The 130,888-nt window shown below is 41.4% G+C and overlaps 3 protein-coding genes across 10 annotated transcripts in view; all 3 read left to right on the top strand.

The window, feature by feature from the left end:
- Nucleotides 1-2,463: 2,463 nt before the first annotated feature.
- ZFAND4 (zinc finger AN1-type containing 4) lies at nt 2,464-23,359 on the top strand. 6 transcript variants are annotated; one of them, XM_030951326.1, is made up of 10 exons: nt 2,464-2,606; nt 3,295-3,597; nt 10,771-10,846; nt 10,947-11,014; nt 11,557-11,743; nt 15,090-15,237; nt 16,051-17,229; nt 17,853-17,907; nt 20,163-20,277; nt 22,270-23,359. In XM_030951326.1, the coding sequence occupies exons 2-10, from the start codon at nt 3,414-3,416 to the stop codon at nt 22,403-22,405; spliced, it is 2,148 nt and encodes a 715-aa protein (XP_030807186.1). In that variant the 5' UTR covers nt 2,464-2,606; nt 3,295-3,413; the 3' UTR covers nt 22,406-23,359. The 6 variants fall into 6 exon arrangements, with proteins under 6 accessions (XP_030807186.1, XP_030807184.1, XP_030807185.1 ...); XM_030951324.1 differs by having other exon boundaries at nt 20,160-20,277; XM_030951325.1 differs by having other exon boundaries at nt 2,464-2,611; nt 20,160-20,277.
- An 8,574-nt stretch (nt 23,360-31,933) lies between these two features.
- On the top strand, nt 31,934-120,232 carry MARCHF8 (membrane associated ring-CH-type finger 8). 3 transcript variants are annotated; one of them, XM_030950948.1, is made up of 8 exons: nt 31,934-32,066; nt 53,645-53,823; nt 95,751-95,801; nt 105,488-105,567; nt 105,882-106,727; nt 108,648-108,828; nt 112,495-112,642; nt 115,166-120,232. In XM_030950948.1, exons 2-8 carry the CDS (start codon nt 53,728-53,730, stop codon nt 115,468-115,470), a joined length of 1,707 nt encoding a protein of 568 aa, XP_030806808.1. In that variant the 5' UTR covers nt 31,934-32,066; nt 53,645-53,727; the 3' UTR covers nt 115,471-120,232. The 3 variants fall into 3 exon arrangements, with proteins under 3 accessions (XP_030806808.1, XP_030806810.1, XP_030806809.1); XM_030950950.1 differs by lacking the exon at nt 105,882-106,727; XM_030950949.1 differs by lacking the exons at nt 31,934-32,066; nt 53,645-53,823 and adding an exon at nt 71,489-71,698.
- A 7,255-nt stretch (nt 120,233-127,487) lies between these two features.
- Nucleotides 127,488-130,888, top strand: part of ALOX5 (arachidonate 5-lipoxygenase) — a 24,572-nt gene continuing 21,171 nt past the window's right edge. The window contains exon 1 of the mRNA XM_030951304.1: nt 127,488-127,676. Coding sequence (XP_030807164.1) covers nt 127,527-127,676 — 150 coding nt within the window. The 5' untranslated portion in view covers nt 127,488-127,526. The remainder of the gene's footprint in view (nt 127,677-130,888) is intronic.

Genomic DNA, 130,888 nt, shown 5'->3' with positions numbered 1-130,888 from the left:
CTTTGCCGGGGAGAGTGTGTTACAAATGAGCACCGCGTTGTCCATGAAGACAACAGAAACCTAACAGTGTCTTCTGTTCAAGTTGTAGGCCTTTAAATGAGATTTTTCACCTGCATGGAGCTGCCAGAGTTTTGCAAATAAGTGTTTTCACCAAGTCCATCTGTAAAGAGCACGCTTGGTCACTTCCAGGCTGACAAGCCAATGCACATACTTTGTGGAAAGACTCTTCTGTGCCTAAAGGCTTGCTGTCTGCTTTCCCTTCTCCTCCATAACACAGTGTAAGCTGTATACAGGAGGTTGCTGCTCTGGAGTCTCTCTAACCGTGGAATGTATTTGGTCTAACTTTGCTTCCTGTATTTTCTAGATTCCCTTCTGAAACAGATGCCATTAATCATACTGGATACCCAGTGGTAGACGCTTGCTCTCCTGCATGCATTCAAGCAGAGCAAGTGCATACATGCAGGAGGATCAAATGTTTATTTTATTGTACAAGTGACTGCCTGCAATTCTGACTAGATTCACTGCTTTTATGATAGTGACTACTTTATCTTGGACTCTTTAAGACTGTTCTGCTGTGAATTTAAAGCATGTGCTTAGAGGACTTCTTTGAGATCAACTCCCACTTGCACTGCAGTTCCCATTCTGAGACATCTGCTTGTCTCTTGTTTCTCAAGATGAACTTCCTTTATCAGGCACAGTAAATACTACAGCTGAAACATCTAGCACTAATGAGGGTAAAGCAGAAGGAAAGGTTGGAAGGGATAAAGGAGAAACATGATGTATTGATTTGCACCATAGGTGGGCCTGGCAATGATTCATGTTAAGTGGGGGTTAAGCTGAGAGTAGCAGCTTGAAAAAGAGTGTGGGGGCTATTTGCAAATGGGTGTCTGCAGTGAAAGCACTTGAACTTTATTTATAGGCATTACATCTGCTGCATATGCCTCGTATGTGATTTGGACTGCTTCTTTACTCCTTCTGTGCTTAGAAGGGCTTCAAAGATATGATGACGAAGAAAAGGATGGTAAATTCTTTTGTTTCTTTTCTGCATCTTCTTGGGCCTTCACATTAATAACTTCTATTAACATTACAGAGAGGGCTGTTCACAAGCTAAGAACCCTGAGAGCTAAAAGCTCTTGGAGTAGGAAAAAAAAAGCTCCTGCCTTAGTGTTTCGTAAACTTCCATGTGAAAGCTCAGCAGAGAAAAGCTCTTCATAGTGCAAGTTTCTATGATGTAGATCAGAACCTTTGTTCACACCTAGTCTTTCTAAACTGGCAGAGAGAGAGTGTTTGTGCCTTTCCTTGTCTCTCTTCATATTAAAATGAGGTCTAGGCACTTCACTTCTGGGAGGGCTTGGTCTGAGAGGTGATATTTTGAACTGGGTTTTGGCTAGATGGTTTGGTTTTGGCCGGTGTTGGTTTTTTGGTGATTTGGGGGTTTTTTGGATGTTGCTTTTCAGGTTTGGTTTTTTGAGTTTTTCTGCAAATTTGATAAACCACAGTTGCCTATTTCCAGAAGGGCAGAGCTGAAGGCTCAGTATTAAACCCAGAAGCTCTGACAGGTTCCCATTCCTGCTACATGCTTCTCAAACGTCATCGTTTCAACTGGGCCTGAAACCTAACAGTGAGTCAGGGTAGGTCTTGCATATTTTAAAACCTAAATGGAAAGTAAAGTGGTTAATGTAATTAGCACCTGCTAATAGGATGAGCTTGTTTTCTGTAGTCTGTGATCACCCGAGGGCCCGCTGCTTCTGGAGCTTGCCCTGGGCCACCTCTGGCTGAACTGGGAGCGCAATCGAGCGCTGGCCTTCAGTGGAGGGTGCCCCAGAGCAGTGCCTGGCCCTGCACGGGGCAATGTTCGTGTCCTGGCTGGGAGCAGCGGGGCGGCTGCCCGGGCTGGGAGTCGGCCCGCCCCTGCCGCCCGGGGCCAGTGCTGCGCTCCGACACAGCGGCAATGCCTGCGAGCCGCTCGGCCGGAGCGCAAGGGCTCGCTGCTGACTCCGCGGGTCAAGCCCTTAGCCTTGACCTGCCCGGGCCGCACTCCGTGTCCCAGGGGGCATCGCGGCCGCCGCCGCTGCTACCACGTGTCCACCGGTAGCGTTGGGGGCGTTGCACAGACTCACGGAGCGGTTTGGAGCGAAGGGGACCTGAAGGCCCGTCCCGTTCCCCCCGGCCCTGAGCAGGGACACCTCCCACCGGAGCGGGCTGCCCGAACCCCCGTCCAGCCTGGCCTTCAATACTGCCGGCGATGGGGAAGTGGATCCGGGTCCTTCCCCGCGCACGCGCTGCCGCCCCGCGTCTTAACGACCACAACAAGCGGCCCGGCGGGCGCCCGCCCCTAAGGCGCCGCGAGCCCCGCCCCCTCCGGGCGCTGATTGGCCGAGGTTCGTGAGAGCGGCCGTCCCATTGGTCCGTGGGAGGAGCTGTCACAGGGTGGGGCGGCGCGGGGGCTGCCGGGCGGCTCCTCCCAGTCGTGCCCCCGGTGGCTCTGGCTGCGCTCCCGGTCCGAGCGTCCCGCCGGGCCCGGCCGGCTCCGGCAGCTGCGGCGGGCAGGGCGGCGCGGGGGGAGAGGAACCGTGTCTCCCCCCGAGCGGGCCCGGCGGTGGCAGGTGAGGTGAGATCCGCATTCGCTCGGCGGGTTCCGGGCCCTCTGGAGCGCCGCCGCTGCGGGGACCCTGCGGCGGCAGCGGCGGGGCAGGGGGCCGTGCTCGAAGCGCCCCGGGCCCGGCCCCGCCGGCGGGGCGCGCGTCCCGGCAGGAAGCGGGGCCGGGGCAGCGGTGGCGAGGCCCGTGGTCAGCCCGGGCTGAGAGGCCGCCCCGAGGCGCGGCGGGGACTCGGCAGCTGCTCGCCGTCCTTTGTTCGCGGGCGCTCCGCTCGGCTGCCGGGGCCTGGCCCCTGCTCCGCTGCGGCGATGGACGCCGCTGGCGGGAGCACGGCCGAGCTGCCGCCGCCAACTGCCTTTCCTAAGGCCGGAGCAATCCCTGTTCTTACGCCTTCCTGGAGTCCTGCTCTTGCTCTGACACTGCGGAGGGCTCGGCTCTTGTCAGGAGGCATTGGGCGTCTGGTTGTCACGTCGCTTGTGGAAACAAAAATAACAAAGGTAGTAGGTTGCGTCTGGAATGCTGGCTGGAACTAGAGCCCTAAAACTGCAACGTTGGTAATATAATTTGAGGTTATCTTGCCCTACCTAGGTAATAACTTCATGTTTCTTAACGTCCATTTTACACAAAATGAATTTAAATTCTCTTTAGCAGTTACGTTTAGATGTTGTCAGAACTATATTTGTTTGCTTTATAGGTGAAAAATCCTAAAGATGAACAGCAATGCACTACACGTGTCTTCAAAGCTGCCTTGGCTAGAAGTGGAATGTAGTTTCCTGACAGATCTTCTTACAAGGAAGTTGTAAATCCGTTCTAATGGCCAACAAGAAAGAGCCTCCTTTTTTTAATAAAGATAATATGGGACCATTTCACTACAAACTTCCTTTCTATGAAACTATGGAGCTCTTCATTGAAACGCTTACAGGAACCTGCTTTGAACTGCGAGTTTCCCCCTTTGAAACAGTTATTTCTGTGAAAGCTAAAATTCAAAGACTGGAAGGTACTATTCTCTCTTATTTCAGTGTAAACTTTATCACTTTAGAAGAAGTCCTGTTTTAAAAAGCATAATTGCTAAAATCAGACCAGAAAACTTAAATGTCATGTTTAGCAATATGTATAAAAACTAGGTGCTTAGGTTTAATTGAAGTTGAGTTGTTTTTCTGTTCTTTCTGTTTTTTATAAGTTCATGGCTTAGGCTTCACTGTAGTTGGTATGTTTGCTCTTCTGGTGGGTTGGTTGGGGTTTTTTTTATGTACAGTTATTAAGATTAATTGTAAAAAGTCTGTGGATTCTCTGACCCAGGTTGTTTGTTAACTAGCAAGGTTATAAATTTGAGCAATGCAATATATGTATATTGTAACTGAGCATACTTTAGATTTGCTGCTGTGTTTGTTGCTGATCAGGTTAGTCAGTTTATGGTTTTTTTATGATACTGCAGTCACAAGAGCAACTGCAGTGCAGGCAAATCCCAAAGGCAGCTTTAAGTTACTTATTTAAATTTTGTTTAGGTGAGTGATCTTTTGCTGGTAGACATCTGGCTGAGCAATGCTTTGTCTTAAGTGATGAACTTGACACGTTTTTCAAAGTGAAAATCTCCTTTAAATCATGAGGCCAGTCCTGATGCTTATGCGAGAAGAACAAGTGTAGGTTAGTCCCTCTAACCTCTTTTCCTCTATGGTGAGGATGACCTTGCATGAGAGAGTGTGATTTGAAATATTTATGTATTCATAGTCTAAGTATTGCATCCTCTATCTTCTTTTTCACTTTGGAGGGGTTAAAGAACTGTACAGCTGTAGAAGCTGAGAGTGTCAGAGCTGCTAATTTTAAGAAAAGGGATCCTCTCCTTCCCTAGTCTAGCTGTATGTGTTTCTCATCCTTCTGTCTGTGTGGAACCCTTCCACACAGAGATGTAATATAATACTGTTGACTGGAATCCAAGATACTCTCCTCCTCTTATGGAAATCTGCTCTGGTGGATGGAAAAAACCCCAGACAGCTGGCACAAGTGTTAAAACACACAAGCATTGCAACAACAGAGGGGACTGTTTACTGGTAGGATGCACACAGCAGAAGCTCCACTGTGCAGATGACTGGGTCTTACATCCGTGTAGGTAGAACAGTGCAGCTCTGGGGATGGCCTTTTGTTTGCTGTGGGCAAGGCTGTAATTAATCACAAGTCAGAGAATGTGTCAAGATGCTCCTGGAGGCTCGAGGTGAAACAAGAAAAGGAAAGGGGTTTTCCTACCTATAACTGAATATAGGTGTAGGAGACATGGGTAGAATGCTAACAGTGAATTAAAAGGTAGCATAGACAGTGGAGAACAGAAGAAGGCAGGCTATCTGGGCAGTATCAGTGGTGCTTTAAGAGATCACTGGGTCGTGTGAGGAAGAGGGATTTGAATTCCTTGTAGTCCAAAATATGAGACTGTGAATAGCTGTACTCAGTTATACCTACTGCTTACAAAAGTATCCTCATTTCTTAATAGAAGAACAGCTCAGTAATGAAGTTATAATCATGCTTATCTGGAATTTCGTTTGCATGTTGTAGTTCATAGGATGGTAAAGTAATTATGGCTTGGCTGCCTGCTGTATAGAATTAATAATAAGTAAATTTCATTAAACATGGAAGATGAGTTCACTGGTGCTTATCATTGAATAGTCAGCACTCAGTTGAGATACTTTGATACTTCATAGTAAAGTTAAAATATTTGTTCTGATTAATGATTTGGGGGAGGCAGAGTGAAAACAAATTGATCAGTTACATCTGGACGAAACAGATACACAATGACAAATTAATTGTATGTTGCATTTGGGGTTGCTATTGCATGTAAAATAATAATTAACCGTTTTTCAGTGACAAAGTTCCTATTACAGTGCACAAGTTCGAGCAGTAAATCACCCAGATGGAGCAAAAATTCAGAAGTAATTTTGTTGTGATTTAGCATGGGAGGGAGAAAGCTTACATCTGTTCCTGGTTCTGCTGCTGGTTTTCACTTTTTATTATTGTATTGTCTCAGCTTTCATGGGATGTGAATCTCTCTTATTTAAGCTGCACTTCTGGTTGGAGAATGCCTCCTACAGTGCTGGAAGACTGCATGAGGTCCCTAGTTATGCATATTTTCTATGTTTGGATGTGGGGGATGATAGTATATAAGCAAAAAAAAAAGAAGCATTTTGAAAAAATGAGCTGAGACCTGAAAGCTCCAAGAAAAAAATCTAGAATTGTGTCAGAAGTTAACAAATTGTTGAAATATTACCAATATTATTAGCCTCTAATTTTAAGAGGCTAATAATAAAATTAAAACAAGACTAATTGATCTTTTCAACATCTGGAAAATCAATAGCTGTAGACTGTCTTCACCATAATAAAAAAGCATAATATGGATGGCATGTTTGGAATTTTGTGTACTTCACATACTGTTTGTCATTCTTGATGCCTGCTAGTGATCTGATATGGAAAGGCTTTGTTTAGACAGCTGTACTAGATATTGGTACCTTACTAAGAAAGAGCTCCATGTTTCCAGTTATGTGTTTTCAGTGGTTTTAGTCGGTAAAGAATATACATAAAACTTACGGGTTCTAACACATCTGAAATTTCAGTGCAAGTCTTCTATTCATAAATTGAAGTTATAGCATGTCTGATGTATCTGTGATTATAGCATATCTGATGTGATGTGTGATTGTTTTATAGCATATCAGATCCAGGCATTTGTCCTCAAATATGTCCTGTGTGAAGTAAGCAGGAGATTTGTTATAGTGCTGACTTTGGAGCCCCAGGGGTTAATCACTCCTGGTCTCAGATTCACTGACTGAGCCCTTTAAAAGGGTTCTCCTGGGAAGAAATAGCTCCCTTTGTCTCTGCTGGAGGCATAAAAGCTGGAATACACACACAGTGTTGCTAGCAGTGCTACCTACTCCATTGGTTTTATTTGTTAATCAGTGTTGATGGACATGGATAGGATGGTATCTGAATTTCAAGGTGGCATGAAAGACTGAGCTTTAACATGGGTAGTTCTTGAAAAAAATCAACATTTCATTGAAAGAGGAAGTAATGGGGTTTTTAACCTGAGTTCTCTTTGCTTTCTCCATTGCACAAGTCCTTGTAGCTGATGGACTGGCCAGAGTTTAGTATTCATTCAGAAACACCAATTATTACAGTGTTTTATAGACAGAGCATTCAGGTAGCATATTTGTAGTAGTGATTAATTAATCTGTTAAAGAACCATAGATAATACCTGTAAGCATGTTTGTTGGGAAAGATAGGAGTGAGTCTCAAGGGAGGAGGTGGACTTTCGATTTGTTAATGGTAGTGGTGGTATTATTGTTGTTAGCTTGCAGGAATTTGAATTCTTTGGTATGGAGTGTTAGGGCATTCATTTATGTAGTTAGCTTTAAAATAAAAACCAACTTGGTCATGGTTTGTTAGATGAGTACTTGCAACTGAATTTTATGAGTTTTATGATCTATGTACGTTGAAACGTTGACCTTGTTAGATGAAAATTTAGATGTTCTCTTTTTCTTGTATTATTGTAAAAGGGAAAAAGAGAACTAGCTTTCAGAGCATATCTTGATTTCAGTGTTCAGTAGGTGTTCCCTTGTGTTCAGCAGGGAACAACAGATGCAGCAGTAATTTTGTTGTGTATGTGTGTACTCAGTTCATCATGTCAGTTGTTATTTTTCTTTGGTCTTTTTGCTGTCATTATTTTGCTGCCTGTGTACAGCAGCTTCACATCAAATAAAAAGGAACTAGAAGAATGTCAAGCTGACTTTATATGGATGTTGTAATTTCTTTCAATATTCTGTGAATTCAGAGTATGTCATAATGACATTTGTTACAATTTGCATTAGAGAAAATAGGTGGGCTTCTGCCAGGACTGAAGTAAGTGGATTGCACAAGTGTCATGAATTTTTAACGGAACCAATCCTGCTTTTTTCTGTTTGCTACTTTTCCCCTACATCTTCTATTTACTTTATGATTTGCCTGTTTACTGTGCTGATAGAGAAGTTCACGAAGCATTTTTAAGCTTGTGCCTTGTCTGAGCTGGGGAAACATTTTTGTGAGTGCAAGACTGCTCATAGTGGGTGGCTGCCCAGAGCAGCACCTGGAAGCTGTAAAGTAAGGTCACCTTTGTCAGGAAATTTTGTTGGCCTGCATTCACTTACTGGTGATTTGCTGTCTTTAGTCTGTTCTTGGTCAGTCCCTTCGACAAAGAGTAGGTCAGTACTGACTCTGTTTATGCTGCCATAGTTGCTGTCATTCAAGTTAATGCTGAGGGGTTTAACAATTAGGAAAATGGTCTGGCCACTGCAAGTTCTGGGCTTTTGCACCTCTTAATAATGTAGCCAGTTTGTGGTGGAAATAAGACTGTCAGCCCAGCCTTTCTGTAAACAGAGGCTTCATCAATTTCAACATTGAATGAAAGATAAGTGCAGTTTGAATTTTGACAGTGAAATATATGTGGCATTTTTAAACATAGGAACTTTATACCCATAGCATAAGATCAAGGTTTTTACCTGAAATCTACAGGGATTTTAATTTTTTTTTCCTGTGTCAAACTTGACAATATCAGTTTCTGTGGTGAACCTACTTAGCATGCCAAAAAGAAGAGTAAGGGAGGGAAGCTTAAGGCTGTATGTGAGCTGCTGATTCAGAGACAGGATAGGGTAGCTGCTTCTCTCCTCTCCTTCCCCTGTTTTAGTGGGTCACATTGTCAGTGCACCTGCAGCCATTTCAGTAGGTAATCTGCAGACTCTTCTGTCTCCTGTAGCATCAGGTGGCCAGCTCATTTCCATTTGAGCATTGAGATGTAGCTTATTGCCTTGTTTACCTCTCAGTACTGATTTGGGACAGGCCAGTGACACCATCATGTGCTGCTTAGGGAGAGGGTATAGTGGAAGGATATCTCACAGTTCTCATTATTGTTGGCAGTTGTATATGATGATCTCATGTGCGAATGTCTCCACAAGGAATCCTTACTGTGATCCAGAAAAGGGTGATGAATATTTTGCTGCCTCTGAAGCTATAGAGCACATACTATTTCCTCAGTGTATAAATACAGAATTCTAAGAAAGCAGTATAAAAAGGAATAAGTAATAAAGATGTGTCTGTTTCCAATTACAGCAGAGTATCCTCTTTTCATCTGTTCATTTCATCAAAAATACATTGTCATTGTTGAATGAGCAAAACCATGTTTCACTCCAGTACTGCCAGCTGCAAGCCAGCCTTTTTAACAAATGCTCTCTCAGTTTATCAAAGTAATTGGAAATTGCTCCTTGGAGACTGCTGAAACCATAACAAATGCAGACAGTAATCAGATTGTTTGTAATCAGAAGAGTGCAAAACAACACAAAAAACTTTAATGGAGACTCACTGGCTATTGCCAGCTTGTTCTTTTGCTTACACTGCAGACTTGAAACATAACCAATAACCAGCTACTATATAGCCAGCAGTGTAGTAGCAATTGTGTTAGTCTACTGTATGAGCATACTCTTCTTACAAATGTCTGTGGACTTCAGAGGATATAAGATTCCTGTTAAATGCAGTCAGGGGGAGTAAAGTTGTGTTGGTTGGTCAGAACAGGGAGGATCTGGGTATCAGCTGTGGTGAGAAGAGGAAATTGTCATCTTCTGTAAAGCCTAAAGAAAAACAATGACAGTTCCTCAAAGTGCACTCCCCCTTCTGCACAGGGATGTTTCCTACTTGCCTGTTAATTGTGCTTGGACTTTGGTCCCATCTTCTTCCTTGCCATCGATGGGTATTGGGAGCTTTGTGCCCTTTCTCTGCCTAGCAAGGGACTACTCTTCTGATCCCTGCCACAGCTTGCTGAGCATTCTCACAAGCCTTCAAAAGCTTAAATGTTTTTGGGAACTATCTGAAAGACTGATCTTTGTGTTCCCCTCCTGCCAGATGTATTTAAGGGAAGTCTTACTGTGTAGCACTGCCACTTGCATTTCCTTTTAGTATCTGAACATGTAATGAATAAAAATATTGGATAAGATTATTTTAATGTAGCCTTTAGGAAAATACATTTATAGATTTTGTTTCTTAGTATGAGAAATAGTGTTTAGGACTTCTTGAAAAAGTAGTTCTTGGTCTTTATAGATATGGATTTTAATTAATATTTGTCATGAATGTACAGTGAGATCTTAATTACCTGAGTTTCACTAGACAAATTGAACAACTTCCTTGTCATGCTGGAGGGAAGGTTGTTTTTTTTCTTGGTGGTCTGAGATGTCCCATCCTTTTGTAGCTGTGTTCATTTTTATTCTATCCAAAATTCGGAACATGGTAGCATTCCAGTAAAAATGTGTGAAGACCTCAAGTTGTACCAGCTTTTGCTTATTACCTTTAATGTGTATTACATCTGTATCTAACTGAATTGACTATGCAGGCAAAAATTGTGTAGAATTTAGATTCTATTTGTATAGAACACAGATTTTTAATAAGAACAAATATTCAGTATGCTTACTTTCTTTTAACAAAAACAGCCAAATCAACCCAGAACTTGAGTTGAAAGTGAGTATTACTGGATATTGGTAATAACATTCTGATGGCTCGAAAAAACACCCAGAACAAAAGAAAAGTGTTTGTAGGATGGAATTTAATTAACTGCTGTGGTACTAAACTGTACATGCCAACTTTGAGGTCCCAAACCAAGCAGGGATAAGAACAGATTTGCACTTCTCACCACTGTAATAGAGCTGGCACCAGTCACCTTAATGTGATTATGTCTGTACTGTGAGTAATACAGAATACCAGTCTGTGATTAAATTATTCAGCAGTTTTGTAGGTAGAGTTTTGTCCTGTTTTTCCCATCAGTAGACATAAAGTTCTGAAGTTCAGATAGCAGGAAAAACCTCCCGTATCTGATGACTGGAAAAAGCAGGTATTCAGTAAACCTGAAGCAGTTGAACACTTCTGCACACTGTGCTGAGCCAAAAGGTTGAACTTTGTGTGTGAGCTAAAGCCTTCTGAAAATCTTTGGTTTTAATAACTATATGGAGGTTGGATGTCATGGCTGAACACTGCTCAAGTGCCTGTCCTTGTCCTGCTTCTTCTCTTCTTTCTCCTGTGATCCAGTTTCAGTCAATCAGCCCCACACTCTTCAAAAATCAAATCTCCCCAGAAGTCTTCTTGCCCAGCCTTAAGTTACTTGTTTGTTTCTTTTGTTTAGGTATTCCTGTCTCTCAACAGCACTTAATTTGGAATAATATGGAACTGAAGGATGACTATTGTTTGGATGATTATAAGTAAGTATAGAATAAAATTTGTTTCTAATTAACGTTTCTAAATAATTGTTAGCATGAACAACAGAAAATGCTATAAAAATGTATTTGTTGTTAATTATAGCATTTCAGAAGGCTGCACTCTGAAGTTGGTTCTGGCCATGCGAGGTGGACCTGTTAACACCAGAAGAGGTAAGTGTTAAGGAACTTAAAGATAGTGGTTTTCATGCAATGTCTTATAACTGTAAAGAGCTTAGGTAAGCATTCTCTTAGGTAAGCATTTTGGACATTGAGACTTCAGTTCCAAATTAATTGGAAAAATACTTAACAAAAATGGGGGGATTTTTTTTCCCATCTTCTCTTAGCATATCAAGTGCACTTTGTTTACTCTTAAATTAAGTATATGTGTATGTACAGAATCGTCAAGTCATAAAATCAGCAATTCTTCACTTCAAGAAAAAATTATCCTAGAATGTCATTATATTTTTTAAAATATGGTCATAAGAATCAGGCTTTGCTACAGTCAGATGATAAACTTGGTTATTACATGGATCATCTGTATAGGAGTGAAAATTAAGAAATTTCCTTGATAATTTTCTTGGGAAAAATTGGGAAAAAACTCAGCCTATCTTCTAGGTTGGGAATTCCTGTTATAAACTGAGCTGAGCTCTCAGAGGTGATCAAAAGAACAGTGATAATACTTCGGGTTTATTTTGTTTTTTTAATCTTTTTAGTTCCTGTGAAAGATCCTATCAGGGAAATGGCTGAATACATGGATCCTGCTAGAGACAAGGTCTGGGAGAAAGGGCCGTCCAACAAACAAGTTACCTTCCTCGTGTATCGCGAAGGAGATCGCTTGAATTTCTTCCGTGTGGTTGACCGGGGCGATGGCACTTTAACACCACTGTCTGAATCTTTGAGGTAAAGTTCATTTTAGTCTTTGTATTATTCTTCAAGAGTGGATTGCTGTGTAATTTTCAGCTGTATTTGTTGGTTTTATCAGAAGAGTATCTGGCATATGGAAAGAATTATTCCCTAAGCACTATTAAATTGTTGTAACTGTCTGAGAGCACAGTAGTGCTTTGTGGTCAGTGGTTGTGCTGATGGTTCTTATCACTGTGTGCATTAATATAGTGAGATAAAACTGACTTCATACTTCAGGCAATTTTCAACATTCCAGCCCTTTCTGAAAAGGCACATGTTGCAGGAGAGTCAAATCAATATTTTATTAGATATTAAAAACTTCCATTAAGCACTTTCTCTAACATCTTAATGCATTTGTTTAGTTTTGTAAACACTTCCCTGTTCACATAATAATTTTTTTTCCTATGAGTGTGACTTGACTAAATGATTAGTCAGGAAAATAGTAATTACCAATACAGCCAGATTTTGGATGTAATTAGGCCTCAGGTTAGCTACTCTTGAGGTACCAATCTTGTGTCAGTTGCTGTCAGAATCCAGTGATCTTGTCATCACAAGGACACGTGTATCACTTTACCTGCTACATTGTAATTGTAGTAAACAATTTGACAGTTTTTCCTAAAACTATCAAAATGGATACCTATTAAAAATTATTGCATTCTATTTGTATACTGTAGCTTTTAGGTAGGTACTTTTATCTGCTCAAGAACTTAACATTTGTACAGCTGTGAGGAATGGAGTCCCTTTTCTGAGAACTAGCTGTGTTTTCTGCAAGGCTAAGGCTCAAGCTTCTTTAAGTGGCTATTCTTGTTTCTGTGTGCAAAAGGAAAGCAAGAGCTTTGTGCTGGGTTTTTATTGTTTGTCTTCTGAGTGATACTACTCTTAAAAATTTTTATAAGACATCCATACTTAAAAACCACAGACGGAAAAAAATATCAAAGCTGAATTCCCACATTCAGTCAAATACATTGGGTTTAAGAAATGTGCTGGTGCTGGTCAAGTGAACCAGTTGGGTTGGAAGCCACCTGAGTTGAAAACATTCAGCTTGAGTTGTTTCTGTTTTTCTGTGCTTTCTATAGGAGTTCACTTATTAGGTTTTCTAGTAAGGCAGATAGTAATTTGGAGGGGAAGAAAATCCTATTTCTTGAGTTTGTTACCATGGCTGGGTGAGACTGTGGGAAATGGAAAAAGTAGCAAAGGGAAGAGAGAATGGAAGCAAATCAGACCTTTTTGTTTGATCTTTACAAGTAAGAGTAAAGGGTCACTTTGAATACTACTGAAAACTACTGGTTTTCTATGCTGACAGGTGTGTTCATATGTGTGGGTATATTGGTGACTAAGCATTTTGAAGCACGTGGTTATCATTCTTTTTCACCTTGCTGATACCTGGAGCAGAATTCAACTGGAATTTATAAATGAGACATTGGTTTTGGTCTTGGTTTTTATAGTTCTCCAGATAATTTTATTTTATATGTGCTTGATTTACTGGGTAAAACTTGACAAAAGTATAAATGCATACAGCAATCATTGTCTCTGGGTTGGAAGAGCATTGAAGCTGTGGTGGAGGGCTGGCAGACACTGGTGCCAAAAGGATTTCAGCAAGCTAATAATTTATGAGACATATATTTTACAAGGAAGAGCTCAGGAATATTGACACCTATGGACAAAGTAAATATAAAATTTACGCATTGTAAAATGGGCTGAAAATATCATTAATATCAAAACTCCCTGTCCAACTTCTATAATCTTACAATCACATTAAAGCAAACAAAAATCCTTTTGTCACTCTTTTTTTTTTTTGGTGTGTGTTTTTGGCCCCAGTTTGTCAGAAAATGGAACAAAAAGATAACAATTATTTTTGCATTAAAAAAAATCAAAAACCAACCAAACATGAGAATACCACTTTGCTTTCTGTCCTTTCGTAGCAGGAAGGGACATCCAGCAAATTCTTTGGAATTGATGATGTAAACCTTTGTAAAGATAAAATTTAAAATTTTGAAATTATTTTTTAGTGTTGGGTTTTTACCAGGAGAAATATGTATATGTAATATATATGCTGACTGTTACCACATAGAATTGCTCAGGTTTTGGTAAGAAATGTCTGGTCTATTTTGCTGACTCTTGGTTTGAATTTGCTTCTTTCATGCTCTTCACACCATCTCCCAGTCTCTCACTGTCTCTCCATTCCAAAATGCCTTTGGAACTTTGTTACATTTTAGGAACTGGATTTGGAGAGTCAGTGCAAAAAATGCTGGCTCTAAAGGCAACAGAATATTTCTAAGAATCAGGTAAGATGCAGCTCTAATTAGTGATATTTTCTTTTTGGTACTGACTTCCACTTGACTTTTAGCTCTTCCTTGATCTCTTTTGGAGAGTAGAAACTTAAGCTAAATCTACTAAGACATTTGTGTGAATACAGAGGAATTAGGGGAATTGCCTGATTGTGATGATTTCTAGATGCTGACAATGTAATGGAAGAACTAAAACACTCTTTAAAATGTACTACCTACAGTGTTGAAAATGCATCAGTTTGTAATGAATTGGACAGTCCTAATGGTTCTTTCATTTCACTGTCAAATGTTGAATGTGTTACTGATCAATCCTTCATTGCTTCATAGGAAAAACAAGTTAGATGCTGATTTTTAAAACTTTGAGGTTTAACATTCTGTTAGAATGCAGAATGGAAGAAGGAAATGTCATGCTATAAACTTCCAGTGATTAATGAGTTAAAATATTTTGTCTTGGGACTAGCAATTCTAATCTATTTATTTTTTTTCCAAATGTGAGACTCTTTGGAATCTTTGGAAACCTAAACTGATCTTTTTTTTCTTTTTTTTTTTTTTTTTTTTTTTTTTTGAAAAGGAGAAATAGAATATCACATCCACATGGGTGACCCCTCCATTTCCATTTATGGTGAGAACACCCCTCAGGATGGATAGAAATTTGGACTTTTCCTTCCATGCCAGTGTCTGGTTAATTGGAAAACTGATCAGCTTGTTGTCTGAGTCACACACTTAACAGCTTTGGCCATATCTTCAGGAGACATTTGTGGAACTGGATATCCCCTCTGTGGGGAAAATATATAGTGAGTGTGAACCAACTGTATATGCTATAACAACTTCCCAGAAGCGTGGCTGTGTACAGATTTCAGCGACATCACTTTGCCCTAATAAGGGATGCTTATGTGGATAAATGGATTTGAAATATCTTTGCATACAGTTTTACATAATGTTTTGTCAACAGATCAACTACGGATTTGACTTCCTAGTTGTGAGAATACTCTGCATTGAAAATGTAATTAAATTACTTCATTAGAGGGTGAATACAAACTTTCTTTTATTTTCAGTGGTGGTTCAGTTTATAATTTATATGCTGATGATGAAGATGAGACAGAGGCATCACCTTCTGGCCAACAGATTATTGAGAATTCAATTACTATGAACAAAATGAAACTGCTCAAGGCAAAGATGGAGAACATGAATCTGAGTAAAAAGGTGAAATTGTGATTTCGATTTTTCTGTCATAAAATGACATGGGCTTTCCTTATGCTGCCTTTTCTAAAAAGTAGATCAGATACTCTGCCATATTGAGAAGTCAAGTTATCATGGGTAGATGATTTCTCATCTATTGTTTATGTAAATACTATTGTGTAAACATTCTGCTGAGGGGCATTGGCATTCCTTGGACCTACCTGCCTTCATTCAATGAATTGATTACTAGTCCTGGATTTATTTGCAAGGGTAGATTTTTTTTGGTAGGTGGGTGAGGTTTGTGGGTTTTTTTCTTCCAATACTTTAAGTAGCGTTGTTTTGCAGTACTGCTCTGCTAAAAGTCAATGTTTCTCTTAAAATAAAATTTCATTAGATATACTGTAACTGAAAAGCCTATAAAGTGAAATATGGGAATGATATTATCTTGAAAATAAAACTGGTGCTCACATGTGGCTAGGTTACCTAGACATAAAATTAAGAGATTATACTTCCTTACATTTTTTGTTGTGTTTGAGACCTGAAGCTCCTCTGGATAACTTTGATGGCATTCTGACTTCCTTTTTCTGTTTCTCTGATATATCACCTATTTATTGAAAGTATTTCCTGATTATAATCTTTGATTTTATTACTCAGATGTTGGGGTGAAGTCTTGATGGCTAGTAACATTATGATGGAGTAGAAAGAATGATCTGGCCTTACGCTGTCTGAATTCCTCAGAATATATTTTCAGCCAGGTCTTTTGAGTGCAACTGGAGGTGAAATACTAATTGTTGTATCTGTGTTTTTTGATTTTGCTTGGGCTTTTTTTTTTAATAGCCTAAGAAAACTGTCAAGGTGAAGCCTCGGCCTCCCATGACTCCTCGACCGTCGAGTGGCTCGGTGGCTGCTGCCCGTCACCGCTTCCTCAGAGTGCTGCCCCACATCGGACAGTCGTGCCTACCTCCTCCTGGGCATTTGCATCAGTCAGAGTCTCCCCAAAACGCACTTTCAGCACTGGCTACTTTGGCCACTGCTAGTAGAACAATGCCAGCCACTGCTAATCACTTCCTTAAGGAAGATGATGCTTGGCAGAGCAGCTCTTGGTCTCAGCCAGTCAATAGCATCAGGTTACCACCGAAAATATCTCGTGTTGAACTAGAAAATGCAAAGCTACCTACAAACAGTATTATGACTCCTCTTTCATCCCTGCCTGCAAATTCAGAAAAAACACCTGAAAATGCGACCTCAGCGAGTGAGGAGGATGCTGTTTTGTTTCCAAACCTAACAAACGTGGAGCTATATGGAAAAGAAGAACATCTATCTGAACCAGATGGTTATGCTTTTTTAACAGAAGGAAGCACTGCTGAACAGTGTAGTGAGATATATGACATAGGAAAGGTGAACCCAGAGCTTGAACTGCCTGATGGAGACAAAGATTCTAAGGTTGTAGAGCAACACAGAAAACCTGTTGGCAAAGTGCTGAGCACTGCAGCAATGGAGACTGGTCTTCTCAGTACTCGTGAATTAAGTCCTCAGAAGAATCTGCTTTTGTCTCCCCTGCGCTATTCAGCGCAAGTGGCACATCACAGTGCCCTGAAACCACAAGCACAGCCCAGGTGCTTTGAGGCTGGTAACTTGAGATCTGCAGCCTCCCCAAATGTGCTTCGATCATTGGAAGTACGTAGTATAGCAGACTCCTCTTTTCCTAGGACCACTAGATTTTGTAGTGTGAAAGTAGAGTCACTTGGCAAAAGACCTGATGTGATTTCTAAAGCAGAGACTAGGGACATCACAGATGTGGCTAGCAAGGCATCCAAAGAACCTGTGAGTTCTGTAAGTAACTTAGGATTTCTGGCTTCGCTGGCCCGAAGCACAAACAGGGAAAGTTTACAGAGTTCCTGTGGGACTGACAGCTTTCGGACTTCTGGTATTGCACTACCTACAAGCCTGCAGCATTTTCAGGAAGAAAGCTTTAGGAAAACTGCTCCTCCAAATGAAGCTGCTGAATATATTCTAGTGAGTATGCACATGTCCAAAGAAATCAAAGTTTTCCTGTTTTTGTGATACTGATGTTACAAAACTACTGTGTGTGTATTTGTGTCTTGTCAGGAGAGTCAGATGGACTGTGGGAGGTGTATTTAAATCCCTGAGTGTCTTAAACTGTTTTCTGAATGGCTTATGGTATCTAAACAGCCTGTTTGTCTAAACAGGTCCTAGAAGTAATTTTTCATTAAGATTAAAGTGGTTATTCAGTTCACAACTGAAATTATGAGTTACTGTAGTGATAGATTTATGAGTGTGTGTGTGTGTGTGTTAGAAGCATCATCTGGCTTCTACTGCTCACTAATTGTCATTTATTCCAAAGTGTGCCCAGTGACTGGCACATATGTGCCAAGCTTCTGCTCTCTAATGTACTTTGTTGTTTTGGTGTATTTTGAAGTGTGGGGACATTTATTAAATAGCCATTGAGGGTAAGGCTTTATGTTTCAGAGTTGTAACTATGTGTGCAGAAGTTGTCTTGGACTCTTCGTGAGTAGATTGATAAAACATTGATATCAAATAAGCTGATAGCAGACTACCTACTTTTCCATTTAATTTCCATCTGCTAGTAATTTCCTTGTGGACATTTTTTTTTTTAGTCTGCACGTGGGCTTGGAATGAATGGAAGTATGGCAGCTGTAGGGAAAAGAGTAGGTAAGTAACATATAATAATTAAAAATGACTATTTAATCTTCCCTGATCCATCACACATATAGAGGACAAAAATAATTTATCTTTGTAAGGCATTTGGCTTCTGGAGTTCTTGCTGTATTATGCTTCTATAGTTTGGTTTGTCTCTTCATATTTTAAGCAATTCTTAAACAAGGAGATGGGATCCAGATCTTAGATGGACCATAAATGAAATTCTTCGTTTTTAATACTTAGTGAATCCTGCACATCATCTGTAGATCTAAATGGGAGCTTCTGTGCTAAAGTTTCCAAATTATCAGTTCTCTGAATACTTCTGAGTCTATTAAAATCAGAGCCAAATTTATCAGTAGCATTGTCTTCAGTACAAAAAAAGTGGGGAGGAAGCAATAAGGGCATGGATGCTGCAGAACACTGATACAGTGCAGAAATTTTACTGGTTTTTGTGCTTGTCATTCTTTCCACCCTAGCCTTGGTAACTGTGGAGTGCTTAATGTTTGACATCTACTGAAAAAGGATGTGTTATGCATAGATATTAACTGCTTATGTGATTAATTCTACTGGGAGAAAAGGAATTGTCTAAATTAATGCTTTTAAAGCTCTTAAGACAATGAGCTAAGAATTTTCAGCACATTTAATTTTTCTTCTATGTATCCTTGACTTGCAGTTAGCAATTTTTCTTTTCTTTCTGTATGACCTTAGGAAGAGGTAGGTGTGTATTGCAGACCCAGGTGTAGAAAATGAGCTAGACAGTAGATGTTCAAATAGCTACAACAGAAAAAATTATGTAATTGTAATGTTGGAGCAAAAGCTGCTAAAAGAGTGGGTTGTGCTGTTTTTTCACAGCTGTGGGTGCAGCTTGGACTTGGCAGTCCATTAGTAAACAGGTCTGTCCTTTGCTGCTCCAGAGGTGCTACCCTGAGAGCCTTGTCTGCATATGGGGAAGCCGGCTAATACCTGAGTCACTTTGCATAGGACTGTGAAGAAGACATTCCTCTGGTGAATCTTGTGTTGAACAAAAGTGTATTTTCCAAAAGATGCCAGATATGAGTTAGTGTGGTCATATTATGCAGGCTCTTGAGAGAGATGTGGTAATGATCTGTTATAACTGACCGAAGGACGGATCACTTTTCACTGTAGTTGCTGTAGGGATGTAAACGTGAAGACAGGTGTCCAAGTAGGTCCACAGGGCCAGCTGTCCTCAAGCTCTGTCTCTTTCGCAAACTGGGCTAGCCAGTGCTTCTGAAATTGTGTGCTTTTAGATGAAGAAATTGTTAGCATGGACAAATGTTGCCTGGAAATTTCATTGCTAAATAGGAATGGGGTGGGAGTGGTTGGTAGTGATGGCTGTCATGTGTAGTGACTGCCTGGTGCTACTATTGAGTGTAGTCTGCTGCATTTCAACTTAGAAATGACTGTTGGGATTAAAGGTGTGCTGGATAAAAAATACTTGAGAATTCATGAGAACTTTTTGGGAACATCCTGCCAATATAGCAGTGGAAACACTGAAAGAATTTTTGAGAGGCTGCATCACTCACTTTACTGATCCAGATGTGGGAAATATTCTTAAGCAAGTTGTGGAGAATGAACTTAATTCCACAGAAAGAAGGGAGGAGAATAAGAAAGGAGAAGCCTTTTCTTTACATGATCTCCAGTTAATAAAACAACAGCCAAGAATTACATGGCAAAAAGTAAAAATAAAGTAAATTTTTAAGTGTAGAAATTTTACAAACATCTGCAAAGTGCCTAATGTAACCATATGGCTAAGTAGAGGCCTGTAGTCTAATACTGTACTTTACTTGCAATTATGGAGTACCAGCAAGATTTTAAAATGTTGCAGTACTTATTTGGCAAACTAGTATACTGAATATATTGGATGCTAGGTACTGGAGTGCCCAGTTGATTCTTTGTAAAGCCATTGTGCACAGTGCTTTCCCAGTGACACTTTGTTCATTTTACACCTGGGAAGACCATTAAGAGATGTGTTTCTTGATTTGTTCTGTAACTGCTTGTTTATGTGAACTTTTAAGGGTTGTTCAGAATAACAATTGTGATGCCTCTTTCAGGGGTGTTCATAGGCTTGAAGTGTGTTTCCTGTTTTGGCTTTCAGGGTTTATTTTTCTCCTCTCCTTTTAGACTTTGGAGTTCCCACCTGAAGTATCCTAAGAAATGCAAAATAAATCTTCATTTCAAAAGAGAACATTTAACTTGTTTGTGAATAAGTTAAAATGTCTTTGCTGTCTTTCTACTTCTGAAAGCAGGTGAAGCAACCCATCTTCCACCTGTGAATGGCTTAATTCAAGCAAAAAAGAAAATTTCAAAGCACTGCTTTCTTTGTGGCAAGAAAACTGGATTGGCAACCAGCTATGAGTGCAGGTAGGCTGAGTATCTAACCAGCTGTTATTTAAAATTGATAGCTGAGTTAACCAAAAAGTTTTCTTTCCTGCATTGTATTCCTTAAGCATAGCAAATCGAAAGGTGACCTTCAAAAAAGTTGCAATTCTCAGTTCAGCAAAACTGCAGCAATTAGAACTCAGGAATGTTGCCCCTCTTCTGCTCTTGAAGTGTATGTTCTTCCAGGAAGCTCAAGAAATAGAAGGTAATAGAATGGAAGATAGCAGGAAATGAACAAGATAACAAAAAACAATGACACTTTTTACTGGTAGGAGAAAAACTTATTACAGATACACATTCTGCAAAGTTTCTCATCAATAATGATACCTTTAACAACTTGAGGAAAAAGCAGGTTTGGTATAGTTTCTCAGAAATGTCCCTCTGATTTCTCCCTATTGCAGCACATCTTCACAGTTTGTGAATTTATACAAATTTGTATTCAACAAATTTTTGATGTGTGCTCTGCTTTTTGCAAGACTTCAGTTACCTTTGAGCATTTAGAGCATCTCAAGCACAGAACACCGGAGTGCTGGTCCCCCAAATCCTTACTTCTAGACAACACTGTGAGACCTGGTGCTTGGTTGTAGTCTTGGGAAACTGTAAAAAAAAAAGAACAAAAAATCCCCAGACAAAGAAAACTAACCTCCAAACTGACAAAAAAACTCAACAACAACAACAAAAACCACAGGAAGAAAAAACAGCTCTCTCTGTTAATCTTAGTTTTCAAAGTATTTTTCCCCACAAGGTATTTTTTTCTTAGTATTCTTTCCTATGAGCTAGTCAGTGTCGGGAGCTGCTGCACTGTGTGGGCTGCAGTTGTGTGTTGGAGTTGATCTTGGTTCATGCCAACAACAGCAAAATGAAAAAGAACTTCTGCCACTGGGGAATCATATAGAGAATTTCAGGGTGAGGAATTGTCTCCTTACTGACTCTTCAGTCTCTGATTTTGAAACAGTTTTGGACACTGCTCACTTTCCTGATGAGCAAATAGCTGCAACCTCTTCTAAAAGTAACTAAGCAGCTTGCTTAAGGTTAAAAATGAAGGGGGTAATGGCTCATCTCCAAGAATAGCGTTTATTTTGGTTTCAAAAGGAGCAACCATAGGACCTTTTACTAGAAAGCAGGGTAAACCAAATAAAGAATATGAGAATACGAGTCATAAGAGAAAAGTAGTGACTATGGGATCAAGAACCAAAGAAAAGCAAATTTATTTCCAGGCACACAAAGCCTCAGGAACAGCTGCAGAGTTAATTATGAACCTAGATAGATAAATAAATAGGGGATTATAGTATACAACATCCAAAGTATGCTTTTCTCCTGGTGAGACTCTTAGCTGCAGAACTGTCAAGTTTGAAGCAAAAATCCTGATCTTAACTCATCAAAATTGCAACTGATTCTAGGTAGATAAACCCTATTAAAGTCCTTCAGGAAATTATGTTCCCTGTAGTTTGTCTGATGTCTTAACAGCTGACTAAATCTGTATTTATTAATGTTAAATGGCTAATTTGAGTTTATGCCAGACAGAATTGAGCTGAAAACATCTGTTTTGATTGCCTGAGTGAAGTAGTGGTTTTGAATTGAAATGCGTTATATGGATTTCACCTGAGGGAATTACTGTCCATGGTTTTGTCCTCTGAATTCTACCAACTATTATTGTGTGAGGTCCTTAAAAAAGAAAGAAAGTAAAGGAAAGCTCATAATTCTTAATTTATAAGCGTATTTGACTCCTTACTAGCTGGTTCCTGGAGCACTGATCTTGCTTAGCTTCCCACCTGAAGAGACTGTTGGGTCAAAACTAAAACATTGTGTGAAAAATGCTATTCTGTTTACCCCACCAGTTAATGTTACCAGTCAAGGAGTAACAATTCAAACAGCTCTGTCATCTAAGACATGATTAAGCAAAATGGCTCCCAGCATGTCAGAGCATTAAAAGCTTCTAAAAGCTTGTAACTTGTAATATTCTTGATTCTTCAGATGTGGAAACAACTTCTGTGCAACACACCGCTATGCAGAGACTCACACTTGCACCTACGACTACAAGAGTGCAGGACGGAGGTATTTACAGGAGACCAACCCCATCATTAGTGCACCAAAGCTTCCCAAAATTTGACATGGTTGTGCTGCATGTGGCCACTGCTGTTGAAGAATTGTACTGAATTGAGAGAAGCACTTGCTTAAACTGCATCATTTCGCCATGCTCCGTATTTAAAGATTTGCCAAGTAACAAAAGCACATGAGGATGCATCGAAGAATAATGTGAACACTACTGCAGTTAAAACTTTTCTTCTTGAGTGAATGAAAGGTTAAAAATTAGTTTCTGAAAACTTACACTATGATTTAACTGTTACTGCACGTGTTGTGTTTTATATTTGGAAAAGCTATTTCACTAGACAAGTCTTTAAAGATGCACTTTACTAACTTTACTGTATAACCAGAGTTGAGGAGGTGTTGTAATGAGGGTGTCACGTAATGTCTTCTGTACTCTTGTTTTTGTCCATTGTGTGGTATCTTCTAAGTTATTTCACTAGAAAGATCCTCCTCCCTCCCCTTTCTTCAAACAGCCTGTTTTGAGATTTTAAGGGGATAGTGTGTTCCACCCCTCTGTTTCATTCTGATTGATATTCGTACATTGTGTGTCCATTCTGAAAATTACATATCATTTAAATCACATTTTCTTAAAATAATGCTGTTTATATGACAAGTTTGTTTTTAAATAGAAGGTTCCCTGTTTGTTGCCATTAAATATAAGAAACAACTTATTTTAACTTTTTTTGTAATCCTAGATTTTTTTAAGACTTCACAACTTGCTTTGTTAAGATGTTGAATGCTGTTACTGGAAGAAATCCTAATAAATATTAAATTTTATTCTTGTTTATGCTGTCATAAATGCACAAAATAATTTCCCTCTTACAGTGTGTTCCTAAATTAAAAGCTGGGTGTATTTATTTTTTTCTTTTTTAGTGTGACCAAGACTGTGTGCTTTAAATAAACCTCCTGAAGTCTTACAGGTGTACCAGCAAAGGCAAAAGGGATGCACAACAAATGGCCTGTACTAACCTTTCTCCCCTCCAGCTAATAGAGTATAACAGCAGTTCAGTAAATGCATTTACTTTTCACTTCTAATGATTATGTAGCCTCTACAGAAACTGCTTTTGGAGGAATATACCTACTGAAATACTTTCTTCTTTCATTCCCTTAATGCTTGTGAAATATTTTTATAAGCATAAGTTGCATTAAGTGTTCCAGTATAAAGAGATTAATAAAAATCCTACGACAAACCACCAAAACAAAAGAAATACCCCCCATTGTATCTAGGTAATCAAATGTCATGGTCCCTGTCTTGTCAAAGTCCTCAGCTACTTAGTTGGTATTGAAATGATCTGTGCTGCATTCCAGTCAAAGTGTAGCAGCTTTAAGAGAGTGACAGTCAAAAGGTGGACAAAAAAGAAGAAAGATGACCACTGAAAGAGGGAGCAGTAACTTGAAAGATCTGATCTTTGGAGGAAATCCATTTTGTGTAGCCCACTTCATACTTCTTAAACCTGAAGCTTTCAGAGTGATGAGCTTGGAAAAAAATGTTCACAATCATCCTTCTGGGTATTGATAAGATAAAAATATCATTCTGTGTGTGTGACTTCTTTGCTTATTATTACTGGAGGAAGCTCCCCTGATACGACCATGGTGTTGTTACTGAGCCATGCTATGTACCATGAACTGCCTGCAGTTTTTTTCGTCTCCAGCAAGGGACAGTGTTTGATGCCAAAGGAAGAGAATAAGGAATGTGACAAATGCCTAAGTGTTTTCACAACAGTGACAGCTCAGCAACATTCTCAAGACAGAGGTATTGCACTTCTTGTAGGTACAGTAGAGATTTGGTAAGAAGTGGAATTATACTTTGATCTGTGGTCACTTAATCTGATTTTGCATAAGTACAATTGTCAGGAAATTGTTTTGCAGTATATTGGAATAGCCATTCTCAAATTTTAGTACAACTACACAACAGATGCATGGAAGTCTCTGAGTCACATCTCAATTTTGACTCTCCCTTTCTGCATATGTATAATGAAGTGCACAACAGTGCTTTTTTAGAATATGCAATGCACTAATAGTCTAATTTCCCTGTGTATAGCTTCTCATAATTTTTATTATATCTCATTTTAATTATACTTAATACAAATACTTCTTGTTCAGAACTCTACTGGTTTTGTTCCCATGAAGTGTTACAGGCAATAATTTCCAACCAGTAGTATAGCCACAAGAGAACTTTAATTTGAAATTAACTGTTTCAGTCATTAATTCAGATTATTGGCTTTTGCCAAGTCCTGTGTTAGTTTCTGCTATGGATTAATTACTGTTTACTGTGTAAACTTACCTAAATGATTTGGGGTTTGAGTATTGGTGTACAATGCTGCTGTGCATCTGCTGAACACAAATGTTTAGCTTTTCTGTGTTCATGTAATTAGATTATTGTATTATAAAGAGTTTACGTACTGGAAGTTGAACAGTTACTTTGGTGTGTGCTCTTCTATACCTTCCTGCCAATTTTTTTTGCTTGTTTCTTTTATGTGTGAGGCAAAACTTGGCTGGTCTCTTGTTGAATGATCTCCAGGATTCTTGTGTCAAATGGATAGGCACCACAGAGGTGTCAGAAATGGTTTTGGTAGTATTAAATACTTCCTTTCTCCGGAATCTCTAGAAGCCCATGGTGATAAAAACCTGTCTGCTTACAGTTTCTATCTATTCAGTTTGCAGTCCCCTGGGATGTAATTGCAGTGATGCCTTCTGCTCACAGTCTTCAGTTGTAGACAAGGCCAGAATTGTTAATTCATATTACAAAATACAAAATGTTTCTCTCTAGGTTTTTTGCATACAATGAATTACACACTTTGCTTTCTTTTCAAGTACTTCCAGCTTTCATAATGGGGCACCATCTTTTGGGTGTGAATTGTGGATTTGGCATTGCTTCTGCCCGTAAGGAGTTGCTTTGACCTGCAGCTTTTGTGTTGGGTCATGTTTTTCCAATCTTTATGGAAATCAGGTTCACCTTGAGATGCATTTGACAGTTTTTCTGGTATCTACATTAGCACTGAGCCACACTTGCTTACATGAGAACACTTATGGAGCTGAGAACCACATCTGGAAGCGAATCCACTCGTTCATGCATAACTTCTCCTACACAAGGACGTTGTGGCAGATTTTGTTGGATTTCTCTTGCATTTGTTTTGTGTGTGAAGCTGCGGAGAAGCAACACCAGGGGGCAGCAGAGGCATTTAAAAATGGCAAAAAAGTTTTGGGTTTGTCCAATAACGAGATTTACAAAATAAAAGTGTGTTTAGTTGTTTATGACCCTTACTCAGCTCACTCTGAACAGATCTGAGGAGGTCAGCAGTAGCGTACATTCCTTTTCCTAATTCCAAAGGTTTTAAAAAAATCAGAATGGAAGAGTACCTCAAAAACTTGTTTCTATGCTGGGTTTCATGATACAATTTATTAGATAATCTTAATGTATTGAAGACTAGACAGCCCTTCTCTCTTCCTTCCCACTAACCCTGCAAGAGTGGATTTCAGAGGTGTCTGTTAGTCAAGCTATGTTGGATGATATGTTTAGTTATGTTTACCAGATATGTCTGGTAAAAATACTGCATGTCCCCATAATTTCTTACTTTAAAAAGGCAAGTGTTGCTGGTTTTTTTTTCTTATGGGTTCAGAATGAGGATATGAAAGTATAAATTCAGTGGTGTGTGAGGAATGTATGCCAGTAACTGCTCAAGTGACCACTCTTTACTGTCTTACCTAGCCTCACAATTCAAAAAGCTTTACAGTGGCAGAAATTTATCGGTGGCAGAAATTTATTTCTAAACCACACTTTAAGGCTGTTTCAATCCTTTTTAATCCAATCTTCAGAAAGACTGATTACTATGTACCATATATATGGGAAGTATTTCTATAGCTCCATAAGAATTGCGTTCTAATCACATCTGGATGGTGAATTATTGCTGAAATTAGGTGTTCTGGCCAGCACCAGAAATTCAAAACAGTACCTAATCACAAAAATAGTATTATTTACATGGTATGTGATTAAGAGTGTTAATGAGCAGGAAATGAAAACACTGAAGTTTTCTAAAAGGAAAAATTGGGGATTTCAAAAAACCCTCTCTTCTTTCTCTCTGTGTGAGGGTTTTTTTAGCAAATGCATATGTTTTTTTAAAAAAGTGAATAATCTTTTCTCTTTCCCTTATTTTCATAAATTTAATGTGCAGACAGTCTTTTTTTTTACTTGAACTAATGGGAGTTAGATTTATTTTGCTTGAATCTTGAACTTATGTGCTGGAACCATTGCCCATAATGGGCCTTATTTGCTAAAAGCCTGCACAGGCTGATGCAAAGTTACAGCACGGATATATAATTAAATACTTTTGGTTTTAAACATATAATACTTTTGGTTTTAGACTTGAGACTGAGAGTTGAATGACAGGATTTCTTTTTAGCATCTCCTCTCTTGCCAGCAATCACAGGTAGTTTGTTTTGGGAAGACACAGGACTCATCAAAATAGACTGGATTAGCCTGAGATCCATTCAGCCCCCCATCTGTCTCTGGGAATAGGAGGTAAGAGGCACTTCAGAAGGTGCAAAAATTCCCTAACCAAGTATTCAGGAACAGGACACTGGATCCTATGCTAATGACTAGTCTGAATAGTGAGGAACTTCCTATCTCAGTGTGATATTAATTTGGAGGTCCATAAAGGTCTAAAACTATTTTTGAATCTTGATAGATTCATAGTTTCACTTATTTATATGGATGATGTGAAAGGAATCTTCTTTCACTGCAGTTTTGAATTTCCTACCATTTTTAAATTGAAATTCATTTGGTCCAGTGTTATGAGAAAGAGAGAACAGTGACTCCTGAATATTCAGTATGTTCTGTCTTTGAATCACATCCCCTCTTACTCATCTTTTTTATGGTAGCAGTTCACTGTCTTTACTATTTCAGAGCCTTAATTATGCTTGCTGTCCTCCAAATCCCCTCTAATTTTGCATTATACTTTGTCATCTGCAGTTCTTTGGTTCCCATTTTCTTGTATTGTGTGTTTAGCTATAAGCTGCTCAAGGCACTGTTACAATGGAAGCCTCTAAAATTGTGATTAAAACAATACCAGGTGAAATATGCCCAGGGTTCTTCCAAGGAGGTCCCATAGAAATGCTTAGGATTATTAATCTTCATCTAGTCTGGACAGGATGCAAACAGCTTTTGTATGAGGAGGAAGGCAGGAAAGCACTGTAAGGGGAACATGTGGCTGAATTTAGCACAATAGCTGTGCTGCTGAGGGAGATGCTGTGTGGGGACTGTTACACAGAACCAGACTGCCTGTTTTTATACCTGCACCACATCTGCATGTCGGTGCCATGCAATCTGTTAATTGCAGCAGGGAGAGCCAGAGCTCTATATCAGCTGCTAAGAGGTAGGCTTGGAAAATGGCATTCCTCCTCTGCATATTTGGGATAAATTACTTTCTATACATTCCTTAATGGTCCGAGTAAGAAATGTGAAAGTGAAGCAAACTGGCCAGATCTTTTTTCCAAATTCTTGTCAGTAGAGGAGAAAGCTTTATTTTTTCTCTTTTTCAAAGCAGGGGAAGAACATGGTGAGCCCTAGACCCTGTTGCAGTACCACCTGACTTCGGAGAAGCATTACTTGTCCCTGAGCTTCACTTTTTTTCTAGTAGTGCATATCCAGCCTTGAATAAGCATTAAATTGACTGGGATACAAAGAAAGAGCCAATGTACTTCCTGCTGTTTTTTCATTTGGATACTAAATGACAATGACTTGCAGAGCTATAAACTTAAGAGTGTGACACCTTAACGTTATGGATTGGATTTCTCTTGAGCCAGTTCACCCATACCTAGATGACTAGTTTAACCTAGACAAATCACCTCAAAAGGTCAGTTTGTTGTTTTTGCCAGCCTTTAGTTTTGAGGCTCAGAAAGCTTTTACAGAGGATAGTGGTTTTGAGGCCTGGGTTAGGCTTTATTACTTCGAAAGCTTATCTGCTCTGAGACAGATTCAAAGCTGAATCCAATATTTTCAGTCTTCAAAGGCACACTCACATGGCTGCTGAAGAGTTGCTGAAGTCTGCTGGGGTGTGTTCTCTTAGGCCTGTTTGTCACACACCATGCCAGATTAAACCTGCTGTGTGTAGGGCTGGCTACAGCCACTGTCTGCTGCATCCACAGTGCACCTTACAGCACTGCACTGGGAGAGAGGCTGCAGTTTGCTTTGCAGGCAGGGATGCTCTTTTCTCCTGCTCTTTTCCATGTGAGACCTTAATGGCTCATGCCACTCTGTGCCTGAGATGGGTTCCAAATCATCATAGTGGTTTTCAAAGGCCAAGTTTTGGTAACATGTATTTACTATGTAAATACTATTTATATCCTGCATCTGAGACTGAAGAAAGTTTGATAAATTTCAGGCACTTTGAGAAAACGTTTTTAAGATGTCTCCAAAATCATCTTCTTGGTGCTCTGGCAGCGTTTTTGTTAAAGGTGATTTAACCTTAGAAATCTGGTGCCTTTCTGATAAAAGCTGATTCCTTAATCAGTCAGGAATGATGTAAACTTTATTTGTATTTCCTTTCATCTTTCTACTTGAATTCCCATCAGTTCTGTTCACCTTCCCTAATGACTCCACTTTTGCCTTCTCCTACCAGAATCTGTTTTATTCACCTAGCACAGCCAGAAGCCAGCAGAACAACAGCGCAGGAAGGAATGAACCCTTGGCTCACCTTCAGTAAAACATAAAGTCATTGGAGAACTTTTGGAGAAATACCACTTTTATTTTGGCCAGTAATGTGCATACAGGAGAGTGAACAGATGGGAGAACACACAGCTCAGGATATGCAGCTTGAAAGAACTAGAGAACTGAGCTGGCTTGGAGAAAAACTAGATCCAAAACACAGTGGAATTACAAAGTAATCCCTGAAATATTGTGGAGTTGCTATGGAGACATGCAGGTGCTCAGACCAACACTGTAGACTAAAAAGATCATTTATAATTATCTGGGAAAATGAATTATGCTTTTCCACATAACTACTGTATGTATTGGTAATAACTAAGGAGCAAAAAGGACACAGTTATACAACAGTTGTTACTATTCAGGGTTTCTGCCCCACACCACTTTCCAGGTCTTTGTGCTAAAAGGAGTAAAAGTATTTCTAAAAAGCATAGACTTAGAACCATATGCTAGATCTGTGCTTCTTCTAGAGAGGATTGGCGTCTCCTGGGCATAGAGGTAATTTTGTTTTGTCTTTTTAAATAAATTCAATAAAATTATGTTTATTGTTGATGGCAAGCAAGGCTATGTGTGTGCTCACAGTCCAGATCTCGTGTGCAGGGCATCAGGGCAGCTCTCTCTGCAGATCAATCAGATGTGCATTTCTAGGCACACATTCCCAAACTATGCTTTTTCTGTAACTCTGAGCCAGAGCTATTCAATTAGCAAAATTGAACTGTTCCATTCTGTTCCTGTAATTTTTTAGAACCTTGTATCTTCTACTCAGGTTTCAAACAGCAACACTAGCTGGAAGAATTTAATATTTCCATTTGACTAATGGCCTTTAGCTTAAGCTTGTTCATTCTTTCCTATTTTTAAAATTAGCTGCAAGTTTGAGGGGGAGAACATTTGCAACAGCTTAGGTTTGTATTTTCTACTGAGGGCTGTGAGACATTCAGGATATTCCACAGTAGTGCTTGCCCTTCAGTATTGGGGCTTTAGTCTCACTTCTGCGGTCCTGTATTCAGGAGGCTGTTGCTGAGACTTTAAGCCAAGAACAACAATGTGTTAAAATACTAGACGAGTTTTCTGGGGAAACAGACCATGGAATAATAATTGCAAAACACAGGGAAAGCTTAGATCTGCAAAGTGGTTTATTGTGGATTCTTTCATTTCAGGCCTAATCCTTAGTTATTCTACTTTGCCTGGAAAAGCTCTGTTTTGTGCAACTATTTTTCTGTATAATGTCTACTTCTATTCCAGTGGTGTCTACAGGCCCTTTTGCTAGTCCGGCACACAGCACTGAGTGTGAGCTATGCTGTTCCCAAAGTGGAATACCATCCTAACCCCAAAAATATTTAAAAACCAAAAAAAACCCCCACACAACAAAATGGATTGAGAGCATGATGAAAGGAAAAATCCTCCCTTGAGAAATCCCAGTGGCCTCGAGATAAGCCAGCAGTACTGGTTCTCTTTACAAACCTACACTGCCTATCAAGAGGACAGTGGTTATCATCACATATGCATGTTTCCATACACTATTTTATGAAGGGATACAATCTAAGTTGCTTGACTTCAATCTACATAGGACTAAATTGGAGTTCTGCACACTCTCCTTTTCCCGGGAAGACACACCATACACCCTGGGTGGTGCTTCTCCCACCTTCTCTACGTGGAGATGCTGGGTACTAACCCTGCAATGTAATGAGAGTGTTTCAGCCCAGCTGCTCTGCAAACCTGATGTAACATGTCATTTTTCTGGAGGGGATGATCTCTGCATGAAAAGGGGTAACCTTACTCATCTTTTGCTTTTGGCACTGTTCTCAGTGGTTAAATGTAATCTCCCTGGAGCCCTGTAAATTATTGTGAAGAAGTGCAGATTCAGAAGATGAAAAATTCAACTTAGGTTTAGTGAATGAATTTTCATGTCAAGTCAGGGGGTTTCTTTGTTTTCTGTTTTATTCTTCGAATAATATCTGCTTTCTTGTCTGTGCTTCACTGACAGAAACTGTTCAGTGAAGCTGCCTATTTTCCTGTTCTTTTTCACTTATCTTATTCCTAAGTGGGATGGACATCATGTCTGAACACAGAAAACTCTCCCTTGACTTATTCTCATAAAACTCAGTTTGCTTTTTCCTCCTGTAAAAATCACCTCAATAGCATAGTTCACCTATTCCAGCGTATCTCAGGAGAGAGATATCTTTGTGAAGAAGATATTAAAGTATCCTACTTGCATAACAAAAGTGTAAAATAGCAACACAGTATGGCAGCCAGATGTAGGTATGGGGAAAACTCGAAGCTTTTTGTTGACTTTTTTTTTTTTTCTGATAAATCAATACGTGCAGGGGAGCGATGAATATAAAACACCTTACGACGATGGCTAATTAGCCATCTTCAGGCTTACAACATCCCTGCATTTTAAAAAGTTAAATGGCACCCTGTGAAGTTAAGATGCTTTATTGTACGTACCAAAGCGCGACCCGTTTTACCCTGAGCCCCAGTGACAGCAGCATCCCCGCCTGCGGCTGCGGGAGGCAGGGCTGAGCTCGGGACAGCCGGACCGCACTCGCTCCGCTGCCGATTGTCGCCTCCCGGTGCCCGCCGGTCCCGCCCCCGCCCGCCCGCCGCGCAGGTGCCCGGAGCGCGTTGCCGGGGGGAGCGGGCCCGCAGCGCCGCCAGCCCGAGCGCTCCGGGGAGGCTCCAGCGGGAGGCGATCGGGGGCCGGGACAGCCGCGTCCCTCTGCGGAGCGGCCGCCGCGCCTGCCCGAGCTGCTCCGGGCCATGGCGGCGGGGGCGGGCTGGGGCGGGGCGGCGCGCTGACAGGCAGCCCGGCCCGGGGAGCCGCGGTAAACAGGAGCCGGGGAAGAGCTGGGGGGAGACCGGCCTCGCAGGAGCCTCCCAGCCCCGCGGCCCGCCGCCTCCTGGCCCCGGGCATGGGCAGCAGCAGCCGCCGCAGCCGGAGGAGGAGCCGCCGGCCCGAGCCCCTGTGCGGGGCACCACCGAGGTAGGCTCGGCCGCCGCCCTGGCCGCGGGCAGCCGCCGCTTCCTCCGCGGGGGCCGAGCCGGGGTCGGTGCCCCTCCGGCGCCGCGAGGCCGGGTACCGGGGCCGGGCCCGGGGCGGGCTGGTGCGGGGGCCGCCTGCCCCGGGGTCGCTGCCCCGCGGCCGCCGCTCGTCCCGGCCCCGCCGGCAGCCGCTCGCCCCGCAGGGTCCGGCAGGTGAGGCGGGCCCGGCCCGGCTCCCCGCGGGTCCGTGCGGCGGCCGGGGCATGGGGGCACCGTGGGGCGGGCGCTGTGCACGGGGCGTTCAGGGCTACTCCGCCGTCAGAGCTGGGGAAGCGGCACCTAATTCCCTGGTAAGAGGCTTTCCCACCTCCGCCGTCTTTGTCTGCACAGCCTCAGCTGCTGCTGCTGGCGCTGGGAGCATTAGTGTTGCTGCACTCGGGGAAACCGAGAGCGGATCAGCGGTGGGAACGGGACCGTATTTGCACCAGGTGTCCCGTTAGGAGGAGGACGCGAATTCGCTTTCTGTAAGCAGCATGGATCAGAGATACAAACAGTGCACAAGGTGTGCTGGTAGCGACGTGTTCGTAAGGAATCGTGAAGTTTCACGGCGGACTAAGGAATAGTCGGAATTCCTTCATGCTTCTTGGAGCTAGTTGGCAGGCAGAGTAATGCTCGAGTTGTTCCAAACGGTAACACTTTAACTTCGCCTCATTTTGGTACGCTAAAAGTGCAAGCAAAGCGAGAATTACAATGTGCCAATGCCAGATCAGTTGGTCTCAAACTGCAGTGCAAGAGGGCCCGGCTCAGCTCTGCAGTGGGGAAAGGACTGGTCTATTTCCAAGCCTCGCAAATCTATGAAATAACCCAGCAGCATAAACATAGAAGGGACAATTTAGCTAGAGCTTGAGCGGAGGTGGAAAGAGATACTGGAAGGAAGATGGGGGTGGGAGAGAGCCGGTCTGACAGTAACGCTTCAGCTGAAGCAGCAGTAGTCTTTATGAATTTGTGCTTCTAAAATTGGTTTGGAGTAGTGTCAGATGAGGCTGAGATTGATCTAGCAATAGTCCTAGTCAAACATTTTCAGAGAAAAGTTTACTTTGAAAAACACTTTATTTACTAGACCTAAGATATTTTGTTTGAAATCTGTCAACATTGATCAATTTCTACTGATGCAGAGTTCTGTTAAGCCTGCATGAGGACCGGGGTTGCTGGAAACATCAATGTTCCTGGCTTAAGGGTATGAATAATACCTGCTGGGGCTGTTAGCGGCTTCTCAGCTGTAGCCCAAACTGTTTGGTGCCAGATTCTCCTCAGAACAACCTTAAAGCTGCTCCAAGAAAGTGAGACTTGATTCTGCTGCCATTGCTGAAAATGGTAGGACTGTGGAAGTCTGAACATCTGCCCTTTTGCTGGGAGCTTGGTGTGACTTAAGTCTCATGTAAACTTAAGAAATTAACAATTCACTGAATATTTGTTGTTGGGTTTTCTGTTGTTCTTTTGATTTTTTTTTCTTTTTTACTTGGATTTCAGCTAGCCCTAACCAGAAGTTCTGCTTATAGAGATAAACTAGTTAAAAAGAAGTGATCTTCTGTTTTGGGGTGTCACATTGGAAGAAAAGCTGCATGCTTTTCATGCCTTAGTGTATGGATATGGGGCTAGAATTGTTGCAGGTGTTCAGGTGAGGTCTAGTGCTAGAGAATACACCTGTTCCCAGGCTGCTTTTGCACAGTCTTAGCTGTTATGAGAATACATTAATTCAGCATGCTGGATGAACTTTCTGTATTTTCAGGATGAGTTTGTTTTGTTTTGTTTTTTTTTTATTTAAACTTCTGTTATTTTAGATCCAACATTTTGGACAAGCAGCTCTCACATGTTCAAGGGTGAAAGGCCTTCCCAGCTGCTGAGGCTGTCACAGGTACTTTAGGCAATGTACCAAAGTGATTTCCTTACTGACAGACTGATTTCCTTAATGCTCTTCCAAACACTGACATCAGTGGGGAAGGCAGGGCACTGCAGGAATGTGGCAACTTCCAGTAATAATGCTGCTCAAGGAAGGAGTTGAAGGTGGTTGTTACAAGCCCTGCATTGATCCTGCTGCATAAGAAAAAGCAGTCTCTTGCTATGGATCTTTTCTGCTGTGTACCTCAGTCAGCCCCAGTGGGTCTGACTGATAGCGAGCTTCAGTAAGTGTGAATAATGGAGTGTGCATGGCTATCTGCCGGGAAAAAATGAAAACAGGAATGAGGTATTTTCCTTTTTTTTTTTCCTAATTGTTTTTTATTTTGTTTTGCTCTTGTTTTGCCTTTCTACCCTCCCCCCCAAAAAATATAAGGAACTCTTGATCCTGTAGAAGTGTTTAACTAGCATTCTTTAAGAGCCAGTAGATGGACCATAAAAAATTACCTGGCATTGAAAGGAGGAACTTCCAGGAACCCTGAACAACCTTGTGCTTGGACTGTGTCTGTGTGTGGCAGACAAATAGTGACTAGCAAAGCTGTAGAAGGCTATAAGGAATGAAAAACTTGAAGTCTGGAAAAAACTTCCCTTCCAGGGCATAAGGTATTACAGGGGAAATCTTCCTGGGAGACGAGTTATCCGTTTACTGCTCGTGCCAATTCTTTCTTGCAGCTGCAGGAGCTGTGTGAACCATGTAGATTGCACATCTTATTCACTGTATTAATTTCCATAGTGATACAGAGCTCATGCAGGGTTTGCTGGGACTTCTGTTTTGCTGACTTGTGGAATGACTGCAAAGATCTGGTGGCAGCTCAATGTAGCATAGCAGAGCTGGCATTACACTTGCTGGGTGGGCTTTGTTCACTGTGAATTTTCACAGCTCCAGATTGTTGAAATGCTCTTTGCTGAGATAGGGTCAGTTTTACTAGTTCTGTTTGGATTTTACTGAAAACTTCCCAAAACAACTCTTAATTTCTAAACCAGATTATTTTTCACTGTTTCCCATAATGTTTCTGTGGGATTTATCAAGGTATCCACATTCATGTGAAGCATTAAAAAACCAAATAATGGATTACATAGTGTTTGTTTATTGATTCTGGGGTAGGTAAATGGACAAGAGCCCTTGGAAGCCTGGTCTTTTTGCAATTAAAGCTATGCTTTAAGAACTTTGTTACTCTTAAATGTAACTCATCACCAGACAGCCTGACAGTTCACCAACAGCAAGAGCTCTCAACCATCAGCAGTTGCTAGTGCAATTTCTTTTCCCCAGGGACTGAGAAGGAAGGCTGGCCTTTATTATATGTTCTGCTGGTTATCATGTTTGGGCTGATCTAGATCGAAGGTGTTTGTAAATGACTGTTAAACTTCTCTGTCTTTTAAAATTAGTGCCACTCTGGAGCTCAACATTTGGTACCTGCAGGCAAGGTGGGAGGGCTTAGTAGCAAATCTTGAATTTGGCAGAATGTCATGGTTGATTGGACTCAACTGAAAACAGTGTTGGAAATTTTAGATAAAATACACATATATTACCTATGTGTGATATGTATGTATGTCATGGGTGGAAAATAGTGAAAGGTTCTAGAAAGTGTGGCTGAGATTTTCCATAGTTATATGAAATAAAGGCAGTAGATGAGCACTTTATCCCTGGAGACTCATTTAAGGATCCCAGCTGTAAACCTTGCAAAATGCGTGGCCAAAATTCATATGGAATAGAAATATTTTATATTTTGGGCGTAGGTAAATCCTATGTATCAGTTGGGAATGCCTTGATATCTCCCTTCAGAGGGCATCAGGACAGAATTACATGTTACCAGTCCATTTTGCAGGTGAGGCTGCCGATGAACAACAGCACCAGAGTTTCTCCTTGGGAAAACATGCATGGACTTAAGATCATCATTTAACAGGTCACTGCTACCTCAGCTAAGAAGGAGTTTGTCTCCCAGTTTGATCGTGGCTTCAGTAAGATCATGTGTTTATGCACCATCCAGATAAGAGGTTCATTACAAGCAATAAAAGCGTTGTCATCTGTTCTTTCCTGAGCTGGTAGTTTGACTTCTGTCATGTCCTTGACACAGGATGAGAAACTTCTCTCTTTGAATCAAAGGGTTAATTGGTTAATAGGGGAAGGAAAGAAAGCTAGAAAGTGACAAACCAAAAAAGGAAGAAAAAAAAGAATATGGTTCAAGTTTACACATAAAGTTGCTCATTTTGAAAAAGTATACTAATCCTTTGTGCCTCTCTTTCTCTCAAATGTGCTTTATTTTTAAAAAGCTTTTTGGTTCCTCTGTAGTGTGTGTACTGGGCCTGCAAGGAAGAGTATCTGTAGGGAAAAAAAACCCCAATGCTTTTGAATAACTAGCTAGGCTTCCCCTGGGTCTGATCTGTTGATTCTAATGACCAGAATAATTTGTCACTCAGACTTACTTACTGCTAATAATTCTGTGCCATTGTGCAGCTTGAGGAAGGGAGTTGTGCCTCTGTTCTCATTGCTGGAGTTGAGTTTGAAGTTCTGCTTTCTCATTACACAATAAATTCCATGGGCACACCACACCAATGTGGGGGGATCCACACATTGCCACGACTCCTAGGACTGAAACTGCAAACTGGCTTCTGGACATGGGATTTAGGTGAATTTTACCTCTAGAGGATCATTTGAGTACCGTTAGCTGAAGGAAGCAACAAATTGACTCTGAACAACGTCCCCTATAGCACCAGTTAAATATTGAGGAAGTTTTCAGTCAGATCTTCTACTGTAAGCACTTCTCTTGGCAGTGGACCTGGCCTTTGCTTTCCTGGAAGAGGGAAGGTGATGTCACAGGATTATTGGTGGGAACCCCTCATCTCCAAATTACTACAGGGTTTACAAAAGGGATGTCTTTGGTTAATGTCACCCATAAAGGTCTCCTAAAGCATTTCTTTGTTGAAGAGACTCCTTCAACACTGATGGGAGCTGTAGGAATACAAAGCCTTCTCTGCCTATTTATATTTGCTTTCTCTGTCAGTGGCTCCTTGTCTCATCCAGGACAGAGGATTAATTTCTCTGATCCCTCTATTTCTAGTTGTAAAAGCACAGTGTGCTATTGGGGGTGATTCACTACTATGCCAATCCTTGTTATAATCTCTTGTAACTACGAATGCATCAGTCAAAAGAGAGAGGCTAATGGAAAAATGTGGCATATTTCTGTTTATGTATTTTTTTTTATGTGCATATAAATATTTATGGGAAGATTGATGGATTAGAGAGCAGGAAGTGATGCAATACAGGGCTCTGCCACGGTTTCATAACATGGGCCACATTATAGCAATAAGTTCTTGCAAATGACTCTGCTTGCACTATCTGACTGTAGTTTTGTCTCCTTGCATATTTTCCATGGCCTCCTTCAGCAAACCACTCTTAAGAGACTTGCATTTAACAGCATGATGAGCTCTGCTACAGTAGATAGAAAGTGAAAGTTGGCAGTGGCTTTTTGGTTTATCATACATAAGCGTAGTGAAGTCTGGCATACCAGAGGAATGTGAAGAGCATGAGGTGATGGGTTACCATAGGTGATGACAGAGAAGAAAACACACATGGGAGCAGTCTGACTCTTTCTGAAGTTGTCAGTAGGCTTTGATTTTTCATTCCCTTCTAGTAAATGACGTGAGTTCCCCTTGCGGTTCTGCGTCCAAAATGTCCTTTTAACTGTGATTATTGTTAGAGCTTTTAGAGTAATCATCTTGAGCTTGCCTGCCAAATCTGAGCTGAAGGTGCCAGGACTAGGAAGGACAGTTGTTGTCAGTGTTTTTTCTCTAGTGCAATCTGTGACCATTGATTTACAATGAAACTGCTTCTATAAAATGTGTCCATATTTGTTGTATGTGCACGCATATAATCCACAAAAACAGGTGGGCTGAAGATTTGCTGCTCTTTGACATCGTAAGTGATCTCTAGAGGAAAGGATTTTTTACACCAAACATGATAAATGCATACTGAACTAAATGCTGTGTTGTTTCAATGAGAAGAAAAAAATCTGCTTAGCTTTAAAAAGAAGAGGAAGTTCCCTTGCAGCTAAAAAGGGTTTTTTTGTGAGAGGCAGGAAATCTGAGTCTTTTTTCCTGCTTCTGGCCTGTTTTCCCATTTCAGTTACTTCACTTATGCACACCTTAGTTCCCTGTAATTCAGCTGTCATCTGTATCGTGATATTTGTAAGGTTGTTGGATTTTTGTTTAATTTTTTTAACCTATTCTCTAAGGGGAAGTGGCCTTATGCAATCATACTGCCAGTAACTTCTGAACCCGTTGGCTGAATGTCACATAATTGCTGGAACTTCAGATGTTGCAGAAAGAATGGAATATAAATTGCAGTGTCACAGCTGAGACCTGCAGCCTCGCCCTGTGTCGAAGCCCATGGAGATGGCACTTTCTAAACATACGCTAGGCCACATGGATAAGTGGCCCCTATGAAACCTACAACCACAGGATACCAAATGCAGGATCTCAGACTGTGCTAATCCTTCTGCTGTGGAATGGCCTTCTTCCACTGCAAGGCCTTTTGGAAGCTTAGGAGAAATTCAAAGCATTGTTACCAAATTAGAGCTGGCATGATGCATCAGATTCTTCACAAAATTAATGTCTGAAAACTAAGGGGGTGGAAGGAGGAGAGATACCCTTGTAAAATTACATGATTCTTGTCAGGCTGCCTTGATCTTGGGAATTAGCAAAAAACAGTAGCAGGTTTGATTAAAATATGGAGGGGAGTTTTAACTTTGCTCTTGGCATAATAAAGCAGAAGCTAATAAAAACAAGATCAGATTTCAGCCTTTTAAACACATTGGTGTTCTTATACAGTGTTTTCCTATTGAAGCCTTGAAACATCATCTTTCTTGGGGGCATGAAAACTATATATTGCCTCCTAGCAGTTCCTTTGTGTGGGGCATGTATGTTGTTTCTGTGATTATTTTGACAGGGATGTTCAGCTATTTTGCACCCTTCATCTTAGGGTCAGACCTGACAGGGGAGGATAGCTCGTACTGAGACTGCTTAAGTTGAGTATTTCTGATGTTGCAGAAGTTCTCACCAATCATTGCAAAATTGCAAGGCTTGAAAGCTCTCTGTATTGTTCTGTGTGTGCTGCTGTATGCTTTGGCAGGGTATGAAAAGGAGTCCTGCTGTAGTACACCTGCAGAGCTCTGCAGTTCCTGAGACCTTTTAAGATAAGTATCTTTTTATGTGCCATCCTGGAAGTATAGGCTGTGATGTTTTCCAGGCAAATCATGGAGAACTTGCGACACTGTTGTAATTACCAAATGGCAAAAAGTTCAAAATTATTATTCTTTGACCTTTCCTAATCCATCTGATTACTTTCTTAAATGAAATGTGTGGCTTTGTTTCTAGCGAGGCAGTGTGCAAGTGATATATTAGAACTGCAGCTCAAAGCAGCAGGAGATGGCCCTGCCAGAGCCCTGTGCCTCGTACTAAATCTGCCTAGGTGCTCCTTGCATTTTACTGCTGCTCAGTAAGGCTGCATTTGAGATGCCGCTAGTGAAGTGTGGAAGCATCTCCTCTGTATATTTATACACCAAATGCAGTAAGGCAAATCTGACATATGCTTTGCAGTCTTTTCGTGGTGCTTTTCTTCCCAGGATCTCCTGTGTTGAGTGTCTGGTGTTTTGGGGACCCTGAAGCACTTGTATCTGCCCCAGACCTAGGCTTTTATTTACTGGTGGTGTTGGTATCAGCTTCTCCAACACAAGGCAAGGATCCCAGCTCAGTTGCAGTTGAACATGTGTGATTCAAGATACAATTTCTCACTCACTTTCCTTTGTTAGTGATACCCTCTGGCAAGCATAGCATCATGTGGTCCAGCAGCCTGAAAGCAAAGAATGCAGGATCAGTTCCTTATATAGAGAGGGAATTAGATACCTCATGCATTTTATTCTTGGCTGTGATCTTTCATTGTGTCTTGTTAGATATTTGTTATGATTGTTTGCTTTCTGTCTACTTGAGCTCTACTTGTCAGCTTGGACACGTGTTCAGTCTGTCTCATCCATCTTTGCCTACTGGGAAGTTTTTTAGTTGGCATGTTCTCACTATGCAGAACTCCAGGTGTTTTGCAGAGACTTGGTAGGGCTGTGATGCCCTGCAGGCATCATGCTGCTTGGCTGTTTGTCAGCTGCCTTTTCAGGTCCTCATTAGCTGCTGTATTAAGGCTCTCTGCTCTGTAAGACCTGCATGGGTTTGGCTTAGCCTGTCTTTACTGTCTGTGTGCCTTGTGGGAGGAGGCTGCAGGGATGGTTCTGCTTCAGGGTAGATGCTCTGCTCAAGGAAGGCATGTTTCCAGTTGCATCCTGATGTTCTGCTGTTATCTCCCTTTCCACATGACACTACAAAGCATACACTTATCCCTTGTCACACAGTTCACATTGCTGTTTCTATGAATGAGGGAAGAGAAACTCAGAGAGCTGATGATCCAATCTCTGAGTGATTGCTTTTGAGCTATATCCTGTGTGGCTCATGGGCAGGTCTTTGTGGTTGATGTAATCTAACTAATGCATATGAGAGACATCTGAGCCAGGAATTGGGAATTTAATAAGGTGATGAAACTGTTGGGTTGCAAGTCTGAAAGTAATTCTTGTCAGCAGGGAATGGGAGTGGAAAGCAACTTGACTGTACACGGTGCATCCCACCAAGGCCAGTGACATGGACATACTGCAGCACAGGCCTGCTTTTCTGAGATGCTGTTTATTCCCTGTGTCCAGCGACCCCTCTGAGTCAAGGACAGCTGGCAAGTTTCTGAGCCAAGCCTTTCTTCTGTGGCCCTCTGTTTCTTCCTTTATTGTAACGTGCCAAAAAAAGAAGAAAATCACTAGCAGGCTAAGTCATGCTTTAACTTGGTGAGCGATAAAACAGCGTGTTACACCGTCTCTGGGCCTTCTGTGACCCCTTCTGGAAAAGATGCCACTCCAGCCTGACAGCTTGCAGAGGGTTACCCCAGGTTGCAAATGCCTTCACCGCTGGCATGTGAAGATGGCTCTGCCTTTCCAGATTTCTTCATCTGGCCTAGTCACTCTTTCTAGGCTGTGAGTGAGAAACTTGAAGATGTTAATCACTTTCTTGGGTGTATGATAGCTGCTTCGTCTTTGCTGGTAGATGATGACTTTTGAAGAGATACTAAATGTTGTATTGGAAATTCATGTGTAAAATGTGGTCTTAGAAAAAGCAGTAACTAATTTGCAACTGAGTGCAGCTCCAGCTCAATCAGACAATTGCTAAAAATAATCTACCTTCTAATTCCACTGGTGATCTCTAATTAGAGAAGTCTTCTAATTCATAACCTGCATATAGGACAAGATCAGAGACTGAAGTGGTTTTGCCAGTCTGGAAAGAATTAGTGTTTGGAGAGGTAATTCTGGGGGAAGACCAGCTGTCCTGACACTGATGGTAGCAACTTTGCTCTTCATTTATGCTGAGCCTTTGCCCCAGCTAAATGCTGTAGGGTGCAGTTTTTGCAACAGTGTTTTCTGTTTTAAGAGAGACGATGCCCTCCTTGGTGGGCATCTGCTTTCTAGAGATTTTATTTTTCCTTCAAAAAACCCCACACCTACCGAAGAAAACCCAATCCATGAGCACAGAAAGAACATTATATGTGTGTTACATTGTTGTTTCCTGCTTGAAGCTGTTAGGTTGAGCATTTTAAGACACTTATGTTGCTTTGCTGCAGAAGCAGCACAGCGAGGAAGAGGGAGCCTTTTCAGCTGAGGTATTTCACATCTCCTGAGATTGGGATCTGAGTACTTTTTAGCCACTTGTCGATTTAATTTCTTAAGTTGACTTCTGTTGTCTGTAATGAGGCAGTGGGAGATCAGCTGGCCTTGCTGAGATGTGAAACTTCTGATAACTTCAGGAAACGTACGGGATGTGAGCTTGTACCAGATTATTTCGTTGTAAGATAATGTTGGTAATGTTGCCAGGTAATGCCAGTCACTGAATAGCATGTGTCCCTGAGAAACAGGGAGTGTGACTTCCTCCGAGCTCAAGGCTTTATGCCTCTTTCAGAGAGAGTGCAGCCCGTGGAGAAGCACCGTGCCAGGCACAAGGTCACTTGTGACGCAGAGGGGACCATGCCTGTTCCCAGGCACAGTGCTGCTGCCTGTAGAGCCCAGAGACTGAAGGGAATGATTGGGTCCTCTAAGAGGAAAGCAGCAGTGTTTTGGTCACTTGTGGGTTCCTGTCGCTTCAGAAATAGCAGAAGACATCTTTGGGCTTTATATACCTTGTGAACATCTTGATGTGCTGTACAGCCCATGTGTGGGAGCCTGTGCTAATGATAGGACTATCTAGAATTGAACAAGCCAACTGTTTTAAGTGAGCAGAAAATGGAGGAGATTTTTGTCTTGACTTTGTAACATCTGTTGCATTGGGAACAGGAGAAAAAACCCCCAAAATTTTCTTTTTTTCAATTGAGAAAGAAAAAACAAACTTGGACTTGCCATTTAAAATTATTAATAGAGAAATACGTAGTTATCTCTCCATTAACCTAACTCTACAGATGTTCAAATTATTTGTCTGTAGTTATTTTTCATCTGCTCTTTGGGAGAGCAAATGTCACTGAATATTATCGTAATTGTAGCTACTTAGAGAAGGAAACCAGAAAGTCAGCTGTTATGGGTCCTGGAAAACATGGAGGAGAGTAGGGTGGAGTTGTGTGGGTTTTCCTCTCTGCAGTGAAGGGTGCTGCTGATGTAAAATTCAACAGGTTTGATGATTGCCTCTTTCCCCAGCAGTTGATTTTCCATGAGGACTAATGATATTTTAGCTTGAAAAATAAATAAATTTTTTCTTCTAGCTTTCAGTTTCAACAGATACCTGATCAAAACTACTGTTTCTTCCAGGCTTTATCTTCATGAGTGTTTCAGGTTTTACATTAGTGCTCATATGCACCAGACTTGCACTGGCCTTGTTTAGCACACTTGGCTCATCTCACTGGCTCCCGTTTAAACTAATTTAAAACAAAGACCATGTGCTTGGGGAAAAGACAGAAAAGCCACTTCTAAATGTGATTGGATTGAAGAATGTGACATGTCAATTGACATGAGTGATGTGGCCATACTCCTGAATTTTATTTCCTTTTTTGGAGAACTTCATATAGCAGCTTCTTTTACTGCCTTGTAGATATGCAACAGCATCCCAGTATCCATTCCATTGTATTGCTCCAGTTATCACCAGGTTCCTTTAAAACCACCTTTCGTCCCACAGAATTTTGCTGTCTGCTGGCTTGGGCCTCCCCTCTCCCTTAGTAGACACTTGGAGATTGCTTTGAAACACATGCTGGAGTAAAAACTGGTAGTCATTTAAGAGTAGGTCAGAAAGGCACTGCGAGTCAGCCTCTTCTCCAGCAGCAAGAAACAGACCTGTGCAGTTCTAAGTGTTTCTCATTAGTAAGCACCATTTTCCTGTACCAGGGTACTTCACTCTGTTTCAGTAGCTTTCTGCAGCTGGCTGTGTTTGGCTGGCAATGAGCAGCTAGTGGGTGATAGCTGGGCTTTACTGCTGTAATTCTGGTGATAGAAAGCTGTGATGGGTTTGCTTTAATAGGATTCTGTACAGGTCCTGCGAGTGCATAGGAATGGATTGGTGGAGTTTTGTGCTGTTTCTTTAAATTTCTCATAAAATCTCTAAACTTCTAAATGTTTTTAGAAATGAAGGGACTAATACTGGGTGGGACACAAAGGGTCAACACTTGATTGCTGAATTGAGAACAGGGACAACGAGTGAGGATGCAACTGCTGGACACTGTTTCCTTGTGTGTGCAAGAAGGCAGTGATTTAAAAGAATTCACAGTCACGTATTCATCTCATGATTGCATCCAGTGGCTATTTTAGGTACAGTGGGGATGAATGGCTCTTTATAGACTGTGGTAAGGAATGCCTTGTCTGTGGGTTTCAGTAATGCCAGTCCCTTCTTTTTGGGTGGCACAGAGCAGTGTTGTGGGGGAAGGTTGGTCAGAAGCAGCACACACACGCCAGCAGGCTGCTGTGCAATAACATGCGCGTGAAGGGAAGCGGTGCTGCGCTGCTGCCAGCGTGTGTCCATGTCAGCTCTGGCTCAGGGAGCTGGGCTGTGACTGTTTGTCAGCCATCCGGAAACAGTTGCCTGGCCTTTAAACTACACCAGGGACACTTAAAATATGATAGACACATGCAGACTTTTTAACCACCCAGCAAATCCCATGATAAGGTTGCAGCTGGAAGAGGCTGTCTTGTTCTGGCACTGGAAGGGATTTAGTTCAGTTCACAGACCTGGACTTTGTCTGTGGGCTTTATACAGCCTTACTTTTTAATGATAATGCTATGACACAGAGGTTCTTAAACTATAGGCATAGTTTCCATGTTGAAGTCTATGAGAAATACCATGTTTGTCTGCCGAGCAACTTTCTCAAATCAAGATCTGGCAATTTTTGGTGACAATGCAGGTGTGAAACTGAGAGAGTGACTCAGATGTGTAGTACTGTTATTGCTTGTCTTACTGTAGTGCTTCAGTCTGTACTGTTGGTTGTGCCAGGTACTGTACATTGACATGGTAAGGAACAATATCACCCCACAAAAGCTGTCTGTGTGGCTGGAAGTGGGAAGTGGAAGTACTGTTATCTTTCCATTGCACAGAACTGGCTAAACCAAAGGACTCCAATGATTTGCCTTCTTGAACCAGCCAGTGATCACACCTCTGTGTTGGTGATACTTGAAATAAAGATGGGCAACAATGTCAGTGAGATGTGGACTGTACTCCCCCAGCACATTGTTCTGCCTGGAGGAACAGGTCCCAGTATTGGTCCTTCCCACATTGCCTTTTGCACGGGGCATTCTTGGATGTAGCAAATGTACAGAGAAGGTATCAGAATTGATAAAGATAGAAATATAAAGCCTTTATGGAAGCATACTATGCCTGAGTATTTTCCCCAATAAAAAGTTCTCACTGAAGTCTGTTATACTTTAATGACTCATGGTATTTCCCTGTGTTTAACACGTATTTAGAATTTTTAAATCTGGGGGATTGCAAATGACTTCTGGTAGTGAGTTTGGCATCAGAAATCAAGTTACTTTAAAATGTGAGAATTTATGGTTGAAATCAAACTCATCTGTGACATGCAAGTTAGCAGAAGATTCAGGTACAGGATGTTTGGTACATTGCTCTTTTTACTCTGCATTTGAACTTCTGTATACTCTGGTTTTAGGCTCTCCAGTTGCTTTGGGCAAGTGCTAAAGAATGTGGTTTATAGGAGTTTCTTCAGAGTTTAAAGGCTTGTCATAGTGATCCAGAAATCTAGATATTATTAAAGCTTCCACAGCGAAAACATGTTGCAACTTAAACCTATAAATAAAGAGTTACCTGACGTTTAACTCATAAATCATTCAAAAGAAATACATTCTTATGTGCATGGCTTTGGAAATTTCTTACTCACCCAAAGACAAAGAAGGAATGATTTCACATTTGTTCAGAACACAGAATCATATAATCAATAGCATATTCTTTTTACTCTGCCTTAAGATGAGTGTTTTGCCTGGTAGCAGTTAAACAATAGTGAAGAATGTTGATTTGGTGCTTGTTGTTTGTAAATGACTTTTACAACTGTTCATCTCTGATGTAATGGAAAATAAGTGATGTAGCACAGAATTTTCCTAAAAATGCCTTGCTGTTATCTCTGTACAATATAGAATGTGAGCAATGTTTTCACTGAACAGTGGTGAGATTGTTCTGTTTCATCACTGTCTTGCATTGTAAATATTTATACTGGTTGAGAAACCCAGGCTTTTGTTTTCTTCAATGTAAGTGTATGCATTTTTAAAATAGTCTTTAATAATTTTGAAGATAAAAATACAGAGCAATTTTTCCTTGGATTGCAGAACTGATTTAGAGTTTTATGAACACCAAAAAGATTATAATAAAGAAAGGGAAAGGATCATAAATTATCTATAGGTGTTACATTGTATCATGTGGACTTGTGTTCTAGACTAGAAATTTACCTGCAAGTAATTGTCTGCAAGTAATTTACTTGCAAGTAATATATGTATTAGTATGTCTCTTCTTCCATTGGATTATAATCTTCAATACATTTTCTTTTTAAAAATATCAATTGTCACATGGAGCGCTGTGCCAAATCCCAGTGATCATGTGGGCTTTTTCCCCATAGATTTGCAATTATTCTGGAGGTCTGGGGTGTTTCCTTGTCCCTGATGTCACTTGCTGTCTTTGAGGCATGTCATAGTTTTGTGGATTTTGGCGTTTGCGCATGAGTAGGGGTGAGGGAAGTGGTTTTGTATTCAATAGCTGTTCTGTGGACCCTTCTGTGCTGATTGCAGCATGGTCTGCAGTTGCAGTCAACCAGCTGCAGCAGTCTTGGTGGGCCAGTCCCAAACCTGTGTTCACATTGGAATCCATGTAGGTTACTGCTGTGCATTACTTTTGGACATGCAGTGAAGAGAGAAGGACTGCTCTTCTCAGAAACTGTAGGAATGAGTGTAATACTGTGGCATGTTCTTCTTTGACAATGAGTATTGTAACAAAGCAAGTCTTCATCCATATCTTTTAGAAAAATTTTAAGTTGTGTGATGAAGACATCCTAATTTTTGATCTGCAGGGTGGCTTCAGTACCAAACTGAAGGGAAGAATGCCTCTTCTGGAGAGGGGCATTTGTTTCTCAGGAAGCCGGTCTCTGCTCGTGCTGGGAGTTGATAGGATCATGGCTAAAAGTGATAAGGCAAGCCTCAAACAGGCTGTGATGTAATGTCCTCACAGTCCTTGCAGTAATGTAAAGGCTCACAGCTTGCTGTGAGTGGGATTCATGTGCTAGACTCGCTCTGGTCAGAAGCAAGATGTCTTTAATGTGAAGGGGTGAGGAGAAATGGTGATTGAGGCAAGAGAATGAATGGCACCCCCTTATGCAAATAGATTTGGGAATTCAGTGGAGCAGGTAGAGGAATTTGCTGGCTGAGAAAACAGGAGCCCTGGCTGTTACTTCTCCCAGCCTCCATCATTAGTACTTTCCAACGTAGAGAATCAAACTCTTGCTTTAGTTCTTTTTCTTTTTGCTTATTGTAGTTTGAGACTGTCCCAGGTATTGTTACTGATGTTATTATGGTCTGCTTCATAAAAAAATATACAAAGGGAGTTTCTTAAAAATGTCTGTGAACCAGCAGACCGCTGATGCTAAAGAAGTTTTGCAGCTGTAGCAGGAACTTACTGCCCCAGGTGTGTGTGGAACACCTGGTGCTTTGTTTTTTCCACAGGACATCAGGAATGATCAGTGATGCTTCTGATGCAGGTAAATTGCTATTAGTAACAGGAGCAGACAAAAGTAATTTCTTTGTTTCTCAGGGGACTGTAGTGACTGTACTATTGTGTTATTGTAACAGAGGGAAGTGACATTTGTTTTCCTGAAAGCTAACCAAGCTAGTTCATAATTGCATTGATCAGCTGATTTAATTTGAAAGGAACAGTTTTTAAGGAACTTGTTTTTCAGGGGTCCAGATGCTGCTCAGCTTCCATTGAATAATGGGAAGGGGTTGCTAAGAGTTTTGGGACCGTTATTTACTGAGACTGTAGTTTAACTGCTTGCTTGTCTACTTATATTATATTCATAAAAATAACTGTATTCTTATTTGGAGAGGAGTTAGCCAGAGCTGGCAGATACCTCTGTTTCTCTGTGGGTTATATGTAGTCTACACCTGTATATTCCTGTATATTGAGAAACGTTCAAAGGAAAGATAGGGAACTTGCAGAAGAAACTCTTGTCCCCTTTCTAAGTCTTTCTTTTGATTTCAACTACTCAATTACATGATTTAAAACTTTATTCAAACTTAAAGTTTTGAAGCTGATTAGTTGGGGGACAGTAGCTGGTGGAGGAAAGGAGGAACTGAGATAATAAAGGGAGAAGTTACAGCTAAGCTGGTAAACAGTGCAAGATGCATGGGCAGACTCAGAGCTGTAAATAGCAATAATCCAGAATTATATCTGCCTGGTCTGAATACAAGGGTTCTTTTTAGGGTTAGTACAACATTAGAAGTGAGATGTGAAAGGTACTGCAGGAAAGGAAGTGTTAGTTCCTCTCCCTTAAGCTGTGTTGATTAGATTTGTTTGTCAAGTTAACAAACACATGTGAAGTGCATGAGGCTTGATAACATCTCTTAAATACTGCTGTTAACAAAGTACTGATTAAGCTACAGTAAACTAAACTGAAACGCAGATGCAGGATCCTCTTTTTGAAAATGCACATCTGTCATCTCTAGGAGAGCATTACGTAACAGACATTAGTAGGGGAAGAGTCCGGACAAGCTCAAAATGAAATAAATAAAAGCTTCAAACTGGAGCCAACACAAGCTGATAGGATTGAAATATTTGCAAATATGGAAAATGTAGTGTACAGAAAGTAGACATAAGCTATATCCATCTGAAATGTCAAAGTTGCTAGGAAAAGTTAAGATGCACACAGGAATGTACTGGATGAGGGCTTTTGTTACCTTCAGAACAATGACAAAAACACAAAACCAAAGGAATTTTTTAAATGGAGCTTTGAGATTTCATATCAAGACCTCCAGCAGAAAAAGATTCCAAATCTGCATTAATAGATTGTTTAAGTCTTATTATGAGCAAGTAAGCCAGCTGATGAAGATGTTACTCCATCTAGCAGCAAATTTCTTCAGGGAGTTTCCATTCCTTCCTGGGTTGGTCAGGCTTTGTGCTGCGTAGAGGGGAAGTTTCAGAAGACCAGATTGTATGGCAGCGATCCACAAAGTCTTGGAGCAGAATTTTCAGCCTGCATCTGGAAGGTGCCCTGCAGTCTAGAGATTGACTTATCCCATGGCAGGATTGTCACAGCAGTGGATGGTACTTCAGTGTCTGCATTATATGGACATCAGTGATCTGTTGCTTTATTTTTAACCCATCCACCCTGCTACGGATTGTCAGAGCACTGACATAGGTGATGCTGCTCACTGTCACTACTGTGGGCTAGGGCAGTTGAAGAGAAATTGAGAAACCTTGGGGCAGACCAGAACAACTCACAGGTTGTTTCTTTCCAATTCCTTTCTGTTAGTGACTATCATCTTCCCTTTGCCACAGGTTCCAGGGCATATCTTTCATGCATATAAAGACATATTATTTTATGTCTATGTCATATTATTTCCTGTTTAAAGTACCTATTGTACTTTAAACAGGAAAGCAACTGACCTATGTGACTGGTGTATTTTTACCCCTTCTGAGTAATACAAAGCATTTGTACACACCTACATGAATCCTTGGGATGCATTTCTTTTGGTAAGGCCTGTGTACATCTGCAGCCAGTGCCACTACAGCACCAGAGCTTCTGTTGAAGTTGTCCAGCATACCTGGTGTAGCAAGGGAATATGGTAGACTTTCTGAAGTATAAATGACCTGAGAGAATGTGCTGTTCAGACAGCATGTTTATAGACTCTGGTAGGTACCAAACCACAGACAGGAAATCATGATTTGTGCTTACTTGCCCCATTTCAGCTGTGAATCTTTGGCAAAGAGTAGTTTAGCCTTTATTTTGGAACATGTAATGGGCAGAGGGCTGCAGTAGGGGGCAGGTGAGGAAGGACTTGCATCTGCATTCTTCCAATGGCACTTGACACTCTAACAGTCCAGCAAGTTACAGACCATTTGGTTCATCTCACGTTCTTGCTGTCACTTGGGAAGCTGAGGTCTTGATAGGATGGATGATTAAAGTGGGAATTCCAAGTGGTTTTCACCTACTTCTGTTATACTGAGCTTTCCTGTTGTTGTTGCTGTCCCTTCTCATTGTTGAGGGATACATCCGGTGCAGGTAGTTCAGTTCACAACATGCAGATTGAGCTCTGGGTGGGAGCCCAAGACAAGAGGCCATGAATTGCCAACCTCTTGGACATCAAAGGGCATGAAGATGAATAGTGCCAGTGAGGTGGGTGGATGGACACTGGGACACACAGCATGAGCAGGGGACTCAGGACAAAGAGTGAGATTTGTCTGCAGGTTGATTGTGGTGGGATAAAAGCCCAGGGGGTCCTTTTTTGTGGGTACTCCTTGGAGGCACCAGCTCAGGCTACTGTGTTACTGCATTGTGAATAAATGGTTTTGTGGAACAAGACATCTGAGACGCTGCCTTGGGAAACCTGGGGACAAACCAGTAAGGAAACCTGGTCAGAACTGTGTGAGTGAGGTGTGCAGGGAGTCAAGCAGGGGTCTCATGGGCTCACAGGAGCCTCTGCTTTGAAGGGGCTTCAGTCTCAGCAGTGAAAGTCTCTGGTGCTGGGAGTGCAACTGCCAGAGTCACGTGAATGGTCAGACTGGAAGGTTTCCTTAACACAAGTACTTCCTGCTGATAACCTAGAAGAGACTAGTTTTCTGCTTCTGTCAGACATGCTGTTCAAGGGAATGCCCCAGCTACCAGGCCCAAGTCATGTGCATGCTTTTCCTTCCTTTTGTACTTCTCAGCTACCTTGAGAGACTCTGTCCTGTGTTCTCTGAATCTGGCTGATTTTGCTGCAGCTTTGTGGTTCTAGCAACGTAATGAGGACCTAGGTGGTGTGGTTCCAGGTGTCTGCAGGCATTTTTAGTTACTGTTTTGCCTATCCTGCAGAAAGCAAAACTGGACTACCTGAGTGGGTGAAATCTTAGCTTCACTGAGCTAAGATCATCTGGGGGCTCTGCAGCCAGGATTTTGACCTCTTATGTCTTTTGAAATGGCATTTGTTTCTGAAGACTCTCTGCAATGGCAATATGGCTGGAATCCATCTTTTAGGAACCAGTGTGGCTATAGATAAGAGTAACAACTGAGCTTCAAGCTGTCCTCTGTCTTGGCATTCCTATGTGCCCCAGCCAGCTTTGCAGGAAGTTATGAACCAAATAAAACACAGTGAAGGAGGAAGCTGAGTTGCTACCTGGTACCTCCTGGGCAAGTGTACTCTGCTGTTGGATGGAGATGCTGTAGTAATGAGGAATTGTCATTTTGTGTGAGGTATGGCCTAAACATCTAACTGGAATCCTGACCAGAAGGGGCTATCTAGGGGCAGTCTCATTGCCTTAGCACTTCTTCCTTTTTGGCAGGCCCCCAGTTTGATGTGCTTCAAGTTTGGATCCTACTTTGCAGGTACCCAACTGCTTACCTTTGAATCAGGTAGGTTGTGGAATTAATTTAGCTGTGAGATATCCTGTGGAACTTGTCATAACTTGCTTTGTGTTGGCTTTTGAGTGGCATTGCTTTTCTGGCATGCTTGTCTGTTTGTACTCAGTACTGCAGATGGTCTGTTCATTCACGTAACTTTATCCTTTAATTAGCACTGTGGAGTTAAAGTGCTTTGGGTTGATACAGACAGAATTTGAGTTGTGTGCATTATTAGGGACCCAGCAGATTGGGGATGCAACAGGGTGGCATCTGGGTTTAGTTTACAGCTTTCTCTAAGCCACCCTTGAACAAAGGCAGGCTTTATTAGAGCGTCTGCCAGGCTTCTTTACCAGAGGAGGGCTGTTTCACATCATCTTTGAATACACAGTTGGATTATATCTGCTGTTTGAGCTCTTTCAAAGAATTCTAACACATGCTGTCCTTGAAATACCTGCAAAAAAACTGGTTTGACTTGTTTGCCATCATCAAAGAGGGTTAACTGTGTTTTCCAATCATTTTCCATGTTCTCTTTATAGTCATAACTTGTCCTTGCCTGCAAGCCCAGAACCCTTTTCGAGGGGAGACACAGAGCAGGACTCCTTCGTTTTTGCTCCATTACATATTACCTGGCATATTTTCATTGAAGCTTAATGTTCTCTCGATTTCCTTTCTCTGTGTTTTCTTGGGAAAATACCTTCCCTTCCCCCCTTGTTTATTGTGGTTTGATAATCCCATCTCAGCCCATGTTTATATTCCCTCTAGCTTGGCTCTTTTAGAGGATGTAACTAAGCAGGTGTGGGGAGGATCTGAGGAGGTTCTGTGTTTTCTCTTTTTGCTGGGATTCAATAATGCAGGTAAATCTCATGTTTCCATTTGTCCTCCGGTAAGGAAGTGTCCTTGTTGCCAGTTTATTCACACTGATATATTTTACTTTTAAAGTAAGTGGTGCCTGAAAGTTACGGAGGCGTTGCCTTTAAAGCTCTCATGCGTGCTTTCTGATGCTGTCTTGGCCTCTCTGGGAGTAACACAAATCCTGCCCACGTGTCAGTAAAGCTCTTGAACTTGGCTGAGCGCTCGAACAGGCAAACAGCATCAGGCAGCAGATGGAGTGTGTGATTGGGGTGCAGCAGGCCTTGCTTACTTTTTGGTTTTGTTCATCATTTTCTCTACAACCTTTGATAATTCTTTCCACCTCAGTGAAAAGAGGATAGTGAACTGTCATTCTCTATATAAAGTGCCTTGAAACTTAATTTTTTTTTCATGTTGTTTAATCAAACCCAGTCAAAATAGTTGATCCCGTTTTCATTTTACACAACTGCAGTATTCTTGTGGAGTCTAGTGGAAATAAGCCAAGCTTTTTAGGTTTTTGATTCCACGAAATATGCTGAATGATCTGGTTCTATCTTCAAAACTTCCAATTAAATGTTAAATAAAGAATGTGTGCAGTATAAATTAAGGGTATTCACTAAGTGCTCAGATATACTATTTCCAAATTATTAAACAACATAGGGTATTTATCTAGTCTCTGTTTTCTGCTTTTTCAGTTTCAGAACCAGGCAAACAAAAAGTTGGCATGTTATGGAAACAGAAGAACAGTTGCATCAGTTCCCTGTTTAATATAGTCCCTGCTGTGTTAATTCCTTTCTAATCTGTTCTTTAAACACAATTGATTGTGTCTCATTTATGGCAAATTACATTCCAAATAAACACTCCATGATATTACATGTTTGAAAAAGCTTTTTATTTATTGTAACTTCACTAATCTAATAAAAGGTATGGTTAATTATGCCTGCCTTTCAGATTAGCATTGCCAGTTCTGGCTAATTTATGTCTATCACTGTCTTTCCTATGTGTAATGCTTCCCTGTTACATTAGTAGAAGAAGGATAAAGTGTGTGTAGTCCATCCAGTGAATTCACAATCCCTAGTGAGGGATTTTGATTATATTAATCTCTAATAGTCTTAGGAAAGGAACAGCTCATGTGATACATCTTTCAACTGGTACAGCTTTATATGAATGACAAGAGCCAAATGTGGGCTATTGTCTGTTTTTAGCCAAAGCTACAGCATTCAGGTGTTTTTAGGATGACTCCTGAGGCAATTCCATCCAGTATGGGGGGTTGGCAGTTTAGGAAACTTACCTGTATGACCTTTGTTCCTGCACCTCCAGGTAGCACACTCAGCTTGGAGAGCTGCTCTTCCTCCCTCTCCCTATCTGTGCAAACTCAAGCATGATCCCTGCCCTCTAGCTCTGCTCTTAGAATGCTTTCAGAACTGGTTGAGAATTTATTTGTTCAGTTTTCATTAATTGTGCTCTGATCCATCTAGTTAAAATCCTTTAAAATTTCTGCATCTCTTCTCACCCAGCAAGGGCACCAGAATCCAGAGAAAATAAGACGTATGTCTTGGTCCAGTGGATGGCGTAGCTTTGGTTTAGAAATTACTGCATTTCGAGCTACTTTAACATCATCTAATATTTTTATTTTTTAGTTGCAAGGCCTTACAATGGCACAGAATGAGCACTGCGTTCAAGCCTCCTTCCTGTAAATGATAGGACCAAACAAGGCGGTGTGATGAACATGCCACTGCATCAAATCTCTGTCATTCCAGCTCAGGATGTTACCTCTTCCAGAGTCTCCAGGAGCAAGACCAAAGAAAAAGAGGAACAGGTACTGTCAGATATGCTTGATTTTCACTGGAAATTATCTAAGTATAAAATTATAGGGGCTACCAAATCAGACCTGATTCTATTCCAAAGCCCCAACTCCTTGCATTACTGCTGCTTTTAGTGAGGACAAACACTGCCAAGTTATCTTCTTGTGTTTGCTAATTTAAAGCAGCTGTCTGCAAAATTCTAGAGATTGTTGTTGAGTAACTTCTGCAAAATGCAAGCTACAGCCATCTATTTTGCATAAGAATTCAAGGCAGATAGAGATTTGGATGGTTGCTCTAATACCATTATTGTAGAAGCTGTTACAGGTGTATATAAAGAAAAAATATATGGAATGTGAACTCCTATATGTAGCCATGCATCCTGTTTTTCTTTACTCTTGGTAGCATGCAGTAGCTGTGCTGTATTTCAAAGTGACTAGAATGTCACAAGGAGGGCTGTATACACCCATATGTATACATACTGTACTGGTTTATGCAATATGATTTGTATTCTTAATGTGGGAGTATGTGTGTGAGTGGAACCAATCTGAGGTCTTGCTGTGGTGCTAATGCAAAAATATCTGTAGTATCTACTAATTCGAAGTCCAGTAAAATCCAATCAATACACTACTTAACAGTTTCTAATAGCATGTGAAGAAGACTATGTCTAGTCTTCCCATGTCAACCTTATTTATCTGGGCTGTGTCTGATGCAGCCCAAAAACCTTAATGTGCACTGTGCTTTAGTGTACACTGTACTGCATCGATCTTATATTATCTGTCAGTTCCACAGAAACCTCTTTGTGGTTTTGTAGCTTTAACATAGAATGATGTCAGGAGAACATTCATTATGGTACAGCTGCAGGGCTTGCTTTGTGGACTGCTCAGCAGTGGTTAACTCTGAGAAGACCTCCTTCTGGTCTGAGTGGTGCTGATTACAGATCGGGTGTAGCTTATCTATAAGGGACTAGAAAGGCACTGTCGTGTTACAGGAAGGGATTCACCAACATTGACTTTGAGTAGGGTAAAAGAGTAATTTCTGATGTGTTGGGATAATTTGCCCTGATTACTCATCTCACCTGACAGCTGTCCAGATTGAGCCTATCAAAGTCACCAGGAGAAATAAACTGTCCTATTATTGGCTGTTTTGAGTCTTTTCCTTAGTAACATCTTAATGGATTCTAGCCCTTCAGATTCTTAAACCAGTAACTAATTAGGCTGGCACACTGCTGCTTTTGGTTGCCAGAACTAGGCAAGAAGTTACTATCACAGCGGAGATGCTCTAAATCCATAAAGCGCCTTGTCTCAGGAGTCTGCTGGAATCTGTCACTTCCCACCTGTCACACAGAGTTACTGTCTGGGCAGCTCCTTGGGTAAGAGGGCTCTGCTGTTTCCTCCCTTTGGTGCTCTCCCATGCAGTAACTGTAAGTGCTGAGAGTGAAACAGCTCCTTTGTCAAATGCAGGGCAGTGCTGTGAATTTACTACTCTGCTCTGGGGCAGTGGAGATTAGGAGGCAGATCAGAACAACCTGTGCCTCTAACCATGCAGTGGGCTCAAGTGAGAATCTCAACTCTTCTTCTAAACATGTTTTTAATTTCCAGCACAGTGACTTCGGTGTTAACAGGTATCCCCTGTGTTTCCTTCATGATAACTAGTTGAAATGTTGGTTATTGTTCCCCTTGCTGGGTTGCTGTTATATTTTCAAGCCTTAGCATGTGAGAAGCAGAACAGAATACTTGTTTAAATATGTGCAGTGTTGAAGAGGAAGTGGGACCATGCAAGCAATAGATTAGGCTAACTTGGAAACACTTTGTTTCCCAAGTCTTGTCCTTCCTGTCTCCATCAGCATATTCATTCATCTCCAGGTGTCCTGCATTCTGCCAAAACTACAGCTGGAACAGCTGGAGCTCTGGGTGAGCTGTCAGCTGTACTGACACTGTGGCTGCTCCTGTGCACATGAGCCTGGCTCTTATACTCCCTTCCTCACTCCTGCTCCTGGTGTTAACTTTTAGTGCTGGATCTTACAATGAGCTGGAGGGCAATCAGTTTGTTAATGCGCTGACTTTGACCGATCCAGTTAAACTTTCATATTGCATCAGTTAGGATGTTCAAGGATACTTTATAGTCAGTCCCTGTTAACTCTTGGATGCAGTCAAGACCCACTGGGCAAGACTGAGTTTTGCTCATATTTTAAGAATATAGTAAAGGGGAGATGGGATGCAAAAGAAAAAGAATTTCAAGATTATCCTTTTCTGTTGAGATAGCAACTCCAAGATAAAGAGCAGCAATGCAGCTGAACATGATCCTGTACTGGGCAAATCTACTGAGCAGTTGCAGGTAGTTGCTGTGCCCTAGGTAACGTCTACTGTACAAGACACTGATACTAGGTAAAACTGAGAAAGAAGGTGTTCCAGTACAAAGTCAGTGTAACTTCAGTATTTTCATATTTCAGTTGCATAAGTTCCCACCACAATACAGGTCACAGTTATTTCCTTATATTGTAGTTGGCCTAGAAACAGTTCTTATGTCTGCAAAAGCATACAATAGTTTTTGAGAAAAACTTACAACATTTCACAGTTTGATTCATGTACCATGATTTTCTTACCTTACCTTTATTATATAATAAGAATAGTAAATTTCTTACTTTTCCTGTGCAGGAACAGTATGCTACTCAAACAAATGTGTACACTGTAGTCTTAAAATATTTTGAGTTGTACAAAGCCACTTGACAATCTGAACAAAATCGAACCACAGTCAAAACCAATAGTACTGTTTCACAGATAAATACGTAGGTTTGCTTGGTAGGACCAGGCTTCTTAGACCAAGTGCATTTCCAGGTGTGCACTTTATAGATTGAGTAGACTCATGTACATCTCTCCCCCTGTTCATTATCAAGCTGTGGCTAAAGCCAAGGTGAATAAAGGTAAAGTGTCATCTAGCAGATGTAATTTTGTCTTGCTTTCATTTTTTGCTATTTCAAACCAGACCTTTGGCTTGTTGGTACCTACATCCTGCATTGTAAGAAGTCCTTTGGAGGAAAGGCTCAAGAAGCACAGCAGCAGAAAATGAAGGACCAAGGTGCCAAGAGAGAGACCTTCCACCAGTCTCTGAAAAATCAGTGTCTTTCCTATTTCCCAGAGCATGCTTTTTATTCTGCTGTCTTTTGTGATTGTGCATGTGGTTAGTTATCCACATTTGTCATAGAGCTGCAGAGGGAGAATTCTCAATCTGAACAGTACAGATCTCACTATTTCTTCTCTTCTATGCTTCTGGTCAAGATGTAGCACTTGTATTTCAGGTTAAGACTTGGTTTTATTCTAGCTTTTCTTGCTATGAGAGGAAGTTTTCTGGACTAGTGTTTTGTAACTAAATGAAGAACAGCAAGAAATCCTTACCACCTTTGTGATTACAGTGCAGTTTTTCATATTGAGTGATGTATAATACCTAGGCATGCTTAATAGCAGATTAAATTGGAGGCTCAATACCTGTGGAAGACTGTGGCAAAAATCCTATTGAATTTGAAGAAGTGTTACGAGGAAAAGTTTTTATCTACCATTTCTGGTCTACGTCCTCAGTGATATGTATACATAAGAGCCCGATAGATTCAGGTTAATATAATTTTCAACATTTAAAATAGTTGAAATCTGAGGTTAGCAGCAATATTTCGTGAAACTTTTGTACATTTCCCCAGTAAAATAAGGAAGGTCGTAAAGGGATTATTACTCTTGCATTTAACTCAGATGAACTGATAGCTTTAAGGGCTATTAATAACCATCATTAGCTTCTTACTTATCCTTCACTAGGAATAGCTTCATGCTTACCTGATTTAAGGGAGAGTTGCTGTATTGTGTGTGAGAAGCCACAACCCCCTTCCCCTGTTTGGTGGGCAGTATGCTGGCAGCAATGTTTTCTAGTGCATGCAAAAGCAAGCAGCCCTCAGGATTTCATGGGAAACAAGGAACAATGCTGGCATGTGACTGAGGTGGTGTTCTGCGTCTGTTATGTTTTATCATTGTCTTTTTGAGGGCTTGCTGCCTTCCTCACTGCAGCAGACTGATGTCTGCTACAAGTTGTTAGTGTTACTGCAGTGAAGCTCCCTCAGCAATAGCTTTTCACCACTCTTCTAAAAATGTGCACCAGCCATGGCCTCTGGTGCTGTGATCTCTGCAGATCTCATAAGCAGATCAGGGATGGGTGGGATCAGTGATGGAATGAGAGATCATGAGATGTTGGGCACAGTACTGTTTCTTCTCAATAATCTCAACCTGGGAATCAATACTGAGCTGTCATCGAAGATCACACAGTATTTATCACAGATGAAGAGCAATGTCTTGATCACTGTATTGATCAATGCAATATATTGATCAGTGCAGATCAATAAACTTGCTGATTCCAGTTGATCAGCTGAAACTCCCTTCTGCTCACTTCTCTTGTTTTCTAAGTGCTGTGTAGTATTACTGGCTGCTACATGCTCAGCAGAGATGCTGTGATTGTCCCTGACATCTCCAGGTGCTTCTCAAAGCTGTCATCTGGAAGAGACTGAGTGCCTCATTTGTGTATATGAAATTATGGTGAGAGAAGCACATTGTGATGCATCTTCATAAAGTTCTTCTGCCTCTGTAATGATCTCCTGCATCCTGTAACAGGAAAGGCACTATGGCCTATTGATTCAAATAAATCACATTTTACTGGAAAAGCAGGACTTAGGGGAAAAAAAGGCAATTGATGCATTTGCAAGAGTTTGTAGTCATAGATCAGTATTCTCAAGGTAAAGATGTGTGTTTTATGTTGTTGAATCTAGAGTGACACTTTGAGAGCTGTTTTTAAGGTACAGAAGCACTCTGACTTTCTCCATTCACTTTTTGGACTTTGAGCTGTGAATTTGGTCTCTTGAGTGGCTGAATTTGGTCCAGATACTCAGGCTTTGTAATGCTCTGTGTGGGTGTGTTTGGTTTTGCTTGCCCATCAAACTAAATAATTCATTAAGCAACCAGGCTGTAAATCCTTTGTGAATTTTACCCCTTTTATTTTTTGTACAGTGATTTGTGTGTTTATGTGTAGCTGTCACATATTAACATGGGGCCCGGTATTTTTCCTTTCTGAAGTTTGCCTTGTATCAATACTAGCTAACTATGGAAGAGTTTTTGTCTGAGTATTCTTTATCTTTTCTGTGAGAAGCAGAATGTACTTCTCCTGCTGTACTTCTTGTAGGCATAAGCTCAGAGTGGATGGGAATTGTGAAGACCTTTCCCATCCAGACCTTTCCTGACAATTCAAATCTTGGGTTTTACATTTGGTGTTTATCAATGGATCATAAAGCGTTTCTCAGAAGAAGTTACACTTTCTACTCTTCCTGCCTCTTGCCAGCTTAAGGGCTTTCTTCTGCGGTCCCATGTGTTCCTGGCAAGAGCATGACTTACTTTGCCTTTGGTACCTGGAAGACTGTCAAGAAGCACACAGAGTGAAGCCAGACCTGAATTAAGCCAGGTCTGTAATCTGGGATTTGCTGTTGTTTTACCACCCTGCTAGATGGCATTGGGCAAATCCTTTGGGTTCTTGTGCTATCCTGACTCCCATCTGTGAAAGAGGGCTGGCGCTGCTGACTAGCCTTGTAAAGGACTTCAGGTGTATGGATAAAAGCTGAGTAGCTGGAAGCCTTTGTCACTAGGTCCTTTGAGATGTCTGCTTTGCCAGAGTCCCAGTCTGCAGACACTTGAGCTGATGGCCCAAAGCTCTGCTACAGAACATGGTGGGCATGGGGTATGTGGAGAGCAGAGGGGTCTTCCTCCTGGTGGTGAGCACTGCTCAGTCTCGGTCGTGGTGCATGTGCAAAATGTTGTGTCTTTCCTGAATTTCTTCTGCTCTTGTTGTGCTTGAGTGCAGGATGAGAAGCTGGTCCTCTCAAGCCCTACTCTTGGAAGCTAGCACATGCTGATTCCCAGCAAACCCTAGTGAAAGGGGAAGAGAGGAGACAGGAAGTGGGAGGGAGGGGATGGCATGGGAGGGAGCTGCTCCTGCTTGAGCAGTCCTAACAAAAAAGTCAGATCACGCTGTTTGATTCTGCATTGTGTTTGTTTTGGAGTGTGTACAGCATGTGTGTGTGAGGAAAGGAGCAGATGGCTGCTGAGTGGGGATGAATTACAAAAGGAAAAGTGTGGGAAGTGGTTTCTGAAAGGATTTTGAGGGAAAAGAGAAGACTCTTTTAAAAATTCAGTAAACATTATGAAAACTAACAGCAGTAGATACAGCAGCAGAGATTTAGGTAGTGATTCTTTAGAGAAGAAGCTTCAGCCGTTTCAGATTTTGCAGTTTGCTTATAATCACTCATTTGTTTACAATCTCTGTTTTGACTTTGCTTATTGCATGTGAGGTCCTTACTTTGATGTCTCGAGACCAGAAACTTAGAGTTAATGATTATGATCTCTGGCAGTTGCATTAATCTGAATTTTAAACCACCTCTCCGACATTAACAAAATCTGTCTGGCTCTTATTAGCAGCTCACTTAAGGAAGCTGAGAGTCATTCCTCAGAAAATATTGTATTCCAAAAGTGCTGATGCAGTTTAATTACATGATAGTCATGTATGCTTTGGTGGTGTTTTGCAGGTCTGTTAATGTTTCTGGTGTATGTTAATGTGCAACAGCTTTCCATAAAGGGAGCCCTGGATGTGAGCTCGTGACTTTGGAGTTTATTTTTTTTTCTTCCCTGGCAGAAGCATTCTTGTTTGTTTGCCTTCTAATGAGATGTGTGTGTCAGTCATGATCCCACAGTGATGTATATGTGCATATAAATACCTGTGTTGATGAAATCACCACAGCTCGACAAAGTATTAGTCAAGACTTGATTCTAGTGTGCAGTGATTTTCATCATCCATTGTCTGTATTGTTTCTTTCAAGTGAGGCTGTCAGATTCCTGCAGACTGATTTTTAAAGTTTGCTGTCCATTAAATGTAATTTCTGTAAATGAGACACCCCAGAAGTACAGATGGTCTTTCCTCCCGTAGGATGTTTTGCCTCATGCGTTGATGCATAAGGAATGACTTCGTTGATTTGATCTTTCAGACAGATGTGTTTCTTTGCCTGGTAAAATAAAGTAGGTTGTGTTTGGAGTTGTTTTTTAGGGTGTTTTGTTTTGGGTTGTTTTGAAAGAAGAAGGAAGACTAACAATTCTGCCAGGGAGGCATGGTGTAGTACCCTTAATGTACTTGAACCTCAGGGAGTTTTAAAACTGTGTCTAGTTTTAAGCTGCTGATTCCCCTTAAATCCTGCACCCCAGTGGTTTATAGTTAAAACTTTAGCAAAATTATACATAGGCTTAGCTTGAACTTAGCTAATTCTACTTGGCCTTTATGCCACGTATATATAATTCTTGACAGGGCCAGGGGAAGTTGTTCTTCAGAAGTTGCTCCTCCTTGCTTTGCTGAAATCTAAGCTGTTAGGAGTACAACCTTCTGAGTCAATAATCCTCACACCCAGAAACAAAATCCACCTTTGGGATTAATTTAGCTTCTCTTGGTCCCAGAAGTGATGGTCTCTCATCTGCTACTAAACATGTTTCTCTCTGGCAGAAGACATAGCTCCTGTTTTAGGAAATTTCTTACAGAGATTTTTGCATGACAGCCACAAGTCAAAGCATACTTCTATTACTGAGCAAGCCCATGTGTATATTCTGTGAGGTCAATGGTTGAAATTCAGAATTTCATTTTTTAGGAGTCAAGAATTGAATTCCAAAAACAAAGGAAGGAGCAGAATTCACCTATTTGTCAAGGTTTAAGTTCATTTACAGCCCAGTCCTCTCTTCCTGTAAATTAGCACTACTTTGATGTTGATGAAAATGAGTACAAGTGGCCTGTTTATAATTTTTTCATTTGCTTGAATGTAGACCACATTTGATTCCTTGTGCATCTGGACTACAGGTGGCTGTTAGTGTCAGGGAGAGGAGTCAAATGCTGCTGAGTTTGCAGCATTTAACTTCACCCCTGTGCTGAGTGAGCACTGCATGTTTCCACCATGTTCTTTAGGGGTGCAGCATTTCTGGTGTTCCTGGAGGCAGGAATCTGGGGCTGTGTCACCAAATGCTTTGCACACATGTTGTGCATCTGTCAGGGGAATTGGAAGTAGGTGTGTTTAGTGCAGATATTCATATACTCAGATTCTATGAGTGTGGAAGCAATTTTTGGTGTATTCTTAAGATTAGAACATTTTTAGTAATAAGCTTGCATCTTATGCTTAGATTTTTCAGAGACCTTAAAGTAATGAAATGGGGTGTACATCTAAATTTTTTGTGTAACCCACTGGGGTCTTTATCAAAGCTGGATTTGGAGTCACAGATATCCAGTGTGCATCACTGCCTTGGAGGATAATTGTATCTCCTACTCTTTGGTACTTACACCTTGGAAAACCACTGTTTTAGGTCTCACAGATGTAGAAGATATGATATATAATAGAAAGATGAGTATTTTTATCTAAAAAGTCAATAAATTTTTTTTCTAACTCTTAAGTTAAATTCACTCTCTAGTGTGTAGATGTATTCATTAGTTAAGTGTATTGTATGTAATATCTTGTGATAATTATGAATTGGCATCAAATTCTTAAAAGTATGAGATTATCCTTTTCCTAGAATTTAGAGAGGAGCCTAAAAAAGAGTTACTGAAACATCTACAGGCAGATTTGTGGTAGTGTCTCCTAAAGAGAAGGGTTTCTGTTTTCATGCTCCATGGTTGGGATATCTGGGAGAAATGAAACACAGCTACTGCATACCTGTGAACTTTAAACCATAGCTATTTTAAGTTAAGGAGTGAGAAGGAAAGCATTAGGGTAGCACGGGAACATTAGCAAATTAGGACCACTGGGTACTGCCAGTGCTGATTTGTGCTTAATCTAAGAAAATATATCTTCTCTCTTACATCTGGGAATAGGACTGAGCTGGTTCTCTTCTGTGATTAATGCAAAAAACTTGACTATTTGTCTTGTAATTGCTCCAAATCAGCAAGCAAAAAAATCTGTATCACTACACAGTGATGAAGTTCATGCAGAAGGGGAACAGGCATGTTGGAGTACAGATTAAAGTTTTAGACAAAACACCTATTTTTGTATGTTTTTAATATGCAAATCAGAAAATACACACCTGTATGTCTGTATATACCTTCTCCCCCTGTGCTTGGCGCTGCTGAGGCCACACCTTGAGTGCTGTGTCCAGCTCTGGCCCCTCAGGTTGGGAAGGACGCTGAGACACTCAAGCATGTCCAGAGGAGGCCACGAGGCTGGAGAGGGGCTGGAAACACAAACCCTGTGAGGAACCACTGAGGGAGCTGGGGGTGTTTAGCCTGGAGAAAAGGAGGCTCAAAGGTGACCTTATCACTCTCTGCAACTTCCTGAAAGGTGGCTGGAGTCAGGTGGGGGTTGGTCTCTTCCTCCAGGCAGCAGCTGACAGAACCAGAGGGCACAGTCTTAAGCTGTGTCAAGGGAAATATAGGTTGGATATTAGGAAAAAGTTTTTAGAGAAAGAGTGATACAGTACTGGAATGGTCTGCCTGGGGAGGTGGTGGAATCACCATCCCTGGATGTGTTTAAAAAAAGATTGGATGTGGCATTCAGTGCCATGGTTTAGTTGAGGTGTTAGGGCATGGGTTGGACTCAATGATCTTGAAGGTCTCTTCCAAACTAGTGATTCTGTGTCTGTGTTATAGATATATCTATATATAGATATATATGTAATTTTTAGGCACTGGTAATAAAGGGTTAATTGTCCTAATTCCTAGTTAGAGTCAGCATAAAAGTAGTACCTCCCACCCCCAAAACTGTTTCATTGAAAATGGCTTGTTTTATTTTAATTATTCCTTTGAAGTTTGTGACATTGAAGGCCAGCAGGGGTGGCCACATCTGACTTGGAATTACCTGTGTTATGTTGCATGTAGTTACCCCTTTACACTAAATCTGTAACTCATGGTATTTGGAAGTGGCGCTTCAGCTTTCAGCCTTGATTTGAAGATGAAGGGTAAAGCTTCTGTCTGTAGTTTGTTTCCATGCCAGCCACCATCACAGCGCACAGAAGTTCTTTGCCTGCTCGTTGCTAGCAACTCTTTTTTGAGTAATTGAAACAGTCTCTTAAATTCTGCTTTTAGACCTGTGTGTTGAAAACATGTGAGGTCATCCACTTTATCTAAAAACTTACAGATAAAATTCTGGAGTCTTACCCAATAGGGTGTTTCCTTCAGTGCTGTAAATGGGACAGGGAGAATGAGGGATGGAAAGGTATCCTTTTGGGGCCCCTCTTGTCCTGTTTGAAAGTAAAGGTTGGGACACTGGAAAAGCAAGTGTCTTAATTACAAGACATGCTGTGCTGCTCTTGCTGGTAGAATTTCAGTGGCTTTACAGTTTTTGTCCTCTCTCAGTTCTCCAATGCTACCTTGGCAGTTCAGAGGGAAAACTGAAAACTCTGCTTGCTGTAATGCAGGGGTGAATGGCATTGATCCTGTCCTCAAACCCCATTCAGGTTCTCATTTTCACTTGTCATTTCTCTACAGCTTTCTACAGCTAATCCTCTACTGTACTTCTGCTTTGTAAGCTGAAACCCACAAAATTTGCAATCACAGCCTGTGTGACTTCAGTGAAAATAAAAGGCAGTTTTAGTACCGTGGGTTTTTTCCCCCAAATCAGTTTCATGTGCTCTGTATCTGTGAAGTGTCTGTAAGCCTCATCAGCCTGCTAAGCTTTGTGTCACCTGTATATATAACTGGCAGAGAGTTTCCTATGCTGTTTTCTTAAAGTTAATTTCCATATTATTATTGAAAATATTGACTGATGCCTGGCTTAGTACCAATCTTGTGGAAACAGCAGAGACATCTTAATTTGAGAAGGCTAACATCAAATCTGTCATCAGTCAGATCTTCACCAATGGAACATGTTTTATATCAGTATCATTTGTTCCATTTTTAGATGGAAACATTTGAGAAGAGAAATAGAAGGAAACACTCCTCTATATCAGACATAGTAAGGGTGGGAGTTCTACTGAGCTAAAACAGACCTTTAGAAAAATGTTAACAGGAGACAACAGACTGGCAAAAAAGCCCCAACCAACAGATGGGGTGAGCCTGATTGCAATAAGGCAGCACTTCCTCCCAGTCACATCCTGAGCACAGCTGCTGTAGGGGATGTTTCTTCTGCAAGAGATAGTGGGGAGAATTTCAATAGTGGGTAATGTGCCCAGGTATGAGAGTTTCATTTACAGTGTTTGTTTTGTGTGTTTTGGAGCCTGAATACCTAATGCCATTCTGAAAGCTGCATTTTAATGGTTACTGGAATGAACTGACTGAAGTGTATGGGACCTTGCAGTTTCCATGGGAAGCTGGTCCTTTCCCATGAATGCAGGTGGGGAGAAGGAGAGACATCCTGTCCTCTCAGAGCTTCAGTTCCAGCTAGATCATGTTCACACCAGACTGTTTAATCCTGGGGTTTTCCCCCTTATCATCTATAAACCTCTGTTTCTTCTTGAGTGTAGATGCAACAAAGAGCACTGCTGCTGTTCCTAGATTTATGAGCATTTTGAACTGCCCCCAGTCCAGCCAGTCCCATGCTGAGCATGACTGGTGGCAGTGCTTTCTCCTGAAAGCATTCCCAGTTTCAGCTCTGTCCAGCCCTGCTGCTCTGCTTCCAAACTGCCAGGAATCCTCACGATGCCCCCAGAAGTGATCAAAATTTGTATTGATTGTGCTGGATCTCCAGATTCAAATATTTGCTTTCAAGAGTTCTGATATCTAGGTCTAAATATTTTAGCAGCTTGGTTAGTTTCAGTCAGAAACACAAACCCACCTGTAAACATCTAGAAAATAAATAATAACTACTATAGCCCAGCAATTCCTTAAAGGCTTCTCTCTGACCTCTCTCTACCTCTGGTGCTACAGCTGCTCATTTAAAGGAACTGCTTTAGAAGTGCCATCCCACAGCACCTCATCCAGTAAAACCCAGGTATCTTTCCTCTCACCCCCTTTGAAATACACTCTCCTGATCTATCCTCTTCAAGAAGATGTTCCCTGTGGTCTTACTGCTCACACATGTCCCACCAGGAACTCGGTGGCAGGCTCTGGTGCTCCCATCTATCCAAAGAATGATGGAGGGGTACCCAGCTGGACCACAAGAAGTACATTGTTAAAGTCCTTTTTTAACACTGACTTCTCTCGGCCTACCTGTAGTAAACCTGAGGCACACCCAAGTCTCTGGATTGCAGAGTGAAGGAAGCAGATGAGATCAACCCATTTTTATAGTGTTTCTGGTTTTCAGTGGAGTCATTAGGACAGAAATAACTAAATCTGATGTTCTGGTTTATAATCAGAATTTTTGGGGGCGTTTAATGCAGAACCTTGAACCCCTTGGCCTGTTGTCTTTCTTCTGGTGAATTCTTGCATATTTGGGTAGGTTTTAACTGTTGTGATTTTTGAATCTGATGGGTTGTTTCTTGGGGTGAGTTTTTTTGGGTGGTTTTTGGTTTTCCTTTGTTGTTTTGGGGATTTTTTGGAGAGACTTTTGAGGAAGCCCATACAGTTCCTCTTCATAGCAAAGTTCTGGTTTTCACTTTTTTCTCCTAGATTTCTCAAATGTTCATGAAAGTGACTTAACTAGTTCCTGCCTGTGCAGTTTTTGTTGGGGAGAACTTGTTTGCAGGGCACTGGTCTGAACTCTGTTCTATTTTATGAGGCCAAAAGCAAAACAGAGTCAAAAATATAGAATTGAGGGGAAATAAAAGCCTTACTGAGCCCCATATGCCCCTTACTTGCTTGGTCATTTCATTTCATGTTCAACCGTCCAGTTTTTGATAGTCTGAATTGTTTTTTGTGGATTTGGAGTTTTGGTTGGTTTTGCTTTGTTTTTTTCTGTAGTCAGTCTTTTAACTCTTTTTTGAAAAATTCTTCAGATCCTACTGTTATACCCCAGTATTGTTTTGTAGTTGCTTTATTAACACTCACAGTTCTTGGGTAAGCAGCTCTTAATTGCTTGCAGCATTGTGACTTGCCTGTTGCAGTATTTGAGTTAGACACAGGCATCAACAAAAGTCAGCTCCTTCCAACAGATACTGCTGTCTTTCTGCCTTTTCCACAGAAGCATGTGTTGGAAGAGTGGCTTATGTGGAATTTGTTAACACTTGGTGCAGTTTGGAGACTGGTGCTGATTTAATTAAAAACGGCTATAAAATCTTGGCTACTTTTTTCTACTGTGAAATTCACATGCACTTGGAGAAGCATCTGCAGGATCAAAGTTCATTAGCTTGTTCAGTGTTCCTAATTGCTGGAACTCCCCTCAGCCGTGTTTGTTTGGAAGATGTCTGGTGTATCATTGGATCTGCACAGCCTGCAGTGTTTCACAAGCCAGAGAAGAGCAGAGCAGTGCTTGCACAAGCATGACTATGGGAATGCACGGACAGGAAACACTGTCTGGTATTTAACATCTCCTTAAGCTATCTTTTCCCGTTACACTTTAAGCCATTCAAGCTGGTTCTCCCTTCCCTCAACCCTCCTTTGAGCATAGGCCTAGGAAACATCCATCAGCTGTTCCTGGGCAGTACCAACTGAGATGTTAGCAAACAAGGTGCTTGGACACACAGACACTCCAGAGATTAACAGGCTGAAAATGTGAGGTGAATTGCCCCTGGCTCGTGACTGTCCTGTGGCCAGGGAAGGACCATAAGTGCTCATTCCCTAAGAGTGTATCTGCTGCTTGAGGTGTGCTGCAGAACACCTCAAGAGAAGTAACCCGCTCGCTGCTCTTATTTTACTGATCAGGGATAACTAATCTCTTTGTACTGCAGGTTTTAATTCAGAATAGTTGGGGTTTTGTTCACCCAGACATCAAAGAAGTTCTGATTGGCAGCTCAGAAATTTGTGTAAGGTCTGAAAGGAGGATTTATAGGAAATGAGCAGATGGTCGAGTACAGAATTTCCCCAGGAGGCTGCAGTTATTTAAAAATGGGAGAAACTAAATAGACTGTACCAAATTTGAATGTAAAATTAACTGGCCAGCCAGTAGCTAAATACTTAACCAAAATGATTCAGCTTGGCCCCTAGCATAAGCATGTAATTGAAGTGATACATCTCTGAATTTACTCTACACACATTATTTGAAGTTTCACCTATTAAGTGCACATGAATGAAAGATGATTTTGCTAAGCACTGTTCTTTGGCGAGGCCTTTCCTGCATCTCTTTCTTTCACACTGGCAACATGATTATTCAGGCATTCAGGAGAATTCTACAAAATGTTGCTCATATTAAATGAAATATAAAGCTGTTCAACTGAATGCCTTTAATTTTTAAACTGCTCTTTTTCAAACATAAGACTTAACACATTGGTTAGGTTGCAGTATTTTGAAAAAAAACCCAAGCAGTAGCTTGCTTTATTTCGGGATTCAAGACTCAAGACTCAAGTCAAATGTCGCACATCCCTTTAAAAAATCCATGAACTCAAGTCACTTCAGAGTTTTTTGCCACATGGCTTTAGACTTTCAGTATTCTTTTTTCCAGTGTGGTTTTTTCCCTGAAGGTCTGATACATAGAAACTGGAGGTTTTGTATAGGAGTGGATGTCTGTCAATGGACAAGCAGGTTTTTAGTCCAAACCCCATGATGTCAAATGAATGGATGAATTAAAAAACTGGTTGAGCTCATTATTCTTTGAAAACTTCGGAAACCACTTTTTTTTTTTTTTTTTAGGGAAATCCCTGTGAAGCACCCTCTTTAGAAGGCAGATAGGCTTTAATTCTCTCATTACATTTTAAGTTGAATATGCAGTGGAGAGAATTATCTAAGAAATGGTATGCAATAATAAAATGTGTTTAATTACTGTCATGCTCATCTGTTTATGTTCTGGTTTTCTTCTCCCAGAAACTTACACGTAACACCTGGCGTTATGGGGTCAGTACCGTGGGCCATGTGCACACATAGTTCTGCTGAGAGTTCCCTGATGTAACACTGGTGCAGAACGTAATTACACTGTATTTCTCTTCCAGCTTGTTGTGTTTGCATAATTCTTTGTAATGGTGAAATAAAATAAATTCTTTGTAATACACCTACTGAATTTAGAAACCAGCCTTAATAACCTTTCACCTAACCTCCTGAAGTACTAAGAGGAAGAGGGTAAATATCCAAAGGGCTATGTGAAATTTTTAACTGAGCTTAGATAGCATGCTTCCCTTTATAGAAGCCTTAGAAATGTGTATTTATGGCATGATTTTCCCCCTCCCCTCCAGCAAATCATGTCCATTAGCCTCAGAGTTAGAGCCTTTGAAGAAAAATTCTCAGAATTCAACACTATCTTCCAGATATGAAAGAAAACATCTGGGTAGTGAATCCACAGCAGCCCAAGTTCAGCTAAGGCAGAAGTTTGATTGCTAACAAGATGTAGCCCTTTTGGCTTCCTTTGCAGAGACAGAAGCTCTCTCTATAAAGTAGCTCTGCATCTGTCGTGTGCAGGCTGATTGCTTACCTGGCATACAAGGCTGGATTTATGCAGAATCCCTGCTTTCTCACCATAGGAAGCCCTGCTAATTCTCTGGAAGCTTCTTGGTCCCCACGTTTTAAAGCATAATGGAGGAGCCTGAAGGAAGATATTAAGGCCTCAGTTTTTATATGTTAAGATACTTTGCCTCCTTGAGGTATGTTTATCTGTAGATATTGGTAAGTGAAGTGTTTCCATAGCCTTTTTATATCAGCCAAGAGCTGATAATGCTTATGTGGATATGATTTAGCATTGGAGTTTTTCTTTTTTAAAAGGAGTATTCTGTGTTACTGAGTGCACAGGATATGGGACCAGCTGTGTTGGATGAGACAAAAGGTCTGTCTAGTTCAGGGTGTTGTCCTTGACCTTGAGTAAGAGGGAGAACATGGGAAATGAAGTATTTTCAGAGTGATCTTTGCCACCAGATTTGTACCATGTAACTTTGTGGTAAAACTGCATTTTGAATGGGGTGCAGTCTTCTGAAAACTTCAGTTTAGAAGTTAATGTGCCAAGAAGTGATGAGAGTAAAAAGATGGAGTTGGTCTGTAAAAAAATTGCTGTTGATGGAAAGGTAAATCCTCTTCTGTGCCTTATGGTGTGTGTATCATATTCCTGAGGTCACAGGGTATCACAGCAAAAGCACAACAATAAATGTAACTGTCTGGATAATGTCATCTAGAGAGACATAAGTTTGATACGTTTATGAGCTTTGATCCATGCAGGAGGACCACCTTTAGCCGAGGTGAAAGAGGAGTCCTTCCAAAGTAACAAGCAGTCGTAACTGAGCTTCAGATGACTCTAATATTTTGAATATCCCTTTCTCTTTCTAGTCTCTGTTATCTTCATCTTTCCTCTGTCATCTTTTGTGTGAATTGGAGGTAGAAAACAGGAACTGTCCCTTTAGTTTTGATGTGACCTGAGACATGTGATTTCAGAGCTGTCTAGAGAATTAAGTTATGGCCAAACTGAAGAGCCATAGTTCAGAATTTAGGAAACTGCATGAACTCTCTCACTGTAAATCATAGAATCATTTAGGCTGGAAAAGATCTCAGTATCATTGTGTCTAGTGATTAATCTAACACTCCCAAGTCTACCTCTAAAACACAGCCCTGAGCACTATATCTTTTAAAAACCTCCAGGAATGGTGACTCAGTCACTTCCCTGGGCAGCCTGTTCCAACACTTAACAACCCTTTAGGTGAAGAAATTTTTCCAAATAACCAACCTAAACCTCCTCTAGTGCAATTTGAGGCCATTTCCTCTGGTCCTAACTCTTGTTGCTTGAGAGACTGACAAGCCACATTTCCTTTACAGGAATCTAATGGCTTTTGAGAGCTTTGTCAGTTGTGTTTGGACAGCAGTGTCACTCGGATTGCAGTGGGTTAACTGGTACAGGAATGCCAAATAACTTAATGTGTATTTAACAAGGAAATTGAAACAAAATAATTCTGATAAATAGACCTGAATCTACAACTAACACTTGGCTATTGCAGTAACTGTGTTTGCAAATAAATTACCTGCAAATTACTCTTCTGTTTTTTCCCTCTTTGGAATACCTGAAAATTATTTTTGTAATTGGCTTGAAAAATTTTACTGACACAGCAAAAGTTTTTGCTTAAGAAAAATAAGCGTGTGAACTTATCCCCCATATTAATCCACCCCCTAAGTTCTCCGGAACAATTTTTTTTCTTTAAACAGGCAACTGAACTCGCCAACTGCAGTAAGCATTTTTTTCCACCTTCTTTGTACAGTATTATTTTCTGGTCTGACACATTCTTTTGCTGTCTTCAGGGCTTATCTTTACACAGCTTCTCTTGCATCACAGCCCTTAAGAAAAACTAATATATAAGGAACTGAATTTACAAGTGTTATGTTGTCCCAGAGACGTGATTCTATGCTTATCATGCCTTCTTTGACTTGTAGCTGTGTACACTTTTTTTAAAGAAAAAAGAAAATCACCAGCTTATTTGACTAATGAGCAAGGAAAATGGATCTGGAAGGATCATCCTCCTTACTCTTTGGACATTTGGAAAATTGTTACGCTTCATAGCACAAAAATTGCTCAGGATTGCTGTGGGGAAGCGGAGAGGTGGACATCAGCTGCTGCAAGGAATGGAGCATGTACATAGGAGCTCTCATGCATTATTCATCACAAGCTCTTTTCACTGTAATCAGCTGGAGGAAGTAGTTAGTCTAGTTTAAGCTACACTAGTATTTATATTTAGGCGACTTAAACAAGCCCAGGCAAGTACTGCACCAACTCTTTTTATTCATCTGCAACCAAATGTAGGGCACACTGCAGCTCTGCTTAAACCCCTCTGTCTCTTTAGTCTGAAGAACAGGAGTCATGCAACCAGGAAAAGCTGCACTGAGGATACACACATGCATTCATGCTGGAAAATGAAGCTTCAGGTAGGAGAATGTCTCGTCAGCAGAGGGATGCTGTTGAGCCCTGCAAGAGAATTGTGTGTCAGGGCAGCCTCTGTCAAGGGAGGCTGGTGGAGAGGTTCCTCCTTAGAGTGCTACCTGAATGATCCTTTTTAGTGTCATACTTTGTTCAGTTCTAGTTATAAAGATGCATTATTTTCTTTTAACATGTTTCCTTCATTCACACTGACCTTCTAAAGGTGCTGGGGTTTAAAAATAGGGAGACAGCTTGCTGGTTTTTGGAAATTTTTGAGTTGTTTTTCTTTAAGGTAGCTTTTTAATTTTATTGGTTATTTAGGACTTCAGTTTGGGGGGAAGGTAACCTTAAGAGATTCTGTTAAAACACAGCTGGATGTGATAAGCCTTAAGCTCCAGTGTGTCTTTTCAGTGGTTCTGTGTTTGAATGGCTGCAATATTTGCTACTTTTAATTTGCTGAATAAAGATGCTTGTTAATAGGAGCTTCTGTTCTCAAAGCATATCTGCATTTTCTAATGTTTCCAGTTGCTCTAAAAGAAATCCATAGTCTGTCTTTGCAAGCTTTGTATGTTTAAATTATTAAGGCTCTAGCTGTACTGTTAATTCAGTTTTAGACAAAGAAGGGGATTTTGCAAAACCTTATGGAACAATAACAGAGGGTCTTTGTTCTGTTCTGTGAGCATTATTTGCTGTGTAATGTGTGGGTTTGTGCATGTGTGTGAGAGGGAGGTACACAAACACATAGTCTCATTTGGCAAGAATGTTCAAATGTTATTTGCTTTGTTTGTCTGAAGTGTGCTTGTGTGTGTGTGTGTGTGTGTGTGTGTGTGTGTGTGTGCCTCTGGCTGTGAGCTGCGCGGTGTGGGTTTGTGTCCTGCCTCTTGGGGATCTGCTTGAGCTTTGGGGAAATTGGCATTTATCTATCTATTTGGTTGTTTATTTATTTATTTTAGTGGGGTGATAAACTTGACAGTGCAAAGATCAAGAGTCACTGCTAGACAACCAGGACAGAATGGTGCTTTGCTGTGCAGATTAGTTGTTTTCTTTTCAAAATGATAGCTTGAAGTCCAGTCCAGGATTTAGTAAATAAGCATTGCTGGTGGAAACAAAAATTATCAGCTTTATGTGAAATCCTTCAGGAGATTAATGGTCACATGTTTTTGGCATAAATGTATGCTGCCTGCCAGTATGTTGTCTTCCAAGATGACTTGATCACCTAAATAAAATTTGCATGTACACAAGAATATGTTGTTTAGTGACATTTCCTTTGTGCCTTTTAACAGTTGGAAGTTACAGGATTTTGTCCCACACATTATCGGTCTGTGGCTTTGTTAGGGGGACACATGTATGCTTTTGGTAGTCCTAAATAGCTTGAAATGTTGACTCTAAAACTTTAAAAGCTTTTTTTGACTTTATATGTGAAAGTACTTCAAATTCATATGCTGTGCATACACTGAGAATTGCTCTCCTACTTGAATTTTGCAGATGCTTCAATATTTGCCATAAGATAGAGAGCTGGCAGTCTAATATTCTCTTACAACTGAATGTATGACCTTTCAATGTGTAAGATCCTTTTTTCATGGAAGCTGGCTAGCAGAATTATTTATCTGATTTTATTTGACTTAAAGGGTCTTGTGCATTCAGTTAATTGACTGAAGTCAGTGGAGATGTATTCACAATTGTGTGACTTAAGGATTTTTTTAACAAAAACGTGTATTTTACTGTTCTGCAGCTCAGTTACACCTAGAGTCCAGAGTTATCTTATCTAGTCATCAGGGTATGGGGAAGGAAGAGTTATTTCTGCACTTGCTTGTGTAATATATTGATAATTTAAAATTAGGTTTTCTAAAAGTGTCTCTATGTTGTTCTTTTTCAACTATCCACATTCAGATTTCATCTGTACTCAGCCTCCACTCAACTGATTTTATTAACTCTTTTTTATAATCAAATACTATCTAATACTATCACTGTATCAGAAAACCACAATTGCAGCATGGTTTGCACAGGGAGGACTCAAACATGTTCACCCTGGCTTAAACCAGTTTGGGCCCAGGTGAAAATGTCATGTTTGATGTGTCATATGAAAGTGGTTGGGCTTTTGCCCATGCTTCAGAAGTTCCTCAGAATATTCAAGAAGCTGAAACATGAGAGATCTGGATGGACCGTGATCATAAAATCATATGGATGAACTGTTGATCATAAAATCTCAGTCTTGGAAAGAGAAGTTTTATTCTGATTTTTACAATTTTTTAAAATGCAGACATTGTTACAATGATGATAAACTTTCACATGTCTGAAAATTGTTCTGGATTAAAATATCTTCCAAATTTGCCTAAGATGTGCTCTATCAACTAAGAGTGAGAAAAATATTTTGACTGAACAGAACACTTCCGGCATTACTTAGAGATACAGGAAGGTGAGAGATTGTACTGAACATTTTAAAAAAAGGTAATAAATAAGGAAGGAAAGGGCAGAAATCAAATTTTTGTTATTTTTCTGTAGATCACTATGAAGAGCTGGAATCAAACCAGAAGAGGAAACAACATACCCTCTATTCAGGCTGTGGCAAGCAGCAGGGCTGAGACTGATTTGATAAAACTCCTTACCAGTTTCATCTCCTATCTCAGTGTCTCTTTGTAATGGAATATAAAGGCTTCTAATGGAAGAATCAGAAATGCAATTAAAATATTCCCTATTTAACAGCAGCAAGAAATGTCACAAACTGAAATGAAGAGTATGCTTATATTGGTCTTAAAGCAGCAAATGGAAGAGGAGTTATTAGTTATGTGATATAAAGGCAGCATCATATTGTAATAGCATTTAAATTAAATCCATCTGTGATGTCCTTGGGAAAAGCAGTAGAAAACAGGGAAGACTCCCTCTTTTGCCAGCAGCAGAGGATGACAGTGACTGCTTTCCTCCCATGGGTGTGGCTGGGAGGAGAAACAGTGGTGAGGCTGCAGAAGGGAGGGTCCTCTGCACCTCCTTGAGGATGGCAGCATGCCAGACTGGAGATCTCTGCCCCTGGGTCTGGTGGAGGAGGGACAAAGAGGTGCTGTCATCTCCTTGTGCTTCAGCCTCAACACTGTAATGGGTTTGGCCTCTTCATCATGGACCTGTCTTGGCCACTGGTGACAAGGGAGGGTCAGTAAAAGGAGGGACGCTGTTTCTGCCCACCACACCTCCCCAGACTTCCACATCTCATTGTCCAAAAGGTACAGGATGCTCTGATATCTGAGCAGAAACTATTGAAATGCTGTTGTATGTTTCTTCCCTCCTGGGAATGACTGCAGAATGGGAAGAAATACAGTGGGGATGTGACCTGTGTAGCGTTTGGTGGAGACAGAGAGATAGCAGGCAGCCATGTGCATCTCCATGAATTGAGTGCAGCTCGAGTGAGTCAGGACATGACTGTCAATACAGACAAGCCCAGTCTAAGAGCTGAATGAGCACATTAGTGCAGAGATGTGCCAAGCTGCAGCTGCTTCTCACTGAGCAAGTCTTGAGTAAAGGCTGAGTGATGTGCTGTCTTGGCACAGCTCAGGTTTGGTCCAGTTTATTTGTGCCTTCATATTAAAGTAACAGCAAGTGAACAGACTGGAGGTGAAGTAGCATTTTGATGTCTTGCATATAACAAATGATAATCATTGCAGTTTTGCTTTGGACCTACCTGGTCATGTATTTGACCTTCAGCAGTGTTTAGAGAACAATCCTGAAGTGAGATGATTGCAGACACACACAACATCCGAGCTTAAAGCTAACAGAAAGGCATTTCAACACCATTTGTAAATGTTGGCCTATTGATGCTGATGACCTCAGACCTTGGACTGAGATATAAAATCCTGAATACGGATAGGCCAGTTAAATCTCTCCAAGTCAGACCACCTCTGCCCTGGACTCTGCAGAGAGATTTAGCCACTGTGCCTTTCTTGTGCTCCCTGAGCAGTTTGTGTGAAGCTAGTGAAGGCTGGCAGCTTGAAAGCACTGAGAAAATAGAGGTCAGGAAGGAAGGAACGGCAACAATTGCAGTCTGGGATTAGGGGAATTTGGTTTTATTTTGTCGTTTTTATAGTGTCATCCTGGGATACTTTTGTCTGACTGTACCTCTGCACTATAGTTATTTGAGGCACTAGTGGCATTTCTTTTTTCCTGTTCTATTCCTATCATGTATTGTTGTTTTTCTGATTTGCTGATTTTTTACTAAGATCTAAATTCACTTTCTGGAGAGAATCATCTCCTGTATGGGAGCAGAAGATAATGTATTCTTGACCCCTTCAGCACTAAATGCATATCTCATGAATGCTGACTAATCCAGAGAACTGACTCAAAGAGACACAGAACCCCTTACACTCATGATAACCAACGTATTAAAGTTGTCAACAAAGTTAAGACCATAGCTAGAATTGAGAACATAGGAACTGCTGTACCAGGTTGGACTAAAGCACCTTGTGGTGGTGTTCAACAGGAGGTGCTTAGGGAGCAGTAAAAAAGGAGGCATGTAATTATGTGATATGTCAAAAGTTGGCATACCATCTCCCATATAATAGTGCCTCCCAAATGTATTGGAAGATGGCACAAATAGGTAAGGCTTTTGTGATGAGTGGTTTGACAGAGAATTGTCTCTGTCATTTGCAGCATGACCACAAATGTTACAGCTACTCAGTCACACCTTCTATATTTGTTAATAACACCTTGCATGCCACTTAACTCCTTCACCGTGAGTTATGTCAAAGGACTACAAAGGATTTTGGAAGCCCAGGAGTCCTGTCAGCTGCAGTAGAAATGAGCCAGCCTCAATGGGGAAACCCTACCCTTGCATGATGATCTTAGAAGAACATTTGGAGGAGGTCAAAAATAGGCAGTTGTCAATAGACAGTTCAGTCAAACTTACAAAGCAGAGCTAAACTTTGATAAGTTACTATTGCATTGAGTTACTGAGAAAAACAAGACACACATTAAAGAAAAAGAAGAAACTTTTTCTGTATGATCTTTAACATTCATAAATCTGTAAAGAACAGAGAGAATTTCAGATTATGCTGTTCTTCCCACCTTCCTCTGCTTTTTGATGTCTTTTTGTGACTTGCTCTTCTTCCCTTTCGTGTCTGTGCTTGATGTGGTTTTGACACTGGGATTAATTTTTGTTAAATTTCACTTCGTCTAGTTATGTTGCTTTCACTTATAGATTCCTTCCACTTGTTACTAAAGTTACTAATTTCTTTCTCACAGTTGCATTTCCTAAAAATACTCCTTTGTAATGTGTCTTGGAATCCATGTTTCTTTGTTAGCAGCATGCCTTTTCCGTGCAGCTCTACAGGCTGGGGGAGGAGTGGCCTGAGAGCTGTTTCACAGAGAAGGATTGAGGTGCTGGGTGACAACCAGGTGAATATGAGCCAGCAGTGGGTCCAGATGGCCAAGAGGGCCATGGGCATCTTGACCAGTATCAAGAACAGTGGGGCCGGCAGGACCGGGGGCAGTGATCATCCGCCTGTACTCAGCACTGGTGAGGCCACACCTCAAGTGCTGCCTTCAGTTCTGGGCCTCTCACTTCAGAAGGGACACTGAAGTGCTGGAGTGTGTCCAGGGGAGGACAGCAAGGCTCATGAAAGGTCTAGAAAAGTTGTCTTACAGGAATGGGGGAGGCAGCTGGGTTTGTTTAGACTCGAGAAGAGGCAGCTCCAGCAGGACCTCATCACTCTCTACAGCTGCCTGAAGGGAGGGTGCAGTGAAGTGGGAGCTGGTCTCTTCTGCTCTGCCTACAGAGGGGACAAGACAAAATGGCCTAAAGATGAGATAGGAGATTCAGATTAAATATGAGAAAAAATTTCTTCATTGTTAGTGTGGTCAGGCATTGGAATAGGTTGCCCAGGAATGTGGTGGAGTCACCAACCCAAAGGTGTTTAAGAATCATCAGGATCTGGTGCTGGGTGATGTGGTTTAGGGGTTACAGTGGTAGTGCTGGGTGGATGGTTGGACTTGATGATTTTAAAGGTATCTTCCAACCTTAATGATTCTTAGATTCCATGATCTGTCTGCTACACTTGAATGAAAGACAAAGTCAGTGACTGGGACTGACTGAAAGTCACTTTCCTGGTGCTACTTTATTATCTTAACTGCAAGCTCACCCAGCAACTGCTAAATGCTGTTTAGTGCTGCTGAATGTATTTGCTTGGTGGCTGTTACAAACTGTGTGGGAACCTTCTGTGGCTCAAACAGAGATAATCAAGAACAAGCTGTCAAACAATCAATGCTTCTGCCAGTTGTCTCAGAAGTAAACTTTAGAGGGTCAGATTGGCTAAAGAAAAGTAGGTCTCTGAAGACCGATGTTTAAAGTTCTTTTGCTTCTCTCAGGAGCAAAACCTGTGAGTTTCATGTCATCTTTTACTCTCACTGAAGTGATTTAGTTTTTCACAAGAGAGTTCCACAGTGGGTTTGAAGGAGGTAACAGTTCTCTCTGCCAGTATCACTTCAGAGACTCTATTAAGCCTGACTGGGTGCTGCCCTTCTTGAAATGAATTAAAATACCCTTGCCCTGAACTTTGTCTCCTGCTTGGCAGGAATTTTTCATTCAAGTGCTTTCTTTATGAGCCTAGCTGTGAGGAAATCTGAACAGCTCAACTCAAGCCTTTCATCTTACAGCTGGACGAAGCATATCCACCAGTGCTGTTTCTTCCAAGTTGTCTTATTTTGATGTACTGCAGACACCAGAAGGGTACTGTAGTGTTGCTCAGAAGTGCTTTAAAACATAGTATGTACTCCAAAGACATTATTGGCTTGGAGAAGGTGAGGTTATGTAGAAGAGTACTGCAAGGGGGTGATTTTCCCATTTATTCAGTTAAGTAATTTAGCAAAGACTACTTAGATTATTTTCCCACCACACCCCTCTCCCTTGTCTCATCCACATTTTTTTTCTATTATGCCTTTTGGCGAAGGACACGATGTCTTCAGCCTGTTGGCTGGCTGATAACATCAGACAGCCTTGCCTCTCTGAATGGCAGCCTCATTTGGTGGACAAAAACCACCTTGAATTTCAGTCCCAGTAAAGAAAAAAAAAAAATAAAAAAACAAACCAACCCCAAACCACCAAAACCACACAAACCCAGAAAATAAACCAAATCATCATCCCCACCCCTCCAGAAAAAAAAAAAACAACAACAAAAAAAAAACACACAAAAAACCCCCTAACAAACATACTGTTAGTACTCTCTGAGTATGTTAAAAGAAATGGTAATTTTGTGATCTCTTCATTGAGCGTTCCCATGTGTCTGTCCTGCATGTGACTGAAAGGAAAGTAATGTAGATAAAGGTTTCTTGGTTTTTTTAATCTTGCTCAAATTTTAAGTAATGCTTGAAATGTGCATTTTTTTTAATATTTGCTTCCTCTGTGGACTTGTTTTTATTGTGTATTCTGGTGTACTCTGCTTCTGTGACTGGGGATGCATGCACTTGTTTTATAAATTTTAAGCTAATTTCATAATTTTGAAATTTGAGTAATGGAGGGGGTTTTTTTGTGTATAAGAGCTCACTGAAATTGAATTGTCATTGCTTAAAAGGTGGTAAACAGTTTGGATTCTGGATACTAGAGCCAGTAATGCTTCAAGTAGCAATGTGGTGATGAACTGGCATGTTCCTAGACAGTCCTTGAACTAGGTCCTAGCAAAGACCGTGGAGATGCCTTATTTTTTTAATTATTATTGTTATTTTTAAAAGGGAATCTGAAGCTCTTCAGTGGTGCAGTTTGGCAGTTCAAAGGAGAGGTAGCAGGAGAGTGTTGGGCGAAAATGTTCTTCCGAGAGAATGGTTTCTGCACCTTCTGATGGGCAGCTGAGATGCTGCTAACGTGGCTTTTTGTGTTTCTCTTGTCTGGGGATCTCTTTTTCCCTCTTTCTTATTTGATGTCAAGTTCCCAGCTTAGCCTAGTGTAACAGGAAGCAATCTCAAAACCAATGAATTTAAGCTCCCTTATGCTGAGTTGGTTGGTCGGTCTCCATATTCAGGGCATTCTGTGGTTACTACACACTGTTGCTTCTTTCTCTTGGTATTAAGTTAATAGTTGAGCAGTTTTTACCATTCCATCTGCTTCCTATTAACTACTAATTTTGTTGCTGTTACTTATCTTCAGTTTCTCTCTTGCTGTCTAATGGAAAATTAGTGTTTTATGACTTGCTGGGGTACTTACTTCATCTCAATTGACAGTCAGTGGTTAATATTAGGATGTTGAAATGCAACAACACTCTTCCCCAAGGAAGTATTTGTCTGTCTCAAAGGGGTCAGATTAGTTTGAAGAACCAGATGTAATACCTTAGGCTATTTGAGGCACCAGCTCTACTTTCAAATCCAGGCTGGGCCATTTTGGTTAGACTAATAATCCCTTTGTTTTCTATCCGCATTGTTCAGGAGCTCTGCTTCTGATATTTTACTTCTTTAATACTTCTCTCTTCCATAATTGTGGCCCTACATTCACCCTGGTCTTTGTGAGAATACTCACTGCATGTTGTTCTCCCTCAAAATATCCCTTGCTTCAAGTGAAATTAGTCTCCTGACTTCTGTTGGCTTCTCATTTCCCAGGTTACAATTAAGGGTCAGAATAGGAGTTGACTTAGTGATCATCTGTGCTGCAGTCTGATATAGTTATTACAGTTGGACAGAAGATCTTAAATTAAGAACCAAGAGCTTAGCTGCAGTTGGCATCCCTGAAATAGATTTGTGTACAAAGCTTGGGAGCTGCTGCTTTCTAAGGGACAGTGGTTTATAACTGTCCCTGTTGTTTTTCATCAGCCTTAAAGTAGTGAACTTTGGTGACAAGTTGTGATGACAATGCCTCATCATTGCCACATCAGCTTTTCAACTGAAAGCATTTTCACAATTGAAAGACATTTTCTACCTATTTTTTTTAATGGCTGCAAGGGTGGGAGAGCTGTAAGCCTAAGATGTGCTTTGAAGGCTCATGATTTACCAAAATGCATGTATTTAAATGGCAAACACACAGTAGACAGGCAAAAGGAAAAAAAAAAGAAAAAAGTTGTCTCTGTCCATAAAGCTTATTTTGATTGGCAGATTTTCACTGGCTGTGTAAGGTAGGGAGTTTTGTGTTGGTATTTTGCAACATTGTTTTCATGACTTTACTGTGGCGTTTAAACAAATTACAGCCCTATCAAAGCTCCTAATTAGGCATTGAGTATTTTCTCTTCTGCAAAAATGCTGTATTAAATGTAAAGAAGAGTTGAAGAGTGGCACCAGGACCAAGCCAATTTCTCAGTAAGATTGCCTTAATCTACACAGTATGATTTAAAAATAAAAGGATGCAACTCCTCCTAATAAACTGTAGTGTTATGGATAATGAGAAATGTATCTTGTTACAAGAAACCTTTCTTCTGCCTCCCTCAGCTGTACTGGAGCAAAGCCCTTTTAGTGGTAAGACTGAGACTATCTCCAGGTTACCTGGCATAAACTATATAGCTGTCCTGTGTGGAGAGGAGCAGGCTTAGGACAATGTATGTGATAATTCAAGAAAGGCAATCTTTTTAAAAAACAAACAGAACAGAGGCCAAATTAATATTGAAAAATCAAGCTAGGTAAATGCAGTGATAATCTGGCCCAAATGCAGATTTTTGTCTTTTATTTCAGTCTTTTGATCAAGAAACTGTGTATCCTACGAAATTACAATAATATTATGGCAGATGACAGCTGGAAGAGACTTAGTGGTGGGAGCTGAGGTTCTTCTGTGTGAAAGGATTTCTGAGATGCAGCAGGTGTAGGATGGATGTTTTAACAGTCTCATTTCTGCAGCCCATTTATCTCAAAGTCAAATAAAGTACAACAGGGACAAGAATATTCCTTGAGTGGGTACCCTTGGAAAGGAACTTTGCATTCTCCTTTGCTGTCTGATAGTCTCTCCCCTAGCCCATGAAAAAGCTTGTGCATCAGGCTCTTCAGTCTAGTTTTTCTTGATGCTTCAAACCATTAATGGTTTGTGCAAATTGTCTCTCATCAGAAGACCTAGATTTCTCATCCAAAATTCAAAAAAGAAATGTAAGAGACATTCTGTCTTTAGAAAAACAAAGCAAAACAAACAGTTAGGGGTGGAGGAGGATTATCCATTTTGGTTTTTTCTTCCTCAGTTGTATTGCTGATTATATCGCTTATTACTTGTTTTGTCCTCCTTTCCCTTTCTTGCTCTTCTGCTTTTTATCTAGAAGAGTTTTCACTTCTGCCATGCCATGCCATGTAGCAGCTGCTTTTGATTTGCGGAAGCACAAGTAGAAGCCTTCTCACATGTCTGACTCCAGGGAAGATGTTAACATGCTTTTCACTGAAAGGAAAAGAAGAGATACATCTGAGATGAAAACAGAGCATCTGCAATAGCAAGAAGTGTGAATTTAACAAGAAGGAAACGAGCTCCTGATCAGCAGTGGGAAGAGAATCTGCTCATTGTAATGTGAGCATTTTTGCAAGTTGTCTTCTTCTTTACCATTTTTAGATGTGAACCACTTTTACCTGTCAATGCTTTTCAGAGGTGATCTCTGACTCTGTCCCCTTAATTTCAGCTGAGCTTTGGGAAGGATTAGTGTCCAAGGCCATGAAGGTCTGACTACAGAAAGTGCACCTCCTAGTTCCTCAACCATTCTTCAGTGGTTAGCCCAGCTTTTTTCCTTTGCTGTTGTCTGTGGTACAAATAAAATCAGCTACCTTGTCATTAAAATAGAGGTGACACTTGAAGGATTTCTCTTTTGAGAGGGTTTCTTTGTCTTAGTTTATCGTAGCCCTTGATTTGACCCTGTCAGTGCAGATTCTTTCCATTAAATGAGAACAAAATGTAGTTTTTGAGGGGTTTTTTGCTATAATATATACATATATATGTCTGTGTATGCATTTTAATGCATTTGACATAAATATGCCTCTCTCCATTGAAGCCTCCCGTTTTTACACCAGTCTCCTCTTCTCTTAGTGCCTTTTGTTGATTGCTGCCGTTATGTTTTCTTGTATTGGGTTGTAAGATTTCTGAATCAGTTCCAGCCTTTTGCCATGTGTTGTATTGCTGAGCAGTACACAGCCCTGCTCCTGAATTCTCTTCTTTCTTGAAAGTGTCAATTGAATTTGGCACAGTATTCTAATTTTTAATTACATCCAGACAGAATGTTCCAGTCATTCTAGGCCCTCAAGTATTTGTAACTCTTGTATAGTGAGATTAACTCGATATCTTTTAGGGAATAAAACCACCCTATCTGTAAGTATTTGTTAGAAGGGTATGTTGAACTGGAATCCAAATCTAATGCTCCACTTCTGAGGATTGATAGCTGGCAGAAAAATAAAATCCTTCTGGATTTAAAAATTATTGCAATCCTATTTTCTAAAGCTTACAGGAGTTCCCCTTTGCACCTAGGATTAGATGTTATGAAGATGACTATATTTCTATCCATTCTAGATTCTTCATATGGAAGTCCTCCTCCTTTGTATAACATCCCAAATTCTGTTTCTTGCATTGAATTAAAAAATATTTCCAAGTTACTGTAGGGGTGGGGAAAGGTACAGAGAAAGACAGTATAGATAGGACCAGAAAGACAGGAGAAAAGGGCAGGTTTGTATGGGAAGAGCAGTATCTTAAGAAGAGTCAAGAGTGATAAAAAGCACAAGGAGACACAAAGTGCAGGTGTGATGTGGGTTAAGATGGTGCTGGGGACACTGGTGGTGGCTGAAGATGCACTTGGTGTGGTCACTGGCTCATTGGTTGTTCTCCTCACTCTATCTGCTGCAGAAAGATACAAAGCAATGCTTACTTATAGGCAGTGTTTATGTGTGGGCTTTCCTGGTTTCACCCTGTCACTTTGGGAAGCAAAGTGTTTTTTAATCTCCATAAGCCTCTAGTCTTGCACCAAAACATGCCCCTCCTGAAATGTAATCCTCTTACTTCAGTTACACTGCTATGCTCCAGTTATGGCCATGTGCTTGGGAACACAGGCAGCAGGGTTTCTGAATGTGTCAAAGGTTGGAAAAACTTAAATATCCAAGCACCTAGAGGAAGCCTAACTTTTTTTGGACAAGCTTGTCCTTATGCTGTGGGGCCTCACTTGCCAAAAAAAAAAAAGAACAACAACAAGAAAGCAAACAAAACAAAACCAAAACTCCACCACAAAGCAGACAAACAAAAAACCCCAAAACAAAATAAAACAAATTATGCGTCTTTGAACATATACCAGTTTGCATCACCCTCAGTTTCCTTGCTTCCATGTACAGGGGAATGAGGGCGTTGTGGAGCACCTTCTGCATGCTTGTGGGCCGCATGCTTAGAGAACTAAAAGTCATTATACAGCCAGGGAAGTGCAATACAATTTGGAATGAAATTTACAAGTGGTGGGGGCAAATAAAAAAGTTCAGGGGTGAAATGAGATTGGTGGAATGAAATGCATCACAGACTTAAAGGAAGCAGTTACTAAGAAGCAGTCAGTGTTTTGCCAGGTGGTGGGCTCTGGGAGGCAGCTCTTAAAGCAGATCCTGACGTCTGAGACTCTCTGTGAAAATCAATGCCCTGACAAGATCCAGCTTGGAGATTTACATTCTACAACCAAGAAGAATGGAGGGAAGAGCTCTTGCTCATGTTCTCCTTGCTTTGGCATGGTTTCAGTGTACATGAAACTCATCCTGTGCAAACCACACAGGCTGTTCAGCCACGTGCCTGTAACAGGACACAGCTGCTGGCTGTGACACTGAGCAACTCTGCATACAGCAGTACTACAAACAGGGGTGAATTTCACTCAGGGCAGCGTAACTTCCTTGTGCCTCAGGTCTCTCTTCTGCCAAGTAACTGCCACGTTTGCCTGCTTCAGGACACTGATACCAAACTCCAGGTGTGTGTTTTGAAAGAGGCTGTGAATTGCAAACGGGCCTCATCATGTCTCTTTTACAGGTATCATCTTGTTCTGCTGTTGTCATGAGCGGGTCCCTAGTGCTGTTCAACAGTGAACAACTGCAGTATTTCCTCTGGAGGGGGAATAATGTTTTGGAGGAAAGGTGCTATATAAGAAATCACATGCGCTGTGCACCAAAGTTTCAATCCTGTAGTACAGCCTGATTTTTCAGTGATAATGTGGGTGTTATCCAAATACTTCAATGTACTAAGAGAGGCTCTTCCATTTTTATGTCCTCTTTTTTATGTCATTCGTTCTGTCATTTTGTGTACTAGCAGCAGATGGTGTTAAGGAACCTTCCAAGAAAACTATCAGCTTTTCTGAGCCTCTCTGTAGAAAATTGGCCACTTGTTCCTTTGAACTCTTGCTTTTTTTATTTACCTCTCTATTTTGCTACTTTGTTCTTAGCTGCAGGATAAGACTACGTGTTTCACTACTTTGAGATTCTAAAGCTTGGAGTTTTAAGTGACTGGAAGAGGTTTGCCCCAGCAACTTTTCACTGGAGATGAGATGTTTTCTTCACTTCTACACATTCAACAAGGGAAGCCTACAGGGAGTATGTCCAAAGACCCACAGAATTTTTCCAGACCTGATACTTCAATACCTCTATCTCCCTGTTTGGAGGATTACTAAAACTTGAACTGTAAGGGTAATAGGAAACTGTCATAACTGCAGGGTGAACTGTTACCTTTTGATCAGTTGCAAATGCATTTTCCTTTGGGTTGATTCTCATTGTTCATGATGCTTGTTTTGTTGCAGGAATCCCTGCTCACCAGTCTCAAGTCTTGCCTGACCTAAAGAATCATTTAATCTCATCTGTGAATTTCCTCCTAGCTGCCTGTGAAAACAGGCATTCCTCAAAGCAAAGCACATATATGTAAGAAAAGGTGAAAGGAAAACAAAGAGTTAAAATGCAAAAGATGATAAATGTATCTAACCCTTAGCTTTTCCTTGCAAATTCACATCAATCTCACTCATGTTTGGTAACTTTGTATTGAAACACAAAACCCGTGAATTTTAAATATAGCGGAGTCTGAATGTGGGCCACAATGTTCTGGTTTGAGTCCTTGTACATTTAAGTCTCCGTATTTCAGAGCACAATCCAGTTGGTTATGCAGGTTGCATCCTTATCCTGTGGTACTGTCTGATCACTCTCACTGCCTACACTTGCAAGATGCAGCTCAGCAGCATCTAATCCTTCCCCCTGTGCTCCTGCCTTTCCCCACAGTGCTTGCTGTGCCAAATCATCTATTTTGTCTTTTAGAGAATGCTTTGCATATTTTTTTTCTTGGTGGATGCCTTCTGAAGGGCCTCTTTAAAACTAAAATCTAAGAGAGATTATTTTTCCATTTTGTAATGTCTAGATAAGCAATGTTGTTTGCCTCGGATTTGGCTTTTAAGAAAAAATGGATTTCCAAAGCAGTAGTTACTTTTCTTCAATCTCTAGGAAGACACTTCAGCAGTCATTTCAAACTTATGTTCAGGGGTGATTTTATTTTTTGTGTTTTTAAAACTAAGAGGAATCAGAAATAGGTTTTTTAGGGCAGAGGGTGTGTGGACTGAGAAGTTTCAGTTCTGGATCAGAACTTTGTTTTAAAAGGATCAGTAAGCATGTGATTGGTGTGATGCTCCAGGTATAAAAGCTTGCAAATTGAGGATCTTACCCCCAAAGGGAATCTTCTCTGCTAGATTCTAGTACCAGTGGTGAAGCCCCTCTTTCATTGTTTCAGCTTTTCACTCAATTAGAGGTGTAAAGGCTAAGAGAAAACAGCCTCCCTTAAAGGTATGATTATACATGTTTGCAGCAAGTATACAAAAAGGCCTTTAATTATTCAGTGGTTCTTTGTGATGTTTTAAAAGTTAATTCAAAAAATACAAAATTATGTGTTTTAATAATATGTATTGTTTTCTAAACAGGCTGCAGATTTCACAGATTGCTAGTGTGATTTCTGCAGATAATGAATGTGTAGAGCAGTGAGCATAGAAAAGATGGAAACTGAGTTTTTAAAATCTAGGTTTGGTGGAGGTCAATTAAAGGCAGTTTGACAAAAGTAAAATTGTCTAAGTTAATACAGTTTTCCTGATAACTTTGATGCAATTTCCTGTGACAAAAAAAAGTCCTCCCTCAAAGCTTTAGATAAATAAAGAGCAGGAGATTTAATGTGAGTATGAGGCTTAGTTATAACCATTTCCTCTTGGGAAGTAAACTTTACAAAATGCTGTGTCAGTGCAGGAATGCAGCACTGTCCCCAGTAGGTCAGCCAGCACACTCCACAGCTGCAGTTCCTTTTCTGTTTCATAGGAATAAATGAGTGAGACAGAGGAACCCAGAGAAGTGGATTGCTTAATACTGCTTGCATAATATCAGTACTTTTGAGCTGATGCATGTGTGTTTCCATAAAAAACTCTGAGACTGAGCAGGATTTCACTGGAACTGGAGCATGAGAGTTGCAGAAAGAGAATGAGTAAATGTCTTCAGTTAAGTGGAAAAGCTTCTGTTTCAATAGGCTAATGGCCCAGAGATTTTATTTTAGCAGAAAATGCAGGCGTTCCTGGGACTGTAGTGGTAAATTTAGTTCTTACGCAGCTGCTGGCATTTGGCTCATTCAGACACACAGAAACCTTAGCCCTCCTTATTAGACAGTGTGTGTGCTGAGTTTCCAAAATGGGTGAAGGGCAGTGCTCTCCTGGAAGGCTTCTCTTCAGCTGGTAGGTTTTGTAAGTGTCCCATCCAATTGCCTCAGACAGTCTTCTGCTGTCTTCTAGGTTTTTAGGTTTTGAGGTTGCCCACATGGAACATCCCCTTTCCAGCTTCAGGCACCATACTCTGTATCCACACCACCTGCTCAAGAAAAATCTCTTTTTTTCTTTTCCTTTTACTGTGTGCTGGCCTGCAGATTGATGGCCGTGCTGTGCTGGGTCATCCCTGTTTAATTTAGCCAACAGGGCTTAATTGGATTCAGCGTTGCTCAGTGTAAGCACTGCACAGCTGTCCCTTCCTGCACAGGGGTTCTTTAAGATGTGTTCCTGCTTCTCCCAGCTGATTGTGTAGTAAATGTGGATTTCCATGTGCAAAGGCAAACATATTTTTCTAGCTGACTCTTAGTGCAATTTTTTTCATCTCTGTTTCTCATGCCTTAAGGTAAATTAGTGTTTTTAAAACTACCTACTACCACTTGTAGCTACTGAAATACTTTTCTTCCAGTCAGGGTGTTGGTAGCAACTCAGTCAGAGTCTTTGAGCCAGCAGTGTGCCCAGATGGCAGGAAGTACATTTAGAGTGTGTTAAATCCTGTGTGCTTTTGCAGCCTCTAGCTCTGTGCAAATCACAGGATTTCTTGGTCAGTGAGAAATGACCATCTCGAGTCACAGAACAGCCCTGACAGAGAGATGTGTAAAAGCAGGAGATATCATACCTTGGCTTCTTCAGCTCTGAATTTCTGCAGGAAGCCCTGAAATTCACAGTTGCAGAAAATGTCCTGCTGAGCCAGGCTGTGGGAGGGTGTGGTTAACAGTGGCGTAGGAGGCTGGGGGTGCAGCCAGGTGTTTCAAAACCCTGTCTTACCAGGTTCTTGCTGTGCACTGTCCTTCAGGAGTGCAGTGGCTTTAAATGCTCGCAGCACCAAACAGTGCAGAACACCAGTGGGTGCCCATGAATGATGCTGTGCCCAGGAGTGGTCTTCTCCCTAGTCCCAGGTAGCACACTCTGGACTCACACTAGTTGGCTGCATCCCATAGCATCAGGAGAGGCCCTGTGTGAGAGCAACTGTGCTTTCTTGACAAAATGATATAAAATGCTCTTGGGTTACTAGTTTGGGTAGCCTGCTACATCTCAAGAGTTTTTTGCCTTTTGTATCTGGTATCAGGGTGTGAGTTTTGGGGAAAGAGAAGGTAGATGGCTGTATATGTGCTTTATCTAGTTTTGTAGAGTTTTTTCTAAGAGGAGAAGGGGAGTGGAACTTTTTTAATTTAGAAAGTGGGAAAGTATGTAAATGTGGGCATTCACACATGCATGTTCTTTAAATTTTTTTGGTATATAGTCGGTCAACATGTTTGGAATTTACTGGATAATTAGTCAGGAACTCTGAAGTTATTTAATAAAAATTTTTATTAGCACATTTATGCTTTAAAAGATTCTCATTTTGCAGTTCAAATGCTCTATCTTTTAAATAAAAAGTACCTTTTCCCTTACGTGTGAATAATATTTTTTTCCCAGAGCAGTGTTTTCTTTAAGGGTGCTTGAATATGTTGTTTTTCTTAGACACTATTTGTAGTGAGTTGTCTGAACTTACAAACAAATGTTGCTAGAAATGTAATGTGAATAAAACTCTCTAGAACATCACGATTTAGAGTCTTACAAGCATCTCACTCTAACCAGTCTTTGGCTCAATGAGTTTAATGGCATCTGTAGGCCCTAGTTGATCATTTGCCTAAATTTTCGTGATCATTCAACACTTAAGTTTGAAATGCTTCAGGCAGAATATTTTGCTGACTGCACTAATAAAAATGCGAAGATAAAATTTCAGGAAAAAGCAAACTGGTCTGTACTGATTAGGTATTGCTAAATGTGTATAATGTCTACAAGTGCTCTTTCAAGAGTTCTTTTGTTGTGTGCTTTCAGCCATATCATGTTAAATGGTAACAAAAATACCCTGAGCGCTTTCCCAGCATCATTTGGGAAGTGATTTCTCTAATTTCTCTAGGGAACATTGTTTGCCCTTACGATCCATGCAGTCAGAAATAGGTTAATAAGCAATCATATTACGGTAAGGTGGAAAGGGAGGAAAAGAAGGTCAAATCCTAGAGCAATATAGAAACTACTTGAAGTATCAATATTTCTTTGGGCAATAGACAGTTTTCTAGTGTTGTTCTGAATCTGGTTTTAGATTCAGGAGGCCTTTGTAAGCTTGGCTAGGAGATTAATTCACTGTTTTAGCAGTATATTTGGTGGTATGAGTTGAAGATAAAAGCAGCTTTGTGGACCATGTTAGATGAGCAGAGGCGGTGATGTCAGGAGCAGGTGCCAGAATATGGCCTGACACCTGCAGGGCCCTGCAGACACAGGGAGCTCAAGGCCAGCTCTTCTCACAGGCTCTCCAGGATGCAGGCTTCCTCTTGCCTGCTGGCAGCTTGAGAAATTCCAAGTTACCAGTTGCCTGGAGGGTTTTTTAATCGGTGAATGTTTAAAATAGTCAATTGATTTGGCATATTGACATGCTTAGTGTACCATGAGAATTCCAGCAGTTGCATTAAATGCAATTACTTTGTAAAAGATAGACTGTTATTCCTTTTAATGTGTTTATAATTGCAGACTTCCTCAGTGGCTGTCTCTTTCTTTCTGCTGTTAAATACACAAAATTGTTTGGAATGGCATTTTCACTGTAAGCTTAATGTGTACTGCTTCCATTATCAAGAAAGGTGTGTATTTTTGGATCACATCTTTTGTAGTTCATATAATTTGTTCCCTGAGGGAAGGATTCATTTTTTGTGTTGCATCACATAAAGTCGTGCATCGATTTTAGGCAGGTTGTCTGGCAACAGCAAGATAAGAACATCAGTAAAACATGTTGGGTGCCAAACTTTGTAGTCTGCTTTCTTTGTTTGAAATTGGGCCCAGGGCACATGCATGTAAAAAGTGTGCAAATTGATACATTTTTAGTGAAGTGTACCAGACTGATGGTCTTGTACAGAAATAAAAATTTGTGCTTCCAGGTGAGGCAGCCTTTGGTCATCAAGAGGAAAGCATATATATCTCATCTTCTAGCTCAGACAGTTAAAGAAGGGACATAGAGGTCAGATGTCCATTTTGAACTAGCAGCTGGAGATGTAGGTTATCCATGATAGGAGGCACTTTGCAGAGTGTTTGGAAGTAAAGCAAAGCAATGCAGAACCCAGAAAAATGGTACATTGAACAAAGCCATGGAGAAGAGGGCCTTTCTGAAGAGAATGCTATTCTCACCTTATCCACCATCTGGCTGGAGGCAAGAAAGAATCCAAGCATTGTATCTCTCTCATAGTCCCAGGACCAAACTGGCAAAGCCAGGCACAGAGCAGTACACAACAAGTAGCCATATCTGTTCCATGTAGGGACCTATGTGCCTGATGAGTTTGCATCGTATTGGACACATCCATGGAAGTTGTGAGAGCTGCTCCTCAGGCAGGCAGGAGATGGAGTGCATGGTGCTTCTGTCCACACTGGGGTGCAGACATGGGCAAGAGATTCCTGTTTAACTTCTACACTGTGCTGTGTTTGCCTTGTTCTTTGAATTTCTTCTCAGTTCTATTTCTTGTTTATGATCTGCTAGCCTCCCTGACCTGCCTCCCCAAACCCCCAAGGGCCATGGCCTGTTTTTTAATTCCTCCCTTCCTTGAACTTTGCCACTGATGCCATTTGGTCTGTTTGTTGTCTTTTCCTTTTGTTGGCCACTCTTTTCTGTTAGAACCATATGAGCTCATGGTTTTATTTCTGTTGCTGATGTTTTCAGGCACAGCTGTAAGTTCAGTGCCTGGAATAAAGCTTGTTAATTCTCCTATGTTTTACTTTCAGGCTTATCTTTTGCCTTCAGGTTGTTTTTCTGAGTTTGTCTCCCACTACGTGAAGTGGCTTAATGTGAATATGAATAAATAAGTTAGAGAGCTCTCTGAGTTTTCCACAGTGAACTTGCTATAGATTTTCCCTTATGATAGATCTGAAATCCTACATTGGTTTTCTGCACTTAGCCATGGATTGCTAGTTGCTGGGAATCAAGTGGGATTATCCAGTAAGAGAAGATACTGGACTAGATGCAAGGGGCATGATTTGGATTCCTATTTCAGTATTGATACTGTGTCTCCAGAAAAGCAAAAAAAGGAAATAGATGATGTGATTTCCATCACCCTTTTGCTTTCAAGTGTCAAGTAAACACTGCACAAGTATTTTCAAGTCAATACTCCACAAGAGCAGAGATGCTAAGCATAGATGCCATGAATGGTTTTTAGGTGCATTATGGCATTACTCTTCATTTCTCTTCTAGCTGTGTGCAAAAATCATTGATGAACCTTGATGATAATTATTGCTCTTCCACAATGACGTGGTGACTACCAAAGAAATAATGGTCATAGTCAGATGATAAGATGCAAAGTACCATTTCTTACTTAAGTAATTAAATGTCAAGTTCTGTCAGTGACAAGATGTAGTGCTGACAAGGCTTTTGTAACTTAACAATCCATTGGTTTTGACAGATGAAGGAAATAATGGCAAACAAAAGTGTTCTCCCATTTCTTTCCTCTCATTCTACCTACTTCAGACAATTAAGTGCACTTGCCAATATTATCAGCAGCAATTTCCTCTTCCCAGACTAAAAGCATATGTTCTTTTTAATATAAATTGTTCAGGTTGCAGAGCAAGATTTTCAGAAATTCTTGGAAGAAGTTGTCAGGAAATTTGACGCAGTCATGAAACCTGAAACAATACCTGGGTGTGTACAACTGCATGTTTGTAGGACAGTGATGCATTCATGCTCTGGCTGTGGGACTCAATGGAAGAACAGAGTTTCACTTCTGATTTGCTGCTTTGCCCTGCATGGATCAGCTACTCAGTACTTCAGCACCTCACCATTCCAAGCAGTGCCATTCTGTGTTCCATTCTGTAATTCTCATCAGATCTAAGAATGAGAATTGCTGTATGAATCAGAGCAGTTGTTACTTATTCATGCTCTTCTGTGAAGTTTTTTATTAAGAAAAGCAACCATTTACCCAGAAGACTTTGTTAAAATTTACTGACATGAATTGTTGATAACAGTAAGTATTTTTGCTAGATATCAATCTCATGCTTAATCTGTCATTGTAAAATGGAATTGTAATGCACAAAATGAAATTAAAATGCCTTTCAGAGTCCACGTAGAAAACCACAAGTTGTCAGTACTCTAGCCAGTCTGACCTGGTTTGGTTTTGTGTCTCTTTTGGGGTGAGACATTAGTACTTGCCTCGTAGGGATCTCTCTCTCTGTGGCTTTGCAGTAACGCAGTCCTCAAAAAAAATCTCTGTTCTTTGTTACTGAGATTTTCGATGGAGAAGGCCTATTTTCAGATGAAGCTCTTAACCCATGATATCGTGTAAGATAATGTAACACAGAAATTGTATTGCAAAATGGGGAATACAGTGCCCTAACAAGTCACGGGTGTGTTAAGGAATTAAGACTTCAGGAAGCAAGGCTGTGCTGGGTTCATGCATAGACACTGGTGTCCTGAGGGCAAAGAAGTACCATCCTCTGGTGCCCTCTGTCCTCCTTTCCCAGATGGAAAGAGAATAAAAGTCATCTTGCTTACCCATTGGGATCTGGCTTGCAGTTTCTTCTGCAGGTCTATGAGCAGAGATAAAAGATGGCTTTAGCACTAATCATAGGACTGGATTTAGGTGTGTAGTCACAGTTGTAACCAGAAGATGGTTGCACAAGCTATGAAACTGCTTCCTCTGTTGTCTTCTATTTGCCTGCCTTAAGGACTAGAAACCAGAGTGTTGGAAATACAAAACCAAATTATTTTACTGATATATTGTTTACCTTTCATCGGGCCAAGATACTTAAGTTGTATTTCTTTCGGGTGCCCGCTTGCTGATGCTGCAGTAACATCAGTATCTACAGCTAAGTTTGGAGAAAGATCAGTTTGATACAATGGTGTTTGAAGTGGACAAGAGCAGCTGTGGCTGCTGTGGCTCTCATGGTAGGAAGTGATGTATTGGGGTTCACAGGAATTCTGGGTTTGGCTGTGGGAGTTATGTCGCTGTTGGGCTTAGTGGAAAATGGATACATTAGGGTAGGGAAGCAAGGGTAAAATAACTAGAAATGCTGAATATATGAAAGGCTGAGGCAAAAGGAAGGACAGAAGGGAGTTATCATCTTCTAGATATCTGAACTGAAAAGGCCTTGAGAGATGTAATGCAGCTGAGGAATGGTGGCAGAAGGGAAAATGAGCCAGGCAAGACAAAGAAGGCTAGGTGTAGAGCCCTGAAGAAAGGCAGATGTGAGCTAAAGGAAGAAGGCAGCTCTGTCACTCACAGTCGGGAGCAAATTCAAGGGGAAGGTAGAAAAAGAAAGGAAAGCTGGGAGGAGGATTCTGGCAATTGAAAGTGAGTGCATCCAGAGGAGTGGGTAGCAGTTTTTCTGGTTTTCAGTCATTTTTCTAGAGCCACACTAGCTGCTGGGTACCTCAGAGCAGCATCTGTTGGTGAATGGCTCAGGAGGAGTGACAAGCTCACTTGCAATTTTTTCCGATCTGGGTGGGGTTTGTTTGTTTTTTAAACACTTGCCAGGTGGTTCTAGTTGAGGAGAATGCCTTCAAAAGGCAGGATTCCCATTATTCCATACAGAAAAACTGAATTGCTAAAGGAGAGTGACACTTACTTTAACTAGTGATAATTGTAGGGTCCTTGCTTGCAGATGTTGCTTTTGTCTTGATCTTTCATTCAACTGCAAAGCCTGATGCTTTTGCATGAGGGAAGGAGAGCTTGTTTGGAGCTCTGATTACCAGCCAGAATATGTCTTACTATGCAGTGGGAACATACTAGAAATAGTCTCTGAAGGTTTTTATTTCTTGAGAGTGATAGTACCATGAAAGTTTAGCCTTGTCATTCCCATGTCAGTGTTAATTTGTGCATAATTCTGTAAGATCCCAGGATTGATGTACTGGTGATGGATATAGAGTGAAAACTGAGATTTGTTTGTTTGCCTTTTAAATAGTTTTTATCTGTTTAATGTTTCTGTTCCTCATTAATTGTACCTGCTATTAAAATCTACTATTGTGAATTTCCTGTTGATGTTATGGATGTACCTGCTTTGTGTGGCTAAGAAACAGAGATGTTAAAAAGCACTTAGGTGCTTAGGAGTCCATTAGGGATATCACAGATTCCTAAATATATGTGTGCATACATTCTGTTGCCCTTATGGGAATACTTTTCAAGATAGTAATTTTGCTTTAAAATGGTCACTTTTTCAATAACACAACCAGTTGTTTGCAGTAATCTGCTGACTGAAACCTCTGATAGGTATGTTTCCAACAGTAGATGAATAAAGATAATATGTGCATCTGTCTCTTGGAGGCTCCTGGCATCTATCAGATAAAATCAGTTCTGGGAGCAGAGGCAGAGAGACAAGTTTCTGTGGCAGCAGCTAAAAGTCTGTTTACTCTGCATCATCTACTGTGTTGTGCAAATACAGGTCTTGTCTTCCAGCCTGTCATGCTTATTGAATTTCAGCACATCCTTTTCAGTGCAGGTGCCTATGTAAGTTCAGTGATGCTCCCTTGCAACCATCTTCTTCAGCTAGACAGGAGTTTTGATGGGGAGGAATTGAGTTAACATGAAGAAACCTCTGCTCTGTTTAATTTCATGCTTGTCTTTGGCAGCTTGGGCTGGATTTGAGACTGTCACCTGTCTTGCTTCAGGGAGACTTCTCACCCAAGGGTTTTACTCTCTGCTGTCATTTTCCCTTGGTGCATGTAGCCTTGTTCTGTTTGCTTCCCACACATCCCTAGAAGGCCAAGCACAGCCTGCTTCCCCCACGCCTCACACAGGCAGTGGAAAGTCTTTGTACTTGCCAACTCGTGTTGGTCTCTTTTCATCCTAGCTTGAGAACATGTTCCTGCCCCCTTTTTTCTTCCTCCTGTCTCCTGTAGCTTCAATGAATTTTTTTTTGCCCTGTTGCTATGGTTACAGTGCCTTTGATGAAGTCAGCTATGCTGTCCCTTATGATTGGAGCCAGTTTTTAGCGTACAGGTTCTGGCAGTAGTCCTGTCCAATGTTAGTCTTTCATAAGCATTATGTCCATATTTTTGAGGGTCTTTGTGTGTTTGTTTGTTCTTCATGATACTGAGAAGTATCCTTTCTAAAATTGATGCCATCTGAGTAAAGGCCTTTACACTATCCTCAGAAAAAAGAAATAACTGTTTTAGTATTTGTCAGTTTGTACATGTGTTGCCTATGTGATATTCTGCAAGGTAATATCTTGTTAAACAGACGAAGCAATTCAGTGATTATTGTAAATCAGGCTGATGTCAACAGAAGCAACATCCTTAAAAGCCCCCAGCTGTAAGACTGTCTCCATGGAATTTGATTTGTAATGCCAACTTTTAAGTATTTTCATAGCTGTGACTTGTTGCTGCAGTGATCTGTTCTTGCTCTTTCAGAATGAGAAGGCTTTGGGGCATTCCGTGAGCCGCTCTAGTAACATCTCAAAGGTATGTTGCTCAATGTAACTCAGTTTTGATAAACTTGGGGATACTGGGATTTCTTTAATTTCAGAATTGGGTGATGCATGTGATGATGTGACCAGTAGAAAATGCTTTTTATGCCTGTCATTGATAGTCACTCCTGAAACATTAGAAGTCTGGTGTTTTGCAGACTCTCTTTACAGGTGAAACGAAATGGAAGCTACAGTAGGTTTTCTCTTTCACACTGTCAGCCTCCTTAGCTTGATAGGAGCAAGATAGATGACAGATGCCTGAGATCTTATCTTGAAGGGAAAGTGACTCCAAAAACATCACTGAAGTGTGTTGTTTTGTAAGATAAAGCTGTGTAAGATATGTATTGCTGTGCATCCCATAATATGTGTAGGATATGTGGTTAACTGTTATTCTATTGTTACTTCAAGACCAAATTATTTTTAAGTGCCATGAGCTTATTATCAGGACGTGACTATGTAAGTATTTTTAAATGTTTCATTTTACAGAGCCTGGTCATGTAAGGCAAGCAGGATGCTCCACCCCTTCTAGTCACTCTTCAGCATAGCCAGCAGGCACATCCAAAGCATAATTGCTTTGTTATGCCATTAGGAAAAAGGTATCTTCTGTCCAAGATAATTATTGCTGAAGATACCCTTCCTCTGCATTGCACATCAGATTTTCTATTAGCTGTGCTGGTTGAACAGTACTTTTCATGGGCTGTATAAGCTTCAATTCTTTGTTGCCACAGTTTTAAGTGGCTGCTTGTTGTTACTTTTAATGAAAGACTGAGTCATTATGGCTGCAACATAATAAGTATTGTGAGTACTTCTGGATCTAGAGAACTCTTCATGACTATCTGCAGCAGAGGAGACAGTGTCTGCACATAATACATGGTTTATATGGGCACAGACAACTTTTCACTTTGGAGCCAAAAGAGAGGATTACTGGGTGTCCTAAACAGTGAGCAGGGCAACTGCCTGGTGCACAAGGTATTGACCAAGCTGTAGGTGTTGTTATCATGGATTGACGAGAGATCATTTTGCATTTGGCATCAGAAAATGTGCATTCATGTAAGGGGTTTTGAAATAAAAACTGTGTGAGTATAAATAGTCATGTAGATTTTTCTAAAATGGAACTATGCTTGTGCCTTTTTACCCTGGTTCTTATCGTCTTAGAGATCTTTAATTGGATTTTGAGGTTTTGTTCAGCAGAGATAGTAGTTTTGCCATTAAGTATCATTGTACTTTTCCCAGAGTGTCTCAAATCAACACAAGCCTTTTGGCAGCAGCACTTTGGTACCCCTATGAATCTGCACAGTTCATTCTTAATTCATCAAGAACTGGTAGTGTGGCAGTGCAGTGGGAAGGACCTTGCACTCTGGCGAAGCTCTCCCTGGGAGTGCTGGCAAGTGAGACATCAATATTTACATTCATCTTGAAGTGCTGAAACGTTCAACATGACTGCTGTGTGTTGCAAAAGCTAAAGTTCTCGAGGGGATCAAAAGTCAGTCTTGCCAGTTTAATGGAGGACACTTTTTGGTCGCAAAGTGAGCTTCCCAGAGGTGTTGATGTTCTTACTGCTCTTGTGTCACGTCTGCCTTATCCATTCTATGCACCTCTGGAGATAAGTTCAAACAAGGGCAGAGGGTGAAAGCCCCATCAGTGAAGTCAGCCCTTGATTTGCCTGCCTGTCTGAATGCTGCCTTGTGCATCCAGGCAGTTCAGTGCTAAACTGCAACAATTATTTTGTGATTGACAGGTGTTTTGGCTGTTGCATGCAATTTCAAATGACAAATCACAAAACATTGTAGTAGTGGAATGCTGCATGGAAGCTTAAGTACATGAAAAAATTTTCTTTAGTTGTGAGTTTTAATAGGAAAGGGCCCATTTTTTTATTCAGAATACCATATCAACATGGCCAATAAGGCAGATTGGGTACACATTTAAGTATGGAAATGCTTGGCTGCCTGTATAGCCCTTTCTGAAATCCACAGGACTTGTTGATCTGACACCATTTTAAGAGGAGCTTTTTAACCAAAATTGGGTTAAATCAATTACATGCTGCATTTCCAGATATGTTGAAGTATGTCTGTGTGTGTACAGAAATAATGGTCATGCTTTCTGCATGACGGTTTCAGCCATTGTTTTTCCACCCAAATCTAGCTTACAGAACAGCAACATAGCAAATCTGCTACAGATTCTTGGCACTGACACTTGAATCAAAGCCTTACTGGTGCTGATATGTCATTATGAACCTGCTGTGATTATTACCGTGTATCTTTCCACTGCTCTCAGTTGCACAGTGCAATTTGAGTGGAAAGGATTGAGTCAGAACTCAGCCTTCAGCCAAGAGAGGATGCTGTGTTACTTATTGTGACCAAGGAAAGCAATGCCCATGGGCTTAAAGTGATCAGGGAGGGAGGCAGACAGATGGTGCTACTGAAAATGTAATCAGCTGGTAGAGGTAGCAGGACCTCTCTGAATGTAGACCCCCAGTGTCAGGGCCAGGTGGAGCTGTCCCCTGGGAGAAAGGGGCAAAAAGGCACTTCTCCAAGAGGCAGATGCTAAGAGAGGCAGAAGAGATGCTAGTACATGTGGCCAAGCCAAGAAAAAGCAATCACCTGAATACTTGGCTGGGGTTGGAGGCCAAAAAGAGCAGAAAAAGGAGCAGGGAATAAGATGTAGGAGGATCTTCATATGGTGTCATTAGGCTGTGTGCAGTATGTTGCACACTGGGGGATGTGGCATTCCTCCAGGCCCTTCTTTGCTTTTTTGGTATATATATTTCAAACACTTCTTTTAAATCTGCTGCACATGAAACATTTAAATTTCTGAAATCTTTTATATTTGTTTTTAAAATTAAAAAAAAAAACGCATTGAAGGCAGATTTAGTTGATTTAGTCATGGGACTTGAACACAGCCCATCTTCCCCAACTTGCCCTGTTCAGCCACATAAACAGCACTGATGCTGATTGAAACAACCCCAGTTGGCACAAGGGAATACAGCCCAGATCCACATCTCAGCTGTTTACCCTAAGCTAGCATTTTTTCCAAGCAGCCACTGATTGCTGCAAAGTGCCTTCATCATTCAAGCCCCACAGAGAAATAATTAAGCTTTATAGAAGCTTTGTCCTCTAAATATAAAAGAAATTGATCCTAACACACAGCTAGTCACTGGGAGCAGCTAAAAGTGGGATTTTCACAGTAGTGGTAATTCATGCCCTCAGTTCATAAATGAAGGAATTGTGCTTACAAGCAGATAAAATGAGGTCACTTACAAAGCTGGTCTCTAAATAGTTATTCCCAAATTAATGGTATTGTTTACCTTTAAAGTATCTGATATATCCTGAAACTGATGATGTGATGTGTGGAAATACCTTCAGGTCATCTGTGTGCTGTTCTTGTCATCTGATTGCTTTGGAAGGTTGATTCTAATGTAAAGGGGAAGCACTTTGTGGTCTTATTTTCATAGCCCTCCAAGGGACAAACTTTGAAAATGCTAATACTGAGATCACAGCAAAGGAATTAAAAGTGAACTCCTTAAAAAATGTAAATACTTTGTCTTTTCTGAAGGCCTGTGTAGTTTTATCTTTTGAACAGAAGCATGCTGTAAAGTATTAGATTATTCTTAGGCTGAATAGCAGCTAGTGCAGACACAAAGTGGTAGCCTAAGCTTGCTACGAAATTTAAAATCCATTTAGGCTGTTCATCAGCTTGGAACAGATTTAGAAAGCATATGAATACACACGTCCACTGTTGTCTGAAGCTTTAATGCATTCAGTGAGCATTTGTCTGTAGAGAAGTGATCCAGGTTTTTCAGTTGCAGAACTTAGCTATCCTGTAGTCTATCAGATGACCAAGGCTCATGTTAAAAACTGTTTCTCAGAGGCGTTCTGTTCAGGTACGTGAGCCTGGGGGTAGGGAAATACAAGTTGCTTAAAAAAACTCTTCTGCTGAGTTACTGGGAAAGGAAAAGACATGAAAAATTCTATAGTATGAAGATTAAAGTATACTCTTTCCCTAGGTACAAGAGCAAGTAATCTCATGCTGGAGCACAGTGCAGTCATGTTTGTAAGGAATGTGATAGTCTCCCTGTGCTGTGATAAATTCCCTCTCCTGGGGCTGAATTCTTACACATATAGGTATGAGGGCACCCCATTCAGGAGGAACCTGCAGGGGTTTCCTTTCCTTTTTTGTTCCCTCAGTCCAATCAAGGTATTTTGAGGAAGATTTTTAAAGACAAAAAGCCATAAGTAATTTTTTCCTCTTCTCCCTGCGTAGTTGTTACTGGGTTTAGTCAACATTAATCCTCTGGTATAGGCAGGTTGTATAATTCTTGGGGAGATTTTGAAGTTTAGATAGCCTCCTTTCTCTAGTATCTTTAGCTCTGCAATCTCTAGAGAAAAGTTCCTGACACAATCCTCCTTTAGCTTTCTTTGGAAATAATAAGGGAAAGCTGACTTTAGCTTTGCTTCTCATTGCTAGACATAGTTGTAATTATAGTCATATACATTATATAAAGTATGGAAGAAAATTCTTCCAGCAACTGACTGCTGGTTCCTGTCAAATTGTTGCCAAAATTACATGGTGGAGTTGATCGTCCTGAAATTTTCAGATGCCTCTTTCCCATATCTCCTCTGCAGTTTTTTAACCACTCTCCATTTTAATAATTTATCTTAACCCTCTCTAAAGACACTTGATTTTAATATGCACTGGAAGTCAATATGGCATGAATCTGGTAGGGAGAACTTACTGGAGAAGATCAGAAGTTGCTGATGGTTGATCCTGCCATATTGGTATAAAAGCTTTCAAAACCAGCCTGTCAGCAGTGCTGTCTGCTCATCACATCCCCCAGTCTGTCCACGGGTGGCCTGTTCTGCCTATCTCAGGTGTCAGGTTTGTCCAATTTGGTCTCCTTGCACTGCTTCTTGGTGTGCTGGCGCTGCTGGAGGCCTCCTTGGGCATCTGCTCCACAGATGAGCTTCAGAGACTGTGGAACTGCAGTGCACTCTAGCAAGAGCCATCAGCCAACACATACATGGAACACAGTACTTGCTGAAAGCACTCAAGAGCACATAGAATAAAGGCAAGCCCATAATCAGAATGCCAGGTTGAAATTTGAGTTGTGGAGGGTTTTGCTCCTTGCTCTATTGCTAAATTTGTATTTGCCTGAAGCTCCTTTTTCTGAAGTTCCTTCCAATAAAAGACTTAAAATTGAGCTTCTTTTCACTCTTTGTCTGCACAAAAGAAAGTTGTGTTCTGTTATTAAATGTGCATAGTTCTTCGTATGTTAGTTCCAGATCCTTAGCTGAAACCTCTAGATGTTTTTGTAGCACAGGTAGTAGGGTCACAGTATTATTCCTAATCCTGTGGCACCTAGAAATGACAAAGTTTGCGTGTGTGGGGGAAAACCTTTGTTTGTTTCCTTTAGACTTCCAATCATTTGAAAAATTCTACAGGAGTTGTTTCTAATTTTTTACTTTCAATGAATAATTTAATAAAGTTTTTAGGATGTGACAGGCTCTGTTCTTTAAAATGAGGCTTAATTGCTGTTACTGAAGTGCAGCCTAGAGTGGGACAACAGCAACTATACCCAGAAGTGTCATCTCAGACAAGCAGGTTATCTTGAAATATACCCGAGCCATTGGCATATTCACTATGGCTCACTTCAAAGATGCCTTTATTTTCTTAGGCAGGGTGGGTTTTTTTGGATTATGGTCTGCAGCATGTAATCAAAAGTATGTAATAAGAAAAGGCTGAGTTCTCTTACCAATAGATAACACTGTTCATGTGGAGGCAAAATGAGAACGTATATGTGTATATATGCATGGACACCTGCATATATGCATATTAAAAAATGTATATACTCCTGAGGGCAACCCTTCAGAGAATGGTAGGAATCCCAGGAATTGTTACCTTCAAAGTTGCTGTGAGTGTCGGAGTACCAGTGCAGAAGGCCGTGCTGTGACCTCAGTGAATTGCATTAGATAGGAATGTCAATATACACAATTAACTAACTATTGACCTTTAGTACTGAGCTATTTTAAGCAGCCAGTCAGGCTGTTCAGAGTAACTCACAAGCACGTGGCTCCAAGGCTTGTCACTGGGGGTGTGTTCCTCCATGCGAAGGGCGTGATAGTCCACAGGGTTTCAGCAAGTGATTATGGGGTTAGAAGGGTCAAATTCAGGCTGACAAGGCTTAGGCTACATGTCACATATGAACATGGCAGAAACCTCCTATGAGAAGTTGCTCTAAAACCAACTGCTGCTATTGCCATTATAAATATCCAGTTTGGCCAAAGGTGCTGCTACCTGGGAGGCTGCTGCTGGGGCAGTAAGGGTGGTGTGTACCAGAAGCTACAGAGTGGAGAAGGCTTTGACTGCTTATTTTCCCAGCCTCTTCAGAGCTGAGCTGTGTGTGGGAGCAGCATCAGAGCTCCAGGATAGCTGGACCTGCCTGTTTCATTCACCCATCACTGCCTCTTCTTCACCATGCTCTGTCCCAAGGCTGACTGTATTTCTTCTTTTCTGTGGCACCTCTGCCTCAAAAATGCTGTGTCTGAGTCAGTAGAGCCAGGTGAGCTGGGAGGACTGGCCAGCAGCAGTGATATGTAACCCTGCTTCTAGATGCAGCAGAACTCGGTACTTAGACTTTGGGCAGCAGCTTGCATTTTACTGTGCTCTTGTCCGGGAGTTGTGCTTCCCTGTCAGAGACTCATCCTGTCACTGATTGGCATTCCTAGGGAAGTGACTGGCATTAAAGCAATGGTTTGTTTTACCTCACCTCACTATCCTACTCTGAGTTGCAGTGCAGCTCTGTAAAGTTTCATGAGCAAAAAGCATGGGACGAAAGGAGGGCAGACTGAGTGACTGGAGGCTCATTGAACCATGGCTTTTGGTGGTAGCCACTGCTTGTTTGAACCAAGGCTGGGGCATAACTTCCTCCAGTGATTTGTTGTTCCTTTCTGTGGTGCCTATCCAAGTGTGTTAACTTCTGTTCATAGTTTGGTTGCACTTTCATTGTGTATGAAAATAGAGAAAAGTATCTTTTGTTCTGAAGCAGAAAGGTATGGGGGAAAGGAAATGTGCCTCAGATACTGAGTTTCTGTAAGCCACTCTGAACAGTACTGGCATCTAGAAACAGAATACTAAGCTTGAAATGCAAATGAAATTCCATAATTTCTTTTTTGTCCTAGCCTTTTGATTTCCCAAGTGTCAAGACTTTTAATGCTCTTGGTACCAGACAATTGGATCAAGAAACCAGTAACATGGTTTTGGAAGGGAAATTTTGGATCATTGGTTCTAGTCATCCTCTATTAGACTGTCACATCATACATTCTGCTGTCCTTTCTTAGGAAAGTTCATTGCTAAACTGAAGCAGCTGAGAGATTGGATTCATTCTTCACAGGTTACCTTCTGTGATTTGCTCACAACATAAAACCCAAGACAGATTTATTAATTGATCTGTGACTTCACTTCCAACAATATATAGCTGTGTCTCCATGGCAGAATGCAACTTGCTGTTTTACTGGTTTAATATTTTGTTTTTAGAAGATTGCTCAAAATGTCTTTTAAACTATTTCAATTTTTTAGTTTTAGTTATTTGCAGAGTGAAACAGTTATCAGTAAATTAGTGTCAGATCTTTCATTAAATTGTCAGACTTTGAGTAAATAAAAAGTTACTGCACAAACCCTTGTAAAAGATAGGATATGAAGTCAGGTGTACCTGCTTTTAGCAGAGGTTAAGCATCAGAGAGAGAACAAATTTCCAACAAGTACCTGAATTCACGTCACTGCATGATCAGAATCCTTAGCATGAGCAAATGGTGTAAAATGTAAAGAACTGTAGTTTTCCTGGATAAAGCCAGTAATTGATCTTTGTCTGTAATTTGTTTTGTCACGGTCATTACATAGCTCAGTTTGCTTTCTGGCCCAAGGTTATGCTACTGGGTTTTATTCTATACATGTACCCAGCTTTGGGTAAGATGGGAAGTAAGTTACAGTGTCTTACTAAGGATTAAGAGGTGTGTGTCAGAGTCTTGGCTGTCTTGCTTTTGATTCCTGCAGACCCAACTGTAAATGGATACCTGTTTTTTCAGTGTCTGTGCACCTGAGGTGTCCTAATGTGAGGGCAGATACATTGCTGTCTGTAGTGCTGTTGACTAGAGAAACAAGACCTTAAAGGATGAGTTGTGTGACAAGGAAGGTGATTGTTTTATCTGTATTTATAAAGTAGCATGTGTATGTATCTTCTCTCACAAAGAAATAAAGAGTGTAACATGTGACGAGGAACCTTGGTTTGGTATGACAGTATAAAAGCCTGTGGCAGCCTTGTTTAAATATACAGTAGGGGCTTTTAATAAATTAAGTATAGAATTGACAAGTCCCAAGACAGATGCAGTGTGTGTTGCAGCATGATCAAAGCAGTGATAACTGCTGGTGTCTGAAGCTGAAGCGCAGGGCTGGGCACAGCATGCTTCTGTGGTAGCACACCTTTTGTCACCTGAGGTCTCCCTGGTCTGGCTGTCTGCAGCTGCCTGACCCAGGTCTCTGCTGGCAGTGCTGCTTTCTGTGCAGCCCAGTATGGAGATGACATTTCTGTTGTTCTGCTGACTGCATTGTTCTTTCCTGGGTTTCAGGCTTTGCTGTGCAGATCAAAAGAGCTGTAAAGCTTTGTTTGAATTTTGAAGTGCAAACAGTGTTTTGCAGCAGTGGGTGAGCAATGCAGCCTGTCCAGCAGCTGTGGAACATGGGAGACCCAGGTTTAAAGATTCTCTGTTATGAGGTTATTAATGCAGGTCTCCTCCCCGCAAAAATCTCCAGGAAGAGTTGAGAAGTTTGTCAAAGTGACATGCAGGATACAGCAGCAGAAAAGGTCTTTAATAACAGCCAGTGGAGTGACAGCTGAGACAATGCTCATTCTTAGCACACTGAGTTCAGATCTGTCTATTAAGTGTTAAATATGCCAAGAGCTTCACTTTATGTTTTTGAGTTAGTTCAGCTAATTCTTAATTCTTCAGTTATTCTATTTCTCACTGTGCTCTTGTTGCAACTTACAAATATGACTGCTGCCACACCTCCTCTCCAGTATGGATCTTCCAGGATGGAAGATCCTGTTCAAGTAAGAGCAGGACAAAAGACCTCAAAAAGTACACTAAGTACTTCAGGGAATGGTCTGGGTTGGCAGATGGTGCTCATGTGCATATGCTAGTAAGGAATATAAGTCCTCAGGTTGTGTTTGAGTTACTGAGTTACTGCCGGTTCTGTTTTGTGAAGAAAACCCCAAGCCTCTAATCTCTTGCCATCATTGTTAGAGGAAGGATTAGCTATTACATGATAGCTAAATTCCAGCTAGTTTATACACACACTTCCATCTAATTATTCTAATTACTGTAGCATTGCTCATTTCCTGAGCTATTGTTCTGTGCAATGTTTGACAGCTGGCAGGTTCCACTCCAGAGATGTCTGCATTTGACCTTGGGGTAAAACATTTTTGTTCTGATCACTACTTCTCCAGGGATGAGACTCTGTGACCTTTCTTGCATTTAACAGTAAAGTCACTTTCTTACAACTAGCCCTTGAGTATCTGCTGTAGAGTGATATCTGACTCCATATGCTGTGTTTCACCCTGAAGGTGATTGCTCTGCATACTGACTTCTGACTTGAGGGTGTTTTTGTTTGTTTGTTTTAATTTCACTGCAGGCTGGAAGTCCAACCTCTGTCTCTGCCCCTCATAGCTTCTCTCGGACTTCTGTTACACCATCCACCCAGGACATCTGCAGGTAACGTGTGCCATTTGCGTGGCTACAGGGAGGCTCAGACAAGGTTCAAATTAAGGAAAAGCAAAACTTAAAAAGCATGTTTATGGGGAAGTAAGCAACGTGGGGTTCCTACTTGAAGCATCCCATTTGTTTGACTCGACTGCTGTCTAACTCTGCTTTGTTAAATCCTACTGACTATTCGACCCTGCTATGTTCACCATTCCCACACTAGCTATAATTCTCATTTCTTCACTTTTAATTATACATGTTCTCTTTTTTAATTGGTTTTTTTTTTTTTTGCTTTCTGTGCTTTTATTCCACTATTCTGCATGCAGTTCCAGTGCAGTGTTTTCTGAGTGTTGTCATCACAGTCCAGTGCAGTCTGCTGTTGTCTTGAAAAATCCGCACTGCCAGAACCCTCTGACACAAGGGGTCACTGTGACAGTGATCTGTCAGGACACGTTACATGCAGCAAAGAGAAACTCCCGTGGGCAGGATCGGGGCCAGGCACTCAGGTCTGCTAAGAATGTAAAGCCCACCCGCACCCTGAAATTCTCCAAGTCCCTCAATGACGTGGACCAGAAGGCGCAGAGCACCAGCGAGTGCTTTGATTATGTGGAGCGAACACGCTCAGAAGGCAAACTGACCCTGAATCAAGAGCAGTGTTTAAGGATTAACAAATTTCATCTTAAAGAGAGGAAACCGCTGAATCTCAGGCCTCTTTCTTTTAGCAATTCTAAGCACTCCTATATCCCTTCCCTTTCCAACTACTCAAGTGCATCGGGAGGAGCAGAGAACCACAGCGCTGTACATATCCCCCTGCTGGAGGACAAGGTGGACCATGACTCCTCAAGGAGCAAAAAACTGTTGCGTTACCTTTTTTCCTTCTCCCACACCTCCAGCATCAGCAGCCTGCATAAATTTCACGAACTGGAGAGCTATTCCAGTCACTTCCAAGCTGACAAATCCTCCAGCATGCTGGTGGAAAGCACAGACTTCTGCTCTGATGATATGGGAGATGATGACGTCTTTGAGGACAGCACCTCAGTGAAACTCAAACCAAAAGAGCAGCGGGCACCACTCTGTTCAGTTGAGAAGGACAGTGACCTTGACTGCCCTTCCCCCCTCTCAGAAAAGTTACCCCCTCTGTCCCCTGTGTCCACATCGGGGGATACCTGCAGGTTGGTTTACCAGAGAACCACCTACCTTTTTAACCCTCCCATGTGCAGTGGTGACTGTTCTACATTTCCCTGCCTTTGTGCTGTTTCTGTCTCTTCTTTTACTCTGTCACCTTGCTAATACAGTATGTGTGATTTGAAGCATGCAGCCTTCTCTCTGCGGTCCTGCACCCCTCTGATGCACTTAACAATGCTACTAAGCAAAATAACTTCCTTTGGAGTCAAATAAATTCTCCTAAAATTTATTTCAGGTTTGGGGTTCTGAGATATTTTATCAGTGCCCAAACTGGGAATACTATGAGAGACACAGCTACACATCATAAAGGTCAAGCTGAACGTGTTTTTAGCTTTTAATGAGCAATGTGTTGTCCTGACAGCACTGCTAGTTTGGTCAGAGGGGGGGAATCAGGAGGAAAACAGACTGCTTGAAAATTGCTTGTGAGATCAGATCAATATAGCTTTAGATTTTTTTCCCCCCTCAGTTTGTGTCCCACCACACTTTTTTATTTGTTACAGGCTTCCTGGTTTTCTTGGTAAAAGGGTATCTGAGCGCTGGCTGTTAGTGCTAGGCCTGTGTGATGTCCATAGTGTGAGATTCAAAAATGAGGAGTGTCATTATTCCAGCTACAGAGGATTAATCATGTGCACAGGTGTCAGAGCAAGAAGATCTGGACTGTCTTCATGGTGACTTGTCTGCTGGTCTGCCCTGTCCCACATCAAAAATGTGCTTGAGGAGCAAGAGTCATCAAGTTCAGGAGCAAATGTCTAATCCCTCTACCTAGCATTTTATTATCCTAGTCTTTCTCCTCCTTAACAGCACTTCCTAAAGCTGCCTTTGTTATTACTTTCCAATATTATTTCCCCCCTCATTACCACCGTATCTAGTTCTGTACTGGCTTACCATCAAGATGCTGTTGCAATCCACCCACGCCTTCATTTCCACTTGCCATCTATCAGCAAGGTCACAAGAGGCAAGATGCTACACATCAGTATGAGATTTCAGTAATAGACAGGGATGGCAGCAGGCCAGAATTTACTTCACATATGCTTAGTAACTTGTATTCATTCCCTGTGCTCCTCACCAACCCCCTTTCAATTCATGACCTCTGCCACATGGTTAGAAGGACTTCACAATGCTTGATGCTACCCAGAGGTTGTGTATAAATTGAATCTGGAAATCAAATGTCAGCAGCTGGTAGTAACTCTTTATCAGATGTCTTTGTGGTTTGCACAGTTAGGCTGTGAGAAAAATAGGGAATTTTGCTGATGCTGATGCTTCCTTAGCAACTCTTGCTAAGTCAGATTTGGAGAAGCAAAACCATTTAGAGTAAGTGTGTTTTGGGGTTCAGATTCAGTTCTGTAGTTTTGCATTGTGAATCTGTCTCTTAGGAATTTGCATTGGCATTAATCACTCGTGTAAAATCCAGGCTGTCTAAATTAGTTGTTCATGATGCTGGAGTGGACTGTTTCACCGTTGGTATTGAAATTTTGTTTTATCTTCTATTTCAGACCGTAGTACATGAGTAGCTGTACCTCTCTGTGCATATTTTGTCTTGGGAAGTGCTGTCTGATCTGTTTAAATGCTATTTGCAGTTAAGTGCTATTGGTCTGGGTGAAATGTTGTCATTTCTTGCTCCATTTTTTCTTTCAGGTACTGCATTTCTGTCAGGCTCTACGTGTGTGCATCATCTGTGAGAAAGCAGCTGTCTAGTCATCTGTGTCTGTGCTTAATTATTTTGTGCCTGTATATGTGCTTGTGCAGCAATTGAGTTGTTTAGTTTTAGCTCCTTTGTGGAACATATTCCTTTGATTTATATGTCTCGAGATCCTCAGTGAACATCCATGTGTGATCATAGATATTACATGGCTCTTCCACATCCTTTCTGCTTCCTCTTTTAATGAGCAGCTTTGCTTCTGATTCAGGATATGTCACTGTGAAGGAGATGATGAGAGCCCTTTGATTACCCCCTGCCACTGTACGGGCAGTCTTCACTTTGTGCACCAGGCCTGCCTGCAGCAATGGATCAAGAGCTCGGACACGCGATGCTGTGAGCTGTGCAAGTATGAGTTCATCATGGAGACAAAGTTGAAGCCTTTGAGGAAGGTAGGCACAGCACCTGCTTCCCCGAGAACATGCTTTGTTAAACAGAGATCCCCTCTGGAACAGGCTGTGCCCACGAGCCTGCAGCACCCACCATGTCTTTGTGAATGGTTTTGTGGCTCCTTAGTAAGTCTGGTCAGTCTTGTATAGGTACAAAAGGATTTGAATTAACACTCACCCTGGCAAATTCACCATCACAGGAATCCAGCTCTGATAACAGCTGTTGCAGCCCAGCAGCTTTCTGTGTGTATATGTGTAAATATATATATATATATATATACACACACATATATATGTCCATGCAACAATCTGTTTTTTTCTTCAGATTTTAGAGCACAAAACTCTACAGTTACCAGTATTTTTTTAATGAGGAGCTTTGCATTACTGTTTTAGTTTGTGGCTCTGAGGTCCACACGGCTTTTATGTTCTCTTCAAAAGATGAGGGTTTCACATTAAATTTGCTTTAAATCACACTTCTTGGATGTAATTTAGTTAAAATTTGTAGCTTTCCTTTTCTTTTTAAAGGATCAAACTTACTTAGTGAGAATAATATATTGTAAATAGAAGGTGGTTCCCTGTTAAATGTGTTTTCATTTTTACCTTTTCTTAGTTTGTGAAAGACTAGAACCTGTATTTTTGTTTAATAGATAAGTATCTATTAAACAAAATCTGGTGATTTAAAGTATAGGTGCTTCTATCCTCATTTTGTTCTCCCACATCCTCTGTGCTTTCAATGTCAGTTGTCCTGGCATCAGGATTTTGAGATGGAAGTCACTGATGTTCTTAGCACAGACAAATCTTGCCATATCTACTAAAGTGGAAGAGGTTAATAATGATAACCTCAGTCTGGAACTAGAATAAATGAGAAACATTAAATTCAGTTATGATGAGCCTAAATAATGTAGGGTGAGAAGTTTGGGCTGCAGCTATCCAAAAACTATTATGAGAACTTGTCCAAATCCTAGAAGCGTCTTCTAACAGAAAATAGGGCAGATTTCAAACACTTCTTATTTTTTTAGAAACGTGTACTGTCTGCAAAGTGTAGAGCTTAGCATGTCCAGTGGATAGGATGTCCTTTGCTTATGACTGTGGTGGATCATTGCCTTCTAAAAATGCAGATTCTGGCTTCATAGCCACTTGGCACAGAGTGTAGTTGTTTCTGAACTGCAGAATTGGTCATCATAAGCTCTGTTGTCTGCACAGACAATACTTTGCACAGCTCACCATAAGACAGGAAAGAAATTACTCCAGAGAATCCAAAGAAGAGTTGCTATAGTTGTCAGTTGACTGCTGATTTTTTTCTGTACTCACTCTGCCTGAAGTGGGTGGTGAACATTTTCTGGATATTTGTGCCCTGTGGAAAAAAAAAGATGTGCACCTTCAGAAATGAGTCACTCAACATCATTAGTTATATCTGAACAGGTCATCTGTGGGAAGCAGACAAGTTGCCAGAAGGTAGGGATAGAGCCATAAATAGAAGGAGTTTGCCTCTGAAATACATATAAAGAGTCCTTTTAGAGGTTCAGCTGCAACAAAAAGATAAAATGCCTCTGTATCTTCAACTCAGCCCTTGTGGTAGCCTTTCAGTCAGGAGAAAACAGCCTGGAACTGTGAGTATGATCACGATGGAACAAATAATAGGGCTTCTCTTTGTCTGTAGGGTAGGAATGGAATTAAACTTCTTTGGCATCTTAAGGTTGTATTGCAGCATTGGGCTGTTCAAACACTAAGTTACTAAGGGAAGAGAGTGAAAACAAAATGTGTCATGGCTCAAGTGAAGATGAGGGCAGACAAGAGAGAGATGCTTAATTTGAAAATTTCAATGAAAAAAAAAAAGACATTAAATCTAAATTTTCTCCAGGGTTTTTTTTTTTCTTGTTTGTTTTAACAACACTTGAAAAGTCCAGAACTGCTGACTATTTTAAGTGGGAAATGGCACATGCTGTGTCATCAGAATAATGCAGCAGGGACCTACAGATTTGAGTTTCGTCTCTGGGCTAGTGTGCAATTTGCAGAATATTTTCTGTTTTGCTTTGCAGTCATCTCTCTTGAAGCAGTGAGGTGGTGCAAGCTGGTTTTGAGACTGTGGAGCCAGCAGTTCACAGGAGGTATTGTCCAGCAGAGGAGCCCGAGCTGTGGAACAGAAAAGAGAACTGTAAATTAGTCAAAGCACAGGTCCTTCTAGCTCTGTAAAAGCATTTGCAAATAGATTTAACATGGTTGCTTTTTGGTAAAATAATTTGATTAATTTGTACTTCCTATCAAAAGACAACACCTTTTTATAGAAGCAAAAGCAATTTTCTGTTTAAATACAACATGCAAAGGGAATGTTTTGTCCAATCTTTTTCTAAAATGACTGGAAAATACAGCTTTCTAGTACAACAAATCTAGCATGTAATTCCTGGAAGTACTCAATTATTTTGCCATGATGAGGTTGGATGCCCACATAACTGGAAATGTGGCTTGGGCTGGATAAAGAGATTTGTCTGCTGGCAGCACAGAGATGGTCACAAAGTCTGTGTCTCATGTTTCAACCATTCTCATTTTTGTGGCAGTGGAAGCAATAATTTAACATAATGGATGATTTCAGTCATACCATTCAGGTCATCCTCACCCTTTTCCACATTATGCCTCCTTTTTGAAGTCCTCTTTTTCTACAAATTATTCTACAAGACATCAAATGCACCTTTTTATGCATGAGATGTTTGTATGTCCCAGCATGTATTTTGTGAAAGTGTGAGAAAAGCCTGTCATAAGTCTCTTCCAAGCAGATATGCTGAGGGATGTGTGTCCCACATGCAAAAACTTTCATTATATACATAGGCAAAATTACAGAAAAGAAATTTAAAACACAGCTTCTGCATCCCAGGCATGTCTGGCATATTAGAAACATCTATAATAGTTGTCTGGTTTCTTTGCATCTTTCTGAAAGTACATTGGCCTGATTTTGTGGTTTTGTTTTGGGCTATATAAGCATTATTGATAGATGCAGAACTCAGGATTTAATTTGCTGCATCCTCTCACGTAGAAAACCTGTCACTCCCATTCTGTATATTCTATGGGCATATGTATTTAAGTGCACTTGAAACATTGAAAATAAAGTGTGAGTGTCACTGCTATAAGTGGTGTTAAATACAAGTGAAGATTGAATGAAACCCCCAGAGGCAGGAGGTGAGAGCTGAACAGCCATGGGACTCTGAGAGCTCACCATGAGGTGTCTTTACACACCCTGAATCTTGCGCCACTTCCATTGTTCTGTTGAATGCCTCCCTGAGCAAGGGTACCCACTCCCCCTGGAGATGCTCAGCTCAGCTGGGGGTACCTGCTGTCGAGTGGGGAACCCAGGAAGGAGCAGCCCTGCTTGGGGCCCTCTGTGCTGGAGCTGCCCCTGTGTGGGTAAGCAGGGTGTGATGACATTGTCCTGAGGCACAGGGTGGGAGCTGAGCACTGAATCCCCTCTGGCACCAGGATGGCTCCTGTCACAGCAGGGTGAGCTGCCAGCCCTCACACACGTGACCAAAGCAATGATGCCATCTGACTTTCAGAATCCCCGTTAGGAGGAAACCGTCTCCTGCCTGGTTTTTGTTCTTATCAACGTTCTCTTTTCATACTCTCTAGTAACTACAATAAACTCCTAATCTCTTGCTCTGATTCCTGGTTTCTTGCCAGTGGGAGAAGCTGCAGATGACAGCCAGCGAGAGGAGGAAGATCATGTGCTCTGTAACATTCCATATCATTGCCATCACCTGCGTTGTGTGGTCTCTCTATGTCCTGATAGACAGGACTGCTGAAGAGATTAAACAGGGACAAACTACCGGTATGTTACTTGCTTATCTTCCCACTTGTTCTCTTGGAATAATTCATTATCCTGATTGCAGAGAGGATGTGGAACATAAGTGTTGAACTTAAACTAGTCAGCTTTACTTTTGGTGTTGGGTTGATTTAGAAGCACAATTCTAAAATTATTTAGTTAAATCAGTAAATTAACCAGTGAATTAATCTGTGGGTACTTTTAAAATCTATTTCAGGTCAATTTAGTTAGCAGTTGTGAAATGCATGGATATGAGAGCTAATCCACTGTAGCCAGACACAAAGTTGCACTGCCTCAGCAAATTTAGGTCTAAATTTGCAGATAAGGATATAAGCATTTGTTTGCTGCTATGACTACCTTTAAGCTGGGCAAAACTGGAACAGTTTTTAAAAAGAGAAGAAGTAAAAGGAACCTAAATTCAAATCTTTGAGGTAAATCAACAGGGTTTTCTTTCCACCCAGTCGTCTGTGGGGTGGGTTAGTCATCAGTGAGAGCCATGTTTGGCTGGGAAAACTTTCGTGAGTGATTGCACTTGAAGCAGAAGAAATTCAAGTTGAATGTTAGGACTTCAATTTGCACAACTGAGATAAGATACTTGCAGTCTTATCAAGGGCTGCCACCCCAGAACACAGGTACCTCAACTTCTTGAATAGAAGGTTTTCTTTAGTATGCCAGCAGTAAATGTGCCAAGCTGAAATGTGTTTACTCAGGTATGCTGGGCTGCAGATTTGCAGCTGTCACAAAACTGTTCCTCAGTCAGCTGAGCCTGAAGGTGGGGTAGAATGGATGGAAGCTGTTAGAAGGCAAGCTGTCCTTGCTTACGGAGCACTGCATGCCAACTAGACACGCAGTGGAAAATGTTCTGCTGGGGATTGAACAGTGTCCTTCAGGGAGGTGGTTGAGCACTGATAAATCTGTAAATCCACAGAGCTCTTACAGTCTCTTCAGAGCAGAATCTCTTGAAATTAAAAAGTTATCCTCTCATTTATGCTATAGCTACATTGTTCACGACTTCAGTCAGGAAGCTGCTTTCAATGAAATCTCTTCGTTTCTGTTCCATCCAGCCCCATTTCTTCCATGAGCAGTGAAATTATTGCCCTTTCAAAAGTGTAAGGCTTCCATATGATAATGAAAAGGATATGTTTTCAAAGCTTTATCATATCCAGGTTATTTTTTCCTGTAAATATATTAGATGAACATAACTAGGAGGAATGATGTGAATATTTGGTACATATTATAGTGCTTTCTTTTCTCCTTTCATTTGGATTCTAAATCCAGTGAGTGCTATAATGAGCTGGGGGATGCAGGAAGTGTGTGTGGATATATATTCATGTCTGCACAGGGGCAAGCATGTGCTGTCACTGCCTACAGACAGCATCAGACAGCTCATCTTTAAATCAGAGGGTCAGATGTGAATCACAAGTGGGATTTCATCAGTAGTAGAGCTGCAATGCCCTTTGTATTTTGGGACTAAAATATTTTAATTCCTACCTCACTGCCATGCCTTTCCAAAATCACACCAGCCCTGTATCTTGGTTAAAATTTTGGAGAGTTGGAAAGATATGATTTTATTCTCTGAAAAATCTGACAATGGTTGATTCAGCATAGTTTCATATCCATCTTGTGATGGCACTTATTTTAAAAAGGCTGGATGAATACAGGAGCTATGTAAGCAGAATATGTATAAAATGAATAGTTTTTAATTTAAAAGTGGTTAATAGAAATGTAACAAGATCCACTGTCTAAATGTTCAAGTTAGACAAATTTGGGCAAAGTGATGGTGATAGTTTTTGAGGACAGAGGGTAAGCTTGGAATGCTTCAGCATCTCCAGCACTTGCAGTTTTGTATCAGAGGAGATGCTCTAGTTCAGATACAAGTTACTGAGTGTGATGCAGAGAAAATTTTCCTTGTCTGCATAACAAACATGTCAAGCTATATGCTGACAATAATTCCTTTATGTCTCCATGTGCTGTGTGATCACAGAGTGGAACAGACTTGTTGGGTCACTGAGTTGAATCTCTGCTATGAAGAGGAAACCATACCATAGAATCCCTTTCATAATTTGATCCAGTCTTTGTTTAAAAACAGGTGTAAAAGGACCTAAGTATATTACTGGTGGTTGCCTTGACTCTGTGATTGTACTGCATCAAGGCTCAGACACAGAAAATCAGTTGTTTTGTTTTTTTCTCCGGTGGGGAAGAATGTGATATGTGAAGCAGAAGTCTGTGTGTTTGCCTTGAAGAGGAAAAAAAAGCCAGACAGGAAAAATTGCAAAATAAGAATAGCTGGCATGACCCAAACTCTGTGACAGTTTCCTTACAGTGCATTTTTGAAAGATCCAGTTTAGTCCAGCTTAAGAAAGTTTGGCTGTAGGAAATTAAGCTACTTACATAAAGTTTGGAAACCCAACATGACCTCTATATAAAAACACCCTCTTGGAAAGGTGATAGGATAATTTCCAGGACCTGCTGTTTGACTGGCAGTTTCTGAGATGAATTTAATTCTTCTTTTTATTTTTTTTCTTCCAGGTATTCTAGAGTGGCCATTTTGGACTAAGCTGGTAGTTGTGGCTATTGGTTTCACTGGAGGACTTCTGTTCATGTATGTACAATGCAAGGTGTACGTACAGCTGTGGAAGAGACTTAAAGCTTATAACCGAGTAATATATGTACAAAACTGTCCAGAAACTAGCAAAAAGAATATTTTTGAAAAACCTGCACTAATGGAGCCAAACTTCGAAAGTAAAGAAATGTTTGGGGTTCACCATTCAGACACAAACTCTTCACATTACACAGAGCCAGAAGACTGTGCTGCAGAAATCCTTCATGTCTGATTGCTAGCTGGAAGGGGTATTTCCATATGTCCTTGAAGATCTGAATATCATTGTTTACTGCAAACTGCTCTACCTTTTTAACATCAGCAAACAGCTGAGGGCTGGTGGATGAATTTTTTACATTTGTTTTTTTGTTGGAATTTTTAAAAATCCCTTAGGCATATCTGTCAATGTCATCATGGTTGCATACCTCTCAACATTTTGTGTCTCATACTGGCTGATCAAAGAGCCAAAGGATGAGGTATTCACAGGGTAGAATGAGCCTTGGGTTTGGTACCAAGGAAGCCGCTAGCGAGCTGTCACCAGCTTCATGGAGTCTGTTACTTCGGAAGATGATTCTTAAGGGATTCTGGACGATGTGTATTGTGGGGTTGGTTGGTTGGTCTGTTCTTTATGTGTCATGAAGGAGGTTGTCCCAGACAGTGAGAGAAATGAGAGGGAGTCTAATCTACCACTAACACTGCCACTAACATTGTGTCTCAAGCAGCAGGTGTAAAATTTTGCTTTACATATTGCAATGAGACTTACAAAGCATATAGCACTTTTCAAAATCTTTATTTTGTGATATGTATGTCAAATGAGAATGAAACTTGAAAGAATGTGTCATTTTTGAAACATTTCTTAATTCTTTACCCCATTTATTCTTCTGAAACATAAACCTCTTGCCTTATGAAAAAAAAAATTAAATTTCAGCCTGTGATTTCCCACACACGCCCACATTATCTTACTAAACGTAACACTAAAAATTTTGCCTCTTTGGGTTTCCTTTGAGGAGGAATTTTCTTCAAAGGGCATTGCACTTGTGACTTGTGTATGAGGAGTAGTGGATGTGTACAATGTTTGTTTTCAATGGTTTCAGTGTTCTGTTTTGGGTATTGGTTTCGAATTTTTTTTCCCAACAGGTCAGACCATCAACATACCTGCTCATATATACCTGAAGTAGCTTTCATTCCAAACCATTGGCAAAGGGTTTGTTGCTATATTGATATTGATAAAAATGTGAACTGTTACGGAAAAAAGGAAACTTAGTCAATACAGCTGAAACTGGTTTTCTTTAGTGCTGTGTCATGTGTGAATTACCCAAGAATTTGATGTTGTCAGAGGAGATGCTGACATACAAGTCTAGGAAGTAAATATCACATTAAGTGGATAAATTTAAAAATACGTGCTTGATGTGATGCACTGTGTGGTCAGAGAATAGTATATATCTGTGCTTTTGAATTTGGGACTGGCTTTTTAATCAGTCAGCTTTCATGCAAAGAGAGGGACAGCTTTAAAATCTGTTTGCAAGTCTTTTAGTTGCCCAAAGCCTGGGGTGTCTGCAGTTGATTTGTTTGTCCAGTCTGTTTCACTGCACCACTGTCCAGCTTTAAGCCCTCATTTAACCAAAGTCTCAGTGTGACTAGAGCAGAAATGAAGCCCCATGAAAAGTCAGCACATGAGGCCTCTGCATTTGAAAGCTGACTTTACCTACCTGAGCCCTGTCTACATCTCTGTCAAGTCAATGATGATAATATGGCTGGTTTTCATAGAAGTTGCCTGGACTTCTCAGGTAAAAGTTTCTGTTTACTTGTTGAGATAGTGAACTAAATTCTTAGCTCTAGTTCAAGTTTCACGTAGTATTTTTTGAAGTACAACTTTGGGTACATTTTTTCATAGTAAAAGCAGCTGCTTTAAGACTTCTTAAAATATAACAGTAAGAGATCAGGGATTTTTTCCTTAAAATGTAGTATTAATTTATTTCTAAATCAATATTTTAATAGAAGGCAGAGAAGGGACTCTGGTAAGAGAACACTCATCCCAGTGGTTTCTAGAAGCTGTTAGAGGAAAAGCACGTGTGCCTCTGTCACTTCATGCTTGAAGCTTACTGTCTGTGATCTCCATGAACAACGTGGTACCTTGTTCTTGAGATGTGTTAAAACATCCAGACCTCTGGGCAGTCCTGGTAAAGCTGCACTGGCATGGATTTGTGTACTGTACTAGCTGTCAGGATGTCCCACGCTTAAGTGATACAGGCAGACAAACCCTGCATACCCCACTAGTATCGGGGCAGTCTTCATGACCACACACATGCAGAGTTTGTTGCCTGTGCCTGCCATAATTCAAAGTGCAATTACTCAGGACCTTTCCCGAACTCTGCTGTGGGTGATCCTCTTCTATTTTGAGAACCCAGATAATACACTGTCTCGTTTTGTTTTCTGTTTTGTTCTGTGAAAGATTCACTAGATAAACTCAGGTGGGTCAAGTATCAGGTCTTGCACACCTTCATGATGTCCTTCTGAAATGCCCAAGTGCACAGGCCTGCCTGTCTGTGAGATGCTCACGTTACAGCTGTGAGAGGCACAGGCTCAGCTGCCAAGCTGCCAAGCTGTGCACGAGCTCACCGCATCTGCGGCCGGCGGGGGAAAGGAAGATGGACAAGTCCTGGATGAAACCTGGCTGTTCCCAGCTCACCTGAGCAGCTCTGGTGTGAGCAGTGTTCTGACATGGCCAATGCAATGAAGATGGACGAGTCCTGTATGAAACCTGGCTGTACCCAACTGACCTGAGCAGCTCTAGGGTGTGAGCAATGTTCTGACATGGCCAATGCAATGAAGATGGACGAGTCCTGTATGAAACCTGGCTGTACCCAGCTCACCTGAGCAGCTCTGGTGTGAGCAATGTTCTGACATGGCCGATTCAGCACAACACAACTTGCTGGTTCTGCTTCAGCTGCTGTTGTACATGATTCTAGGTGAAACATTGCAAAATCTCATTCGGTGTTTTGGAAGCTGCGTGTGGAATGTGCCAGGTATTGTTCAGTGTATTCAGGGTTCTGGAGGTTTTTGCTGTGCCCCTGAGTATCTTAACTTGTAAAGAAAAATCATCTCCAGCAAAATCACTTGGGGAAAAATAGTTGTGAATGAAAATGTTTTAGCTAGTGTTGCTGCTAACAATTCCCCCTCCCAACAGTTCTTTTTGGAATGAAAATTAAGGCCTATTATTTAAACTCTTTATACTGCTTAGGAATGCTCATACCGGGAAAGGCTGCAGAAGAGATCCATCTGTCAGGGGGGTTAATTTATGCTGGTGACACTTCTCATGTTGATCCTTACTTGGTGTTAATGTTGGGCTTCTGGAGATGCAGTTCTGTGCTTCTGCATAGTGCCATGAAATGTTTGAGAAGGCTGAATGGTGCTTTTTTCTTCTTTCTCCTCAAGAAAATACGGTTGACTTTTTTCAGCTTCCAGCTGTGAGGCACTGATACCAGCTCAGGTGAGCTCTGTCCTTTACATTCAGATGTCAGTAAGGGGAACAATCACCCCCTGTTAGATCAGGCTTTCCAGTACTTCCTTCTGGCAGCTTTTGAAATTACTGAAATAGAAGCCTGGTGCTTGTACCTTGGGCAAAGTTAGCTTGGGTTACTGTGAGACTTTCCTGAGATCAGAATTTAAGTAGGAGGGAGCAGAGGCTTAATGCCATGTACTACAGTCCCTTCCCTAGGTTGCCAGAGCCTTTGCTGATATGTCCAATGCCCTAGATAACTGACCCCATTCTATTGACAGCACTCCTGTCCAAACAGACACCATCTGGGCCAAGGAAATTCCCCTGCTGTGTCACATTTGATGAATCTGCCAGGTCATGAACATGCATGATATTAGAAATACAGGTGTGTGCTGTAGAAGGTTGATCCTGTGTAAGAGCTGATGAGATACTAAATTCCTGTGGATTCTCAGGACTTTTTTCAACTGTAAGCCTCTATTTTGGGAGTGAGAGTGGTGTTTAAAATGTGCTCTGAAGAGATGGCCAGACCCTGGGACAGCTCCCTCTGGTTGAGTGTCACTGAGATTGGCTTTGCTTCAGCAAGGAGGCATTCAGTGAAGAGTGAATGAGCCTGTGAAGGGTTAGAGAAGAATTGGGCCTCTGTGCTGTACCTGGGAGTTCCTGGCAAGCAGTCATAACTCTGTTCAAGCCAAGCCTCTGTACTGATAGAGCACAAGGCCCACTTGGTGCTGTAAGGAAGGAGGCTGCTTGGCATGCCATTCCATGGTGGGAAACCTTGGAAGTGATGCATGGATGTCACCATGCACAGGAGCTGGTTGCTTCTGCCCTGTGTGTGGCAGAATATGTATCTATTGCAAAGTAGGAACCAGGTCCAAATTTCTCCTAAAGCTGACGTGTGTTAAGATACAGATTTCTGGTGTGGTCTGCTCTGGAGACTGGCCAGCAATGAAAGGGGGGAGGTCAGTGACTCTGGGTCGGGTCCCTCTCAGATATGGGTCAAAAAGGGTAAATACAAAAGCAAGGATATTGCTGGCTGGATTTCCTTAGTGTTGTATTAGATACACTAAGAAAATTTCTAAGTGGGACCTTTTATTTTGTGATTATTTTTTAGTTTTGAGATATTGCAGTGTCTGTATATTCCAATGAAGTACTGAAAGCACTTGTTTTTGTATAGAAGATAACTGTTTAAAAATTGCAGCTAATCTTGTATTTAGGTAAAACATTTGTAGATAGGTGATTGTATAATGTTGAAGAACTTTACACTGGCATGTGTTGTATAACGTTTATACAAGACACTTCATACTTCTGCAGAATTTTTTAGTTATTAAATTTCTAGTAACTTAATGTATAGTTTTGTATTCTTTCATGTATGTTCATTTTCTCAGTATTACCACTTGCAGAATTATTTTTAGTTTCTTAAACTGTAATTGGTTATTTGTGTGTGATACACAGGGTTATTGACTGCAGCAATAAAGTGTTTCTATAAAAAACAGAAAAACCCAAACCCCTTATAGTATCCATTTTGTTTGAAAAAGCATGGAGAGAAAAATTGAGTAAGATGATGATCAAAACACAGAACTTGATGGCTCTTCAGTGTAGCAGACCAGTGCAGAGTAGCATCCCATGACAATTTGATGATAAAATGATCCCTAATGAGAAAGGCATTGTAATTATTGGAATAATTGGGCAATTCCTTCGATGTAGGTGCTTTGGCTTCAAATGCAGGAATCATGGGGAGAAGTTTCTGTCTTCTGCGATGAAGGAGATGGGGAGAGAAGGTTTCCATGGGCCTTAAAATCTGACCTTCTGGAATCAACACTGCAAGGGGCATCAAATGCTTCATACCTGAAGTCGGCATGCATGCATCTGTGTTGAGGTGCAGAGCAGAAGATGCTCATTGCTATGATTTGCCTCTAGGAAGAATATTAATTTTGTGTACAGAAGAGGAAATCTTTAGCAGTTTCACTAGAATACATTTCTAGCACCAGTAGATCAAGGAGACCGCATGGCTGTGAGAGACCTTGCTACAAAGGCATACACACCAGAGAGCAAAGACCTGGAGAGTTGTGTCTGTAACAGACACAAGGGGGCTCAAAGAAAAGCTTTTCATTTTCTTTTAGGTAAGGAAGGGAAGGAAATCTTAAATATGCAACCCTGAAGAGGTATCTTCCATGCTAAACAAAAGTCTCTGTCCTACATTCCCTTAGTAAAGAAAGTCTGGCTGTAGTAAATTAAGCTACTTACATGAAGTTTGGAAATCCAACAAGGCCTCTATACAAAAATACACTCCTAGAGAGGTGGTAGGATAATTTCCAGGGCCTGCTGTTTGACTGGCAGTCTCTGAGATGAAAAGCTGATAAATGGTTTAAGGAACAGAGCCCACAAAGCCATCTGGCTGCCAGTTAAAAAGCGTTCCTTGTCTTGGGCTCAGGCATCTCAAGTTAATTATAAATTAACTTACTTCCTCTTGTAAACCGTATTTTCATCCAAAAGAGTGTTACTGTCACTGTGTGAAGTGTGTCCATCTCTGAGGCACAGAACAGCATTGGCTCAGCAGCATATGGCACAGCTGGGAGGAACAGGAACAGGATTTTTCATCTGGTCCCCAGGAACTGGAGCTGGCTGGTGAGTAGTTACTGGCTGGCAGGACCAGCATGACTTTTTTCTTGGAGCAGGGCAGAAGGAGGTAGTTGGGAAGCAAAAGGGAAGCATTTTGCAAGGTCCATGAGTGCCCTGTGGAGGCTACAAAGGTGTCAGAAGATGCAACTCCAGCTGCCAATTCTGAAAACCAAGTCCTCTCTCAAAAGCCTGGCTCCTGCCTGCACTGCTGCTCAGCCCCCTGTCCTGCTTTAGGACACCTCCCATCCCACTCCCCAAAGCCACCCTGTGGACCAGTCTCCTGTCAGCCACCCCCAAATTCCAGATTTCCCTGTCCCTTTTCCACCTCATGCTGTGCTTGTCCTTCTCCTTTCAGTCTACTATTGCAACTCAAATTTCCTTCCTCACTTGCCCCTGGTCCAGACTGGCTGTGAGGGTTGTGCTAGCATGTACCAAGTTGCAGACAATGTGTGATTGACAGGAATGACCATAGAAGTACCCAAAAGTGACACTGCAAATAAAGGTCTATGTCCCCTTGTGATCCCAGCTCTTCCTGTACATCCTCTAGGCTCCAGTCTCTGATGTGTAGGATGCTCTCTGACATTTTGGCGTTGTGTACCACAATACAGCAGAAGAGGATGATTTTCACTGCCTTGGGGTGGATGTATAACACAAAATCAGGCAAGAATATCTCAATATAGAACAAAAATGGAACAGAGGAAAACTCAGTTCATCTTGGCTAGATGGAGAAAGGAGGCAGAGGAGGTTTAAAAAAAAAACAACAAATCAAAAGAGCCCTGGACAAAGGAAATGGGAAGCAAATTTAGTGCATTATACAGGGTAGAATAATTAGAAATGTAATATTGCTCAGGCAGGGTCGAGTGATGGCAAACTTTAGGAATACTCTTTAAAGTGCATTCTAGGAAAAGGCAAGAATGTGTCAGAGGAACTGAGATCTGAAAATAGAGAGTAGACTTTGGGATTATTAGGGAGATAAATGAAGTTGACTCAAAGGCATTAACATCAGAGGAGGTTTTGAAATAACTGAATAAAACACCAGAAGGCTGTACAGAGCGAGGGGGTGGGGGAGAAGATCACCACTCAGGGTGTGCTAATTAAATCCTGAACCTTCAAGGAATCAGGCTTGCAATTCCCAGCATTTTTAGACTTTGCTGAAACAAGCCTCCCAGTCAATTTTGCTGGCACTGCCATGCTGTGCTGGGTTGTTCTGATGCTGTCTCAAAGACCACCTGCCAACAAGGCAGGCCAAGCAGGCTTAGGAGAATGCATCACTGTTAGAGCTGTAGGGTCTGGTGCTGGGACAGCAGGTTCCTTTGTCATGGGAAACAGTTATCCTTGTGGTTGGGAGAGGACAGGAGATGTCTTGGGCTGGTGGCTTGATCCCAGCTGTGAGAGCACAGCTGTCTTGGATAGTGTGTCGTACATGATACCTGCTTTACTCCTGAGCATCCCAAAATAACTCACCAAGTACCATTCCTACAGATAAACCAAGGTCTCTCTAGAGCCTGGCTTGCCGCTTATTTTGCTCTCATGTTTACCTTCTTGCTTTGAAAGTGCTGTATTAAAAGAGAACTGAATCTAATAGTGGGATTATCTAAACCAGTATTTCCTTATGCCTGCAAGTTGATGGTTTATTTTAACCACCTGCTTTCAGGATTATGTTAAATTCGTGGTCATATATAAGCAGTTGATGTACACCAGAGAAATCAGATGTAAATTAAATCAAACCATTCCATTGAGCAGCCTTCTTGCAGCCCTGGACCAAGTCAAGCTGTGGTGGAAGTTAGAGGTATTATTTCAAGGATTAATTTGAACCTGCCTGATGTTGCACAAGCCTCTATCAGGATTCTACCTTTGCTTCCTGGACTTAGGAATTTTGCAGCAGTTTTCAGTCTGTCACTGCTGTTCTAATTTTGCAGTTGTCACAAGTGTGCAGCACAACATGATACCTAAAGAGCAGCCACTGCCACAGCTGTACTCCTTGTGTTTGCCTTGCCTGTGGCTTACCGTGTCCCATGCCTTTGGTCTCCCTCCTCCTTAGCACTGTTACCTGCACAGCCTCGAGCAGTGGTTTGGGGAGGGGAAACCTGAAAGCACATTGCTTTCCCTCTGCCTCCCTCCTCTCCTTAAGTCTAGCTGCACAGCTGCATCTGCAGAGGAAGGAGAGGATCTGCACATTTAGAGGAAGTGATGAGGTCAGGCAGTTCCAGATCTCATGGTCCTCAGGGTGAGGGAGGTGTCCTGACATCATGTTAACTGGGATGAAAGATCCAAGGAACACCAGTCCATAAAGAGCATAGGAAGTTCATGGGGATAGAGACTGTCAGCCTCTTGCAACCTAGCTGGTCCCTTGCAGAAGAGCTGTAAAGATAACTGTATTAAGTGTTGATATAGCAGCCCTGTTGGGGGTTGTGAGAGAGTCAGCTGGTGCCAGAATTGCCCCTGCCTGGATGGCAGAGGAAGGACACTGTGCTGAGCTTTGCAACTCTAGAGTTCCTTTCTGGGCCCTGAGGTGGGACAGAGGCAGTTCTGTGAACAAGGAGGGTTTTTTCTCCCCATTCTGGTGGAGTAATATGCAATTAGCATCCATATGTTCTCAGCTATTAAGCTCATGCCCCTTAGATTATTTATGTAGCTTGGGAATTTCTGTAGGCTCTGCTGCTCCTCTCTATCATTTGTTAATTGCTGCATTGTATCATTCCTCCCTACTCCCAGTCCTTATTGACATGTTTCAGGAGGGCCATCTGCCTACCCCAGCTGCCTGTAACCTCAGGAGGGCTGTAAGATATGTGACATCTTCCCAGAACAACCTTGTTTCTCACTGGCACTGCAGGAAGGTAAAGAGGGACAGCAGCTGACTTCTGCTGTGAGTTTCCATGTAGTAAATCTGAGGGGTGTTTAGGCAAAGGGGAGCTGTGAGTAAGGAGCAGCAAATCTCTGGCAGAGTAGATGTGGCCTTGCAGGCAGCTGTCCTGCCCCACACTAACTCTCAGCCAGACCAGGAATAGCAGCTGCTCACGTTTTGATTTCCCAGCTGCCTGCATGTGGCTGCACAGCTCCTGCTGCCTTAGTGAGACCCTCTCCAAGAGAAGAGTGAGGTGTTTGTGCACAGGTGGTGCAGGGAACAATTCCTGCCTCCCCAGGGAAAGGGTTGAGGGGGGTAAGCCTGAGCTGGTGGTGACTGTACAGTGTGGGTCTCCTTATGAGTGAGGTAATGTACTCTCTGGATAAAATGGTTGGGTTTGGGTTTTGTGTATCCTGCATTTTGTCTGGCAGGATTTTGACAAAGTGTTTGAAATTATGCCAAAAGTAAAAATTATCAATAACCTTTTGAATGTGAACCTAATGCTAAAAGTGAGAAGTGCTAAAAGAACTGACTTAAAAAGAGACATAGCTGTGAAGAGGCTGGTGAGACACAGCAAATGCATTCCTACAACTTTCCTGTACAGGGCTGAGCTTATCTAGTGTTTTTTAATGAGTTTGTAAGAGGAGTTGTAACACTATAGGGAGAGTCCCAGTCAATCCTTGGGCAGAAGAGCCTCAAACCATGTGAAAACAGAACTCATCATCAGAGGAATGAATTGTGTTCATATGCTGCATCAGAGCTGAAATGCACAGAAATGTGGAAACCCACTGATCAAGATTTGAACACCACTTTGTTCCATATTTGCAGTGAAAATGAAGGTGTCTAGAAAGAGGCCTTGGGTATGACAAATCTGTTTCTGAAGCACTTCATTATGTTAGAAGGGTTTCAGATATCTTTCAAAAAAGGCTGCGAACCTAAATTTAGAAACTTTAGGACTAACAGCTCTTGTGCAAAAGTGAAATGGAACTGTGAGCTCCTCAAAATCTTAAGGGAAGGGGAAAGCAAGGAAGATCTTATTGGGTTTATGGTGTGCTTCTGTGTGGTAACATTGCCCATGGAAGTGATCAGAGTGCAGCAGCAAGGATCCCTTGCTTAAATCTCAGAAGAAGTCAGATCTCCAAGTTGGGATTCTGCAACTGCCTCAGGTGGGTCATGCAACAGTTGGCCATTTTGCACTTCTGTTTGGTAGCAACAGACCAGAAATTAATGTTGATTATTTTTGAATCTTTTCTATGTCTGTATATAAGAGCATGTTCTGAATGTGGGAGAGCCTTGAAATCTAAGTCACAATACAGAAAATGCTTGAGTTACTACTTGACCTGGAGAGACATAGGAGACCTTCCCTGACTCTTCTGGGTGAGCAGAGCCCAGTATCTTCATGCCTCTGCAAAAGAAAACCAGGACCCTTTCAAGGGATCAGGCTGTCCGTGTTGTCCTTGTTGGTGTGTAACCACAACGTGTAAGTACCTTAAAACATAGAACAGGCTACAGCCTATCTTGGGAAGCTGGAGCAGAGAATCCATAAGTATATGTCACAGTGAGCTCAGCAGTCTGAGGGGCACAAGGCACTTTGCAATGGGACTTGCCAGAATAGAAACCAGCAGCAACTTCCAACTTTAGCTGGTTTTAATTGCTCACTTCCTCTGTATTTGAAGGTCGCTGCCTCACCTGCGGGCAGAGTGCCTCATACTGAAAGTGCTACCAAAGTATGATTTGATTAGTTACCATCATACACTAATTAATCCAGTACAGAGCCTCAGCTCTAACTGTACCACAAGTAAAGCACTCCTGAGGTGGTTTTAATTTAGCTTGTTATGCATATCTATCACTAAAGATCCACAAGAGCCAGAGACCAGCCAGGCCAAGTGCCTGACCACAAAGGGATGAGGAGCTGGGTTTGATCACGGAGCAATGATGAAAGGACACAGATGAGCAAAAGTGCAGCCTGGCCCCTCCCAGCACAATATCATGCAGCTGCTGCTGCAGCAGCACAGAGGAAGATGATCAGTGAGATAACAGGGCTGGCAGCATGTAGTGTTTGTTTGCTTGATGAAATACTCGAGAACAGTGTTAGTGGTCTTGGTGTCAAAGTGCCACGTGTGCAGTGTCACTGCTATGGCTTTATTTCTCTGGGCAAGTTGGAGTCTGCAGGAAGCACAGACAGCTCTTCTGTTCATAATGTCAGCATCTTAATGGCAGCAGGTGTACTCAGGGTGGGGAGTGTGAAATGGGATGTTTAGAGGGCTTTCTGCAAATGGGGAACTGGTTGTTATGCACAGTTCGGATCTCCAGACATGCTGGCGTTTGGTGTTACAGAAATACAAAGACAGCAGGGTGTTTCAAAAGCTCAGAGGAATCCAGGGAATAAAGCATGGGCACATACAGGAGTCTAGCCCTGAGGAAAGTGTGAGCTGTACACAGATTTGCACATTTGGTGAATAGAATGGGGGTACAGTAGGGTGTGAGTCACTATTCCTGGGAGTGTTCAAAAAACATGTGGTTATGGCACTTAAGGACATGGTTTAATGATGAATTTGAGTGGACTTGATGATCTTAAAGGTCTTTTCCAATCTTAACAATTCTTTGGTGCTATGATAGAGTGAGTAACTTTGGATGGTGAAGACAGTGGGATATCTGCAGTGCGTAGTGCGTTGTGTCAGTGTAGTGTGAGTGTAAGGAGCACACAGAAGAGTAGGTGTGCCTGCACACTGGGGTGGTTTGGGGGTGAGGTTACAGAGTGCAGAGCAGTTTAAGATGAAATCCTGTAAATGTAGAGGTGGTGAGGCACACGGGGCTGTGCCGACGTCAGCTGTGCCTGGCAGGATCAGGAATACTGTGTGGAGCACTCTGCTGCAGAGCTGAGAGCTTGGATGCTGTGTAGAGTTGTGAAACTGTGGAAGGTTATCAAGAGGAAAGTAGAGCACGGAGGGCTCTGTAAATCGTGCTGCCGTGGAGCTGGTGCACAGCAGGAGGGCAGGGGCACGGACTGAGCGCAGGGTGAGGACAGGGCTGGAATTCCGGGCGAGGGGCTGCTGTGCCAGGGCAAGGGCTCGGGGCAGGGCTGGAATTCCGGGCTCGGGGCAGCTGTGGCAGGACAGGGTGCCGGCCGGAGGCGGCACAGGCGGGATGAGGTAGGTGTGCCGGGCCGGGCCGGGCCGGGCCGGGGAAGGGGCGGGCAGCGCCGAGCCGCCCTGCACGGTGGCGGAGGAGGCGGTGGCGCTGGGCAGGGGCCGGGCGAAGGCAGGAGCGCGGCTCAGCAGCTCCGGTGGGGCCGAGCCGAGCCGAGCCGAGCGGCGGGGACCGGACCATGCCGTCCTACACCGTGACGGTGGCCACGGGCAGCCAGTGGTTCGCGGGCACCGACGACTACGTGTACCTGACCCTGCAGGGCACGGACGGCTGCAGCGAGAGGCACCTCCTGGACAAGCCCTTCTACAACGACTTCGAGCGCGGCGCGGTGAGTCCCGGGCGCTGCCGGCCCGCACCGGCGCCACCGCGCCCTGCCCTGCGGACGGGGCAGCAGCTCCGGCACCTCGGCCGAAGCCCGAGGGGCTGGGCAGGGCTGGGCTTTCTTTTAGCGCCTGTCTCCGTGTGCCGGTGCTCCGGAGCGGTGCACCGAGGCGCCCGCTCCCCTCCCCGGCCGCCCGGCATCCGCATCCCTGCCTGCCCTAGCAGCCAGCCCTGGCTGCCGTCAGTCAGACCGTGGGAAAGACGGGGCTCTTTGGTTCGGACTTACCAGGGGCTTTCACATCTCCTCGCACTTTCTTTACAAATACTAAAAAAGTAGTGTGTTTCTTGTTGATAGGTGATGTTTAGGGTCAGTATTTACTAATAGTCAGAGCACTGTTATCTCAAAAGAATTAAACAAAGAGGTAAGAGCATCTAGTGGGAATTACAATGCCTGCCAAGACAAATGTGTAGGGCAGCGTCAAAGAAAGTTGAAAAACAACATGAATGTGTGAGAATGAAGTTGTGGCTGGGCTATCAGCTGTGCTCTTCTTCTTAGCCCAGATTTCTGCTGTTAGCTGTGCCCTGGCCTCTCTGTGGTCCTATCACCGTGTTTCAACTATCCAAATGTAATTGCTTATACTCTGAGCATTGGTTTTGAATGGCATTTATTTATTTGCTTATTGTCCACTCTGGAAAGAATAGACTTTTTTTTCTCCCTTTTTCCAAAATGTGGATTTTGCCTGGAAACAAAATTCACAGTTTCTAGAAGGTCTGATGAGATAGAAACAACTTTGAAAGTTTTAAAAAGATATTCAGAAGTTTGGAAGTTAGATTCCCACCCCATGTACAAGTGAGTCTTCAGTGTCAGGGTGCTGCTTTGCCTTGAGGTGTGGTTTTTCAACCATGTGGTTCGCAGCCTGAATTTCATCCATGGTCTCTTCTGTGTTAAACATCGTGGACACACTTAATAAAAGTCAGCATTTTGAGTAGGTGTTGATGGTGTGTATGGTTGTGGTCCCCCAGATATTTACCAGCCACTGCTACTGAAGTTAATTTTATTTCACGATTAGACATTCATTAACTTCGGACGTTGTTACCTGAATCTCCCCAGTGGACATCCAGTCATTGGTTCTCTCTTATCTGCTGAATAGTCACATACTTTAGGCAAAACTGAACAACATTAGCAAGAGAGGTTGAAGGAGACCTCAGACTGTCCTGCAAACTCAGGGTTAGGGCGTTCTCTCCCAGGAGGGCTGAGCCCTGCTCAGCTCAGGAGATCACCACCAGGGTTTTACTGACCAGGCAGTTTGCTCACTCCTGGGGATTCAGGGGGCTCTGATGGAGAGCCTGGCAGTTGGGCTGGATCCTGTCACAGGGAGAAAATGCCATGATGGAGCATTCAGTGTCTGCCCAGCAGCAACGGGAGAGCCGCTGTGGGAGCAGATCCAGCAGGAGCAGAGATATATCCACTAGTTGATATGGTGGGTGAAATACTAGGTGATATAGAGGTGTGGGTGTTAGCAGCAGTCAGTTTTTCAGCATGTATTTATTGTGGACCATCAGAGTAATCTGTGTTCTGTAAAGTGTCTGGCTCACTGGACACTTGCAGTACAATATGCTGCATTTTGGTTTTGAGGATGTTTTCTTGGGGAATGCAGCATCTTTTTCCAGGTACCTGTTGAGGTTACCTTGTGCCCAAAACACTGTGTCTTAATAGCATGTTGTACAAGGGAAGGAAGGAAAGAAAATTAAAATACCAGTACAGAACCAAAAAGCTAAAACTGAAGAAGGCCAGAAGACTTTGAGTTTGGTTGGTTTGCAAAATGTAGCAGTTGTTTTCACAGTTCTGCCTTAAGTGTTTTATTCAATACCATCTTTATTTTTCTTTTCTGCAAAGCAATACAATTGTTAATTGTTTTCTAAAACAAATAACACTCTTTAGTAAATGAGCAGAATTTTGCAGCATTATTTTGTAAGTTGTTATCTACTTTCCAGGTTTGGGGTTTTTTTTCCCTGAAATGTTGGGTCAGGCTCTGTAGTTCCATTCTCCTCATAATGTCTTAATTTGCACTATTGCAAATTGGGCATATTACTATATGTGATTAAAGAGGGCATGGACCAGATCTGAATAGGAGATTTGCATGGCAAATGTTGACTGAGGGAAAAATATGTGGAAAACCCTGAAGGAATTTGCACAGTGGTAGCTCAGTTGTAGTTTTTCTGACTCACTTCAAGCCCTGGACACAGGCAATGTTGAAAGCCATAGTTTCTTTTCTTTTCATAGTGTCTTTTGAGTAAATTCCGCTGGTGCTGAGTGATTTCAAAGTTTTTGATATCCCTCAGTTCTCTCTTTCCTTCCTGTTCCCCCTTCATCTGCTTTTTTGCTTTAATTGAAAGAAAAATACGAACATGTATTTCCAGAAAGGAAATGCAGCTCTTTGCACTTAGAGTTTTATGCTTATACAAAGAGGAGTTGTCTGTGCCATCCTTTTTCCAATATAAGAATGGTCAGTAGGAATCTCTCCTCAAAAAGAGACTCAGGTTTTGCATGAGATTAAATTGCTTGAACAGCATGGTACAGGAGTTTGGACAGTCCAATAGTCTTCATTACTTCTGTTCTCTCACTCTGCCCTCAAACTGTATAAAAGCTCCTTGTATCTCTGGTTTGCCATACAGCCGCCCTGGTGTTTATCAAGGGACCTCATACAACAAATGGCATAGAAGCCTTGAGCAGCCAAGTGTCAGTTCTTACCTGCACCTTGTACATTCTCTGTAACCTGACACACCTTTATCTATTAGCAAAATTGTTATCTGAGGTGAGCCCGTGGCAGTGCTGCCTTGGAGGCAGCAGAAGCTGTGTGAGGTACCAGGAGGGAGCCTTCCCTTTCAGAAGTGCCATTAAAATTGGAATTGTGATGGTCATAAAAAGATTAAAACCCTCCAGGATCATTTAGGTTAATTTCATGTCCTTCTTGCATTATATCAACAGTAACTACGTTAGGGCTCTGGTAATATAGGCATGTAGGCTGTTACCAGAGGAATGAGTTTCTTTTGAAAGCTGGCTGTCAATATGGCATTTCTATCAACTCCTTGGATCTAATTCATATTGCTCTTTAATTTAAATCTTATGTGTACATATCCCTGGGTGTGACATTGTACTTAAATTCCTTTGTACATCTGAGCCTTACAAACATAAAATGTACAATTGTCCAAATTTTG

The sequence above is a fragment of the Camarhynchus parvulus genome, chromosome 6 (genome assembly GCF_901933205.1).
Source record: "Camarhynchus parvulus chromosome 6, STF_HiC, whole genome shotgun sequence".
NCBI lineage: Eukaryota > Metazoa > Chordata > Aves > Passeriformes > Thraupidae > Camarhynchus > Camarhynchus parvulus.
The sequence above is the reverse complement of the archived record's forward strand: the minus strand, read 5'-3'. Positions and strand labels throughout refer to the sequence as shown.

What these genes read in the sequence shown, in the direction of transcription:
- ZFAND4 (XM_030951324.1), top strand. Translation starts at nt 3,414, where the DNA reads ATGGCCAACAAGAAAGAGCCTCCTTTTTTTAATAAAGATAATATGGGA. An exon ending in CCACTGTCTGAATCTTTGAG is followed by an intron (nt 11,744 to 15,089) that starts GTAAAGTTCATT and finishes TTTTATTTTCAG; the next exon opens with TGGTGGTTCAGTTTATAATT. An exon ending in ACATGAATCTGAGTAAAAAG is followed by an intron (nt 15,238 to 16,050) that starts GTGAAATTGTGA and finishes TTTTTTTAATAG; the next exon opens with CCTAAGAAAACTGTCAAGGT.
- MARCHF8 (XM_030950948.1), top strand. Translation starts at nt 53,728, where the DNA reads ATGAACATGCCACTGCATCAAATCTCTGTCATTCCAGCTCAGGATGTT. An exon ending in GCTCTAGTAACATCTCAAAG is followed by an intron (nt 95,802 to 105,487) that starts GTATGTTGCTCA and finishes ATTTCACTGCAG; the next exon opens with GCTGGAAGTCCAACCTCTGT. An exon ending in ACATCGGGGGATACCTGCAG is followed by an intron (nt 106,728 to 108,647) that starts GTTGGTTTACCA and finishes CTTCTGATTCAG; the next exon opens with GATATGTCACTGTGAAGGAG.